Genomic DNA, 108,208 nt, shown 5'->3' with positions numbered 1-108,208 from the left:
TCTCTGTTCTAGTTCAATCCAAAGATTAAGCTGACCTAACAAGTTTTTCTAACATTTAAAAAGAGAACTGCCCTCCAACATGATGGTTAAACACATTATTGTATGCCTATTAACATAATTTAATATACTGCTAATATAATTTAAGCAATCTGCTTTGTTCTATTTTGGCCCACTTTTATGGCACTCAGTACAGGACCAAACCTGTCAGAATGCTCACACAGTAATCATGATGTTACTGTAGATCACTTATTTCTACACCAGTTAAGGTTATAGTATGACTTGCAACCGAATTGCATGATGTCAACTTGAAACATGACACAAAACCACCAAGTGAAATGTATGACATGTTATTCCTGTGGGTGCTCAGCATAGCTGACACTGTCAGCCATCTTGGATCTTGCCATTTTTATCTGCACTTACCCTTGCTTGTCACTAGGTGACTACTGTAATTGGAAGTATTGTCCACAGAAGTGGTTCACATGCAGCTCCACTATCATGTCACCTCCAAGAAAAAAAGAAATGGCTTTTAAAGTGGTTAACAGTTGATCTCATCACAAGGTCCAGTGGAAGAAGCTGCACAATTGTCAGGGAAACTGTTTAAATTTCTGTTGTAGTAATGGAGTCGGGCCTGACTGGAACATTTTTATGGTTCTGCTGGTATTTTGGATTTATGAATATTATTTGTGATGCACAATGAAACCAACTCATGTTATTTAATGGTGGTTTCTACCATACAAGATCAGAGCTTGTCTGTTCAATCATATTTGCTTAAATTGTGGAACTGGTGTCACATTATGAAAAAAAAAATATATTATCATATTTAACTGTTATTTTATATTATAGTTGTAGTCATTCGCTTATATTCTTCCCTTTTGTGTAATTACATCGCTGTACTTTAGAGTGCAGGGAAACTTATGTGTCATAATGGGGCTCAGTGGGTGTCATGCTTTCAGTTCTGAAATTGGCATTTTGTGAGTATATTTTTTACTAAACTTTTACATGTTTTATATTTTTACAAGTTGTGTAATAGCGTTTCACAGTGATTGTGTAAATTGCTTGCTATAGGGCTTGTGGTTAATTTGATGTTTAAAAGCACTGCCTTTTGTCTTTTGCTGGCAATTGCAGATTAATGTATTAATGAAATATAATGGTTCGTATGTGCAATACTGATTTTTGTTAGTAACATGTGAAATGAATTTTGGTGTATATACATTTTTGTCTAATTTTAAGAGCTTGTATTTGTATCATAAAGGTACCAAATAGCATGTCACCATTAAAATACAAGTCATAAAAATTTAAATAAATCATAATAGTTCAATAATAAGTTATAAAATTCAAACAAAACCAGAAATATCCCTGTCATTTTGTAATTGGAGGTCGCCAGGAGAGGGCGCAAGCGCCCCACTTTGACGTGTAGCGCTCCTTAATTTAGCAGACGAAGAAGCGCTCGGTAGGTTGGTTATCCGGGAAACCCGCCGTCTGCATACACAACAAAGAAATAAGTTCCAGAGCGACCTAAGGAAAGCAGGCATTAATTAATTTCAGATACCATCTATTCGATAAGGGAAGCCTTGGAAATATTTGCTAAGTTATCTAAGGGAAGCAGGCTTAGTATTTAGAATTTAGTTGTTTTTTTTCTTTGTTTTGTTTTGCTGTTTTGTTTTAGGTGGCAGTAATGCACCTAAGAGTCGGATGCCACCCGCAAATGAACTAAAAGAAGAAGAAGAACCCGCCGTCTACGAGAACAGTTCTAGTTTTAAAATCGAGGACTGGTTGATTCACTGTTTCTCTTCTACAGGTAGTTTAGTTTAGAAAGATAAGTGACAAGCTAGCTGCTCGTGTTAGCATACTGTTGAATATCTTCAGGTAAACATTAGCCAAGAAGATGACCCAACAAGCGGCTGCTCTGCAGACCTACAATAATGAACTTGTCAAGTGTAAGTACTTTGTTTTATTTGCTGAGAAATAATTTGATAACTAGTCACTAAAGACAGATACAGACAGGAGTCTGGTTGCGTTTCTATAAAAATGTCTTACAGACGGGAAAACATGTCTCACTCTTGTCTGTCACAATAGTTGTTTAAGGTAAAATGTTCCTTTTAATATCTATTTGAACCTAATATATAACTGTGCTTAGCCCCAGTGTTCGCTCTGTCAGCATTTCCTCAACAGGTATTGAGTCAGTTTGTCATCTTTATCAGTGATGCTGCTCTACTTTGGGTTAGCAAACAGGATAGTACCGTTAAATCTGATTAACCTACTCAGATTATGCAGTCTCCTACCCGGAAATCAGCCTTTAACCATTTGCAGACCAAAGCCAGTAGAAGTGACAGACATCAACGTTTGAATATATGAACATGCTTTGTTTTCTCCTGTCTTTATTCTTTATCAAAATGACTTCAGCTGGAACTACTTACTTCAATATTTGTCAGCTGTTTGGAAGCTGGTTAATCTGTGTCTAGTCTGCCAGGATAGGAAACTTAATGAGAAGGTTGGATTTTACATTTACAAAACAACCTAAAATAGATCACATGTATTAAGAATTGTGGTATAAAAGGTTGTGTGATTAAATTCTGTTTTGTGCTAGGATGCTGTGTCTGTACATACACAGGCACAGCATCCTCTGTCAGTGGCCTGAACAGACCTGTTTGTCTCTGTTTAGGTATCGAAGACCTTTGCTCAAAGCGGGAAGAGCTGAACCGGCAGATCACGCAGGAGGAAGAGGAGAAGGAGCGTCTGCAGCACGACATCCGCGTCCTCTCGGAGAAGCTGAGCAGAGTCAACGAGAGTTTGGCACAAAGGCTCGCCGCTCGCGCCACCTTCGACCGCACCATCGCAGAGACAGAGGCTGCATACACCAAGGTCTGTAAGATCCAAATGGCTGCAAAACACTTCTTCTGTAATTTCTATTATTGGAATTGGAGTTTTATTTGCAGGAGTTACTGCAGTGGTGGCATTATTTTAATGAATAATATTACATAGTTGTTGTTATGATGTAATATGTCCTGCAGATGTCAGTAAATATTTGCAGCACATCCCACTTATTGCTACTAACTCCCTGTATGCTGCACATAAACAAACTCCTAAGCTGCTCTGATTAAAAAACAACAAGACCCTCAGCAACCCTTAGCCCCTTTTAAAAGGACTTACTCAGGTCACGCCACAACATTATTGCTTCTTCGTATGTACAACATTTTGAGGAGGGAAGTGTGTTATTTCCTACTGTAGATCTTGGAGAGTTCCCAGTCTCTTCTGAGCGTCCTGAAGCAGGAGGCAGGAAACCTCAGTAAAGCCACAGAGCCTCGGAGGAAGGAGCACTAACGGTCACTGAACTCCGCTTCTGACCGCAGCGGCACACTTGATTCTGGCACTTTTACTGTAGTTTATGCTCATCTCCGGGTTATTTGTAATATAATTATTTTGTTGTAAGTACCTGAGTTCAATAAATGCATTTCCGAACATTTATTTGTACCAATCCCATTACTCTTGTAGACAAAATGGAAAAGGAAACTGTCACATGCAGTACTTGCATTTGTTCAAGTCTTCTATTTATTGAGATTTGTACAAGTATGACATCACCTTTTTTTTGTTTTTTTTCTTTAACTTGCCCAAAAAAATCATCGACAATAACTTTACAGTAAGCACATCTGCTGTGATGTAGATTTACAGACGAGAGGGGAGGGTGGGGTGGAAGTCAAGGATGAACAACATGGAGTTTCTACCACAGGATCGCTACAGTGCGACCAACACAAACTGCTCGCTTTGCAGAAAAGGAGGAGTGACGAGACAACGGGGGGGGGGGGGACACTGGCGGCGAGAGACGGCGAGCTGGGCGTCTCCCGTTATAACTTCACATCAGAAAAGTTCTTGCTGGTGTCATTTAAGATGATCAGTGAAGTCCCCCGCCCCCACCCCAAGACCCCAAGACCCCATCCCCAATACACTCTTCATTCTGCCTCTTCGGTCCTCCCAAGACAAGAGAGCAACAAAAGGTTCCCATAAAGAGTCGGGGTTTTGGTCAGCAAAGGCAGCAGTTACCACAGATGGATCCACAGGCGAGTCATGTGACCATTAGCCACGGCTACACAGCAGGTCCAAGCAGGCTTTCTTTGGGCCCAGTTAAACTTGAAAAAGACCTTTAACTGATTGTAGTTTTTACTTGCTTAACAAGGCAGAGGTGTAACAGGGATCAACACAGTGCCAGGTACAGAGTATTATTAATTTAGTACTAATTTAGGTTTTGACTGCAATGCCCTGTATTGAGGAGGAGATTGTATCCGTTAGATGACCATACCTTCAGACATTATCTTCAGAAATAAGTGGATATATATCTTAAGTGTGGTAAGAAAAATACATTCAGATTTCTTAACAGAGGCACTGGCAGCTAATCGTTAGCAATCATAAGCATATGCAACTTGTACATTTGTTAGAAATCATAGGCCAAATCAGGTTATTGGGTCATGAACTTTAGAAATACATAAAAAGGATTTTTCAAGTCGTCTCAAGGATGTCTTAGGGACAAAGATGGAGTCCTTGGACCTGTGTGAGAAACTGCACTTGGGCCACTGTTCGAGGTCACAGTGACAAGGCCAACAATCATAAGACTTTTGATGCAAGGCGTATGACAAAACAAAAAAAAGTGGACGTGGCATTCATCGGCAGTGCATTCATACACAATTGAAGAGTTCCTTTTCAAAATGGTTATTTAACAGTAACTAGAAAAAAAGTGGTATTCTCTGCCAAGCAATAGAGGCTCTTATTTTGAAAGAAAACTCTTCAACTAGGCTTTTTTGTTCTTTTTAAGTGCACATTTCCTCTGTCGCCTACTCTGTCATTTAACATGAGGTGCAAAACAAAGCTAAAAAAAGCAAGACAGTGCAAAGACATATAACATCCAAGACTCCTGAAGATACAAAGAATTTCCTAAATTCATTAGACAAAGACAAAAAAAAAAAGTCTCCTAACAGCAAACCTTTAAGGACTGAACAAATAAAAAATAAATGAAATGAAATGAAAGGGAGATGCTGGAAACTGTACAACAATACTGGCCGAGGGGATCGTGTCAAAGAATGAGTGTGAGGCCATTACAGCAACACTTTAATCAGTTGGCATTCTGAGTTAAAAAACAAACGAACAAACAAACAAAACGGAAAAATTGGTGCATTTTAGCAATATTAAAAAAAATCTTAATTAATAAAAAAAAAAAATTACACGTCTTTCAAACACACACGATCTTGCATTCGTTCGCACAAACATCTGATATGAAAGTTCATAAATCATTGTAGCCTTCGCCGCTCCGGCTTCTTTCCTTCTGTTGGAATGTCAAAGTACATGAGGTCCGACCAGGGAGGGGGAAAAAAAAAAACAATAAAAACATCCGGGAAGGGTGACAGCACCGCTATAACCGGTTCCTTCCACACCAGCAACATGTCTATACAAAAAAAAAAAGTTTTTGTACATGAGCAGGGTTCAGACATGCAAACTTCAACTTTTAAGCAGGAATAAATACACACATAGCTCAGAGGAAGGTGTCTGCGTTTTGGATATACAGAGACATTCTACAGTGTGATAAATGTTTTTGCTTTATCACCAGCGATATGGACAGTTACAGACGTTATTGGCCAAGGTCACTTTTTCAGGAATTTCATGAGAAAGAAATGAGAGTTTGCTACAGATTGACGTTCACTCCCTCGTCTTCGCCAAAAGGGAGGAAAGCGCGTTGAAGTTTGCTTGCCTTCGGACACTTCTACCAAACATCCAGCAGCTTTGATACAAAAAAAAAAAACGGAAGCTTTACAATAAAACAGAACCAACACTGGGTGTTGGCTGAAATCAAAACATGCAATTAAAAAAATAAAGAAAAAGTACATTTGTGGCACCCTTTCACCGTTTTGTTTTGAGTGTTTATATCTACTGTATGCAAGTAGATGTGTCATGACGGATGACATGTTTCCATGCTAACACTGAGCTCTGTGATATCAACACATGGACACTGGATTCCTCCTTTCAGCTCCTGCCCCAAAAAAAAAAGAAAAATCAAACAAGTGTCTAAATGAAGCCTTTTTTCCTGGAGTGTGTTGAGGAAGAATCTGATAGCGGCTCTGACAGATCAACTGTCCGGGATCACAGGGGGGAAACAGTCCAGCTGCTTTTGAGAGAGAGGGAGAGAGAGAAGGAGAGAATCTGACATGTGCCTGAAACCCCTTTCTCTGATATGCGGTTGATAACGTGGCGTTTGGTGGTACCGTGGCAAGAAATCCTTCAAAAGCAAACAAAAGAAAGCACTGCTTCTTGTCTGAGCAGGAAGGTGTGTGTGTGTGTGTGTGCTTGTATCGGCTGGAGTGTAGACAGTGGAGGCAGTTTAGGCCCCTCAGGGCTGCGGTCTGGTCCCACAGGTGTGATGCTACTGTACAGCTGATGGGTGAATGGCGATCAGAAGTAGAGGGCGGGCTCGCTGCTGTAGTCAGACAGGGAGGAGCTGTCTGCTGGTGTGAGCTGAGGAGAAACAACAGCGTTTCAGATGATTTAGAAACGTTCAGTTCACAAGTCAAGTTTTTCTGAAACTCTATGTCTTACTAGAGAATATAGTCATGTTCAAAAGTTAAACTGTTTTTGTGTACAAATTGATTGATTTTCTGATTGTAGTGGGACTAATGCAACCTCAGATGAACTGATGCTGAAATGCTGTGTGGTTTTCAGCAGATGTTGGTGATCATTAAGACCAAACGGCTCCACTTTGGTCTCATGTGTCCATAGGACATTGTTCCACAAGTGTTGTTCTTTGTTCAGATGCAGGTTTGTGAACCTCAGTCCTGCTTCCATGTGTTTTTAGACAGAAGGTTCTTTCTCCTGGTAACTCTTCAAACAAACTGTACTTGTTCAGTCTTCTTCTAACTGTGCTGTCACATTAACACTGAGCATGCTCAGTGAGGTCTGTAGGCTCTGACATGTAGCTCTTGGGTTTTTTTTTGTATTTCTCTGATCTTGGGCTGAATCTTCTGGGACGTCCACTCCTGTGAAGACTGACAGCTGTCTTGAATGTTTCCACTTGTGAATAATCTTTCTCTCTGTAGAACGTTGAACTCCAAACAGTTTGAAATGGTTTTATTAGTCTTTCCAGATTGATGTGCAGCAACAGCTGCTTCTCTAACACCATTGTGTATGTCTTTCTCTCTGGTCACTGTGTTAACACACACCTGAATGTTCCAGAGCAGCAAACTGTTTTTATAGAGGTCTGTACACCTGCTGATGATCAATTCATCAAGGACTGATGATCAGCAGCACCTGCTGCAGCTCAACTAATTAACTCCTATGGAAGCAGTAAGATGAGGATGCTTGTTGTTTTCCTCTTTTTGGCTTCATTTTTCTACATAAATAACAGCACAGTGAAAAAGTTATATATTGTTGATTGTCTGAGGTGAAGTTTACCTGATAGAAGACCCGAAAAACATAGAATTAAAAGAGTGGGTACTAACTGTTAAACATAACTGTAGAACCTCCTAAATAAGCCATTAGAGATAAACAACTTTTATTATTTAATCCGCATTGTCTCTCTTTTTTTGGTGTTAAATGATGGTTGTAATCAATTTGGAGAACCACACCTAATACTTTAAAGATGTACATTTAATTTATTTATTTTTTAAATAACTCATTTCTTAGTAAGCATCAGCATGATATTTTGGTAATACATTATATAATGATCAGCATGCTACACACTATCCCTTACATTGCTGTCTGTCTGTTTATTTTCTCATCAAGAATACTGTTTAATCTTAATTTAAAGCTGCATCATTCAAGGCAGAGTCTGCTATTGATAATGCAGCCATGATGCAAGGAAAAACATAAGAAGCCATTATAAATGTTACGGTATAAAAGTGATGAATGGATGTTAACACTGTGACCGCCCTGCAGCCACATGTGCTACTGGACTCTTAAAAGATAAACTGTGTATACAGCTTTTTAAGTGTGATGAGTGGAGGTGTTTGCCCTCACCATGACCTCCTCTGTCATCTGCGTCTGCTGGGAGGTGGTGTCTTCCTGGTAAACGCTCTCGTCGTGTTTGTGTTCCTGCCAGGCGCTGAAGTCTACAGAGTGCTTGGGAATGTAGCTGGAAAGGTCTGCAGGTAGTAGAAAGATGTTAAGTTCGTTAGTAACCCCCCACTATACAATAGTGAGACACACTTCTCAATCATGCACAGATTTATATACATATCATTTTTACAAGTTATGTACTGAAAGCTGACTGTGTGCAGTTGACAGTTTGTCCAGTAGGGGTCTCTGTCACACTACTTATTGCCTCATTGGATACACAGCCGTCATACATAATGATACTGAATGGAGTAGAATCAGTTTGAAGTAGTTTAAATCAGACCTGTACATAAACATGTTGCACTTTTTTGTCACTTTTTTTCCCCCATGCATCTTATTATTGGATCTTTATTTAAGAGATCCAATCTTACAAGAACGTTTCACCCTAATATGAACTCCTATTGAAAACTGTGACTCGTCTCCACAAACGTTTTGCACAGTCATGCCTTTTAATGAGCTCTCTTTTAAAAATATACCACCAGAAACAATTCAATACTTGTCAGATGTAAATAAAGGCTATTTTGGCCATGCCTCACTTCATGCACTTTTTAAGTTGCTGCTGAATTTATTATATGCTACAAAGAAAGTGCATTTTCATTTGCATCTAATAAGCAAAGCTTAAAAAGTATTGAAAGGGTTCGACCTCTGATATACAAGAAGAAAGAACTGTATGTTGCTTTATGATTTTGGACTTGTGCATTCATCGTTGTCTCACCGTTACTATTGTTTGAGAGGGCAGGTGAGCCGGTCAAAGAGGCTCGAGGGATGTGGATGCGTCCCACCATGCTCGGCTGTTCGTCCGCCATGGGCTTCCCATCCTGTTTCTCCTCCTCGTCCTCCTCTCCGCTGTCCCACGCGCTGCTCTCTGACGGATACTCGTACGTACTCTGGAGACTGGACTCGTTGAACGATATCTTGAGCTGGAAGAGGAAACAGAAACATTAGTGTGACGGTGACACTGAACTTGCTTTGATTTTTACAATATTGCTCCTTGTACTGCTAATGAAGTGTTTTTTGTTTGCTTGTTTGTTTTTTATTACAACAAATTTCACAAATCGCTCTAGTAATAGTTCCATTCATGTTGTAAATATACGCTGACACTGATTTCCCTTGGCTGTGTAGTTTATTCTCACTTCACTGGCAGCGTGATAAGATAAAATAACACCAGTCTCCAGCCAGCAAATGTTTTTTCTGCGGTTGATAAACTTGGGAAGCTGCCTGATCATGATTTGGACTCATTTTTTTATTTTTTTTTTACCTGAAAAGGCAACATTTCACACTTCCGTACAATATAATACACCTATATACATTATATCCTAGTCATGTTACTGGGTTGTCGCCATGGCAACGGCTCAAACACCACCCACTGACAAAAACCATGACATTCACATGTGTTGTTACTGTGGTGCTCTCAGGGAAATGATGATGGGGCCCTTTTTTGTTTTGTTTACAGCCCTCATTTGTTTACCAAGAAAACAAGCCATCTGCTGTTAACTGTTTCCTTGCTGAATCGCTAGATAGGGAGGTCAAAGTTTACAGCTGTCAGCCAAGATTTCCAAGCACCGGTTATCTTTCGAAGCGAAGACGTCTGCACTTTACGAGCCCACTTCTCACTTCCTTATTACTGCTAATTGTACCATGTATGCTGAAGATTACTTCCTGACAATGCAGTTTAGAACCTTCATAACTTATTTATCAGAGTGGTTAATACATGGGATTCTTGGAAAGCTGCACTTTTGTGTGTCCTCTTAAGTGGGACAGGTGGCATCCTTGCAGGAACCGAGGGGGCCTGTGATTGATCGTCTCTGTGCATTTGCTGCAAGACATGTCTGTTTGGCAACGCTTCAGTGGGCTGCGAGCATGGATCCGCGGGGTGAGATGAGCCTGTACGCTTTTGCTGTATCGTGTAATCCAACATGAATGTGCAGCCAGAGACCTCTGTGGTTATAGCTGTCAGAGAGTTAGAGGAAGGAAGTGACAGGTACATCGCGTGTGTCAATTTCTACCAAAACTAAAACTAAATGTCTGAAACACATGACTGAGGGTTATGGTTTTAAGACTGGACCATAAGTGCTTTATAATAAGTTACTATTCGTGTATTGCGGCTACGTGTAGGCGTTGCAAACTAAAAAAAGTCTTTATTTCCTCCACACCACAGTTACCATGGAGATTGAACTGATAATACAAATACACATTAAAAAAAAAAGCAGGTTCATGTCCATGTCTTCCCCTGCGGCAGTCAGCTGACTGCTCTTAACCTACAGTTCCTGGCTCCATCCTCTCTGCAGTGATCTAAAGCTGCCCTAATCTCCATCACAAGGCCTCCAGCCAGAAACATGAAACTCAAGAAGACCATTCAGAGTTAACAGCTAACCTACATTTCATACATTTTTTTTTAAATCCTGTATGACTACCAGCATTACAGTGACATCTACGATAACAGAATGTTAGTCTTTGCAACACAACACATGGACATAACAGATGACTGGAATTATGTCACTGCAGATATCACAGATTGCTCCTGAGTCCCTTATATTGACATAAAAAAATTTGTTTCATTCACAGAGGCCACTGAGAATAAAACATGCTTCCTTTTGTGCTGCGCAGGTACCTGTCTATGTGTCAATGAACAACTAAAAAAGAAGGTAGACTGCTGTGAAACCATAACACAAAAACCACTTATAGATTCAGATAAAACAATACCCATCATACAGATTTAAAGCAGATCTTTAGACTTTATATCAAGAAGAAGCTTTAAAAATTGAGTGTTAATAAATTACAGAGATGCTGTTTAGATTGAGTTTTTTTTTACGATCATGTCAAGACAGCAGTTGGTTAATGGGTCTGTATGGCTCATCTGTAGCTGTTTGTCTTTAAAGTAGTATATTGAACACTTGACACATGACAAAAAAAGATAAGTGCACAAGTCTAGACTTAAGACAGTGGCAAGCCTGGAGATTTTACAGATTATAAAGGCATGTACAACATAAATAAAACTTCTAGTATCAGGACTTGCATTAAGGTTCAGGACTGCACATTCAGACAACTAAAAAGTTAGATATTTTAAGGACAAGGTACATATATGAGATAACAGAGCAATCTACAGACTGAAAAAGAGACATTCACTCCATAGATGTCAAGACTAGGACCTATGACATACCAGTTTATTCAAATATCTAATGTGTCTCATGTCGCCGATACGGTTATCTCCCTGAAATGTGTCCATACAAACTCCAACTATCACACTTTTATAGGAGTAGTTTGCAAAACACTACAGGACACAGTGACAAATCCCCACTGTTGATGGCTGTCATCCAGGAATGCTGATGCTCATCCCAACCTGCCCTGTTCACCTGATTTGACACCTTATTTCCTCTTCCTCCAGACTGTAGAGTGCGCTCAATTACTTGACCCATAAAACCCGACAGCTGCATGGTGTCTACAAGGCTATACTTTGTATCTAATAATCACTGAGATGACATGTACTGTATATTCTGAGGCCAAATGTCGGATTAATAGAATATCTCACTGTGACGCTTCTGACATTTCCACATTCAAGACGATCAACTCTACAAAATTACTTAAACAAATGATAACTGCCAGGTTTTTATGGAGGTATACATGGAAAAACATAACTTCCTAAGAGTTTATAGTTTTTTTCACTGATACAGAGGCCATTTTAAATACAAAAACTTCATGCATTATCATATGAAAGATGGATAGACTAAACAACAAGAACAAGATCTCTGCTTCAACCTTGGGATCGTGCTTTTCTGAAGTAGCTTCCTTTCCCTTCAGGAGAAAATAAATAAAATTCCGCAGTAGTAACAGCACAACGCAGCGTGCCAGTCAGATAATGTTTAAACATACAGTCCTTTGACACAATCTCTACAAGGGCTCCAAGTCCCAGACGTCCCTGAGAAGTCCTTTTTTTGAGTTCCTGTGTTGTTGTGAATCTTACGCTGCAAAAAAAAAAAAAGTTTCCCTGCTTAACTGGCATCCTGTCTTAGAGGAAGTCTCTGAATGCCAAAAGCAAGTCCCATCAATAAATCAGGCTAGCCGCTGGGCTGGCTTCCTCTTTCACTGTCTTTCACTTTTCTTTTTAGTCTGGCCTACCAGCACACTTCTCACATGAGACTCCTGTTAGATGAGACTTTCACCAGTCTCAGTATCCTCTCTTTTGACGTTACATTAAAGCTGTTAAGAGAAGAGGAACAAGGTCACAGCTTTATTCTAGGGAGCCTTTCTATGATTAAAGCCTGCATCGTGGAGGCAGAAGTGATTCGTCTTCTGTCCTCAGGCTGTAGGAGGGGCCAAACAGGGGGGCCCCTGACTAAGGCTGGCTGTCTTCTTCAGTCAGCACAGTTCACTCAAACAGGAAGACCTATTATTCTGGCTTTGTTTGACATTTATTGAACTCTCACTTGGGAGTATGCGTGTATGTGTCATCTGAAATAAATTATAATGTCAAAATCCTGTGATAAACTGCTGGTTTGCAAATGTAAATATTCTCTTGGAAACTGTGCGATTTGCACGTATACTCTAGAGCAAAAGTTCGTTGACATACAATATAAGTTACTTATTGATTTGAAATGAATACACAATGAGACACAAGTGTAACACATGTGGGTGCAATGTGTCTAAAGGAACTGGGAAAGCACTGTGTATTAACCTTGAGTGATATTGAGAATGTTTCCATGCTTTGAAAAGCTGAGTTATTTAAACGTTGAATGAAATGTAGCAGTGTTGCCATGGAAACTGATACCAGTTTCCCCCCCATTTCTTTTCTTTTTAACTTTTAAATATATCGTCTGTATTTTATATGGCTTAAATTAAAGGTTCCAAGTTTCATCAGTATGGTGAGGCCCAATCTGAAATGTAGATTGTTAGATGATGTGAGCTGAGTGTTGATTGCATATTTTGTTAGAGGCACATGGGGTGAGAGATGGACAAAAGAAGAAGGAAGAGAGGAGAGCTGGCAGATGAGATTATGTCTTCATCAATGTTTTTTTTGGCCAATAGGCGATGTGGGAGCCGTGCCAGCAATTTTTTCCAGGCCACCCAGCATGGCGTGTCCTCGTTTGGTGAAAAGTGGTTCCTGTTGAATGGACATGCAAGAAGCGCTCAAAGCTCACCGCCAGCCAGCGCTGGTCAGCCTGAAAGTTACAGCTCTGCTCCTGTGTTTACTTGATGTATGTGTGACTGGGTGCATCTCTTCAAAATGTGATTCTATATTTATCCCGGCGACGCCCAGGTGGCAGAGGGCGCGGCGTGTGCAGTAATGTTGGTATTGAGAGTGCACCTGCTCACATACAGCGTGTGTGTGTGTGTGTGTGTGTGTGTGTGTGTGTGTGTGTGTGTGTTTAAAAAAAAAAGCATCAATTCCTTTGGTCTAGGTAAAGACACAATAAATTCCCTGTCTCTAAAGTGACATGGTAGAGTCCATTAAACAGACTAAAGATGTGTTGCTGCTCAGAGCAGACTGACCAGGTGCCTGATTACAGCTAATCTCCAGCCAGGTGGATAATATTAGAACAGCACCACAATGCACCGGCTGAAGAGTTGAGCTGCAGCTGCATTAGCGCCGGCAGTGACGGATAATATGAGCTTAATCAAAGCATGTGTGAACCTCGTCACTGTGCTGGGTAGATAAGATAACTTGTGTAGTTCAAACCAGAGAAACTGCAGTGCCATCGATACTGATCAATATTCAGATCAGTGAAACTAACGGTTGCATGGATGAGTCAAAATCTTAAATGTTATTTAAATATTAATTTCTCCAATGTCTCCATGACGAAGACATGAGTGAAAGGGTCTCAAACTACTTCACTAAAGTCTCAAAAACAAAATAGGGATATATTAATTTAATACTTTTATTAGGCTTACATTAGCCTTATGTTGACTAAGTAGCTATATCAGACAATTGGATGAACCATGGGCCTGATCTATTCACTTCAAGTCTATGTTTGCAACATTGGCTGTATGTTGATTAAGGCCATGATTAAGGACATTTCTAAAAGTGAGGACAAAATATCTCAAGCTTTGTGGATGGCTGCAGTATAAGTCCTTAACCCTGCCTCCTCCATGTTATTAGATAAAACAGAGCCCCAACTAAAAACTAAAAGTAGGCTTCAAATGTTCCCCACAGATGGTTTATGGCTAATGTTAGCCAGTTTTAGATCGTTTGTATCACACTGGTCTATGTTTATATTTATTTCCATATGTTTGTATTGAATTAGTTATTGCTGGCTAAAAAAAGAGTAAGTAACGCAGTGGTCAACAGATGATGGAGTAGCCGAGCTACTAGCTACTTTTACCTCTCAGTCTTAACTGTGCAGATTTCAAAATCTTTTCTAATATGGATGGAGGTGGATGTTCTCCATCTGCAGAGAAAATGGTATCAAAATGACGTCAGCCAAATCTGAAAAAGTCAGATTGGAGCATCTCTAGAACAGAGCAAGAACTGCCTGTTGTGTCATTGGTAATGTACTGCATAATAACAACAACAACTAAATGTTTGCGACATCAGCGTCTACAAGGGAGTCTAATCAGATCTAATCAGTAATTAGGAGTCATTTTTTTCCGAATGCCAACAGCACCCAGCTGCCAATATAACACGCACCTTAGCAGCTTATCACAAACAGCTAGACAAATTGTTGGATGAAGTTTAGTTGAGCTCAAATATCAGATATTTAAGCTACTTGTGGCTTAAAATACTCCAGCAAAGGTTCAGAGATACTGAACACACCTACTCACAACCCCTTCAGCTGCAATCTGTGAAGTAGATTCGGGTCAAAGACGCACATTTTTTCTGTGTGGTGTATTTCACACCACGTAGGAATTACATCAGTGTTAGGGTGGATGGATGGTGCTACAACTGTCAGTGATTAAGTACAACAACGCTGAGGTGTGTAGGTAGCTGCTGCATCGGGCAGGCTGACGGCGGAGGCAGAGAAAAGCTGTGCCAAACGCGAAAATCTGTGTTTACACTGCCATGTCTCAAGACTGCGTGAGTCAGTGTTGTAATACTACGCCCTTTGTATCCTTGTGTGTGAGTCTCTCTGTGTTGGATTATCTAACTGATAATGACACAGGATGGGAGAGAGGACACATTTCCCAAATTTGTCAATGAACTGTTAAGAGATCCAGCTTAGCGAAGTGGAGCCAGTTCATTATATTGTCCCATAGACAGACCTTTTTTTGCTCAAATGAATGGCCTTCTATGTTATAATAATGGGCCACACTCAGTGTGTAAGGTGATACCGGCTGGGTGGAGATCGAAACTTATCAGCAATCTACTCCTTACACACACACACACTGTAATTGTGGGAGCGTTTACTACATAAAAGCACACTTCTGGACCTCCTATGTACTCTCAAATACTGAGATGATGATCAGGTTTGGCTTAAAACCCGCAATCAAGTGCAGGACTGGGTGAAGAGTACTTGCATAAGATCAAGATGGGATCAAAACACAGTTACTGTTCTTATTAGATATTTCTTATTAGAGTTTCTGGCTGACTGTTTTAATTACTTAAGGTAGTCTGGGGGTTAATATATGAAACTTCATATCCACAGGACTACTGGCTTTGTCCAAAGGCCACGCAGTGCAGTGAAGGCCAATGGGTGCGTCTTACATTGATCCCTTGTTCAGCTGGTGCTGAGTAGCTCTACAGTCTGTGGGCTTCTGGCCAGTGATAAGGCTATTGTTTCAGTGAACTCTGGGACAGGGATGAGTCAATAGTCACAGCAGCACAGAGGCAAGATGCCAAAAAAAAGCAAATATAACATAAATCATATGCACATCAGGGGGAAAAAGCAATGAAACAAGACCATCAAACAAAGAAACAATGAACTAACTTGTTGGATTACACTGTGTGGCCAAAAGTAAGTGGACACCATGTCCAGGTCTCGACAGAAGACTTCTTTTATTTCTATGCATTAGCATTGTAAGATTTGTTTCACAGGTCTTGTTTTTCAAAGGTTTTGTTCAGAAGTGGGATAAGCCTGGTACAAAATAATGGTTTGTTACACACATTTGCTTTAATTATGTTAAGACTTTATGAGCCCTATGATCCCAACAGATCAACAGCCCATAAGGGCTTAAAGTGGTTAGCAGTTTCCTTCTGATTCCAGTCTTTGTGCTAGGCTAGGTTAAACAAGCTTGTGTCAACCTCTAATGCAAATTACGCCCAGTGCATTATGGGTATAATTTAGTAATTATAGTAAAGAACAGACCAGTGTTCTCGTGCTTTATTGTCTGTTTGCATACTTCTCTGCAGAACTATGTAAATTGAACCAATATATAAGTTATATATATATACACATCAAGCATGGGCCCCACAGCACCACCCATCGCCACCCTGTGATGAAATTATATTTATGGTAACAGCAACAGGTAACTTGCCAACACAGACTTTAGCCACAATTAACTATTTACAAGATCCTGAAGTGTTTGTTTTGCAAGAAAATGTTGGACAATAAACCATCACTTATAATTCAAGCTGCTCCTGGCCTTAAAATGCATCAACAGAAATATGTTTGGGTATTATACGAGCTAACCTCAGCTTCGCCTCATGAAAACACACACAAGAGGGTAGAGCTGTTTGGGTCTCCACCCACAATAACACTGATTTGTTGATTACACAGTGTGCTCACCATTTAAACATCTTTACATGGCCGTGTTTCAATTTTATCATTGACTCAGTGTGACAGCTACCTATCCGCCAATTACAGGATGTATGACTGATGTAAAAATGTGTGTGTATGAAAGAGAGAGAGGCTGAGAGACAGAGAGAGTGTGTGTCCTTATCCTGGGATCCTAATGACAGGATAGAATGGCTGTGGCTCGTGTTGCCCTGGCGACAGGCACCATGGATATGTGACAGAGGGAAACGGGAGAGTGGAGGTGGAGACAGAGAGTGACGAACGTGGCTGTGAGACAGACGGCTTTTGAACCAGGAAAGCAAATTATTAGAATCAACAATTGGCAATAAAAAAATATCAATTTCCTCCTGCTCATCTACATCTCTGGTCTGGGATGTGGCTCTTATTAATCCTAAAACACATTATAGTTGATTACAAACAGCTTCCATGGAGACTATTTGAATAAAAATTTACATTAGACACACAAAAGCACCACATACATGCCCAGATTCCCTCTAAGGTTTTGCAATTCTAATCCTGCAGACAGAAGTGGATGTGTTCAGTCGACACGGCAGCTGGATGAGTTTTTACAAAAGATTTTACTTTCCAATTATCATACACCCAAAACAGATTATTTCCTGAATGATGTGTTTCAAAGCAGATGGTGGGAAACACAGTGTGCAGGTAGTAAAACTCCACATCCTCTATGTGCCTCTTTTACTCGCCAACTCTGTCTTTTTATAAACTTTCAAAAAACCCCCGTCTGTAAGCTTCCTGCACTTTTAGCCTCTTCAGCTTCTTACTCATGCACCCACACACACACACACGTATAAACACACACACACACACACTGAATTAAACATGACTATGATAGTGGGGCTTTGCTGGCTGAATTCTAATTACACCAACTTTGCAGGGTTGCATACGTGCCTGAGGGCTGTGTGGGAAACCTGCAAGTGTGTGTGTGCAGAATTTTAGGTATTGGTTGTGCATTGGGGTCGTGCGTATGTGTGTCTGTGTGCGTGTGTGTTCACATCCTGCAGCCACAGAGCCTTCGGAAGAAATGACAAGCCTCTTAAATGGAAACCAAATTTGCACCGCCTGTGATATCAATAATAAAAACAGAACTAGCGCCTCTCTCATGTGACAGACTGTGTGGGACAAAGTCATTTTGATGTTTTTTTTTTTTTTTTTTTTTTGCTGGCATGACTGTGACTCAAGAACAGCTTTACCTAAATGTCAAATTAGGGGCGGGCCTCTGGGAAGTTTACATTTCACCATTGACCAAAAGGTTAGGATTATGTCCATAGTGGCAATGTATGTGTCTCAATACACAGTATATACCACATCTGATCATAGCAGCCTCATATAGCTATGCTAACCTCTACGATGCATCACATGACTGACCTGCTGAAAATGCATAGGGGAAAAAATTACTATGGAAACGACGGCATGTCTGTGAGATATGAGCGAGTGGGTCAAAGATCAAAGAGCAATGCAAACTGAGAGTTAAAACTAAAGGACAACAGGAAGTGAGGTAAGAGGCAGAGGAAGTTAGATCTATTGTGGTACTCTAAGAGGCTTTTCAAATGTCCAGAAATGCCTGAAGGCAAATAACATTGCTATCAGTTATAAATAAAATGGAAGCCTTGATGTGCACTGATTGATACTATATCAGGTGACAATGTGTAAAGTAACTTTACTCTGTAAAGCCTTATTATCTGGCAGTTCAGCAGCCTTTTAGCCTTGTTTAGCGTTGTTTCGGTTTCATTTCATGAGCTTCAAGCTATAAAATGGACTTCCATTGGTTGCTTTAGCTTGAAGATAACTATGCTTCCTCTCAATGCCACAATACTGAGATGTTGCTATGGTCAGACATTGAAGAAGTAAGAGAGTGAGGACAAGAATCAATGCAATAATAGCATGACATGAACATAATTGACAACCACTTAGCTATAAATATCTCCTGCTACTTCACCTCAGCCATAATAAATAAAAAGAGCACTCAGGACAGTGTAGACTGTTATTCTGACAGGACAATCTTTTTAACAGTGCGGGGGTGGGGTGGTAGTATTCAGGAAGTGTAAGGGAGGAGAGGTGGGGAATGTCTGCTGGGTGGTAAATAATTAAACACAATGGACTTTCACACCTGTAGCCCAGGCGCACAATGTAAATGTAGGAGTGTGCCCTTTCATTGGCCTTCCTGTGTTACACGGAGCTTTTTAACCATTTAAGTATTTTTGACTTGCAGACTACATGACGTTAGACAGCGAGAAGAAAACACAAAGAAAAAATACTTCAGCTTTAGAATGAACACATGTGTATGTGTTTGACCTCTTGTGTAGACCTGGACATCATTATATTTGCTGTAATTATTCTGCACCATCTTAGCCACGTGGACCTCCAGTAGGACAATCGAATGTTGACTTAACTCATGTCCTTCCTGTTCATTTTTTGTTCTCTGAAGTCATAAAGTCCAAATCATGATAGCAAATGGACTTCATGATGTGTTATCAGCATGATGTGTCTAACTATAATCACAGTTTTTAACTTAGCACAAACTTGTTGCTAACATTAATGTATCACAGGACACTGATTAATACTTGTGTGAGGTGTGCACATATTATATCTGCAACCCCATCTATCCCAAAAACATTAGCCCTGTTAGCTGTTCCCCTGGTGTATACCTGGTGTTGCTGATTCCTATAATAGTTCAATAGTGCTGAAACCACATGTCCTTCATCTATATCTGCTATAGATCTATGTGGTTGCTTTAGCATTACAACAAACTGCACCAGCATCTTCTTAACACTCAAGTGAGCTGCATTTAGTCCAGTAAATGGCTCTGACACCAGTGTAAACACACACAATCACACAGCGCTAAAGCTATCCATCCATTTAATCGTAACCCAACTGAAAATAAACCTTCAACGTTCATTACAATAACAATCATTCATCTGAATAATTATGCCTTTCAGTAACAAACACACGAGCCACTTCCCTAAACCTAATCATTAGCTTGACAGAACGGCCATAATTACCCATAAATATGCTGCAGCAATTTAAATATTAACTAGCTAAATCTGGGAATATGCAGAAACTTTGAGTACTGGGGGGAAAAAAAGAAAAGTAAAAAAAAAGAAGGTGGGGTGTGTCTCTTCCTCCCTCCCTCCCTCGCTTTCTGTGGATGTTGTGTTGATGAACGCTTGGGTCCATGGCTCCCTTTTACCATAATAACCAGTCATAGGGAGCAGCGACTTCAAAACAAACCACCCCCCCTCTCCTGTGTCTTGTTGCCAGCTGCATCCCTGCTTCACAAAGAACTGCAGCGTCTATACCACAAGGATTAAAAAATATATATATATTCTGCCAAATTTGTCCACAGAAGTCAAGAAAGCACAAGAGTGCAGATGGAAAGTCAATCTTAAAACCTGCGTTTCACTAGAATCCCTGAGTCGATTTTATGCAAATGCGGGACTAATGTGGTACAAGAAGCTGCACTTGACCTACATAGCTCTTCCACAATTCCAGCCCCAAAAGAGAGGAGATCACAGGAAGCTGGAAGCAAGGGGACAGGCCTTATTAACCACCACCGCACAGGAATAAAGCAGTGCACTGTGGGTAGAGAAAAGGAGGGTGAAACAAAGCAGTAGACTAGAATGAGGCTCTTACAGAGGGTGTTTTGGATGTGGTCCAACATCATCATCATCATCATATGTCTGGGTAGAGTTCAGAAATCAGAACACACACAGGAAGAGATGGGTGACATGTTTTTTTTTTTTTTGGAAAACTTAGAGGAAAGGGTTGGTGATCTGCTTTGGACAAGACCTCATCCTCTGACGTGCATGTGGAACATTTTTCAGCCAAGCTTCAAGAGTTTGTTGGAAAAAGAGGGCTCAAAAACTAAAAATGAAAAAAAAAAAATAAAAACCTGACCATTGAGCTGAGGCCATTCCCGGAGGCTGCTCTCACACAGAAGCGGCGCTGAACAAAAATTCCACACAAATTATACAGGCTAGGCCAAGCCTCGATGCTTTTGTAATTGCTTGCGCAGCCCTGCCCAGAGAAGAAAAGAAGTTCAAAAAAAAAAACCTTGATGATGACCAAGAGGAGCAGTCGGACAACAAAAGAAGAAAGTGTTTTTGTTTAGGACAAAAGACAGGACGTGTTCAGTTATCACTGCCCTGGTCTCTATGTGTACACAATAAATCATGGAAGCCACATGGTCCACAGTCTGTCTGCCATTGTAAAGCTCAAATCATGGGACTATTATGAATATGAATCAGCTCCTGTAACACCAAAAATATAATCAGACCCACAGATTGGAAGAGAAAAGACAACTGAAAGTGCTAGCATGCAGCTGTATTTAAATTAGGTGGTAAAAAAAAGTGACTTCTTGCCCTGTACAGTACAAGATAGCCGGATTTGCTAGGAGCATAAAGGATTATGGTACAGCAGGTCAAGGAAACAGGGCTGCAGGCCAGCGTCTGAGAGGCTATAACACCGGCCTAGATTGATGAGCTGCCAAAAGGCTGAAAATATTCTGCGTTAAGAGGCGACGAGGCGCTTTGCAGATCGGAAAGGTTATGGTGGTGATGTAATGCGTTTGTTGCAGTTGCACTGCACATCCTGGTCATCTTGAAGGTGTCAATAAAAATACAATGTTGTTTCCTCTCCCTTAGCTGCACCGACCAGACGGGGAAAAAAATGCTTGGCACGCAGGCCGATCCAGAGCAGAAGCAGCCTGCAGCACCTTGTAAAATTAATTAGAAACATTCTCTGATATTTAATTAATCCACATGAAAGAGGAGCAATCTGCAGCAAGACCTCTACCAGGCAACGCCAGATAAGATGATAATTGTTAGATAACTCTGATGTCCAAAAAACGCTCCCTGGTTTTATTTAATTGTGTTTTTTTTTCGTTTTGTTTTTCTTTTAGTAGAGTTGGAAATATCTTAGATGTAATAGAACAAAATAAATGTGTTCTGGGACTGGTTTAGAGCTGGCCTGAATCCCCAATGCCAAATCCTGAGAACCGAATACAGCCTTGATGAGATTGTTCAGTCAATAGGCTTGAAGGGCCACCTAACCCAATAATGCTCTCTGCGACAAATAACGTGCTTTTGTTGGGATGGCAATGCACGAGCAGGTGGGGGTGTGTGTACTGCATGTAGTTTCAGGCGGCTGAGTAAACACACGCTTTTAATCCACTTAGGCATCAAGGCCTGCAGCAGGTCAAGTGATGTTATGTGGAGATTTAGTGTAGCAGACACTCACACCATGGGAAGAACTGTGAGGATTAACCAGAAGGTGGAAACATGCTTGAATCCTAAAAAAAGGCATGGCTGACTAGAGCTTGGTTAGAGAACAGTTAAGTGACAGGTGCACAGTCGCTCCTGTGCGACGCTCGCCTGCTAAATTTAGTTCATAGGAACCTTGGATGATCTGCCTGGAAAGATTTGGCACATGTATGTTGTGTATTTTGGAAATTAGGAAACGTAACTTTTCTACATCTCCTGCTGTGATCTAAACCCCCAAAGCAGAGTTCAAGCACCAAATAATCACAATAAAAATAGGCAAAAAGTTTGGATTTTACTCTCACCTTCTTGCCTGTGGAGCCCGTCTTGGAGAGGCAGGACTTCTCCAGGGAAAGGTACCCACCGATGACCTCGATCTCCTCTGCAGCAGGGTAGCGTTTCTTCAACAGGGTGCCCAGCTGAGCATACGGGGCCTGTGGAGGAGTGGACCCCGGCGCCGCCTCGCTTGAGGCCTCCTGCTGGGGTTCGGGTGAGCTCGGCTGGGCGTCGGGCTCCACTCTACGTTTAGGCACCACAGTGAAGGTGTTTCCCTTTCTCCTCTGCACCATGGGGCTGGGAACAGGGACACGCTGCAGAGGCTCCACCTCAATGTCGTCGATGTTTGTCACCGGCAGATGATCCGCGGGGGGCTGCTCTGGAGCAGGGGAGGGGATGGAGGGGGCAGGAGAGTCTGATGGGACAGGGGAGAGGGTGGGTGAAGATGGGATAGCTGGAGAGGAAGGGGGTGAAGTCAGGGCAGGTGGAGGGGTGGGAGATGGGGTGACAGCAGGGGATGGAGACAAAGGTTCAGATGTGGGACAACGAGTTGGACTTGTGGCAACGCTCGGAGATGGTTCTGGCATGGACGGCCTTGCAACCCGCTCCACCTCCTCCTCTTCCTCTTTCTTCTTTGGGGATGTAGGAGTGAGAGTAGGGGTGTGGGAGGTTGGCACTCTTGGTGTGGGGACCTCAGCCACTCTGTGGGAGGGGGAAGACTTCACAGGGCCAGATGGTAGTGGGCTGCCTGTTGGAGATGAGGCACCCAGACGACGCTTGGGGATCACTGTGAAGGAGTTTCGAGACTGCAGACGCAGGTTAGCGAGGGCCCGTGCCTGGGTGTCCCCATCAGGAATTCTTTCAAGGTCTGGCAGAGGAGAGGGACGGATCTCGTAGTCTGGCGAGGAACGTGGGAGCTTAGATGAGACGGGACTTGAGGGGGACTCGGCACGGACACGACACGTCTCCGGAGAGCATGGCACCTTAGGTTTAGCGGGCACATCAGAACCCTCCCAGTCTCTCTCTCTGGTGGGCTTGTTTGGCCCCCTATCCGGCTCATCTCTGGGGGTGACAGCTGTCCCAGGGACCCTGCTATCCTCAAAGCGCTGACGGAAGGAAGACACAGACTGTGGGGATCCGGTAGGGCGTTGGGGGCTGCCCTGCTCAGAGACAGCAGGCTGTGGCTTTGGTTTGGAAGACCAGGGACTCCGGAAGACTGGTGAGGATGGCTGGCTGCTGTCCGGGCTGCTCACTGAAGGGCCTGGCCTGGTCTTTGGCACCAGATCTGGCTGTGGCTTGGACCAGATTCTTGGCCTGCTGCTGGCACTACAATCCAGGTCCAGCAGGTTCTCTGTGCTGTGAGACTTTTTCTGAAGCTTCCCATAATTACTGTCAAACTTCTGCAGGATCCGACTGACCCTTCCTTGACCCTCACCTGTATCATATGGGACCTCATGATCAGGGCGGCCCAGGGTGCTCAAGTTCTCCTCACTCTTGCTTAAGGTGGTATCATAAATAACCACTTCCTTGGCTCTTATCTCAGTAACAGCACTCCCTCTCCGGTCCAGGAGGTCGTTCAAAGAGCTATAACTACTGACACCGTTTTGTTGCCATTTGGACTCTGTTTTTAGCCCTCCTGCTTCCGGAAAGTAATCCGGATCGGACTCAATAATGATAATATTTTCCGCGCGGATAGTCCGTATACCGGGGACGCTGCCGTACAGCTCCAGGATGTGCTGGACCGGGCGAGCGGCGTTTTCTTGGTCCTGTCGTCTCCTCCGCTCCTTCTCCAGCTTGATGAACGGGTTCTCTTCCAGTGGCCCCAGGCTTTCTTGTAGCACCAAGCTCTCATGTCTGTCATCTTCCCTCGATGTCGTCCTCTCGGCGGCCGGCGGTCGAGCCTCTTTGTTGTTCCCGAAGTGTTGGTTGGCTGTGGTGATGGTGTAGTTCCGCCCGGTCCCACCGGCCGCTGCACTGTCTCTTTTGGGTCCCCCTGCGCCGGTGCCGTTTACATTCCCCGTCACCTCGCCGTTCACCCGCTGAGGGCCCGCACCGCCGGGACTGGTCTCCTGTGCACCGGTTCCACCAGACCCGCCGCCCTTCGCCTTCCTCCTCTCCAGTATTTCTCGCTTCCAGGCCGGCATCCTCGGGCTCTCTTGCCCGGCCTCTTGTCTGAGGACGCGTACCTCTCCTCCGCCAGACATAGCGGAGGGTTATTTGGAAGGAACGAAGAGGAGAGAGGCAGGCTCCTGCCGCGGTCCGGTGCGGATGTGAAAGCTGTATCCTGCTCCGAGTGTACCTGCAGCACCGTTCACCGCACACTCACACACATCCCGACCGTATCTTTTTTTTCCTCTCTCCTCTCCCTTTGCTTTCACACTGCCTGCTCGTTCTCTCCCCACAGCCCCTGAACGCGGCCCTGCCCCTCTGCTGCGGCACGAGCGACGCTGGCTGTCTCCTATCTGCTTTCTGATTGGCTGTTTATGTTTATGGACACGCCCTCGCTGACTCTGCAGAGTTGCTGCACATTTGTGAAAACCACGCCCATTTCTATTGTGGAATGGGCCAGGAGTCTTGTCAATCAAAAGTGTTGCGTTTAAGTTCCACCTAACCCTTCCTTTTTTGGCAACACCGGCAATAAGTGTATAAATCTAGAATTCGGTAATTAAATATAGACTGTTATGATCTTGTATTGCCTTATTTATTGTTTAGTAATCAGAATGCTTAAATTAATTAATTAAAATAAACATGTTTCTTCTTTTCTTCGAGACTTTTTTAATCTTTATTGTATTTTTTGTAACTGACAGTTCTTATTAGTCGTTTATAGTATTATTTAAACCTTTTAACCATTTTCTTTAACCAGTTATATCACACAGGAATACATAGAAGGTTTTCTTTTAATCAGGGTGTGACATCCCCAGATGATAAAATCCCATTGCTGGTTGTTCATTCAGCATTTGCCGGTGATGCCACCTGTCGATAATCCGGGTGCAGTAAACACAGGACCTGAAGTGAGAGCTGCTGCGCATGAATCAGCACTTAAGAGGGCTATTCTTGGGTACTACAAGAGATTACCTTCCTCATAAAACATTTATCACCAAACCACAATTAAGAACAGCACAATAAAGAGCTCAAAGGAAGAAATTAAGGATCAAGTGCCTTACTTTCTCTCTGAAGTAGGCCTGAAAGTTTTAAATGAAAGTACACATTTAGGAAGCTGTTGTATTTCTGCTTATTTGCTTGGTGATATTCAGTGACTGATGTCACATTCTATCACAAACAGCCTATTGAAACAGATCGGTTTGATATTTAGTTTAATTATTTTAAACATTAAGAGGTCCTAAAATGTAGAAAATGTCATTTTGAATCACGTGTGTTATGCAGGACTACGGTGTTTACATGTATGTGGCATGGTCCTTTAAATTGTTGTATCCCACAACCGACCTGAAGAACAGTGGCGCCCCCTTGTGGTAAGTGCTCAAACTCACTCCTACACATACAGTATATTCATCAAGCAACAGTACTTAAATGTTGATGTTTTATTTACATGTATATACAGATGACAGTAAAGGTGCCATAACAAAAAAAACAGCATAAATAAGATTTTGTGGATTTCAAAAAAAAAAAAAAAAAAAAAAAAAAATCAACATATACATATTACACAGAATGTCACATCAGGAATTACCTTAAAAAGGCCTTAAATACATGCGGTACGTCTAAAACAGATCAAATACATTACATAACGGTGAAAAGAAACAGCAATTTTCAGGGAGGATTGTGTGCACACACAAGCCGCTGCATGTGGAAATCACATTCAGTTCTTCTACATTGCGGTGGACCCGCACCTTTCACACTGATGGGGACACTGTATGACAAACATTCCCACCAACAGGCAACAATGTGAGACACAAGAAAATAAACCTAAAACTAACTTTTCATTTTTTTTTTTGCTGGTAAGCAGCGTCTTTCTCAAAGCTGCATCTCTTTACCTATGAGAGTTGCCTTGGGCACTACTGCCTGTTTTACCAGAATTAAATTAAAAAATTGAATAGTCATGTGTGCATATGTGCATTAAAACATAACTATGGAATCAATTTTCCTTATGTCTCATGACCTACCATTGATTGCACAATGTAGAGGCACTACAATGCTTCAAGTCCACATCTGACTTGTGATTTTTGTTTTATGGGTTATTGTTATTGACTTACCCAACAGTCATAACAACCGAATTATAATTTATCCTGATTAAATTGAGCTCAGAATAAATAGAGGCAATTAACTGGTTGATGATGAAACAAAGTATGCCCTGCTATTCATTTTCTTGGAATACTGCATTATTATAACTCAAGCAGGTCAGGACATACGCTGATTTTGAAGCTGTAAGAAAATTAGATTCTTGTGTGACCTGAAACATTAAAAATGTGTGCACTTAATTTGTAAAAAGGTGGTACTAAGCCAAAAGAAAAATTACACCACTGTTATGTTTTAAATCTCTAACGGCAGATTTAAGACTGCTCCTGTGTTTTCAGTGATGCGAAACAGCCTCTTCTCAGTTGACACGGCATGCTCGTATCATCAGCAGCTGCAGCAGGATGAACAGCGGTGAGACGATGAGCCCAAACCAAAGCTCTCTAGCTTGCTCCTGCTCTGCAAGCTTCTGGCACAGCAGGACCTCGCACACCAGCTTCAGGCTGAGCACCGTCAGCACCCAGAGGAGCCGCAGCACCGCCAGCCGTTTCTCATTCTCTTGGTAAAGCCTGATGGACACAATGGCTGTGAAATACGTGCTGAGGCCGTCCGCCGCAAACAGTGGGACGAACACCATCCACCAGCTGAGCGTGGGGGTAAACATGTCAGCTCGCAGTGCCACCAACATGCTGAAGACTAGCAAAGCTAACAGGTGGAGGAAAAGTTCAAAGGTAGCAAAGCCCAGCCACTGGACCAGTTCCCTCAGGGAGAACAGCATGGTCGAGGACAGCAGGGTCTTCAACCTGGGACGGACTGACTGCGGACAGCCGAGTAGAGCACCGGGCAGCCCTGGTTAGAGGTCTGAGTCCTCCAGGGTTAGAGTGGCTGAGGCTGGATGAGCTGGGTCAATGGTAGTCCAAAGGCAGGAGTGGTTAGGTACTGCAGAGATGACCCACTGCTGACTACATCTTTAACTCCACCCTGAGGATGATAATAGAGGAGGTGGATGTAAGGCGTGCATTCTTGTGTATGACAAATAAACCCCAACGTAAAAAGAGACAACACCCTTGGCTGCATTTATCAAAACGGATGGTCTACGGTCTATATTTAGTATACACACGGCCCAAAATGACATAACTTTTAGGAAATAGCCGGTGATTTCACCTTTCTTCCTTCTTCACGCTGTCAGTTTATTATTCAGTCTGACAGCTTCAGTTCTAAACGCCTTATATTTGTAGATTTGTTTGAACATGACACACACTCATACACGTCATGTCATGTCAAGCTACAATCACGTCGATGATACAGAAGATAGCCGATCCTTATACTACAATGTCCTGTATGTTAACCAAAGAGTCAGAGATAATACAGAGCCACTAACAACGAACATTATCAATGTGTTAAAATATACAACATATACTTTAATGTCACAACACCTGTATTTACCTTAGAAACAGCCGGGCGCCTTCTTCTCCATCTAACTGCAAGCAAATGTATAAGAAGACAACAATGCTAAGAAGATGCTAGTTTTGTAGCTTCTGCTATTTTCTCGCCTTCTCGTAGAAACATCGCGAGAAGACAGCAATGCGGAGTACGGTGGCCGAAAAGACCATTGTTTTGATTTAGTTAGATGTTGTGAAAATTTTGTTTTCTACGTGTGTTCTCACTGTTGCACCCGTAAACAACAGAGGATGCAGTATAATTTTTTCCAGTTACATGAAGTGGATTATGACAATATTTTAGGTTTAGTGTTACGCCTGTTTGTGGGTGGCGCTAGTAGAGCGTCATTATCAAAACCACCGAAGAAGAAACAGTAGCTTGAAGAAGTGTGTGGAGAAGTCACGTCCTCACGGGCAAGTGTGCTGGTTTATGTAGTATTTATGCACTTTTATGCACATTTTTGCATTGTAGCCTTACTAATGTCTTACGTTAGTTTCTGCTCCTGTCTATATTCTATTTTTAATACACAGTACAAGATATGTATTAGGTCAAAGTGATAAAATAGCATAGTGTAATAGCAATGTATGGCAATTGTAATGGTCAGTTTAATTAGCAATTAATTAATTTTGATTTAAAGCTAATTGACAGCTGTCTTAAAGACAAGCTGTCCTAAAGCCACAGTTCGGCGTTTGCTCTTGTTTTATGCGGGGTCATAAGTTTGTGGAAGTGATTAAGTTTGCATGTTATTAATGCAGATTCTAAAATCAATCATAACAATCAATATAAGTGTGTGTAAAGGTTCTGATTTAATAGAATGAACCTACAGTCTGTTGGCTGCAGTGAAGCAGAGCTAAGCTGCTGTTTGGAGAAGCAATGCTACGCATGCTTGATCACGTTTAATGGTGACTGAGCTGAAAAAGTGTGAAAGCGATATTTAGTTTGACAGAATGTTTTTCTCGACTTAAGGGTAAAGATGCAGACACCGGCTGAGTCTATCATCCATAGCGGCTACTTTCACCCCACACTCCGATACTGGCAGACCTGTGCTGCAGATCTAAGACCTGACAATCTCATTTACCCAATCTTTATCACGTAAGTGATATTTCCAAGTTAAAGTACAATCGAAGGACAAATTGCTTGTTGCTAAGTTGTCATTCTTTGTCACTACAGAGACAGTGCTGATGCGGTGGAGCCCATCGGCAGTCTGCCAGGACAGGCAAGGTAAGAGTCGTGATCATAACAGTAACTCTAAATCTTTATGTTACCTGAGGATTGGAGAAAAAGAAAAAAAGAAAATACATGACACATGACTGTGTCACACTGCATTCGTGAGGGTGTGTCATCTTCAGATAAAAGCAATCATGCAGGGTGGACCCAGAGCCAAACACTGGACCTGGACTAAGATAAGAAGAGAATCCGTTAGACCCTCTGTTCATCAGAAAACAAAAACCTGTGTGCACATTTTGTGTGTCGTAACCACACGGACTGTACATGATGCCTGTTTGTGCCGGTATTAAAGTATAAACGATCTTATCCATAGATATGGGGTGAATAAGCTGGAGGAAATGCTGCGACCGCTTGTGGAGAATGGCTTGAAATGCGTGCTCATTTTTGGTGTTCCAGCAAAAATAGAAAAGGTATGTAGAACAAAAAGAGTGAGGATGGACACCAGGTTTGTGTTTTTGAAAGTAGACATCACAGCAATAGTACAGAGCATATATACAGTACAATCTCCTCAATACATTTGCTACATATTGTTATGGTATACTGTGTGTGTGTGGTGCTGTTTTTGTTAGAAGAGGTGTACAAGTATTTAACTGGCATGCACGGATTCCTGACTTCACTATGTGATCAAATACCTGTTGCCAGTTGTTAAGCAACACATTAATGCCCATAGATCAAGACTAACAGCAAACCTATCTGTTCACATGCTCTTTAGGATGACAGGGGTTCAGGTGCCGACACAGATGACACCCCCGCTGTACTGGCGGTTAAGAAAATCCGATCCCTGTTCCCGGAGCTGCTGGTGGCGTGCGACGTGTGCTTGTGTCCCTACACGTCACACGGACACTGTGGTGAGCGCCTGTTTTTGAAATGTATCTCACATAAAAATGATGTTTTTAACGTGCAGCACCATAAGTAGTGTTTGTGTTTCTTTTTTTAAAGGCATCCTGAACGATGACGGCACCCTGAACAATGACGCCAGCTGTCTGCGCTTGGCAGAAGTGGCGCTGGCTTACGCTCGGGCTGGTAAAGCTGTTTTTGTTTTTTAAAGATTAATATTTGTTTAGGGTGTGTGATGAAGGTACGTTTGAGTAATGCGTCCATAGAATGATACAGTGATTAAAGGTCATTTGAATCAAGTAAAAGGGGGATGCAGATGATGTCGTAGAGGCTTCGGCCATTTGTATTTACATTTTATTTCAATTCAAAGTGTGTGTTGTTCTGCAGGCTGTCACATCATTGCTCCTTCTGATATGATGGATGGAAGAGTCAGAGCCATAAAACAAGCACTGATATCCAATGGTTTAGGAAACAAGGTAAATCTCCTGAAAACCACATTTTGGAGAAAGGTTGTGTGTTTCTCTTGAGCTAAGTATTAATTGTCCATGGTCGCCTCCTCCAGGTCTCAGTGCTGAGCTACAGTGCGAAGTTTGCTTCTTGCTACTACGGACCCTTCAGGTAAGTAATCCCTCTGAGACGAGGTGGTAACAGCCACTTGAAGTAAGGCTGACACTCTGAAACTGCTGTGTTTGGATACAGAGATGCTGCCCAGTCCAAGCCTGCGTTCGGAGACAGGCGCTGCTATCAGCTGCCTCCTGGAGCGAGAGGGCTCGCCATTCGAGCTGTGGTACGTTGATTATTTTTCCGCAGGTATGTTTGGATTACAGGTGTGAAGTAGTTGTTGTTAGAGATTTTGTTGTTGCTGTGTGCTGCAGGACAGAGATGTGAGGGAAGGAGCGGACATGCTGATGGTGAAGCCGGGGCTGCCGTATCTGGACATCGTGAGAGAAGTTAAAGACAAGGTGCGCAGCTGAGTTAGAGCGTATGATGGCAAAGTGTTATATTGCAAAACATTTAAACACATATTGTGTCTCTCTTCAGTTCCCCTCTCATCCTTTGGCGGTGTACAATGTGTCAGGGGAGTTTGCCATGATGTGGCACGGCGCGCAGGCTGGAGCTTTTGACTTGAGGGCCGCTGTGATGGAGGCTATGACCGCCTTCCGCCGGGCAGGTATGACCCAAAAAAAGTACTTTTCACATTTTAATGTATCAATATGGATAAGATCTAACTGACACAATGTGTCATACGGGGTGAGTTTTTGGCCTGAGGTAGAATGATCTCCCTCTACAACTACATGCTTCATGCAGCAGTTGTAGAGCATACAGATCATTTTTTTGTAGAAGTTGGCATTTTGGACTACAGAAAAATGATGATGTCATCATCAAACTGGTGTGTTGGGTCAAAGAGTTTGAATTACTGGGTGGCAGCCATCAGTAATTATCGACATTTCTAATGGTTTGATGTTTATTTTGCTCCAGTTGGAAGTGGTGGACCCCAAGTTTTATCCTTGCACCATTTGTGCATGTTGAGCTAATGGGGGACTTAAAATCAGCCTTAGGTGGGAACGTGAGTGTTGATAGTTGTCTCACTCTTGCATTGACAGCTGCGATAGGCTCCAGCCCACCCATGACCCTACACAAAGTTATACACTTTGTGATGAGAGCTGTGTCTCCTTCTACCTCAGGCCATCAACTTATGTTACTCTGGGTTAGTGTGATTACTTCCTGGTTACATTTAATCTTAATTTAATCTGTGATGTAGGCGCTGACATTATCATCACCTACTACGCACCTCAGCTGCTCTCATGGCTAAAGGAGTAAAGAATAAAGATCTGAGGCCAGTGGATGCAACTAACCCGACCAACAGGCAGACTTCAAGGGAACTGGGAGGATAACAATAAATATGCATTCTGTCTAACTCTAGCTATTTTTCAAATTGTTTATGTATTGGGATTAGCAGCAGCATTAATATTCAATAGTTACATTTATTCATTTTAAGGGCTAATATGGAGCTTAAGAATGTAAAAGGTGATCATTTATATTGCAGAAAATGTCGCTGTGTGTGTTTGGAACCAGCTTTAAATGAAGTCTCTCCTAAAGTGATAATAGAATGTGAGCCATGTCTGTGTGAATGAGGTAACTATGTTGACGTCTGAAAATAAGGCACTTGTAAACCAGAGGAAATAAAAGTCATTCATATCTGTCAGAGTTCATGTGTTATTTAAAGATTAGGTGTGGTAATGAGTAACAACAAGTTTATAATGATAAAATGAATGAGAATTCAGACCCCCTTACATTTTTCACCCCCTTACATTATTGCAGCCATTTGATAAAGTCTTTTAAGTTCAAGAATCTTTTTTCTCACCATCTTGAAGTCCTTCAGGTGTTTTTTTTAGTAAACTCCATGTGGACCTTCATGTGTCTTGCACTGAGAAGCTTCCATCGGGCCACTCTGCCATAAAGCCCCGACTGGTGGAGGCTGCAGTGATGGTTGACTTTCTACAACTTTCTCCCATCTCATGACTGCATCTCTGGAGCTCAGCCAGTGATCTTTGGGCTCTTCTCTGACCTCATGATCCTCATGTGCTCTAACATGCACTGTGAGCTGTAAGGTCTTATACAGACAGGTGTGTGTCTGTCCTCATCAAGTCCAATCAGCATCATCAAACACAGCTGGACTCAGATGAAGGTGTAGAACCATCTGAAGGATGATCAGAAGAAATGGACGCACCTGAGTTCAATATATGAGAGTCACAGCAAAGGCTCTGATACTTATGTCATATTTCACTTTTTCTTTTTCATACATCTGCAAAAATGTCAACAATTCTGTGTGTTTCTGTCAGTATGGGGTGCTGTGTGAACATTGATGAGGGAAAAAATGAACTTAAATGAATTTAGCAAATGGCTGCAATATAACAAAGAGTGAAACATCTAAGAGGGTCTGAATACTTTTTGTGTCCACTGTCGATAAATAAGAGGTATGGTGTAGCAGCTGCTGTGACCACAAGATGGCAGTGCTCCAAATTAAAGTGGTGGTTCTGCTTTGATTCTGTAAAAATTTCATGCTACTACATAAAGACTGTAGACATCACCTGTGCTTTGTTTAACTGTCCGCATTTATAGTTTTTTATTATATAGTTAGAAAAAACAGGGTGGCATGGTTGTTGCAGCATCTTCCTCCTTTGTAAGCGTTTTTTTTTGTCTGTACATTTCTAACACTACTCCAGAATAACTGTGTTTTGATGATGGCTAAATCACTCACAGGCAAGGTAACATGGATGTTTTCACTGTGTGTAAAGCCCTTGACTGCTGACTTTTGAGTCACTGTTGAAAGGCTGTAAAACGATGAATCATAAACGTCTAATTCAAGGTGTTGCAGAGTGGGGTGGAGATAGTGACAGCTGGATGGAGAAGATGATTCTAGCTGCTGCAAACTCAGCACAGGGAGCTAACACACACACACAAAAACAGACATTTTTACACAATTGGAGGTGCAGCAAGTGTAAAAAAAAGGAATTTCAAATTAAATCATAAACAGGATGAGGCTGAGGAAGATGGTGGTTTGACCTCTGACCTCTGAATGTGCACAGATCTATCGCTGTTAGTAAGTGACATCATCACAGTATCTTTTTTTTCACTGTGTTGATCTCTTGACCTTTCTGCTAGCCTCAGCGGCAGGTTGAACATTATGACAACCATTACATGCATTTCCACGTGTGCAGTCAAACTCATAATTAATGACACTGAATACAAATGAAAATAATATATAAACATACACAGGAAACTATACTCATAATTATAATTATTAATAATAATTATTACTCACAATTATGGATAAAAATGCAAACATTATGAATCTCACCTTAAAAAAATATATATAAATTAAATGTATTTCAAGCTGCAGGTGATTGGACAATAATTGCACAACAGTAATTATGTGCTGAGATTAGGCTGTATATACTGTAACTGACAGACAGGGGGCGCCTTACCTCTGTTTTCTTTAAAAGTTTGTTTTTTTCCTCACCATACACTGCAAAAAGTATCAAATATTTTAACATGTAACTTCGTCTGAATTTTGCTTTTAGTCTCATTTGCCGTGACGCACGAACAACTTGTTTCCATGTCAGGACTATGGGTTTTTTTTTTTAGTGAGAGGTTCCTCAAGATCTGTCTTGTTTTTGTCAGACAGCGCATTAAAACAGATAATTCCAATAAATGAGACCTCCACTGGAATCATCCCACTTCGCTGGTAAGGTCGTAATGATTTGCTTGAAGCGGATTTACTTGGATCATGATTTACAGCCCGGTGATTTATTGACACTGCAGGGAAACACTTCTTGCAGTGTGTGACGTGTGGGGGGGCCGAACAGAGGGCTGCACTGATTTAACTTACAGCCATCCTGATGTATGTTATCACTCACGGAGAGACCGTCAGCGCGAGGGCTGCTCCGCGCTGGGAAAAACTCGCTTTGGGAAGTTCATTTAACGTGGATTTTACGCAGCGGGGACGCATGGCACAGCCGGACTGGCGAGACAGGATGATACCTTTACCGACTCCGTGTGACTTTTGAGAAAGAGAGGAAAGGGAGAAGGAGACAAGAGAGCGAGGGAGACGGATACCTTGGTGTCAGGGTGCCACAGCCGAACGTGTCTCCCTCTCCAAGCGGTGCGCACTCCGTGGCCGTACTTCGCTCTCCGGTGACAAGAAATGGGATGCAGACGCGCGCTGGGATGCTGCCTGCTCGCGGCGCTGTCCGTTTGCCTCCTCCCGGGTTGCAGAGGTAACATAACCGTAGCGGTGATGCTCCCGGATAACCACCACAAGTACCCGTGGGCTCTGCCGCGCGTCTTTCCGGCCATCCTCATGGCGCACGAGGACCTGCACAGTAAACACAAGCTGCTGGTCGGCCGCTCCATTAACATCCTCAACTACAGCACAGAGGACCCCGCCGCGGGCTCCTGCGCCGAGAGCCGGGCGCAAGTCGTGGCAGTGGACGCCAAACTATACATCCGCCCGGACGCTTTTTTCGGACCCGGGTGCGTGTACCCCCTCGCTTCCGTGGGACGTTTCGCATCCCACTGGAATCTCCCTCTGATCACAGCCGGTGGACCCGCTTACGGATTCGACAAGCGGGATGAGTACCGGACCATCGTGCGCAGCGGGCCCTCCACCACAAAGCTGGGGGACTTCGCGAACGTCCTGCACACGCACTTCAACTGGACGTCCCGGGCCATGGTGATATTCTACGACCTGCGGCAGGACGATCGGCCGCACTACTTTCTCTCAGAGGGGATTTTTCTAAACCTAAAGGAGGAGATGAACATCACGGTGGAGGCCCAGCCGTACACGGACGACCCCAAAGACTTCAAGGACCTCATTAGTTTCATGAAGGAGCGCGGAAGAAGTAAGTGAGGGGGAAGATGTGGGCTTTAAAAGTTTGAAATGATAAAACATTCAGGGATGGCTCAACAACACAAAAAGTGAAATGTTTCTTTCATTAGTTGTGTGTGAAGCGTGTGATGTTATCTGGAGGTAAAACAGATCACCAGCTGGCTACTATAAAGATAATGTCATGTGTGGATGAAAGGAAGGAAATTCCCACAATGATCTGTGTCTCACAGCAGACACGCACTTTTCACATGACGTGACTAAAATAATTCCAACTTTACTTCATAATCTGAGGTTTTTTACAAATATTTAGACTTGGAGATTGCGTCTGTATCAGAATGAGGTCAGAGTGAAGTTTTTTGTTTCTTTTCTTCCAGCAGAGGTGGACTGGAATAGGTGCAGGGAAAGCCTGTTTATTCCGGAGTTATTACGCAGGAATGTTTAGGCTGTGGGCACTTTGCTGCTGCTGCTGCTGGTTTATTGCTGTGGAGGACCACCACCTGCGTTTTTTTATTTTTAAAAAAAGAGAGGTGCGGAGACATGTGTGTCCCTGCACCTAAAATAAGGTTATATGTTACTTTTATGATGTAAACATGTGAATGATCAGAGGTGTGCAGTGTATTTTGGGCATCTTAGATTTTGAGTTGTAAAATTTGGTGAAAAAAAGTCGAGTCAGCTGTGCAGTGTGTTCTTCACCTTAAACCCTATCAAAAGACAGAAATACATGAAAACAGTATCGTCCTTTAGGCTGTTAAATTTCAATCATAACTGGTTGTGAAAATGTAACAGTGCAGATGTGCTGGGAGAAAATGAAACACTTGGAAACTCAAATTGGGCAAACCTGTCAGTTTGAGTGCTGTTTTGTTTTGTTTTTGTTTGTTTTTTTAATAAATATGACTTATATTTTCATAAATATATCACTTATTACTCTACACAACATATCTATTTTTCTTATTTTCCAATCGCCTAAAATTATTTAGCCTGTGACCAATATCTGTTATAGGTCTTTGGATTTAGTTAGCCTAGCTTAGCATAAAGACTGAAAATAGAGTTTCAAAATATTTGAGTTCAAAATGTAAATTAATCATTGAATATTATATAAAACGTATTTATTTGCCCATTTTCAAATAACCTGAAAATTATTTAGGCTAACACGATTAGCATACAACTGATATCTGTTATTGGTCTTTGGAATGAGTTAGCCTAGCTTAGCATAAAGAATAAAGAATGCTACAAAAATAGCAACAATTAGCCTACATATTAGCTGTTTATCACAGGCTAACATCATGTCATTTTAAATTAGATTAGATTAGATTAGATTAGATTAGATAAGTGTTCAAAAATATAAGGCTTCTTGTTGAGATATTGCATGAATGTGTTACAAATATGTATCTCACTCCTGGGAACATTTTGAGGGGAATCATTTTTTGGAACCAGCTCAGCATCTCAGAGTAAAAACCTCCTTCCAACCAGTAAATCTTAGACCATTATGGTTTCTGGCACAGTGAAACAAACCAAGTTTTAAACTTCTTAATCTGTTGTTGCAGTAACCGAGTCAACAAATAATGGAATAAATACAGCGTAAAAAGTAATTAAAGTAAGCAAGAAAAAGAGGTAAAAGTTATAGGCTGCTAACCCCACCACCACCACCACCACCACCACCACCTCCTCCTCCTCCTCCTCCTCCTCCTCCTCCTGCAATCCTTCCACAAATGAATTATGGAGCTGTTGCAGTGATCTGGAGGTCACGGAAGCTAATGGTTTTGTCAGGGCTTGTCCTGGCTCGGCATTCAGCTCACTTTTATCACAACAGATATCCTCCGGGCTATCGGCTCTGTTTAGTCACCTGATTGCGGGCTGGGTTCAAAGAGCTGAGGTGAGAAGGGGGAAAACAAGCTTTTAATGTGAAGCCACATATGTCTGGAACTTTGACAACTGACAAAAGTTATGCTGCTGCAGAGTTAAGCACCACTCCCACTGCTACCTCTAATTCCCCAAATTCCTCATTTTTAACAGGAAAATGCAGGGATGGGAGGCAAGTAGGTTTAAACAGTTCATAGTATTTTCTGCTGTATTTCATTACTGCATTATTTATTTTTGCATATCAAACATATATATAATGATGTGTGCTTGTTGGTGGCTTTTATTCCCAGCTGAGAGAAGGGAGCCAACATCCCTCTGTGGGCGGGATTGTGTCTGAGGATGGCAGTGCATGAGCCAGAAAAATGGTGACAGAAAATTAAATGGTAACAAACTTGAATGAGATCAGTGAATCTATCCAGGCTGTGATGAACTGAGAGCAGATTTAAATTATTAAATTAATATTAAAAATTATCACATCCAATGTAGTTGAGTACCTGTTGCACCAACAAGGAGTCCTAATGGTGCGATGTGCTATATAAAGCACTGCCTAGAACTGTAAAGTAAAGCTGCAGTTCCTTGAATTGCCACTTGAGGCTTCCACCCCCAGAGAGAGTCACTTCCCACAGAGCCCCCAAATTTGGTGTGCATGCATTCTGGGGGAGTCTGGGCTGAAACACTTGGTCCCATGTCCCTGGGACAAAGTTACACATTTGGCGCAGGACAAAGGTTCCCTCATGGTATGCATATGAACCTGTTTCAGGCAATCTGGGTATGATTAATACATACATGTAGTGAAGTTTTTGGTGGGCCCATACATAGCCCAATCTTGGATGGAGACATGCATTCTATGGGGATATGAATAGAATCAACAATCAATGTACAAGTAGCCTCTGTTACTGTAGTGCAATATGTATGTTGAAGAACCATGTTGTCGTAACTTGAAATGTATATGTGTGTGTGTGTGTGTTTCTGAGTTTGGGAATCAATGTAAATAGATATGAAATAGATAGACATTTAGGGAGGCAATTCCAAATTTGTACCTACGACATACAATGTTCGCCATCTGGTGTAATTTTTGAGAACTACAAGAAAAGGATTTTCTATGGTTTGTTCTATGGGCCTAAAAGTGGTACCATTGGATTCAGCACGACCGGGCTATCAAAAAGCATGAAAACGTAATTGTTAGGGATATCAGTCATGGTCCTTAAAAAAAAATCCCCAAATTCTGTAATTTTTGTGTGTTGACCCCAAAGATGGCTCTGCTGAGACGATTTGTTTGGTCTAAGTCTTATTACTCTAGGCCTTAATATAAAAAATTAGCAAGAACCTAATTAGGGTTAAGGTTGTGGTTAGGGTTAGGCATACGGTTAAGATTAGGTGTAAGTGGTTCTCTCTAAAATTTGGAGTCTGTGATAGTTTCACGTCCTAGTCCCCTACTGTGGACAAGGGAATGAAGAAATTTGGGAGTCCTCAAGGGAATACATTTTAAAGTCAGGTTTGACGTGTGTAATGCAACAGGCAGCGCTTTGGTGAGGCTAACCCTCGTAGAAGACTGGGCCAAGTTTAAGGTTAACAGACTGATTGTTGTCATGATTGTTGGTTTCCCCAGTCTGCCAAATTAATGTTGAAGATGTGGTTTCATCTCCTAAACCTTCCTGGGTTGTCCCCGTAGGAATAGTCAGGACCAACCACTTCAGAGCGGTGCCTTCCCAACTAGCCCAATGGCAGGAAGGGCCAAGGCCAGCCATGACAGAGCACTGGTCCCCCAAGACCCCCCATGACCAACTATTGGTCAATTTCTCCAGGTGTCTCCCCCATAGAAATAGTCAGGACCAGCCACGTCAGAGCGATGCCCTCGCAACTACCCTAAGGGCAGAGGGATCAAGGCCCCCCAAACCCCCACTCTACTCTCCCCAAAAAATTTGGGGAGAGTAGAGTGGGGAGAGTAGAGCACTGTATTTTTGTGGTAACTGCACTGTGACAGCATACGCACTGTTTGTTCACACGCTGTTTATTTCACATGCACATTTTCAGTTTTGCTTGTGCATCAGTTACTGACCCTTTTTAAGAAAAGGTTTTTAACCCAAATCCATCACAGCATCACAGCCGAGTGTATTCATCTACCATCACATTGCCCAGTGACACGCTCGCCTTCATGCTTTTTTTTTTTTAAGTCCGTTAATGGCACATAAGGGGGGAAAAATCAATTTTGTGAGTGGAAGCCTCCAGAGTGAGTGCATATGTCAGTAGTTTGCAGCTAGATGAAAAGAGCATCCCTTCACAATAAAGCTCAGGTAGTGCGTCAGTATAATGACAGAATTCCTGTTTCCTGTGAAAACCCACTTGACAATAGTAGCTTATAGATGATCTGCATGTTGTTTCCTGTGCAAAGGAATGCTGCAGACGCACTGCTATAAGTCGTTTCATTTTACAACAGAGTCATAAAAGACCCTCATAGGGATTAGGAGACGAACAAACAAAAGAGCTGGAGGGTAATCTCTGCTCAAAAATCCAAACTAATCCAGGCGACAAATGCCATATTGTAATTGTTTAGCATTATCTAGGAAGCATCAAAAACAGTGTAATGTCACAGTTTTCAGACTAGGCACAATTTAATTAGGACCCACAGTCCCTTGAATAATGAGATTACGGAGTATAACTCCAGCTGCATCATTGTTTCACCAGCTTCTTTCAAGGCTTCTCTACATTTAATTATATTCGATTATCCTTTCATCGAGACACACTACAAAATAATAATAATAAAAAAACACTGTAGCAGGGGACCTGTAGTATTAATGCAATGTGAACACAATAAAGGACTACATGGAAACTTGGAGCGGCAACAATAACAACAACCATGACCGTGATGAAGTAATCCTCCCCGGTGAGACCTAAATGGCAGCACAATTACAGTATTTGGCTGCTTACCTTCACTTTTATTTACACTCAAGGCAGTGTTGGAAATCTTTTCCTTTTTACTGTGTGCTGGTTTATATTTACCCTCCGCCAGACACAACTGAGAATCAAAAATGTGTTTTTCCTCGAATACAGTTCGGGATCAAAATCAGTACAGCAGTGCTGAGGTAAAGTTACAAAGATCAGCTTTTACCAAATCAACTTTTATGGCAACGACAGTGTTCGTCTGAAAACATACATGTAAACTACCTCGTTACCATGACGATGGTGGCTTTGACGGAGATGACATAATGACATTGTGGCTGTCTACGAAACCAAATGATGCAATCGACAAATCATGCAAGTAGTGTCCGAAATGTATAGTTCTGACAAAAGATGTAGTGAAAGAATTTATTAGCTGAGTTTGAAGCTGTTGGGAAGCTTTTATTTTGAAAGATGAGTATTAAGGAAAACACAAGGAGAAGCTTGATGAAGATGACACAAATGACAGGGCAGCTTTGTCCGAGATCACCCCCTACTCACTATATAGCGAGTTTGCCAGTGCTGTAGTGCTGTCTGAATGTGTCAACCCCATACAGTGCGCTCGATGTATCCCACAATGCATTATGATAAAGTAAGTGCACTGCATTAGCAAAACCACCGTGCGTCATGCCTTATGGTCAATATATTGACTCAGCTGGCGTCGATGCGGCACTTTGCGACAGTGACGCAGTTAGTGTCCAAAAGTTATTTTATTTTTACCAGGTGAATTCACTGTATGGCTCTCTATGACAAACTCCCCATATAGTGAGTAGGGGATTTTTGGAAATTCCCTGTGACACAGTGAAAAGATGTTTCCTAAACTTAACCAACCAGCATCTATAGAAGTGTAATAATCCCACACAGGAGTGGACATTTGGACCACTTTATGGGTCATTGTCACATTGTTTTTTCATAATATGTCATTGTGAAGCTTTTATTTTGAAGGGCAGTAATTAAATAGCAGTGAGGAGAAAATGAATTGTTAGTGTTGCAATATTGTTATAATAATTCCATCACCTCCATGGGGGTCTATCTGTGTGGAGTTTGCACGTTCTCCCTGTGCCTGTGTGGGTATAGACTGTTTGACCTGTCCATGGCCTATTGACAGCTGGTGCACCCCCCCCCACCCCTGATCCTATATTTTTTGTTTTCTCTCTCCGTTAACTCTCACGGTGCGTTCACTGTATAATGGATATTCTAAAATTAAATATGGCTGTGTACCATCCATTTATGAGTTGGGACCATTATTTAATCAATACCAAACAAGCATACAGTATGTGCAGTGGAGAGTCATTCTCAGTGAGGACGTGCTGGATGTTTGTGGTAGCTGCTGTTAAACTGACATGTATTATTTTGTGCGGATGTTTGTGTTGTTTTTATAATTTTTCTCTCTCCCTATAATAGGAGGAGATTAAGATTAAGATTAAGATTAACGTTTTACCCTAACACACTTAGTCCAGCGTGATTTGGGAACTTGCTTGTGTGTGTTTTTAACAGTACAGGCCCTATTGACAAGTGGCCAGCAGTCACACAGCAGCTGCTCAGACAGAAATGTGACAGAGGGTGAGAAGGTATCTGTTCACGACCGATTTCGTGGCCTCGTGCTGTGTTGTTGAATTAGAATCTTCAGTACTTCATTAATCCCAGTGGGTAATTGTTTACCGTCCAGGTGCTCCGTGCATGATCAGAAATAATAACAACAAATTTGAAATATAAAATAAGGTGAAATAGCAAATGAATAAAATGAACAGTAGTCATATATAATATAACTGGATTATATATGAGGAGTTGAAAAAGAGTGAAAAAGACTCGCATGCTTCTGGTTTGTGTGTTGTTGGATGATTCCTTTGTGCCTGTAAGTGTGTAGTTTGCATCCTGTTACATAATAATATAACATTAGGAGCTGCCAGTCAGAAACAAGTTGTTCATTGTGGTTTTTGGTAAGAACTGTATGATCCTCATGGCAGTGTGTTTATCTCATGGCCGTGAGATTTATTCCTGGATTATTAATCCCGGGTTTTGTCATATTCATTTGATTCTTCAAATGAATGTCAGCATGTTGATACACAGCAGACAGAATACAAGGTGAGAAATGATTGTGTGCATTAACACAAAGCTGCAGGGATGTATGTATGTATGTATGTACTGTGTGTTTTGTATTAAAAAACAACAACAACAACACAGACTGCAGGCAAGCAGCAGCCTGAGAAATATGACCCATTTGAATATGGCATTAAACCATACTACTATTTAATGGGCTAAATTGTTTCTATGTTATGTCATGAAACGTGAGTTTCTTTGCCTGTATTGGGAGTTTAGGTAGACTATGATGCTGCTAGTGGTGCAGGCTTAGCTCTTCAGAACCTATGTGACATCACTTCATCCATAATTACAGTATATACAATATATATGCTTTCAAAAAACCTCCAATGCAGACTAGACTAGTGCAGAGAAGGAACATGGCTGAATACCATCCTGGAGTTAGTGTAGTGGAAAAACTTATAAACTGTTTTTGTGTAAAGTTAAATGCTGTGCAGGTCCATACAGGGCTGCAGTACAGGAGGACATTTTTCCCCCTGGCTGTGTGCAGCCGCGTTTATTTTGGGAGTGGTCCAGGAGACAGCAGGACTACTTGGCATGGTGAACCATGTTGGAAGAGATGAGAGCTGGGGTCGAAGCAGCAGGAACAGCAGGAGCAGGAGGAGCTGCCGACTTTAGTTTTAACACATGAGGAAATGTCTGCTAACAGCGAGCACTGGCTGGCAGAAAGCACTCTGACATACGCTGCAAATGGAAATAATGCATTTTTTTTTTATTTATTTTTTTATTCATGACTCAGAGGGAGGGCGTAGGTGGCAGAGAGAAGGTAGTGGGTAGAGACACTACTGTCAAGAACCAGCAACAGAGGTCTGGAGTTTGATTCCTGTAACTGAAGAAAGAAGAAGACAGTCTGTGAAAAAACAAAACAAAGTGTCTGCTTTTCTTTCCCTGTCGCTGAATATTGATCACATTCTGAAGTCTTCTGAACTAATATCCCCCCTCATCTTTGAACAATTTCTGCCTGAATAGTTTTTTTTTCTCATTCTTTGTCCGCCACAGACAATCGCGTTGAAGCCACGCTGATTATTGGAATCAGACGCCGCGAAAGTCGAAATGTGCAGCAGCTGTCCAAGATTATTATCCACCACATGCACACTGTTGTCCATTTTAATATGTGAAACCAGACAGAACTGTGGAAAATATGTCACGCTCTCTGGTTTTAACAGAGATTATTGCTAGTGTCAGAATGTAGATCACTCATGAAGATTGCAAAAGGAAACATATTGGCTGATTTGAACAGCATCCTGTGTCTGTTTTTTTTTCCGGTGTTATGATGAGTTTTGTTTTATAGTAAACATTTATTGTTTAGTTTTTTTCTGGGCATGGGGTCTGTTTTTTTTTTAACCCTTTTTTAACCTTCTCTCTAAATGTATGGCAGTCAATGTAAACCAATAATGGGCCCCATGGTACCTGGCACCTCACAGATAGTGAAAGATGACTTTCTGTGATTGGTTGGTTTCATAGTGTAGTGTAACGCTAGCTGATTTAATTGCTATGTAGCAAACTGCCTTCGATCTGACTAAAGATTAGCCTGTTAGCACAAGATACATTAATCTGACTTTTTCAGACCCAGTACTAATACCTGGGTTTTGCATATTGGCCAGTACCTGATCTCATGCCATGCTATCATACAGCTGACTGTTAAGCTCACCCCTTGTTACTCTTTGTGGTTGTCCTAATCCAGTCTACCAGCATGCTGTGTGTACTGCTGATGCATGATGTAGCATATATTTCAAACACAGAATTGAAGTAAATAGATCAACCCCATTTTTCTGAGACCTTGTCTAACTATCTATATTGTGGGCCGATATCCAATATGGGTGTATTGTAACTAGTAGCTAAGTGGCTAAGGTGGAACTCAACATCATGCTTAATGTATTCTGTGTTTTTATAATGTATGTCTATGGGTTCAGTAAGCTTTTTCTAAGCTATCTTTATTTTTTTTAACATCTTGTTTTTTCTTGCCGCTGTTGTTTGTAGTTGTGTACATCTGCGGGCCCCTGGAGACCTTCCTGAGCATCATGAAACTGTTTCACAGTGAGATCCAGGACCCCGAAAACTACGCCATCTTCTATCTGGATGTGTTCGCCGAGAGCTTGACAGACCGCAAACCGTGGCAGAACCTGACTGAGTCTGACTACGACAATCCCATCGAGGTCTTTAAGGTATACATAAAATACAAAAAACACACACACCCACAGATCATGGCACGATAGGTAAACACGTGTGTGTTACATGCACACTGATGAGCATTATACCAATGGGTGGGCAAGTTTGAGTTCCACAGTCCCAGAGGACACACGAACACCCCCACCCCTCTCTGACCACTTTATGGAGTGGAATTCTTGCATGACATTAATGAATGAGGGGGATGTGTTTTCACAGGAAGCAATTTCGCCCTACAAATTAGTGCACGGAGAAATAAGAGAGCGGTCACAGATGTGTTGCCTGTCTAATTTGTGTCCTTGAATGTCATGTCAGCTTCACCTTAATTCTCTTAATTTAGTGCTGACAAAGTTTAGCAGGATTTTAAGTTGAAGCTGCCAACTTTTGTTTTTATTTATATTTGCCTAAAACGCTGAAAATAGTCTGTTTTAATGACCTATAATTACGTTTATTTGGCTAGCAGCAAGAAATGGAATTAGGTTTGTCTTATGGTATCTCAAAAGTAGGATTTATTTGAAGAAAAAAAAGCTGTTGTTGCTGTATTAAAGTGTTTTTTTTTTCTTTAAAACTGGTATTAACCAGCTCCACTGTCTATTTATCTCTCCGTGAACTTCTCCTGACCTTGGCTGCAAAACAAAAATTTGGCTCCATTTTGCTGATCATGCAAGGCGTTAATTTGTCTGCGAGCCAGGGCTCATTACGACAATATGTCGCCTGCAGAAACAAATAATTGCTTGTGGAAGTTTGCGGTGCTGTTGGAACATGAAAAAAATGATATGCAGCTTTTCCAGTTAGGAGTAAACGCTTCGTAGATCTGTTAGTATGTCGACATGATCAAAGATCTGCAGAGGTAAATATTTGCACTCAAATGTCCTTTATTCCTTTATTCAAGGGGTTAAAGGTTACCATTTGTGCCCCAACAATGATACATATTATTAGCATCAAACCAATCCAGTCAATTCTAATTAACTTCATCCCAGAAAGAAATCACATTGTGTGTGTGTGTGTGTGTGTGTGTGCCGTTAACTGCTGTGTTTAATGTTCCTCTTGGCCTGTACTATTGTTTGTCTTAACCGAATGATACAAATTGAAGTTATTCTGTTGGAAAAAATCTGCCTGACAATATTGAGTTGTGTTGTTATTTTTAGTCATGGTGAAGAAATACAGAAGTAAAACACTATACTGTTGCTGTGTACACACTCTTATTGAAGTAAATGTGGATTCTGCTGCTGCTGTTCACACAGCTGAGGTGGACGTAGAAGGCAAATACAGCAGAAATTCAAAAACACAACACATGATAAGAATGATAAGACACAATGAGTGCAGGAGGGAAAGCAGGCTAACAACTAAAGAAGCACGCGGATTAAATACACCAGGAGAGGGTAATGAGACACAGGTGGAACCAATTAAGGCGAGGCGGCCAATCAGAGGAAGGGAAAATGACAGGAAGTAAAACAGGCATGGGGAACTAGACTACCAAAATAAAGCAGGAAACACAAGGAACACAGGGAAACTGAGTTAAACAAAGCGACCACAAAAGGGCATGTATATTAAAAATACAAGGAACCTGTAAAAAGTATACAATACACCTGATTCTGATTATAATTCAGAAGCAGATAACCTGGATGTTTTTACATCTTTATCCAGGTTGAATGGCACAGTTGATGCCATAGTAGCAGAACAGATTGACTTGTCCACACTCTTCAATGACAATATCATTTAAAAATGATATATAAATAAATATAATACTTATATAATCCTAATAATGAGCAAAAAAAACAATTGTACACAATATGTCAATGTGAAAAATATCACATATCATCAATAGTTTTGTTAACATGTTCCTATCTCTGCGCCCCCTCCAGTCTGTTTTCGTCATAACATACCGAGCTCCTGACAACCCAGAATACAAAGAATTTCAGAGGAGACTCCACGCCAGAGCTCAGAGGCATTTCGGTGTTCATCTGGAGCCATCTTTGGTAAGAGACAGCCTGTGAAATCCTCCTCAAGAATCATGACCTCTTTAATCTTTTATAGGTTATTCCCTGCAGAAAAAATCCTACTGTGCTGTGTAGTTGTCAGCACTTAATGATGAATGATGTTTACAATAATGTTAGCAATTAAAGCTCCAAGAGTTTCGCTGACTGTCGGGGGGGGGGGCTTTTTTTTAAAGTAAATTATTATTAAGCAAGTTTGTTTGTTTGTATCAAGGAAAAATCTTATCATTTTCATCAGTCTCTGTTCCATCATTAATCAATCCCCCGGTGTCGAGTAAACAACGTCTGCCTGCTCGCAGATGGACTACATCGCCGGCAGCTTTTATGATGGCTTCGTGCTGTACGCCATGGCCTTGGAGGAGACGTTGGCGGAGGGGGGCACCCAGAACGACGGCATCAACATCACAATGAGGACTCAGAACCGCCATTTCTGGGGTGAGCAAAAGTGTATTTTGTTTTATTTAACTCCACATGTGTCCAATCAAATCACTGTTTAACAGTCATAACACAACACTGCCCACTTTACAATTGATATGGGAGCTCACACACTTCCTGACGTTTTTGTCTTGCTGGCGCTCACATCACACGGGAATGAGCGGAACAATGGGATTATAACGCTTCAGCTGGCTCAGGAGAGTTTGTGTTGCTTGGCATGATGGGAAAGTAAATAGGGAAGTTGTTTTTGATAATGTTATACCTGCTTTTATAGGCAGAAGCCTGAGAGAAAAATACCTAGGTTTTTTTTTTTTGGTCCAGTGTCAGATCCAAGGCTGTAGCTACCATTGAGATATGAACCATGGCAGTTTTTTATGCATTTATATATATATTTAAATTCATGAAATAATGAATTGTTGATGAAGATTGTATAACTCCATGATGTTCAACTTTTTCCTGATCGTTGCTGGGTGGATGATCTGTTGCTACATTAGGATTTTATGTGCACGTCTATACAAGATATTATGGGATGGATGCGGATGAGGAGAGCCAAAAAGGGCAAATAAAAGTCCAGATTTCTGATAAAAAATAAAATAATTAAAAAATATATTAAAATATTGATGGTATTTAAAAATAATATTCCATCCATCCATACATCCATCCATTTTCAACCGCTTAACCGGGGCAGCAGTCTAAGCAGGGACACCCAGACTTCCCTCTCACCAGACACTTCTGCCAGTTCTTCTGGGGGGATCCTGAGGCGTTCCCAGGCCAGCCGAGAGACATAGTCTCTCCACTGCGTCCTGGGTCTTCCCCGGGGTGTCCTCCCAGTGGGACATGCCCACTAAAATTTCATGTGGAAAAAATAAAGCCATATTTGTATATTTCATTATAGCTAGTTTTTTTGGTCAGTATTACTAATACTACCCTACATTTTCACTTGTTTTTACAAACTTTCAGCAACAAACATCTATGCCATTTTTGTTTGTCTAACATGGTGACCAATAGCTTTAACTCAGTAGGGCTGAATGGCATCACTGTCATTCCCTCCACTGGTCTATATTTATGTTTACTTAGCACCTTATATCTCCATATTTGTATCCATGTATCATGTATTGTGCTCATACTGAGTACTGTACTCTGATTTGGACTATAGTGACACTTATACTCTAATACTCTGTACTTAACTGCATTTAATGTAACTTGATATCTCTGGCACAAGAATTTCCTTCAGGATTAATAAAGTTTTATCTTATCTTATCTAACGTTGGGATAGTTCCTTCCTTCATTTGAATATCGTCTGTATTTTTCAGGAGTGACTGGTGTCGTTTCAACAGACGACAAAAACGCCAGAAACATAGACGTCGACTTGTGGGCGATGACCAACCAGGAGACTGGAGAGTACGGGGTAAGCCGTGCTGTTTGCACCGATTCAACGATCATTAGAGAAGAGAAGTCTATAACAGTCTGCACTTCTCTGTTAAAGATTGTAATCTATAATCTACCGTAATCTACTTCTTCAATCCATAGAATGGTTCATGATTGTTTTAGAGTTGCAGGAAAAGTCACAGGATGGAGGGATTTAAAGACACATTTACATGTGTTTCGTCTGTTTGGTCTGATAGTGGAACAATACACCTCGGGGGCACACACAGAGCTGCGACTGTTAATACGCATATTTGGCACAGAGAGTCTTTTGCCAGGCATGGACAGGCCTGATAAGCAAATGAGGAGAGACTATACATATTTATTGTTTTACTACATGCTGATTTTTAGTTATAAAATGAGGGAGGACTGTGACATGTGATACACCAGCTCACTCTACCTTCAGGTTACCATGGCACTGTGGTGGTCAGTGGGTGGGACAGATTAGGCAGCAAGTGAACATTTTGGATCTGAGCGACTTTGACAAATTGGACAAACTGGGTCAGACACTGTGAAGCGTTCCCGGTCTGCAGTGGTCGGTACCTGTCAAAAGTTGTCCAAGGAAGAAAAAGAGGTGAACCGGCAACAGGGTCATGGGTCACTAACGCTCATTGATGCGTGTGGGGGAATGAAGGGCCGGTCTATGTGGTCGGATCCAACAGATGAACTGCTGCAGCTCAAGGTCAGCTACTGGTCTGGCCTGATGATTTTATCGTACATCACATGGATGGCTGGGAGCGTGTGTGTCATCTGGGGAACATGTGGTACCAGGATGCACTACGGACGGAGACGGCGACCTGCTAGGAAACATTTGGTCCTGCCATTTTTGTGGATGCTTATTGGTGTATACAGATGTATTTAGTGAAGGATTCCTTATTGGTGGCTCTCTAAGTTTTCTCAATGACAAGTTGAATGAAAGTACAACTACAACTTTTCCTCCTGAAATACACTAGTTGTGTGTGTGCTCTGAAAACACTGCTGTGAACTTTCCCACTGAGGGTAGAAGAAGTGGGTTAGCCACATTTGACTTCAGTTAGAATTTCATAGCAGTCCTCAGAGGCTGTCAGCGTGACTTCCTGGTCTCATTTATCCTTGGCTTTTAATTGGTGGACTCATATATCTGATTGACCCGAGTAGCCTGGCTGAAAGCATCACAGAAACAGCTTTAGCTTCAGCCTAACTCCAGTCTTTGATGTATTTGTTTTCAATCTATCTGCAGCAGAAACAAGCTCAACTTGAGTTAAAGATGTTTATTGGAGTCAGCGTGGGGGTGGGTGGTGGCGGGGTGGAGTAAACAGCCCCCCTGAAACTGAAATACTGGAGCTATTTCAGACTGTGCAGCCGCCTCCTGCCCCCTCACCCATCACATTCTGGATTGTTTTGATGACCCTCAGTAGGGGTGACGGCCTTCAAGGATTTCACACAACATGACGGGACCAGGGGTGGAAAACATAAAAAAAGAAAAAAAAAAAAACTTAAAACCTTCGAGCTGGTTAAAAATGCAGGAGTCGCGTTTCACAGCGGGACAACAGATGCTGCTCGTGGAGCTGCGCACCGTCAAAATAAAGCTCCCACACACACACACACACAAGCTGTTCAAGAGGCTGTTTGCTTGTGTAACTGTTATTGTTTCTGTAGTTTAGCTTAATTGCTCTGATGAAGACAAGAACAGGCCAAGACCTGCTAAATACTTATCCATTTTATTATAGTGACCTTTGTACTCATGTTTAGCTGTTTGTTTACTTTGATTTGTTGACAGCCTGCAGGGTCTGGATGAGACATTTAAAAAACACACATGTAAATATAGAGAATATAAGCTTGTCAAATTCTGACCATTACATATTTTTTATATAATGACTAATTGAGAGGTAAACATTTAAATAAATAAATAAAATAGAGAGCCAATAGCCATTTAAATCATGATATACGTTTTTTTTTGCCGGCTTTTTTTTAGCCTTTAACAACTACTGATACTGATCGACCCGCTATTGATACCTGTTATTGGTACTCGTTCATCCCTATATATATATATATATATATATATATATATTTTTATTTTTTTTTTTTTTTCCAATTTTCTGTTAGAACAGCCTCAGACTCTTGCTCAGACAGGTTAAATATCTCTAGCTCTTCAAGCTGAGACAAGCTCAGTGTCAGTAGTTCACACAGACACTGACAGATCTGTGAGGTGAGAGGTAAAAAAAAGGGGTGAAAATGCAAACAAATAAAAGCCAACATGTCCAACCAAAAGATGGCTAATAAAATAAAGCCAATAAAAGACCCCCCCCCCCCCCAAAAAAAAAAAAAAAAATAAATAAATAAATGAATAAATAAATAAAAATCATACAATCCAAAAGAAAAAAGCAAAACACCCAAACAACCAGGAAAAAGGACAGAGCGACAAACAAAATACAAACTAAAGAGTCAAAATCATAACCAAAAAAACCCAGCCAAAGAACACATGTAATTCAGGCAGCAAAACAGTTTGAACTGAAACAAAGAGGAGCACAAGACTTAAATAGATGAGGAAAAACAAGACACAGGTGAGATGTATGAGGGCGGGCAAAGCAATCACAATGGCGGGAAACACAGGAGGAAGTAAAACAGACAGACAGAGACACGAAAACACAACTTTCAAAATAAAACATGAAATGGGGGGGTGCTTCTCTTTGGACATAAACCCTTAAACAGGCCTAGACGTGCTTTATCTACATTTGCACAACAGTCGTAATATTAACCAAAGATAGTTGTATCTAAGAAGCTCCATGTTATATTATAATTGTTATAATTGGTCCCTTTTTCACCCCCTGTGTGTTTGCAGCTCGTTGCATACTACAACGGAACCACCAAGGAGATCATTTGGTCTCAGACGGAGAAGATCCATTGGCCCAGCGGTGGCCCACCCCTAGATAACCCACCATGTGTGTTTTCCACCGACGACCCCTCCTGTAATGACGGTATGACAACTGATCCATCAAAACACTTCACAACTCTTCTCTGTGTATTCTGTCTTCGAGGAGATATCAGCACAAAGTTCACTATGTCGACCTTACAAAACGAGGGAAGATCAAGCACAGTGTGAAATTATCCATCTCTTAATGGATTTTTTTCCTCTCTCTCCCTCTCTCTCTTGCTCATCAGATAGATATTACAGCTTTCTAATGTATTGTTTATATTACCAGTGTCATCTCTACAGGGCTAGCGATATTTTTCTGTTGATGCTCGCTATGATAAATGTCTTGTTTTTCTTTCCCTCTTTCAAAAAAAAACAAAAAATGCCAGTGTAATATTTGACAAGCAGTGAAAGATAAGCGCAGGATATGGTCTTTGCAGTGACGTTTTTAAAGGAAAACCGCTGCGGATGATAAACCGAGCAGGAAAACCACTGCAATTAAAAATTCATCATGGTATGAAGGGGGGGGGGATATAATGAGTGGAGGAGCAATAAATGTGACTTTGTGCCCCCAAAAAAACAACAACAAAATTGATTGTCGCTTCTACCTTCTATGCCATGGATGGATGTCCAGGAATGTACAGAAATGTGGTATTTTCACAGCTTCTACATGGAGTGAATGAGATTAATTGAAATGAATTATGAGCATAGGAAACCTACAATTAATAAAACAGAGCAGCCAGCGTGATTACAGTGCGAGCACAGCAGTGATTTTAATATCCTGCTTTTATATATAAAAAGTGTGTCTATTATTGAATATTGATATCCTTTTGTGTCACTCAGGTTGTGATTTTACCATTTTTTTTATCGTTGTGTGTGTTGCCCTCTCAGCATACAGGCAGTTCTTGTAAAATGACCTCACATGTGGCATATATATATCGTACTGTACATTGTTTGTTGTTATAGTCTTATTTTGGACTTTATTGTCCAAAACTCTAATTGGATTACCAATTAATCTTTAGTCAGAGATTCATTGTTGTCATGACACCATGGCAACAATGAAAAGTCTGGCATGACATTTATTTGGAGGTAGAATGTGCCAGCGTGTTGGGTGGAATTCAATGTGGTTCAGACATGTTACATTTTAGTTTTTACAGTTAATTAATAATTAATAATTTCACATTTCATTAGACAAGCAAGTAAATTTAACCCTTCAGCTGCCTCACTTTGGTTTATTTCACCCATTTTTTCCTAACATATGTATTATTTTTGTTGTACCAGAGATTTTTTTTATATAGTAAGTCACATTTTCTGAATATAACTTGTGAGTTAGTTCAGAATGAACGGGGTTCTGACCTGCAGCCCAGACATGTAAAGGTCATAGAGTCATTTTTATAACAGTTTAAAGGTAGGGTAGGAGATTTTGAAAACTCAGTGAGAGTCAGCCAGATTTGGAAAGTAAACACACGCCCCTTTTCTCTCGGAGCTCCCCCCGAAGCCACGCCTCCCAACCAGTCTGTGACTTCGGCCATCATGCACGTACCTCTCTGGTGCGCACAGAGCAGGAAGAGAGTGACAACCAGCCAATACTCCGCACAGGGTCCACCCGGAGGATTGGCTGATGTTTTTAGTGTTTTATAGCTTCCACAGATGATTCATATTCTTTGTTTTAAAGCGAAACTGCTGAACTAATCGGTTGCTATCGGATTGTAAAGAGAAGTTACTCTAATTTAACAAAAAATGCATCAGAATTAAATCTCCTACCCTACTTTTAATATATGAAGTAAAAAGTAGAGGTACATTTTTAGATTTCTACTGGATTTTAAATTTTAACTATTAGCGATGCGTGCATCTATACCCTAGCAGTCGGTTATAATCTGAATTAACCAGTCAGACTATATTAGCAGAATGCAACTGGATTCTGCATTAGCATTAGCAAAAGGACTGTTGACTTGAATGGAAATCAATGTAATGGAGTCCTGTGGGAAGCTCTGATTGTCGCCATCTTGACAGCATCTGCTTAAACTCACAGTTAATACAAGTACAGGCAAGGAAGCCTTTATATAATTAAAACAAAGCACGGTATTTTGTAACCAAGGTCACCAAAATGAGAAGCTATCAATCAGGTTTGAAGTTTTAACATGGAGGTCTACAAGGATCGACTCACTCTTGAAGTCAGCCCCCAGAGGCCATATGAGGAAGTGCAGATTTTGAAACTTTTTCAAACTGATTACACCCACAAAGGATTTTTAAAATTGCTAAGCTAGATGCTAAATGCACCCGGATTTTAGCCCTGTAAATACTGCATGATGTTGATCACACTGTAGCTGACAAATTGACATTTACTAATCACTATTTTTTTTTTTACTAAACAAAAATGTACAGATAATTGATGACTTGTGTACATTGTAATTGCATGTAAGTGCTATGAATGCAGTGAAGAAACAGCTCCTGGCGTTTAAAAGTGACAATCCTCTAATTATGGCTATCATCTTATACTGTGATTTATAGAAAGTGGTATAATTAGTCTCCATTAAGGCTTTCAGTATACATGTGAGTTGTGAAACCATCGCTGGTTGTTTGTGGTTTGACAGATTGCTAACACAGCACAGCTGTACTCCAGGAAGTTGCAGCTGTGTTTTTCACACACACACACACACACCAACACACATACACACTTTACACTTTACACTTTACTTTTTTTTAAAAGATATGAAAGTGGACATCTGTTGAACACATGAGAGATAACTGAGTGTGCAATCTTCTTCTTCATCTTCCTCCTCTTCTTCTCCTGTTTCCAGGTCATCTGCCTGTTCTGGGTATTGTAGCTGTGGGTTCTGGCTTAGCACTCATCATTTTTGGAATCTCAAGCTTTCTCATTTACAGGTGAGTTTGATCGCATCGAGCCGACACATCCTGTCTGTGCCACTTTTAGCTCAAAAAGAAGAGCGCAGAGAGGACTCGCTCAAAGACAGACAGAGAAAAAAAAAGGGTGAGAGAGAGAGAGAGACAGACAAGAAGAAGCAGGATTTATGGATCGTGCTGCTATAGGTGCTGCTGATGCGGTATTTACACAAATGTTGCCATAGCAACGGCTCAGCAGGTGATGGCATTAAAGCAAGTGCTGAAATGTGTTTAAGCTGCCAAGCGAGCTCATATACTGGCCCCAAACGGTGCTTACTGCTACTTCTCACTTAATGAGCATTAGTGCTCATTAAGTTTCTCTTCTGGATTAAAGTAAAATGCCAACTATTTTAATAATTCACACACTGCTGATGCCAAGTGGAAAACATGAGTAGCTGATTACATGTTTGTTTCTGGGTTGTCATACGTCTTGTAGCTTTTAAATCCTATTAGAAAAGTGCAAAAATGAAGCTTTTTTTCAAAATAAAAGTTTGAGGAAGTATGGAAAGTATGTTTGTTTCTGGGTTGTCATACATCCTGTGGCTTTAAAATCCTATTAGAAATGTGCAATAATAAGCATTTTCTTTTCAAAATAAGAGTTTGAGGAAGTACTCAAGCACTCCGTGTTTGTTTCTGGGTTGTCATACATCCTGTGGCTTTTAAATCCTTTTAGTAAGATGCAAAAATGAAGCATTTGTTTTTCAAAATAAAAGCGTAGGAGGAAGTACTCAGTTACTTAATGGTATGTTATCAGCAAGGACTTAAGGACTTACTTACTGAGGACATGTCTGTTTTTAGGTGCCTTTTATGAGTGACTAATTTCTATCAAAAAAAAAGTAAATGTGTGATTTTAAACAGAAAAAAGGACACTTCTGAGGTTTAAACCAGGCCCAACATTGTGTAATTAGGTGTCTAAGTACGCGTCCGTGCTTGCTAATTGCCGCCCACGAGCAAGTTTCTTTTAGCCGCATGTTTAAGATCAAATAATTACTGCTTGTGCTACTTTTCTAATGGCTTTAGCACTGCTCTCGGTCTTCAGCTGTAAAAACAAACTCACATTGAAATTGTCCCAAGCGGCGCCGTCTACATGTTTACGCTGTAGCATTAAGCCTCATTTAATTACACTAGAAGTAAATCATGCATGCCCTAAGTAATTAAGCTACTGGAAGGATTTCCACACCCCGGGTTAATGTCATGGGTAATATCTGCATGTAATGAAAACTTCTTCTTCAGTGGTGTCTTCATAGAAATGTATTAATCGAACATTGATTTGAGCTGCTTGATACGGCTCTAACTAACAAAAGAAAAAAAAAAAATCGCAGCCGGTAATTTTGATCATTTTTTTCTAACACAAACGAGTGTTAATCACCAGCCAATCAGAATGGATTTTGATCAGAGGAATGGTGGAAGAAAGACGGAGGAGCACCTATCCACCTGAGGTAAATCCACTAAACCTGAATCTGAGTTGATCATGCCCAATATCAAATAACTACAAGATGATAATTAGATGTAAAGTGTGCACTTAATGCTGAAAAAATTAACATCTCCCTCTTGTTTTTTTGCAGCTTACGGTTCAGTACAGCATGGTTTCCCAGCTAGCCAGCTAGTTTGCTACAGTTAGTGGGTAAGTTTTTTGTATGTGTGTGTGTGTGCGTGTCTATTTCTGTTATGGGAATCAAACAGGGAAACATTTTTTTGGGATCTGACCCCGACCTGTCAGCTTTTATCCATCTATATTTAGATCCATTTACATATATGGAAAGCTTTTTTTTCAGTAGGAGTTTTCTGTTGACTCTTTGATACCAAAAGCTTACAAATCACTTCCTGTTCTTGCAGACACCAGCGGAGCTCTGCTGATGGACAGGGAGGCAGACGGCTGTAGCTGTTTATTACAGCTGCCCTAAAGATGAAACCAGCTGCTGTGAGGGGGGGGGGGGGGGGGGGGGGGGGCTCCGTTTTCATTACTTGACCTACAAAAACACCACTAAAATGCTGCAAATATTTTATTTTTTTGTCAGTACTCAGTTTCTCAACCTTGAGGTGCAATTAACATGACTGCAATATTTAATTTTTTAAATTTTTAAATATAAGAAATATAATTTTTTAAGATGTTATATATACTGCTGCTTATATGTGTTTTAATACATTTAATAAAATGTTTTTATATATATTTAGATGAAATAATAGGAATGTAATTTGGGTTTTTTTTAATGGGAAAAAAATTGCAAAAATCGAGGTGGCCAAACACTGTGAAATGTTATTTTGTATAAGAAAAAGATGGTGGATATGAATATTTTGGTGAATTAATAAAAGAAAAACTGTGTATGGAATGTGCTTCTTTGTATTGCTTTGTGATGTGCAGTGAATATGACAATATTCTGCACACACACACACACTAAACTTCTCTGGTCACAGATTGTTTTTAATCATGTATACACGACTCTGTTATCATAAATCAACACAGAGAAATTTTCACATTTCATGGGTGGCTGCCTCTTTAGATGTAAGCAGCTGGACGGCTGGCTGCTCTCAGTTGATTTTGGAGTCTGGCGTGCGGCAGCCGTGCGAGGGGATGTTGAGCAGAGCAGGAGCAGCAGAAGCAGCTCTGTTGTTTTAATGAAGGGGTTGGTCCAGCAGAGGTATTCACAAATGGGACTTATGAAACAATAGGCCCAGTGTGGAGCTCCACGCTTTGCCCCTCTGGCTGCCAAAGGTTCTCTAAACGAGGCTCTTTAAATAGAAAAAGTGGCTTTTTTTTGGTGGTGGTGGCTGGAGGGCAACTGGTGGTTTAATGATGTTTCCTGGCCTCCAAAATGCTAGCTCACAGGCTAGACTCAGACTATGTATCTATGTAATATAAATAAATACATCTATTATTTTCTTGGATTGTCCGAGTGAAAAAGTGTCAAAAAAGGAAGGAGCCACCTTTTTTTTTTTTTTTTTTTGGCGCAGCGGATAAAAAACATGGCAATATGCAAACGCTGCAATAATTTCCTACAGCCATCTGGAAGTATTTTACACCTTTTTTAGATTGGGCTGAAACGAGTGGGTGCTGCTCATTTTTCATTTTAAAGTGTTTTACAACTGAAAATGAATCCTCTACCACCCCAAAAACATTAAAAAAACAAGCAAGCAAAACCTGAGTTAAAAAAAAAAGTTTTATTTTTGTTGTTGTTAATCATTAAGTGTCAAGAAACAGCAGTTCCTGTGAGATTTGCCCCAGATGTGTTAATTCTCTGGAATTCCTCTTATTCTCTCTCTCTCTCCGTGCTGCGTGCCAGTCACACTGATCGCGCTCGAATAATAACACTTAAAAACATGTCAGAAATATCACTGACAAGAAAATTAGGAGATTAATTACTCTGGTGCAGCTGTGCAGACGTTTGGAAGTGGTGTTTCATTTCTCTCCCCTGTCATCTTTCATTTATTAACACACAAAACAGCACATGAAAGAAAGAAGAAATCAGGGAGCGGGGGGCAGAGTGAGGGAATTTAATTTAGCTGACTGTTTTTAGGTTGCAGCCATGCATTTACATAAGTGTTTTAACAAGTACATAATTATTTGTCCCTGATCATCTAAGTAAAAATATGCCACAAGCTGCGTCTCACCTCAGGCGTAGCATCCTTTAAAGGGTGTGTATGATTGGTCTTTATAGACCACAATAAGGGGCTGGCCTATGGTGTGCTGCTCATGCTGCACAGCTGCACTTGATTTAAAAGTACACTCATCAGTCGTGTCTACTTAGTCACTGATGCTTGGGGAACAATGGATATTCCCTATATTAAGACACAGGCCCTATAAATAAAGATGGATGAACCTTTTGAAGCCATTTCTGCCTATAACTTCCAGTTAACCAGAATATGAGCAAAGCTCTGGGCGGCCTTTTGCACAAGCCAGCATGTCTTCATGAATATACGACAATTACATCACTCAGATATGGTTATATTTGGCCAGAACATATGGATAGATAGCCTTGTGTCATCTGGTCAGGGGGCTGATATAAAAGCAAAAGCCCATGTATGTGGGTTAAAGGGGTGAGGTACGTGCATGATGGCCGAAGTCACAGACTGGTTGGGAGGCGTGGCTTCGGGCCTACCTTTAAATCATTTGAGAAAGACAGGGGCCAATTCTTAGGAATGAAAATATCAACCTAGTACCTAAAATACCAACAGGTGGATCGGGATTTGAGACAGCCCCCGCCTGTCACTTAAGAAGCGTAAAAATCATACAAATTCATCCCTAACTCAGTTTAATGGAAATGACCTCTAGAGACCTTGTACCAGTCTGTGAACAGGAATGCGGGTTCACCCTCAAGTGGCCACTTGAGGAACTGCAGCTTTCAATACTTGCATGCCAACGAATACTCTGATAAGCCTTATGTATTGTGCATTACCTGCGGATACAGCTCTGCGTTCTGTACTTTTGTGCGTGTAGAATGAGGAATATTAACCACATAGTGTCATTTTTGACTCATCTCGTTGCAACAGTTTTGTCTTTGTGGTAGAAGAAGCCTCTGGTTTTTACAGTTGCTGAGTTATTATCCTTTAGCTCTTTCTGTACCAGTGTTATTACTAAGACAAGGTTAGGACATGTGAGTCCACTCTCAGCGCAGTTTGTTAAAAATAAGAAGAGTGGGAGGAAGAAGTGAAGTGGAGTCTAATCATGGTTATCATTGTATTTTTTTCATTTTTCATTTTTTCACACAAGACCTATATGAGTCATCAGAACAAGTCTCCATCGTGTACCTTTATGTTTAGAAGGAGCTCAAACACGGAGTGCACTGGAAAATATTAGAATCGTACTTTATTATGTTTAGCGTGACAGCTTTTTCCACTGGCCACGAACTTATCAATCGTCGGTATTAAGGTCATGACCATTATAAATGACTTAATAGGTATTTGCTGTTAAATGTTAAACACTTTGTCTGGGACGATAAATAAAGCAGTTATTCTACTTCATCTAACTTCAACAATTACAGCATTATGGAGCAGAGAAGTTAAGCTCAAATAAAAAACAAACAGGATAATCAGATCTGCTATCTCAGGAAATACCACCAGGAGAGACGGAGCTCAAACATCAAACCCAGCAAAATGGAGCAAATTTGCTCTTTGTTTGAGACGACTTGCTCGATTAAGTCCAATCTGATTCCTTGAAATGAGAGCGAGCGCCAGCAGGCCTCGCAGCAATTTGTATTTATTTCTCAACAATGTGCAACAGCCCCATCTACTCTGTGTGAGGTAGTTGTTCTGTTCTTTGTGCTGCTGTGTCCTTGTTGAATTTCACCACTGTTTTTTCTTTTTTTTTTTTTTTCTTCTTCTTCTTCTTTTTTTTGCTGTAGAAAATTGAAGCTGGAGAAAGAGCTGGCCGGGATGCTGTGGAGGATTCGGTGGGAAGACCTACAGTTCGAGAGCCCCAATAAATACCACAAACGAGCCGGCAGTCGCCTGACGCTCTCACAGGTAGAAGATGTCACATAATGCTCAGGAGTCCGGGGTTCGAGAGGAACTGTTTGGCTATTTTACATTCTTGACCATACCAGAAGTAATGTGGCAGCCTTCGGAATAAAAATGGCCGACAATAATCCTCAGTTTCAGATGGATCTACGATGCTTTTAACCCAGTGGTCATCAGATCCATTGGGCTGATGAGCATGCAGCCTGAACCTGGTGTTAGGTTAGTCTGGCGTGTTTGCCACCAGGCTCAGAGCCTCCACTCCTACTCGACTGATTATCAGTCTAGAGATGCCATTGCTGTAAAAATTGGACCCCAAAGGAATTGAAAATGCTAATCTGACACGTTTGAAGTGGAGGGCTTCAGCCTGTTTACACTCTGTGTGTGTGTGTGTTGTGTATAAAGATGCATGTTATATTTTTTTCTTAGAAAAGCCCAGACAGGGTCCAAAATCCTTTTGAAGTTTAAGTTCCTTGCATTCCTGAAAGCTTTCCCGGCGGTTTACTGAAGGTGGCTTCGCCTTTTGCAGCGGCATATTAAATGATTGTTAAAATAAGCTCTTGTCTGGACCCCCACCCCTTCCTCATCACGTCCTCCGGGTATCAGTTTCTGTTGTCTGAGGGCCCTTTTAATCCATGTCCTCTGGTGTTGCGTTTCATCCTACACGTGTGAGCGTTCATGAAAAGCACATGCGCACACCTTTTTCATTACATTTGAATTTTTGTGTGTGCAGTTCCTGGCATGGTGTTAGCGTGTGTGGAAAACACAGCCATTTTCCAAACCCGTGTATTTTCCAACCTGCCATGTGTTGCCAATATTTGCATTCTATACAAACGTGCAGTTGACTGTGCTGGCTGGCTGAATGCAATGCGCCCACCTATTCACTCTGTGTGCACTGCAGACATTTGCCCAAGGACTCGAGCTTCAAAGCACAAATACTGTACAAGCAAAAAAGTGTGCACAGAAACATATTGAGACTATTAATTAACTAATAATGTCTGTGTATGAAGCCCAGCCTTAAATAAAATGGATTTAATCCTCTTTATTTTAATCTATGCACCCTGACTGACATTTTATCCTCACTTCTTCTTCTTCTTCTTCTTCTTCTCCTACCTTCTTCAGAGAGGCTCCAGCTATGGCTCCTTGATAACTGCCCATGGAAAGTATCAGCTATTTGCAAAAACGGGCTATTTTAAGGTAAGGCTTAGTGAGTTCTGACATTTTCAACTCCTGCGCACTCCTTTCCCACCCACACATGTGCACACTCACAGGGAGAAAGCCAGGGAGAGAGAGAGAGAGAGAGAGAGAGAGAGAGAGAGACAGAGAGAGTGTGTGGGCGAATTTAGGTAGTTGATTTTAATGTGAGCTGCAGAATGCGTCAATTTTCTTCTTCTTTTCTCTCGCTGCTCCGATTCTACACTTGCTGCCTCGCCAGTCTCAACATCAACTTGTTGCTGCTGCTAATTTATCCAGGGAGGTGTGTGGGGGGGGGGCAAAATAATGTTTTATATATATATATATATATATGCTGATTTCACAGTACATCCTGAACATCTCACAGGGCTGGGTATTGGGAGGTACCTCTCAAATTCAGAACACACTGTTTTCATAGTTGCTACGGCAGCGTTTTGGTCCAGTCTGTCACATATGCGTCTCTGAGGATTTCGTCTTTCTTTTTACCAATAGCAAACAACATATACACTTTTTTTTCTGCCACAGATGGAAATGGGTCCCAAATGTACCTGTAGGCAACACTTGCTTTCCTTTTCTCTTTTTTTTTGTGCAGCTATTTACAATCTCTACTCTGCACACAGGGGAACCTGGTGGCCATCAAGCACGTCAACAAGAAGAGGATAGAGCTGACCAGACAGGTTTTACTGGAGCTCAAGCATGTAAGTGTTAAATGTTCTAACTTTAGTTATTTAGTATTAAACGCTTATTTACAGGCATTACAGCAGCCATCTGTGTTTAGAACACACTGACAATGACATGATCCTTTTGTCAGGATTAGTGTGAGGAAGGAAAGGACCCCAACGCAAGACTTGTCAGCTGGTGCAAAAGAAACAATAAGGTTTATTTCCAGGTGGCGGCATGACGAAAAAAAAAACACAAGGAGTAACATAAAAAGCTCACCAGGAACAAACTAACTAAAGGAAATAAACTAACCCTGGAAAGCTCAAGGAACAAATAATCTCGAGAACACACACTGGCAGGCAAGAAACACACAAATAACTCAGAGAGAAGACAATCTGGCACCGACAAAGAGGAGCACAGGACTTAAATAGACCAGGTAACAAGACACAGGTGAACACAATCTGGACGGGGCAGGTAATCAACACAGGCAGAAGTAAAACATCCCCTGAGGAAATACCATTAGCCAAGTGAGGATAGTAAGAAGCAACCTGATTGGATAAAGTAGTTATATTAGTAGAAGTCGCAAACAGTTTTCAGATTGAACACAATCTGTTGTGTAACGGTGCACTAAGAGGGACTGGACTTGTCTTAGATGTCTAAATGTGTAGCTTCATTTCAGTGTTTCCATCTCACTTTTCTCATGAGATACTTTAAAATGCACATAAAAAAACAGTGTGATGGGAGCCCAGCTATTTATAATGAGTGAATTCTGGTATTTTTTGGATCCATGCAGGTGTATCTGGTGACACACGGGGGTTGAAATATCAGCTCTTTATGCTCTGCAGCAGTTGAAACCTTTTGGTTTTAGTTACATCAGTGCTTTACCTCTGCACACAATTTCACCTTCGTCCACTCCACCTGCTCAACAAAACCACGTCAGACTCAGTGAAACACACACATATATATACACTCAACAAAAATATAAACGCAACACTTTTGTTTTTGCTCCCATGTTTCATGAGATGGACTTGAAGATCTAAACTTCATTCCAGATACACAATATTACCATTCCTCTCAAACATTGTTCACAAATCTGTCTAAATGTGTGATAGTGAGCACTTCTGCTTTGCTGAGATAATCCATCCCACCTCACAGGTGTGCCACATCAAGATGCTGATCTGACATCATGATTAGTGCACAGGTGTACCTCAAACTGCCCACAATAAAAGGCCACCCTGAAATGTGCATTTTGTTTCTGCTTTATTGGCGGTCTGGGGACTCAGAACCAGTCAGTATCTGGTGTGACCACCATTTGCCTCATGCAGTGCAACACATCTTCTTCGCATAGAGTTTATCAGATTGTCTATTGTGGCCTGTGGAATGTTGGTCCACTCCTCTTCAATGGCTGTGCGAAGTTGCTGGATATTAGTGGGAACTGGTGCACGCTGTCGTATACGCCGGTCAAGCACATCCCAAACATGTTCAATGGGTGACATGTCCGGTGAGTATGCTGGCCATGCAAGAACTGGGACATTTTCAGCTTCCAAGAATTGTGTACAGATCCTTGCAACATGGGGCCGTGCATTATCTTGCTGAAACATGAGGTGATGTTCATGGATGTATGGCACAACAATGGGCCTCAGGATCTCATCACGGTATCTCTGTGCATTCAAAATGCCATCAATAAAATGCACCTGTGTTCTGAAATTCATCCGTGAAGAGAACACCTCTCCAACGTGCTAGACGCCATCGAATGTGAGCATTTGCCCACTCAAGTCTGTTACGGCGACGATCTGGAGTCAGGTTAAGACCCCGATGAGGACGACGAGCATGCAGTTGAGCTTCCCTGAGACGGTTTCTGACAGTTTGTGCAGAAATTGTTTGGTTATGCAAACCAATTGTTTCAGCAGCTGTCTGAGTGGCTGGTCTCAGACGATCTCGGAGGTGAACCTGCTGGATGTGGAGGTCCTGGGCTGGTGTGGTTACTCGTGGTCTGCGGTTGTGAGGCCGTTTGGATGTACTGCCATATTCTCTGAAACGCCTTTGGAGACGGCTTATGGTGGAGAAATGAACATTCAATGCACGAGCAACAGATCTGGTTGACATTCCTGCTGTCAGCATGCCAATTGCATGCTCCCTCAATGCTTGTGGCATCTGTGGCATTTTGCTGTGAGACAAAACTGCACATTTCAGGGTGGCCTTTTATTGTGGGCAGTTTGAGGTACACCTGTGCACTAATCATGATGTCAGATCAGCATCTTGATGAGGCACACCTGTGAGGTGGGATGGATTATCTCAGCAAAGCAGAAGTGCTCACTATCACACATTTAGACAGATTTGTGAACAATGTTTAAGAGGAATGGTAATATTGTGTATCTGGAATGAAGTTTAGATCTTCAAGTCCATCTCATGAAACATGGGAGCAAAAACAAAAGTGTTGCGTTTATATTTTTGTTGAGTGTATATATATATATATATATATATATATATATATATATATATATATATATATGTGTGTGTGTTCAGTTTATAAAAAGTGGAAGCAAGCTCCTTGTGGCATTCTCCCTTCAACCGAGCTCCAGGATGTTGCTCACACAAAAACTTCACATCCTCACACTGTTTAACAGCAGCTGGCTGATGAAAAGCTCCGGTTTGGTCGGGAAACATTTACGAGTGAGCGATAAGGAAGCAGGGTGAGGAAAGAAAAAAAAAAAAAACATCTCACATTTTATGTGGTTTGGTGATGGAAACACAGTGTGGCACGAGGAAACCCATAACTCGGAAATTACACTGGTGGTCATGAACAAGATGGATGCTATAGCGGAGGAGACGGTTGGACGTTTTCTTCTTCTCCTCTCCCAGTCTCCATCTTTCTTCTCCTCTCTCTCTCTCTGGCCTGTGTGCGTTTGGTTTTTTTTTGGTCATTTTTTTGTGCAGTTTTTCACATGTGGCCTCTCGGTCAGTCAGCAGGCGCACACAGGGGAGAGAGGCTGCTGTCTGAGCTGGCAGCTTCTCAGACGCCCCGGGGGCCTGATCGGCTGTCAAACCTCAGCTCATGAAAAAGCCAACCAGATGGGGGGAAAGAGACAGGCATGCCAGTGGAAACTTAACCACTTGTCTTCCATGTCTCTCTCTCCCTCCCCCCCCCTCTTCTTCCTCCACCACCCACCCTCACCAGTGTGCAGCAAGGGAAATTATATAGGCCAAAGGGTAGGCTAACATCTCCACAGCCGTGAAACAGGAGCGACGTGCTCCCTGGTTTTCTGGTGTGAGAGCTGCTGTCACTCACATGAAAAAGCACACTGTTGAAATTATGAACCCCATTTTTTGACGCTGGCTGTAGAAAGATAATCTGTCAGCGCTCGTGCAGGTTGGAATGAAAGCAGGAGAAGGACGTTCTTCTGTGTTTTTTCACACTCTCATAAAAGGAATTTTCCCCTCTTTTTTTAAAAAAAAAACTTTGGATGACATTTCTTCTTATAAAACCAGTGTGTTATTAGTGATTATTTTTCCATGTAGAGCAGTTTTACACACTCTGCCCGTATTTCTTCTCGTACATCCTCTCAACACTTGTTTTTTTTTCATCATCCCGAGCACACACTGCCTCATTCATAACCTCCTAGGGCAATTTATGCACATGCACATGTTTCAACTGGGTGCCCTGAGCAGGAATGCTTCTCAACACGCAGAAAAATGTCACACTGCCAGCTAGTCCACTGCAAATAGACTATTTTGATGAACTTCTGGCAGGGTTATTCTCAAAACTTTGTATATAAATGAAGAGTCAGTCAGTCCTCCTCCTCCTCCTCATCCCTCCGTCCTCTGTTTCCATGGGGTTTGGGAATGTGATGTTTGGAAAGAGTTCCACTCACAGTTGCAGCATGTTTGTGTGGTTATTTTCAGATGAGAGACGTTCAGTTCAACCATCTAACCAGGTTCATCGGGGCCTGCATTGACCCCCCCAACATCTGCATCGTAACGGAGTACTGTCCCAGAGGCAGCCTGCAGGTAAACAGCTCCAAACACCTTTAACACTAAAGCAATCATAGGTAGTTTTAACATGTGCATGTACAAGAAGGTGATATGTATTCATATGCAGAGCAGGAGAGAGCAACCCAGCTAGCTCTATGTGTTATTATCACACATCAGTGCAACATAAAAGCTCATCCCAACACTAACCTATGCGCTTCACGTCATTTTGTTATGATTATTAGTCCTTAAAATAAATCAAATTTAGCCTTTAGCTTAGAGTGCTAAACTGGCACTGTGTTAAGAGTTAACAGACCTGCCAGCACTTCTGAAACTCACTAATAAATTATATCTTCTTTGCTTAATGTGCACAAATCCAGCGTGTGACAATAATTTACTGGAGTCTGCACCTGTTGCCTGGCAACCACAGGTGATGATGCGCCAGGCTACCGGTCGGCTAAATATCTATAGCTCAATAAGTGTACTAGATAGATAGATAGATAGATAGATAGATAGATAGATAGATAGATAGATAGATAGATAATAAAATGCTCTGTTCAACAACAAAACAAAAGTTAAAATAAAGTGGTATGATGAGAGTAAACTGTCTGTAATTCTTTTGACCTAAAGGGGAAAAAATGAGAAAAAAATCCATGATACTTTAAGCAAACTTGTTCTTGGCCAGCATATGACATATCAGTGCTGATATAAAACGCAGACATAGACTTCATCAGTCACACTTGCAGGACTTGTACAGATAGCTGCGACTGATGTGATGTGGCTGGATGTCAGATTCCAGGAACAGAGAGTTGTTCATTAACATCCTGCAGTGTGTTTGTGTGTGTGTGTGCGTGCGTGTGATCCTGAGGATGAGAAATCTGTATTTAGTCACTAAATAAATGTCTGCAGAAGTTCAACAGATAAAGCTGTGTTGTTTTTTTCCGTGCTTATTCTAGGACATTTTGGAGAATGAGAGCATCAACCTGGACTGGATGTTCCGCTACTCGCTGATCAATGACATAGTGAAGGTAAACAAATACCAAAGGCCGGACAGGGACACTGATCAATATGATGGAAATGGGTCACAGTGTTAAATGACAGGCTTGTGTGCTGTAGAGATGCTCACAAAACAAATGTGTGGGTTGCCATGGTTTCACAGAGAAACATGCACAAAGAAAAAAAAAATCATTGGCACATCGCTGCTTATTAAACTACAGTAAATAAATGTGACAGAAATATAAACTTTGCTAAAAAAAAAATCCTTCCAGCTTAATTAAGACTAATCACGGGCGTAATTGAGAAGATTCTCTTTAGTCTGCCCCAACAAAGAGGCTTTTTGTCAGGAGATCCGTCCCCTCGGATGGATGGGATATTGAGCTACGTACATGATGAAACTCTTTTGGCTGAATTGCTTCTCACAGATAAGCAGAGAAGAGGCGCTCGGTGAAGCCTCTTTGACTCACCGTTTCCACTAAATATCCAACCCAGCCGTCCATTTCCCATAAGAAATTCCCTCATGACAGCACTGTCCCTGAAACATGGCCTCTTTAAATCCCTCAGCATACATCCACTTGTCAAAGCATATTATTACCATATGTTTGGATTTTTGGGAAAAAAAAAACCTTTGACTTCTCTGCAGGGAATGAACTATCTCCACAACAGCTACTTTGGCTGCCATGGAAATCTGAAGTCATCTAATTGCGTGGTGGACAGCCGATTTGTTTTAAAAATCACGGATTATGGCTTGGCCAGCTTCCGTTCGTCCTGCGAAAATGATGACTCGCACGCGCTCTACGCAAGTAAGTCGTCCTGTTCTCTTCATTCATTCATTCATTAGAAACCCTCGGCTGCTACTTTCTCTACATGTTTTTTTTTTCTCCCCTCTCATGTTAGAGAAGCTTTGGACGGCTCCTGAGCTCCTCATATATGACCGCCATCCTCCTCAAGGGACTCAGAAGGGTGATGTGTATAGCTTTGGCATCATACTGCAGGAAATAGCTCTGAGGAATGGACCCTTCTATGTGGAAGGCATGGACCTCAGCCCCAAAGGTAAACACAACTGTCTTTTATAGGCCGCCTGGGGAGAACAGCTGACCCCCTCCCCCATGGCACCAAATGACCGGAATCCTTTAAAATCAGCGAGCACACAGCAACCTTTACATTGAAAATACAGAAAAAAGACCATCATATATAACAATATTTATTTCAATTTGACAAGGATTAAAAAGACAAAAAGATGGCAGTTTGATGATTCGCTTGTCAGAGTGGACCTTTGGAAGGTCAGACTGCTATATAGAGCTTCTGCAACTATGTACACAAACAAAGGACACATGTTGGCCAGATGTCAAAGCAGGTGGAGTCCCAGCACACAAACCACCCAAACAAGGAATATAAAGGAAGCCATCATGTCAGTAAACAGTGCACTGAGGCCGTTTGGTGAAGACTATGTAAGGTGGTTTTAAAGGACAAGAAATAAAGCTGACACCCTGCTGTAATGTAATCTGCTGATCCATAAAAAGGACATTTGAGGAATATTAATTACAAAGGTCAAATTGTTATATATTGAGTTCTGAAAGGACTCAAACACAGACAAACAGGGCACTGAGGTGATCTAAAACCACATTCAAACACAGGAAGCAAAAGCCAGAAACATTTCATGCACAAACATAAAGTGACAAAGACAAAGGGGAAGACCTAAATACACAGGGGTTAACAAGACACGGGTGAAAACAATCAGGGCGGGGCAGGTAATCACAGTGGAGGTAGACAGGCAAAGACTGCAAAGCAATAAAATATCACCACCAGAGATCATAAGATCTGCAAAGTTTTACCTTTAAATTTTATAACATACCCATGGACCTGTCCATGAATGGCATGGACAGCAGAACAGGGAGTACAATACAGGGAGTCCAAAAAGTCTTATGGTGGTCCAAGCTTTATGTCAGACTTTGTAAACTGAGTGTACCAACTAACCACAGTCGTAGCTGCACCTGGACTGCAGGCCCATGCCAGAATTTTTTTTTTTTTAGATACTTTAATAATCCCAGCGGGAAATTGTTTTTAAGGCTGCTGCCAAGCAGTGTCATACATTGACCAGCAAGGCGTGCCACACCAGTGAGTGCACTGGAGGCAGTGTGGGTAAAGTGTCTTGCCCAAGCACACACTAACTTCCTCTGAATGATATAAAAGAAAATGGCAGAGAAGCTTGTTGCAGAACAAATCATGGTGGTTTGCCCTTTATCTCTTTTGGCTGTATCACAAACTGAAAACAAGGGTTCAAAAGACATGTTGGCTTTGACCATAGACTATAAAATGACATAAAGTGGTTTCATAAGAGTGTTTTTATTGACCTAAACATGTGCTGTTGTTTTGTGTAAATGCTACACATATCTGGTTTGCACTTTCCTTTCTGCACACATGTTTGCCAATTTACCCAGTCTCAGCATTCATGTTCATCCTCCAAAGCTGCATCTGCTTAGTGACTGCCAGATTGAACATCATTTTTTTTTACACACGTGGTGACATTTCTTAACCTTTTATTCACACTCGCGCTCGACGGTGATCGTACAAGTGGCGGATTCTTATCCACCGAGAGCGAAGGAAGCCGGCACCTGTTCTCCACTGTTGAAATGTGTTAAAACCAGCTTTAGAATTACAAATCAGTGCTTTATTATAACAAAAGATTCTTTGAAAATGGTTCTAATAATGAGAAGGGAGGAAAACATGAGCGGATGTGAAGGAATCGTTTTGAGAAGGATGTCTCTGGCAGGCTTTTAAATTGGTATGTTTAATGCATCAAAGAGGAAAAAATCTGCAACAACAAAGAACCGATCTGCACTACTGAATATATTAATGCTCCTCCAGCAGAAATAGCACATTACCAAGAAGATAACGCTATCAAGGAATAGCAAGAATCCTGAAAATATGAATTTTTAAAAAAAGAGACACATGCGTGAAGAAGAGCCTATGTCGGAATTTTTATCTCATTTTATTGATTATAATAACAATTTAGAATGTGAAGCATTTTTAATCCACCTGGAAGCTTTTTTTAAGTATGTCATTTCCTATTTTAACATTCCAATATGGCCGCCATTTACCAATGCATTAACGGTGTTTCATTGGTCAATGGTCATGCTATTATCTCAACATGTATTGCATTTCTTTGCATGTGTTTTAACTCTTGTTTGGCCTTCTGGATACTCAAAATGGCCTATTTTCAATTAACCCTTAAAATAAAGCAGCTAAATTTAATTTCAGTCTTCAGGTTTATGAGTTATGATAGCCCAACTGTAAATACAAGTTTAATAACCATCAACCTTTGGGCAACACATCATACCTAATAGATACATACAGGACAGTGTGTCGGTGTGGACTAGGACATCAGAGGAAATCAGACCTGCCACTTGTTGGGCACTGAAACAGGCACTCATGACTTTGGGAAAAAGAATGTGATTATCCTAACACAGGCACTTTCTTACGTTCTCTCCCCTCTTTCTCTGCAGAGATCGTACAGAAGGTGAGGAACGGTCAGAAGCCGTACTTCAGGCCGACGACGGACAACAGGTGCCACTCGGAGGAGCTGACCATCCTGATGGAGGGTTGCTGGGCCGAGGACCCCGCGGAGAGGCCGGACTTTGGTCACATAAAGATCTACATGGCCAAACTCAACAAGTAAGCCCAAGCTTTGTTTCCAAATCAACAAATCCTCCTGAAAAAACACCACAATTATATTACATCTCCTAAATGACATTAGGAGATTTGAGCTTTTACCCAGAAGTCCAGGGTTCGTGGTTTCGTGCTTAAGCTGACAGCTGAAGCTTTTTTTTTGTTGTCACTGTTGGGTGTTAAGTATTGAAAACTGATGGGTAAGGTTATGCGTTTAAAAGGGTAAGGGATAAGTAAAGGTGTTGTCATGGAGATGCAGCTGGAGAAAAACGGAAAGAGTACAATTTCTTGTTGCAATGATAAAAAACAAGGTTGTTACAAATGAGGACATATATTTGAAACTAAACAGCAAACTGACAGAATGACATAATGACAGAATTAAATTTCAGAAAAACACTTAGAGCTTGGATCAGTCTTAATTAATTGAACATTTTTGACACTAACATCCGTTTTCCAAATTGAAATTGACATAAGCGGACTTTTTCCCACACTATCAGAGTCATCCCTGCCAAGTCCAACAAGTGAAGAGTGTGTTGAGAAACCCCGTGTCCCTCTGACTGCTGTGCAAGTTGATATGTCTAAGAGATTCAAAAAGGCAAACAGGAAAAAAGAAAGACTCATGTTCTGGAAATCACTAAGACAATTTCAGATAAAAGGCTATTTGTAATTCCTGACAGGAAGTGCTCTATGTCCATCTGTGGGAGAGTGTGTTTGTGTTGAATTAAAGGGGGGGAAGGATGGGGGTGGGAGGTGGGGGGGTGTATGAGTCTGCGTTTCAGCTATTGTTTTCAATGATCATGAATGATTCATATGCATATTTTGGTTCTGAGTTTTGAATGTTACTGCATGAAGCATCTCAAAACGCACACACAAATACAACTACTACATGTGAAAATGACGAACAGAGGTGACTGATTGGTCATGGATGTTGTTTGGAGCCATAGAACTGTACTTAAACAGAGTTCTAGGCCTAAAATGACTTAAATACTGTGACCTTGTATACATCGGGGCCGGCCCTAGGCATGGGCAGACAAAGTTCCATCTTGCCCAATCAACAAAAGAGAAAAACGTTTATCCCATGGAAAAATAGAAGGGAACACACAACACCAACCAAGTTGCCCACCTGTTATTTCAACCGGCCCTGGCATGCTACTAATGCGCGCTACAAACAAGGAACTGAAGTGAATAGATCGGCTACATGGATCAGCCCTATCATCCCCATTGTACATGGGGGTCCAGAGGTTAGGACTCAAAACAACAGGACGAGGGAAAAAAATCTTTACAGGCTAGGTTCATTAAACAGGGATCAGTCCAAGACAGGCAAAAGTACCAAAGGAATAGTCTTAAGCACTTCATGTCCAAAAACTCAGTCAAAAACTAAGAAGGCAAAAATACATGCAACGGTATCCAAAAGGGCAAAGGCTCAGACAAAAACCACAAGACAAGACCAGGTAATGCAAAGGAGATTAACAATAAATTAGGATTGGAAGATCACAAGACATTAAATACAAAAGGATGAGGGGAAATATTTGCAAAATAAAACAAACCCCTGACAAAAAACCTGACATGATGTAGCTATTTATTAAGGCCGTTGTCCGGCATTGATGTAAGATTGGTGTATCTAGGTTCCAAAATTCACTTTAATGTGGCCATCAAGAGTGAGTGGGTGTAGTTTAATGATATGTGGCTAACAATGACTACACAGTCTGCTAATCAGTGTCTGAAGCCGCATCCAAAATCACACCTAATTAGTAGAGAGTCTGTCTTTCGACTTTGTATATTAAAGCACAAAAGCAAAGTACCTCTCAGTGTGTTTGTGTGGTGTCGTTACTTATGTGATTGACCCACTTCCTCTTGACCGACCAATAGACAGATGTTACACCGTCTCATTGGAAATCTCAATAAAAGGGCCCATTTACGTGTTATGTGTATAGAGCTCATTTTATGCTCTATGTAGTTCAATATTTATCTGCACCATATTTTATCCGTGGTCATTCTTTTTTCGTTACTTATGTGAACAATTAGCATTAGCTAATTAGCTCAGTTATGATTCTTATAGCTGCAAGTCTTTTCAACACGGGAACATTATTTGAATGTGTATACGTGTGAACTCTGCTTCTCACACCCTGTTCCCCCCTTTCAAATAATGGCTTCATTCAGGCTGTAAACTACTGTTCTGAACAGGCCTATTTTTGAAATAGTGTTGTACAAATCCTAGAATGGAAGAGGGGGAATATCAGCTCTTCCTCAATGAGATCTGCTCTCAAAAAAAAGAACTCTCATCTCTCATGTGAACTGTTTTTAACGTTCAGAAAACGTTCTGTTCCCGTAGGATCTCATTACTCATTGTAAGAATCTGTTTCATGTTTTGGTGTTTTGAGTGCAGCCATAAAAAAGCATGACACCTACAGATAGAGACAAAATATAAAAATGTCATTTAAAGAATTTCCCATATTCCGTTTAATAGAGCAATTAAACTTGTTAATACAGATGTCCTGATTAGGTGTTTTTGCCCTTGAGTCCGAGTCATTTGATTTTGAGTATCTGCCGATACAGAGTCCCGATCCGATACTTTTAGGGTTCTCTACAAAGGCGAATGGCAGGTCACTCATTGCGATTTGTGCTATCTCATGGCATATAAATGTTACCACAATTACTTTTGCCTGTTATTGCAAGCAAAATTCTCTCTATCTGTGTGTGTGTGCCCAGAGCGCTTGCCGCTGACTGTTCATTGCATCGACTGCCCAAACTGGCTTAAGCGCATTGCCGCAAACTATAAATACTTCATCCATCCCAAACTGAGAAATTTTGCACAGGAAACGCCTCATCCAAGCCTCAAACTCTCGGTGTAGTTTTCAACAAGTTTGAGGTTCATCTCCTGAGGAGTCCTAGCCCCTCCAGATTTGATGGACCCTGGTCTTTAGTACACTTCATAGATTTTCAATCAGGGCTTTAGGTCACTAACATTCACTTTGCTCTCCTGGAAGTAGTTCTTGAACTAGAAGAGATGTTTGCTTCAGGTCATTGTCATGTTAGAAGAGAAATCAAAGACCAGGACCCAGTTCTGCTGCTGACTGCTTGAGGTTTTCTTTCAAGATGTTTAGATCAGTCTTCTTTTTTTATGATTCCTTCCACCTTGACAACATTCCCAGTTCCAGACATACTTAAGCATCCAACACAGCCTTACCACCATGCTTGACTGTGAGAACCATGTTCTGCTGGGTTGTACACCTCTGCTCTCTTTCTCCAAAATGAAGGCAACATCTCTGTGATCAAAGAGCAAGGAGGTGTCTTTTCTGTAGAAGTGGAGTTTTTCTTGGTATGCAGCCTTTTTGTACTATGCTAACATAGATTATTATATTTGTTGATAAAACAACAAAAAAAACAACAAAAAGAACAACAAAAGCGTTAAAGTAGAATAAAACATTTTTAAAAAAAGAACGACATTTCCATAATCATTTTGTCTCTAACTGTAACTTTATTTATAGTCAGTAGCATCATAGAGTAAAACTGGACTCGGTGTATAATGTTGTCATGCAGCCTGCCAGGAGCAGTCAATATTCCTGTCCTGTGAGTTGTGGCATGGAGATCAAAACAACAGGTCATGGTTCGTTATGCTGAGTGGCAGCTTGGAACTTTCTGCTGCTACCGTGCTCATGCTTGGTGTGCTGCGGTCTCTCTGCTGCTGATTTTCACCTGTTCATACCAATAGACAGATGTGTCACACAGAATAAGGCTTTAATTAATTCACTGAGCCTCAGTGAGAAGGGTTAGCTCCTCTTATAACCTCTTATTCGCCTCAATATGTGTGCAGTGGAAATGACTTGTTCTGAGTTATTAAAAAGGATCACGGATATTTCTTTCCATTTTTTTTCTGTATTCTTAACACTTTTAGAAGACTAATACTCTACCAATCATATTCCATAATTTACATTTTTAAAAGCTGCATATTAAGTGGATTGGCTCATTAGCTATGCTGTAGCAATGAGTGCACTAGAAAACCAAAGTATGAAATCCTTTTCACATAATACTAATAATAAGCCTACAGAAATACTTCTATAATACTACTACTGCTTCACTACATCTTATGAAACATGTGAATGAATGTCTTTCTTAAGCTCAAGGCTGCTCTGGCCTCAGAGACATGGCTGCCTAGGATTACATTCATGACTTACATTGTTGTCATATTTACTCTGTAAGACCACAGCACGTCTCTGTGCATCATCCCGGTCTACTGCATTGAAGAATCACATTCTTCCTTATTCTTACGTAAAGATCATGGTTTGGGTTACAGCAAAAATTCATAAAATAAAGAACATTTCCTTCTAGCCTTGACAGTCACACACAGAACCCTAAGTGGAGTGACAGCAAGACTGGTATCAACAAAAGATGTCCAAATCCAGTGTTGTCAGTTTTGCTATATACTTCGAGGTATTATTAGAAATTGTATTTATATATGAACAAGGCAAGCAGCAATTCATCACAGAAAGCCTTACCGACCAGACCTGGGTGTGAGGGGGGAGGGATTCTAGGCTTATTCACAGGGAGTGAAGAGGTATGGCTAGCTAGGCTCCATTCCTTCTGCCGTCGCTCTATATGTGTATATGTATTTAAACAGAAAACAGCATTCAATATGTGATGTCCATCAACATGGCTTCTAACTACTGGCTGTAACACAAAGATGCTCAAACACAAAACCCTGCTTCAGACTGGAAGGTAGTGGGCTCACAAGCAAGCAGGATGCATCTTGCAGGTGTGTCCAAAAACTGCAGTTCCCCCCCGCAGCCACTGGGGGCTGGCTCATATTTAATTAAGTCTGCTTTAACTGACTGCCAGGTGCCATGGTAAATCACAACTTCCTGCTTCAGCCTCAGCTCCACTAGTGCAACTCTTTGCCTGAATTTGGATTAATAAGGAGTTTAGGTAGACTGTGATGCTTTCTTCCATCACCTGGTGTGACTTCCTGAAAACACATATCACCTTTTTTCTACTTCTTCTAAATATTAACATAAACAGGGCAGCCAATAAAAAACCGTGGCAGCTGTACAACCATACCTGTGCAGATCTGGTTGGGCAGTGACCTAAAAACAGGTGTTTTTTTCGAAATAATTCTATAAACTGACCTGTGTGTTTTTCCACTCCGCTTGACTTCCCTTCCACTGGGCTCAGTGGTGGTGGTTCAGTGCAGGATGAGCCCCATGATGTATAGCTCTCCATTTGGAGTGGCTTGAAGCAGAGAGCTCTATATGATTGATAATCTCAGAAGCACTCAAGGATGCTCTTGACAGCTGCACGCTAAGTCCCTCCTCATATGTGTATGAAGCCCTTCACCTCCCGAGGCCTGCGTGTGTTAATGCACTGTCTGCTGGCTATTTTCATTAGGTAAATGTATGTTGTTGACATGACGTGATGGATGGCCTGTTATTTTTGGTTTGTGTATGAGCTTGTGCTTGAAGGGCGCGCTAACAAGAAGGGTGTTCAGCAGTAAACGGTCGGCTTTGAGAGAGTTGACACTTTTGCTCACCGTGAATAGCCGACCTCCCACCACGCATATCAAGTCTGTTTGCCTACCAAAAAAAAATCACTTTTGTTGAAATGTTACCTTTCTTTTCTTTTCTAAAACATTTGATCCAACTGACAAAAAAAAAAAAATTAAAACATCAGTCTACGTATTTGGATTTAAATCATACTGTGCGAAAATGGAACTTCCTGTAGAGTATTTAGCCTCTTTATAAACAAGGAAGCACTTAGAGATAACATACTTCTGCAAATATTTGTTTCTTATAATAATAATGTTTATAATTTTGATTCTGTATCTGGATCCAGATTTGCATCAAAGTGTACAGTTAGAGACAAACATCCCCACCAAGCTGATCAGGGCCATGATTTCTTTGGAAAATAAGGATTATCTTATCTTTATTATTATAATAAAGACTTATATAATAATATATTTTCCTGGATAGATAAATGACAAAGTGAAATATTTTGTTTTGTTTCATTTTATTAGATTAACTTCTCATTTTCTACTGTCTGCAAAATCAGCTGATGTTTTGGGTCATATTCATGCAGAAATACGGGAAACTCTAAAGGGTTCGCGTACTTTCAAGCAGCACTATATTGTATTAAGGTGATAATAATACTTCAATGAAGCTCAGGGATAAAAAAAAAGAAATTAGCATAATAGGTGCACTTTAATGTGGATGACTGAAGCTTTTAGTAGAAGAAATGGGCAACAGAAATTGGTGTATTACTTTAATACATTTTCCTTTTTCCATTTCCATTTAACTAAATGTAATTTTATTCAGTGCTGTTGAAAAGTTGTAATCGCACGGGTAATGTCAGCTTGTGCATGGTTTCTGCGGTTGCCGTGGTGACAATGAAAACCAGCATCGGCAGCACAAAATATTTAGGAAAGCAACACCTGCTCTGTCTCCCCCTCTACTTCTGCTGACTAACTCCGTGTCATGCTTTGTATTGTGTTTACATTAGCGGCGAGGTTGGTGTTAAAACACAGGCTGCAATTGTAAACTGTGGTTTCTCTCACACCATACCAATAATAATTCTTCTACCTTCTCGTCTTTGCCATACATTTTCCATTTTTTTTTTACATGAATGATGGGAAAACATGCACTAAAACCATCCGTTCATACTCATCAGTCTTTCATGTCTCCCTCTGATGTTTTGTTCTTTAAACTTAAACAAGATGTGGGTGTGTGTGTGTGTGTGTAGGATCTGTGACCCAGAAAAAAAACATGGCAGGATGCCAGACATTGATGCTTTTAGCCGGCAAAGCGGCGGCGGTGGTGGTGTTGGTTGTGGTGGTGTGAATGACTCACCTTCTCGCTCCGTCAGAGTAAATGCATGTCTGTGCATGTGTGCGTTTTTGTGTGTAAGAATATCAATATGGGAATCTCCTGAGACACAAACATTATACAATATATGAATTATATAATGAATGAAATGTATGTGAAATGCCATGAGGCATGTCATATAGGACGTTTGGAGATAGCAACAGCCGCTGTGCGTTCATACAGGCATACGAAAATAAAACAGGGATATATGTGTGTTACCTGGACCACATGTGAAACGTTGGAGAAAAGAACAACAGGATGATTTCTGCTTCAGTCACATATTCAATCAGAAGTTATAAGCTGAGACAGCAATCTTACACATGGAGGCCATGTTTAGTTCAAAACAGCCTGTAAAAACACTTGTATGATACAATGTGTGTGTGTGTAGCAGATACAATAATCGTGTGTTATGTCAGCTGGGACATAGAAGACAGAAGGAAATGGGATGGAAAATACGGATTTCAGAAAAGAGTCGTCTAGGCAACAAATAATCATTATTATTATTATGACAAATAATGACTGTGTGCGGTAACTGTGCATTTTAAGCTTTACGTATCTTGTTTTGACGCCTTTTCTGGCCAAAACAAATCACTGAGACATGGAACGATAAAGCAACAAAAGTCAACGTAAGAAAGCCGGACGGGGACGGTGCTGGACATTGACCTAAGGGTCTGGGGTTTATGTCTCTTTGACATTGTTGTTTGTGTCTCATACTTAAATTGTGTATGACTCTTTCAGTTGTGGTTGGTATTAGGCATTAAAAACTATTGGTTACATTTGTAATATTAAAACTGAACTGTGACAGGACTCTTCTGAATGTCCCTCCTTGTCCTTTTGGAGGTGATCTAGCATGTTGTCACCCTTTTAAATACAAAATATGAACAGTGTCTTAGTGAAGCATCACAGAGACAGCCTGATAATGAGAGATGTAGGTATTTAAGAAGAGATGTGGTGCATTTCCTACTTCTTTACAAAAAAACGTGTAACGTGTGGCACACCTGATTCATAGCAAACATTAAAAAGAAATTAAAAAAATACATAATAATATTTCAACCCCCAAATTGTGACCTGAAAACCTACTAAATTAAATAAAAAATACAATCAAAACAAGGCAGCAAAACTGACAAAACCAACAAACCACCATGATATCATGGGGTTGAGATTAAAGGGCTACAGGTACTGATCACAGACACACACTGACCAACACTAAGCAGGAGCATGTGGCTTTAATACACTGCGAAGAGGTAACAAGGCACAGGTGGAAACGATAAGAAAGTGCCAGCCAATCACGGGGGTGAGGGGGGGGGTGACAGGAAGTAAAACAAAGTGAGAAACGCTGCGAAACAAAGACTACCAAAATAAAACAGGAAGTATAATGAACACATAAAAAATGAGTAAACAAAGGATCAGTACACAGATACATCAAAATATAAGAAGCTACAATTCTAAAACCTTAGACCCCGAAAACTGCTAGAATGAAGAGAATATAACTAAAGACAAGGAAAAAAGTCCCAAAACTAAGCACCATGACAAGCCTTTTTATACATACCTAAACCACATTTTCAGTGGAGAAGGTCAAGATGCATTGTGGGTAATGTAGACACAAGATTAAAAAAAAAGCTTAACTCATGTATTTGGGAATAAAAGCATAAGATTCTGTACTTGTTGAGCCTACTTCTAACTACAATGCTCATTTTGAACTTTCTCCTCCATGTGTCCCACAGGGAGGGCAGCACCAGTATTCTCAACAACCTGCTGTCCAGGATGGAACAATACGCCAACAACCTGGAGAACCTGGTGGAGGAGCGAACACAAGCCTACCTGGAGGAGAAGCGGAAAGCCGAAAACCTCCTCTATCAAATTTTACCACAGTAAGAGAAAAGAAGAAGAAAAGAAAAAAAATAAATCACAATTGTATTTAGACTTTTCTCCTTCCATGCAAAAAGCTTAGAGCTCAAATCAACCCAGCAAAACGTGTGTGATCAATGACTCTGCGCTTAAAGCCTCTGTATTAATTAAAGACTCTGAATCCCTCCCAAAACTGTATTTTATTAAGAGATACACATTTCCCTGCAGTGCGATCTCATTGTAGATGAAAGGGAGAAGCTCATTAAGACGTTTAGACCTTTGGATAACAGTGCAGTAGCAAATCCTCTCTATCCTCTGTTCCTCCCTGCTCCCATCAAAGCCAGGCAGAGAGAGAGAGAGAGAGAGAGAGGCCTGAGAGAAAGTGAACACCTCATTTCTCACCACACACATCTGCCTCTCTGTTCAAAGCAGTGAAATCAGTATAAAGATAAACTGACATTTAGTTTGAATTGAACCTGCCTGTTATGTAATTGTGTTTTAGAAAGCCACAATTTTAAATGAAACAAAACAAACATATCGTTGGTGATTTATTGTTTTTTTTCTGAACATCTTTTTCATTTTTTGTCCTTATGCAGCTCAGTAGCAGAGCAGCTAAAAAGAGGGGAGACGGTGCAGGCTGAAGCATTCGACAGTGTCACCATTTACTTCAGCGACATCGTGGGCTTCACATCCATGTCTGCAGAGAGCACGCCGCTGCAGGTACGCATTGAACCCAGCTGCTTCTGTCTGCGTGACTTCCTCAGGTTTCTAAAAGAACGATTCGTGCACGGTTTGCCACAAAAGCTCAACCATGAGACTGAGGCTCCAACCGTCGCCATGTTGGCGGCGTAAACTCTGAACACAGGCAAAGAGGTGGAGCATGAGTGGACCTGAGGTGGGGCATCAGCCTGTCACTCAAAAATGGTCACACCCATAATTATGCATAACTTCGCCAAACAGTTTTTTGTACCAACCTGTATGTTTTTGCTGTGAAGTTTTGCATTTTAATAAGGAGGTCTATTGGGATTGACTCACTTTTGAAATCAGCCCCTAGAGGCTGCTTGGTGAACTGCAGTTTTTAACACTTCTACATTGGTTTCATGTCTCAGCCCTCGAGGTTGCTGCTTGGATTTTGAGACCCAATGAGAGGCTCCAATTGCTGCCAAGTTGGCAGCATCCACCTGAACTCCCAGTTAATCCAAATACAGGCAAAAATGAACACCTGCCTGTCCATATTTATGCAAATGTTTAAGTCTTAATATAATCAAAAGCTATAGAAAAATTCTCCACCTGTACAGTTATAATAAAAAGGGACTTTCTAACATGGGTCTATGGGGAATGACTCACTGAGTCAGCCCCTAGAGGCCCATGGGGGGAATGCAGTTTTTAACACTTCATTTCTGGGCCATGGTGGTCCCCCACTCAGTGTAAACCAGGTGGCACCTTCTAGCTAGCGACCACTGCAGTTCTTACAGCAGGATGTCCTCTGGTGTACTGTCATAGCAGCTCATCACACTGGCTGGCTGTTGGATGTTGATACTAGACACTAGAGTTGCTCCCACTACTTCTTTCTGAAGGCAAACTGCTGACCTTATCTAAAGGTATGATTCACGACTAGCTGGCTCTTTGAACACACACTGGGTCGTGATTACAGGTGGAATAAACTCTAACTCATCCTTTCTAATGTTCACAAGCATCAGTCCTCTACCTACAGCATGTCTCATAGTTCCCACACATGGGCTCCTGACCCAAAATAGTACAGTTGTTAGATAGACGGAGTGTGTTGGCGCAGAGTTGAGTCACATTTATGCCACCACATATCTCCCTCTCACTTGAATACCAAAAGGAGATTTCTGGAGTTAAGACATCATCTGGTGGAGGGTGTCTCAAGTGCTAATGGGGACTCTCACACCTTCAGATGAACTGGAGAGATTGGCTCGTCTCATGCTCATTACATGTGCTCTTTCATTTATTGACCACACTTGACTATGAATGCTGTAAATAACACAGGATGTTAAAATCAAATGAGTTATGGTTTGGCAGCAGTAATAGTGTCTCTTACGAAGACATGTTTATTATGGTGTTTGATGATTGTCTTTTATTATGTTTGCACAGCAGCCAACAGCACTGGTGCCCATGAGTTATGGCAGTTGACATTAAAAACAAATCACATCTACATTATATGGAAGTCATGCATTCAGTATTAATATGTTGGATTTTTTTAAGATAGTATTTGACTGTAACAATCAACTATGGAAAATAGCTGATGTTAATGCACTAGCAGGTTTAATCCATCCATCCATCATCTATTAACCCGCTTCATCCTGCAGTGCAGGGCACGGGGGGGCTGGAATATGGGTGCGAGGCGGGGTACACCCTGGACAGATTCTTTTTATCGTTTGCCTTTTTCCACTAAAAGAAAACACAACAGGAAGCTCACTGAAATTGTATATTACAAAATAAAACAAAACAAAACCATACATATTTGTTTATAGTCTATATGTATTTTATCAGCAATAGCGACCTCCAGTCCCACCTGTAAAAATAAATAAATAAAACACAAATATGGGGGGGGGGGGGGGGGGAAGCAAAAAAAGAGCGATCACTTTTTGTTTGATCAAAACTTGATCGAACTCTTGCATTCGCGTAGTAGTCAGCACTACTATCCACCAGTGCTGGTTCTACATCAAATTACTCCCTGGGCGGGACCCCCCCCGAGCGGGCCTTGCTTATTCAGACAAAACAAAAATATTTCACTGTACTAAAATAGTACTGCATTTTATACATAAATATAATTCTTTGTTAGCAATGATAGTGCTTTCAGATTTCAGTAAGCAACATAAAAGGTTGTAATGTGTACCCAGTTATGGGCAACTAGTCCTTTTGATACCTGTGTGTGATGGTGCAGGCTGTGGGCATCAAAGGAAGAGAGGCTGCTGAATGTTTGATACTGATCAAACCAGCTGACCATCAGCAGTACTCTTACTTTAGTTTAACGTTAATCAGCCCATTATTGATGGACGGACTCATGTTAGCAGACAGTAGCTAACTTGTAGCTAACCGACGAGCCAGAGCACCGCATCATGGATGTAGAGACGTGTTGCAGTTTTCCCTTCCGTGCATCCAATGGCACAAACCCAGAGTCCGTTTGTATTTTTTTCAACAATCTAAAAACCAACCCGAACAAAGGTGTTTCTTTTCCCAACCACACAGTCAAACATTTCCACCCTCTCTTTCTCTCTCCTCCTCTCTCCTCCTCTCTCCTCCCACTTCCCGTAACCTAAAATGCATTATGTTGGGCGGGGACAGACATTACCAGTTTTTCCTCTCTTTTAGCAGTGGTCATAATACATAAACACATAAATTAATACCTAAACACACTTCCAGTTCAGCACATAATGTATTTTATCTGTTACAGATTTTGCCCCAAAATGACATGACACTCACAGTGTCACAAGAGAATATTTTGAATAATTTAAAATGAACACAAAAGAGCAAAGAGTATCACACATTTAAAGGTGGAGGTGGAAGTCCTTTTTTATTCCAGCCCTCAAGCTGTTCCAAAAACCTCCAGTCACTCAACATGTTCTTGATCTGTAATTGCAGAGGCCCACTTTGTACCCAAACAGCCATTTTTCTATTGCTTTCCTGAGATCCATCATTCACTCAGTGGCCTTTGTGAACAGATGATGGATGTCTTCAACCAGAGTCAATTATTAAGAATTTTACAACCTATATATATATGAGACATAACACAAAGGCATGGAATTCTTATGTACTACAAAATGTCAGGGAGAGGTAAGAGAGAGGACCCAACTGCAGGAAATCCAAAGTTTTTAGATTTACAAAAGAGTGGGTAGTCAAAAACAAAGCAATGGTCAAAACCAGGGGACAGAATAGCTACGGTACCAAAAGGAGCAGGTATGAGCAAAATCCAGAAACACAGGCATCCATAAAACACTAGAAACCCAAAAAAACACCAGCAGCAAGAAATAAGTCTGGAACACTTGGTAAGACACAAAAGGCGCTCCAACAGGGAGTGAAGGGAGACACAGACACTATATACACATGGGAAAGGAACACAATGAGACACAGCTGAGACACATTAGGGCGGGACAGGCAATCAACAAGGAGGGAGACACAGGAGGAAGTAAATACACATAGACACACGAGGGAACAGAGTATTTCAAAATAAAACAGGAAATAACAAGAACCACACATTTTTAAAGTGCACTCACAAGTCAATCCAGCTCAGTCTGGCATCTTTGCTGTCCTCCGGACCGCTAGGTGTCACATTGTAAAATTCTGACCCTGTTGAGGGTAGGACAGGGTGCGCGCATGCAGTGTGAGGTTTCTTTCATTTCGTTAATTATTCAGAACTGAAGAAGCCACTTGGGGGGAGTGGCTTTTGTGTGAACATTTTATCTATGAAGGAGTTGATGTTTCTGGAATGGAATGTCTCAGAAGCTAGGTAAGGTGCAACTGGCAGTTGTTGAACTCATCAGGCTCAAACAATGAAGCTTTTTACATTGTTTCTGTAAGCCTTAAAACACATTAGTTTTACCTAAGCACAATAAAGCCAATCGCTTGACTATATAAGCAACTAAGAACTGTTTTTACGTAGTATATAAATACATAGGGTTTACCATGATATTGTGATGTCACAGAACCTTTGTCAAGAGTTACATTGGCCACATTAAGCAAAATGCATCCTTACCAAATGTATTTCAGAAGGTTGAAGCAAGGTATCCGGAGATGTTCTTGACTTTGATGAGTGCCCAGTTGGGAACGCCACAAGTTTTCAGGGCCTTCCTCATGTGTTGTTGCTCCGTTTTCCTCCTCTCTGAGCTGGTTGGTACAGTTTGTGCTCTGTGCTGCAGGGTCCTGATGACTCCCAGCTTGTGTTCAAGTGGGTGGTGGTATTCAAACAGCAAGTGCTGGTCCGTGTGTGTGGGTGTCCTGTACACCTCCGCATTGAGGCCTGGTCCTCCTCAATGTGTACTATGCAGCCCAAAAAGGCCAGATTGTGGTCACTGCGTTGATGTGTTCTGTGAACAGTTCCATTTCATGGGTCTTGGTTTTGACCCAGGTGTCATCCACATATCTAAACCATGGAATGTTCTATAGAATGTTCCTTTAATTGTGTTGCCTATGCATAACAAGATGTCCTGATGAATTGTATTTGATTAGATTCAGACACCATTTAAGATGAACTCTCAATAATAATGATAATAATAGCATCGGACTAAACAGCCAGCCTCTGACATTACTGCTGCATTACGACTAATACAAACCAGTGCATTTGTCTAAATTGAACACAGACTGTGTTTGTAATGTTCCATCTGCGGATTAGATTTGTGATCTTGTAAATGTGTTTGTCAGGCAATCATCCAGCTGCAGAAATAATGCGAGGACTCTGAGGCTGTGCAGATGCACCGGCCTCACAATCTGTCAGCATTTTCACACAACACAAGACACCGTCTGATCTTGAATATAAAAGCTGACACACAAAACTCTCCTTTCTCTGACTACAGGTTGTCACGTTGCTCAATGATCTGTACACGTGTTTTGACGCCATCATCGATAACTTTGACGTATACAAGGTAGGTCATTGATAAATTAAGTATAATATATAAAAATTAAATATAAAAAGGTGCATTCTGGAAGATTTTATTTAAGTGTTGACATCGGTCCCTTAGGTGGAGACTATCGGGGATGCCTATATGGTGGTGTCTGGGCTGCCGGTGCGGAACGGCAAACTCCACGCCAGGGAGATCGCCGGGATGTCCCTGGCGTTGTTAGAGCAAGTCAAAACATTCAAGATCCGTCACAGACCCAACGACCAGCTGAGGCTCAGGATAGGCATACACACAGGTGAGTCAGGCCTGGAACACCCACAGCTCTACAGCTGATTAGTGCTAGCATACATGGAAGGCAAGCCCCAGTCATCTATGTATGTGTTCGGTATTCTATTCACTGCAGACTGTACGAGTCGGAGTGGACAGGGATGAATACAAGCAGTTAATTCTAGTTCATTAATGCAGCTATTTTTCCTCCTCTGACTCAAGGAGATGACTCTCCCCATCTTAATTTAACTTTGACCCTATCAACAGTTGACTGGCCCCAGATTGGAAAATCTCCGGTAATGAGCACAGCTCACCAGACCTTCCTGAACAAAGATTCAAAGGTCTGAATCAGGCCACGAGAATACTGCAATTATAAGAGCTTATTTAGTTCTAACTCCTGTTCAGAGGAAATTAGAATATAACACAGCCTGGTCGAAAACCCACTCCTAACATTTTGGTTGACTGCCTTTGTTATGTATTTGTCATGACATTTTTCAGATAAGCTAATGCAATATCACAATATTTTACATTAAATTTGTAAAGATCTCTCTTTACAAGCCTCTAAAATGACCCTAATTTTTCTAAAACACATTGACAGAGGACAGTTTTATTGCAGCTGTGTGCATCTAGGATGTGCATGAAGCTCAAGTGATTTGTATCTTCCCACCTAGATACCCACATACAGAGTGAACACAAACACTCATGATGTTTTATCCTCCACTGGCTGCAGCATGTAGTGTGACGTAGTTTACTGTATCAGCTCATGACGGCAGCGTTTATGTTTTTATTCAGACACTTGACAATAAATAGAAATGAAGCAGCATGCGTGGGCTGCTACTTATCATTGTCAGACTCATTTAAAGCATCCAGCACTTAATTTAAATTCTATCACACCTCTGCGCCCCTGTTCGACAATGTGCTTGACAATGTTTGATATGATGATAGCGGCCTGTTGCTGTAAGGTGTGACTACATTTAGCCTGTTTGTGTTTGGTAGGTCCGGTGTGTGCCGGTGTGGTCGGGTTGAAGATGCCCAGATACTGTTTGTTTGGAGACACTGTCAACACGGCATCCAGAATGGAGTCTAACGGAGAGGGTGAGCGTCTCAAGCAGCCGTCGCTGCTTTTTGTTCCTTTGTTTTCATTCCTTCATACCTGATGTCTGCACGCAGGATGCACTGGTTCTTTCCATTTTAGATTTCAGATTCTGCAGATTGATCTTTAATTATATAGGGAAAAAATAGAGGGGGTTAAAGAATTTCCATGATAACACTACTCCAACATACCACAGAAGCATTAGGAGGGAGTGCTGCTGTGCATGTGGCTGCTTGGGCTGTGTGCCCTGACATTAGGAGATTAAGAGATTAACAGCAGCAGTCCAACTGTGATGCTCTAATTATGATGATGATTATGATGATGATGATGATGATGATTATCATTTTAATATGGACAATTGGTACATTATGCAACGATAATGTAATATAGTCCGCACTATAATAGTGCACATCGCTGTAGCTGCACTACTAAATCAAAAATGATTGATCATATCAAAAAATGATATGATTCCCTGCAACCACGTCCATAGCAACGGTCTGTTCTCCTTAGTCATAAACCATAACCACATAACCAGACACTGTTGACCACTGGAGGCTATCATGGAATCTGCTAAAGAGAAACAAAAAATAATCTGGTAAAATTTGTGTCAATATTTTGGGTGAAATTTAGGGGGTCGGGGTCAAAGACACTCCAAATTATATGGACAGTTGTTCTATGTTATGTGGACGCCTTCTATTTTTACTGAAACTGTACTTCCCTAAAGTAAACAAGTTCCTGTTAATGCACCTCAGTAAAATTATGGCCTGTAAGCTGAATATAAGACGCATTGACCCTGCTGAGTCTCATACTTACACTGACATTTCTGCTTTTAACTGGCAGCGACAGGAGCTCCTGTTATGAAACCGCGGTTGGATATTTTGCGAATGAATCATCAGATGTATTGATTAACTACTGAGTTGCTTCCTGTATTGTGCCTCCTCTGGTAAATAATTGATAGCACTTACAGCTGAGGGGGCCCTTAGCCAGCGATAAACCCTGCAGCCTGAAGCTTCTCAGGCAGCGTTTCACATGTCTGCGCAGTGTGCATTAATTGGACAAAAACAATAGAGATTCTCATCACCATTTCAGCATTTCAGCTTCTTGCTCCTTGGCTGCTCACTCTAAACTTTTTGCTTTTTCTTGCAGCCTTAAAGATCCACGTATCCTCAGCCACCAAAGAAGTGCTGGATGAATTTGGTTACTTTGATCTCCAGTTAAGAGGAGATGTAGAAATGAAGGTAAGAGGCCTCCATCTGTTTTATAACACCCTCACACTAAGAATCACACAGTGTCAAGGACTGACTTTCAACTGAGGATTTTTATCATTTTATTTTGATTAAGGAAAATAAAGGAGAAAAATAAGGGTGAATGAGGACACTGAGGTTATTTCTTCGGAGGAAGATTCAGCATATGTGAAAGCTTAAAGTTACATCCTTGTTAGCATGTTAGCATCAAGATCGCTCCTCCTCATATCAAACTAGAAACAATTTTTGGAGAGATACATTACAAGTTTTAAACAACACACAGCTGAAACTCCAAAATAGTCATAAGTATAATATGAATATATGACTATGAGGTGTACTGTGCCTTTAATGGATCAATCCTTTCAGCATTACATTAACAAAATATTAGGGTTTTAGTGTTATGGTATGCATCATGAAGCAAGTAGATCACCTAACATAGTCTTCAGGGTCACACTTAAAAGTAATGAAGGAGCTCAACCTACCCCCCCGCCCCAAACTTCTTCTTCATCTGCATTGATGAACCTATTGATTTCTATGTTTTTTTTTCCTAGGGCAAAGGCAAAATGAGGACGTATTGGCTTCTTGGGGAGAAGACTGATGTGTATGTTATCTGAGAGGCCTGCTGATAATGTGGCAGCAGCAGCAGCGGAGACGACAGCAGAAGCTCCCATGGCCGAGCTACTACTTTTATTTGTTCTAGAATAAGTCCTTTAATGGTGATTTCCCTGCGGAGGAAAGGTGAACGACACCACACGACTAAACCAGAGGGAATTCCAGGTATATTTATTACCTGCAAAATTATAACTAAAAAAAGAAAAAAAAATACAAAAAAAATATATAAAAGTTGTTTTTGTATGAAGAATTTCTGTCCTAAGAGTGGGTACTTTTCACTGATAAATTCTTATTTTTTGTGCTTTCTATATAGATTTGTATAATGTGTTTGGAAGTCAATGATGTATTACTTTTTTTCCTTGAAACGCTCTTTGAAGTTCGGAGGCACAGCAATTGATGTCACTGCAGGGGTTCATCAAACATGTTACACACTACAAGATAATATGTATATATGTATATCCAAGATACTGTAAAATATTTTGTTCAATAAACTGAGTAAAACATTCATTTTTATCCATTTATGGATCAGATGGTATTTTTAATTGGTAAGAAAACAGCATTAATGGCACTCTCATCATCACATGTCTTGAATGTAACTGGGCCATATCCTCCTCCTGACAGCACTCACCCAAATGTTTTTTTTTAACCTAGAAAGAATTTATAAATGACCTTGTGCTGCTGCTCACCCTCTAAAATATTGGATGTCCCTCTAGATTCTCACATTTAAAAGTGCTCAGGCTAGGGACTTAATCTGCCTGGTGTTACATTTTAGGGTTAAAAAGCCCTCTTTTTCCTTCTCCTCCCTGTGCCAATTTGTTATCTCAAAGCACTGCTATAGCTCTGTTGTTGATAATACAGCCTTAAAGCAACAAAGCATCGCGTATGTGCAGCTTAATTAACTGCAAGCAGTTGTGTACAGATAGAGGAGGAAGTGGAGAAAAGCAGCAGCAAGCAGCTGTGTTTTTTGTTGTAATGACATCACCGCTCATTAGATGCTCATTATCGGTTTTGGAATGGGAGCATGGACACTATGTGTGTGTGTGTGGCTGTGTGCGTTTTCATCTCCGCGGGAGAACATCTTGCCGCCCACTTTCTGGCTGTGACAGACCGCCTGCGCCTGTTAGAGCCGCAGCGAGCCAAGCGAAGGTCTCACGCTGACCTGCTAACTCCTCTAAACTGACCAGGCTGCCTGTTATCTTGTCAGCTGTTATTTTCTAGCTTTTAATACAGACGAGACCTTGGAGTGCAAAAAACCTCTTCGAATGCATACTGCAAAAAAAAAAGTGCAAATAAACCTCTGAGTTTTAAAATAGCGACCTGTATCTCAAGTTCTGCCGCCAGATGTATTGATTGTCCCTACTGATACTGATTTTGACCTAACAGGGTCTTCTGAAAATAAACAGCAAAGGAGACACACTACTGAAATTAAACAGCAGAAACAAAACTGAAAATTACTGTATCTCATTTGAAATGTTAAGCACAAATTCGCTCCGAGGGCCTTGTGTTTCGCAGGCAAATTGGTTTTCCTGTATCATCCGGTGAGATAATGAAATGTTTGGAGAGAAAAGCTGCATAAATGTAAGCTAAAATTACTTGTCGCCATAGCTACCGTCTACTAATCCCTGCCGAAAGCACATAAAGGATCAGCAGAGCCTGGAATTGTTCTTCTGATTGACAGAACACATGAACGTATGTGAATGTGTAGCATACGCCGTGTGATCCCCGACAACGTATTGTGTCACATCTGCATGCCCGCTGAGGGCCTGTTAAAGGTGCAGGATTCACTCATCTGTGATAGATGTTCAGAACAATGGGACGATATTTAGCTGGTGTAGGAGGACGGTGTGAATTTCTCTGACAATAATTAGAGGTTGCAACAGTGAAATTATAAAAGCAAAAAAAAAGATGAATGGAGCTTGTAAACAACCCCCCCCCCCCTACATGGAGTACTAAAGTTTCTATTACTTTTAAAGTAAAAGTAAAGTAACTGATGCACCACTTATCTCTCAATCAAAGTGGCCCTTCACCTTCTTATTTTAATTATTCTGCTATAAAGTTGGACATAAACATGAAGGTCTATTGTGACTTTTGAAACTAGGAAACTAGAAACTAGACAGCAAGGCAAGGACGCTAGCACTTCCTGACACTTTATACGAAGCATTCACTAACAGATTAATGACGTCATGTGGACACAGTGAGCGTTAGTCTGTGTCAACTTATCTGCTGATATCGTCATATTTTTGACCAATTACCGATCCCCTATTTATAATTTTTACTGGTGAAATATATGGCATGGTTTGGAAAAAGGGAACAAAACTATCTGAAGACAAGAAATAGGCACGAATATGACACATCTTATCTGCTTGGATTCACATTAACTGATAACGAAGTGCTGCCTCGTCGTCGTCATCATCGGGCGGGAGCTCAATTTCATCCAGCCGCTCAGTGATGGGTGTGCTGAACAGGCATGACTTCCTGAAGGGCGCGTTCAAGTTCTTCACCGGGGTCACACCCTGCAACGCAGAAACGACACAAGAACAATGTCAAGCTACGATCCGTTCTACCTGTTACTCATACTGAGTGAAAATAATAAGCATGCAAATACAGAGAGGCACTAATGACGGAAAGAGCTGTGAATACAGACTATAATCATCATGTTCTTGACCTTGGAGGATAAGTGCAACTCTTCTGCTGCTGCATTCTCTCCTGACATATTGTATGGAGCCATTAGTGACTGTATGTTATTTTAAAAGAGACACTACGCATAGACAAAGTAGGCTGAAGTGTTCATCATCAGACAGAGAAAATCTGGTCTGGAAAAGATCATATAATATAGATTTTTTTGGCCTATACTCACTTAAAAAAAACTGAAACCCAAAATAGGACAAACCTGTATCCTCTTGTACATTTCCCTCCAATATGTCATGGCCTGGTCAGTTCTATAATCATGAATCTAAAAATGAAGACAGGAACACATTGTTAGGTGAACTGCATTGTGATTTTTGACACACTGCAAAGTTGACGCTGGTGCTTTCCACAGGCTTCTGTGACAACATATACATGAAAAGGTATATTTTATCAGTCCCTATACTCAAGCTGTTTGTCCATACATACTTGTGTTGTTTGAGGTCTTAGGGGCACAAATCCCTTGATGCCGAAATCAGTTTGGGTTGTGGTGTTGTAGTCTGTTTCTGGGGTCGGTGGGTTCCGTTCAGCCTTAATCTTTTCACTGTGAAAACAAACAGATAGCAGCAGCAGCACCGGTCTGTTATTAATAAATGAAGTCAACATGCAAACATCGACATTTTTTTTTTTAATTATATGACACTGCATAGATAGCTTGATGCGATTATGTAACTGTTGCATTCACAGATAAGAAAAGGTGTCTAGCAGGTGCAAAGAACACTAGCACTCCAGCACAGTCTGTTCAAGCCCACACAGTCCAGCGGAGAAATGAAATACATGCAAACAACTGTGTGGGCAGACTGATGCTATGCTGCTGGTGAGAAATGCATTGTTTGTATCATTTCCTGACAGTGTACATCATATATGACGTGTGATATGTAATGATATTCTAATTCACGATTCATGTGTTAAACATAAGAGCCAGTCTGAGCTACAAAAAACGTGTTGTCTCACACCTTGTGTGGGACGTTAATAACCACATCTGTTGGGTACAGACTTTATAAACACCATTAGTATGACTGGCCTCCGTGTAAAATAACACCATAAAACCTGATTTAAAAGGTATTACAGCTGCGATCGACCAGTAAAACAAACCCAGACATGTAAATATTACATCACTTTCCCTCTAACATGTTCCTTCCAGCACACGGCTAAGCAGCTCTCCATAAACAAACCACTTCCAGAAAACCTTTCTTTAGCATCACATACTCATGTATATATTTATATGTGTGTGTGTGTGTGTGTGTGTATAGGTGATTTACCTTATTGTTTGGGCAAGTTGTTTTTCCAAGAGCTGGCTTCTGATACCTGAAAGGTAGAGGTAAAGCTTGTATCACAAATCAAAGTAAAATTAGGTCACAGCAGTTGTCAGCGTCTCTGCATGTTAACTCTGTAATCAGATTTTTTACAAGCTGAATAAAATCGCTTCAGACACAAACACGTACCCCGCAGCCTCACCCCTAGATCCTTTGGAGGGGCAAAATCGACTCGCGCTGTGGTGGTGGTCTCCATTTTAGAGTCCTCGTCTACTGTGAGAATCCCTTTGTGTCCATGTTTCTGGATGTGTTTTTTCCTCTCCTTTGTGCCAAAACAAAAAAGTTAAATAAGGTTAAGGTGAAAAAGAAAAAAATAAATATACATTAAATAAATAAACATTCTTCAATATGGTGAGCTGGGGCCTTGCAGGTTCTGTCTGGGCGCTCTGGCTTCCTGTGAGGAATATTAGGTTAATTGGTGACTCCAAATTGGTGTGTAGGTGTGACTGAAAGTGTTAATGAGTGTTAGCCCTGCAGTAGATTGTCCGGGGTGTACCCAGCCTGCCACTCATTGACAGCAGGGCCGGGCCTGTGCTCGATAAAACAGGCTGAAAGAAGGGATGATGAAATAAATATATGGATGAATGCTTCTTTTCATTCTTAGTTCTGCTGTTGTTTTGTTTACATCAGCGTTCTTGCTTTGAATTATGGCACAAATGACCTTCCAATTAGCCAAAAAGAAAATTATTCAGCAACATTTTTGCAATTTGCAATGCAGTTGAAGAAGTGTGAACTATATATCTTTGGTATTTGGACTGGCATCATGAGCCATTATATCTGGTAACAAGTTTGATTGCTGCAGCTGAAGCGTTGCTTTGAACGCTGATGTGAAGGATTGCTCTGAATTGCTGGAGAATTAGATCAATTCAGAGCTTTGTGTGCCTCTGTGTGTCAGCCTGTCACCATGGTAACAGCAGAGGAGACCTCAAAAACCACTCCAACTTTGAGAGCCTGGCGTGCGGAAACGATTTGGAATTAGAAAATTCTGAATACAAGTTTGATAGAGCAGCATCTAATGAGCGTTTTAAGACTAAAATGGAGTCTGTAGCTTGAAATTTGTAGGAGGAGATACATTTGGCAGATGACACTGAAATTGCTTAATATTTGAAAAACTATAGTTTTTTGAAAAAAAACTTGAAGTTGAAATCGGTCAATGTATGCTGAAGATACGCTGCGCCAAAAAGAGGGTGAATAATAAGAGTACAAGATACTTTAGATGAATAAAAAGCACTAAATCTAACTTTATTCATTACTAAACTCTATATGCCACAAAAAGCACCAATACATTCTGTGACAGACTAAACTGTGTATGAAAATGTGCCTATGACAACAAGGCAGTAGAGCCAAAGAACAAAACATTTAAAATAGTTTCATGTGTCTGCTATTTCTCATACCAGTGAGCCAAGCTAGCTTCCTGCTATATGAGATGCTAAACTGTAGTCTGTAACATTGACTTTTAATGCTAAAGTTCTTTAAATAGTAAAATGTCACTTCACTGTCTGTATTCTGATAGTAATAAACCTAGTGGAACTACCGCGTTAAAGGTGTCGGTATTATTTATTTATAGCCTTTGATAACTTTGGCTGCTAACGTTAGCCAAGAGGCTAAGAGGCTAACTACACTCACCTCCTTTTCGTCCCAGTTGCGCACGAGACGTCTGGTAACTGTATTTTCAGCTTCCGCCGGATGTTCCGTCATTGTAGCATCAACAGAACTACTTAATCCGAACTAAAATGACCAGAAACAACTGAGAATAAAAGTGAAGCCTCGGTAAATTAGCTGGTAATGTGACACAACTCCGGGTTTGTTTGAGGAAGTGTTGCCATGACAACGGACTGTCAGGCGGAAAGGGGCGACACAAAAGAAAGGAAAGGACAATAGTACCTCCGTGCAGCATAGCCTGTGAATATCCCATATGAAGGGTCTGAGGCTGGAATAATACCATAAGATTATAATAAGCTCAGACTGTCTGATTTGAATGTGGAAAAGTAGTATAAAGCTGAAGGATGATCAATATGACAGATATAATGCTTAAAATCTGATAAAGACTACAAATATGGCTGCTTTGTATACCTTCTCTGTGTGTGTCAGCCTGTCACGGTGGTAACAGCCCTGCCTGCGTAATTAAGCCCTAATTAAGACACTTGTGTGATTCCTTTTACACCTCTGAAGATATGAAAGAGCCACTGCTGAAGACAAGAACAGTATGAAGTCAAGACCTTAAAGAACAGCCTGTGAATAAACCATATGAAAGGTCTGAGGCTGGAATAAAACCACAAGATTATAAGAAGCACAGGCTGTGTGATTTGAATGTGGAAAAGGAGTATACAGCTGAAGGATGATCAATATGACACATAGAATGCCTAAAATGTGATAAAGACTACAAATATGGCTGCTTTGTATGCTTCTTGTGTGTCAGCCTGTCACCATGGTAACAGCCTTGCCTGCCAATTTAAGCTCAAGTAATGTTGCAGACTCAGGTGTGTCAGCCTGCTTTCACTCCTCTCAGGGCAGATCCCATGTATTTTAATGGGGGTTGCACCCTCCAAAAAACGTCTCTTTTTGTCCAAACCGAAGCCTTCAGACAAAAAATAAGGACACCCTCAGAACCACAAGAAGTTGCTCTACAACACAGTATAATTTATATGTGTGTGATGTCAAAGATGTGGAGATGCTTCTCTGTTTTTGGTTTTACATTATGTCTTAAATGGCTTTTGAAATTCTATTAATATTTTGAAAACGAAACATATTTGAACAAATCCGAATACAAGTTTAATAGCCCTTGAAGAGCTGAACAGAATGATGTTTGAACGGTTTTTGTAGCTGAAAGCATGTGGAACTAGTTACATGTCAAAGTTGAAGGTGGTTTCGAAGGCACCTCCATAGACTCCAATGTTACAAATGACGCATAAATTGCTTAATATTTGAAATTATAAAAATATTAAAATTGTAATTTTTTGAAAAAAACTTGGAAGTTGTCCTCTATGAGATGAACATTTTGATAGTTGAATGGCTGAAATCGGTCAATGTATGCTGAAGATACGCTGCGCCAAAAAACCTACGGAAGAATAAAAAAGAAGAAGAAGAAGAAAGAGGGTGAAGAACAAGAGTTTGATTGCCTAGCAATGGCAATCAAACTAAAAACTTGCTTGTCGTTCACACTCCGCTCTGTAGATGGGTCAGTCTGGGCTGGACATCATCCCCCGTCCACCACAAAGATTAGAGTACCATGCATCACAGTGTTGGGAAATGTTTTATTTTCATTTCAGTAGAACAATTTTATATTTTAAAAAGCACAGAAATGTTAATAACAAACTATTATAGTATAGAATAAAAAGAACATTTATCTTAAGTCATATTTAAATCTAATCACACAAGAGTTTTGAAGAGGAAAATAGCAAAGCTGGACAATATATTGAAACTAGCTGCAGTGATGTCAGCACAACAATGAACAGGTTCTAACAGCGTCTTCATGTCCTCCTGATGGTGTCACTACATTTAACACAAATTACACATTTAACGCCCAAATTTCATCGAGAGGAGTTCCATTAGTACTGATGGTTACTTTTGAGCTTTGTCTCTTTATTTTTATTATAAGAAAACAAAGTGAAACCAAACAGATGACAAAAACCCCTCCTACTGTCAGTCCGATGACGAGTCTTGTCCATCCTCCTGTGTCTGCTGGTGGACTCAGAGCTGCTCCGCTGTTCACAGCAGCTGCTGTAAAGGACAAAAATGTGAGTCAAGACTTGTTGATGTTTAAATGAACATTTGGACTGAATTGAACCTGATGCTGTCTGTCTGTACAGAATGTTATATCTTACAGTTAGAAGAACAGAAATCAGACAGTTCTCAGCAGACAGCAGCTTTAACTTACTCACCAGAGACTGTGAGGTCACAGAAGGAAGAACCAAAACCAGAAGCTGTCCACACTACACAAAAATACCGTCCAGAGTCGTTAGTCCTGAGACTGGACAGATGAAGTCTGATTTGTCCTTCTCTGAGGGCGTCTGTGTCACTCTGGACTCTTCCTGAAAAACCTTCATCCACAGACTCTGAGACCTCAACACCAGCATGGACCTGATACAGGACTGATACTTTCTGTTTGGTTAAATTCTGACAGTGTACGTAAATGTCCTCAGGCTTAGTCTCAGTGTCTGTGGGGAACGTCCACTCCAGTGTGATGCCATGGTTCTCCCATGCCTGATAGGAGCTCTGTGTCACATTCACTTTAAAAGCTGCTGCTGCAGAAGTGAGGATGAGGAGCAGCAGGATCATCTTCTCTCTGTGAGAGGACACAGAGGTGAAGAGTCATCAGCAAAATATCCTGCTGTGTCTTGTGGCACCACCACAAAACTGAGAAAATGTATGTGCATGAGTATATGTATGTTTCCTTCCTGTTTCCTGCTGTGTCATGCAGGTTAGCTGGGTGGGGCTTAGATTTGAAAAAGGGCGAGTGAGAAAAGTTTGGGAGGGGGAGAGATAGACTGAGGACCAGGAAGGAAGGAGATCTGTGTTTCTTCAGGGCCCATGGGGGTTTTTCTGGGAAAAGTGGACCCCAGCGAAACTACACAAGAAGGGACTCTTAGCCTGAAGTGAGGATAAAGACTGGGAAGAGAATCACCTCACCACAAAGCCTGGATGGAAACCCCTGGTGTCCAGGGTGAGTGAGGGAGAAGCTTCTAATTCGTTTTTTGCTACAACTGGTATTTTGGACTTTATTTTTGTTACCTTTTGAAAGACTTTGGGATTTATGGGACCTTTTCATTTGGAATGGACATTGCCACCCACCAGATAAGAAAACGGACATTTTTCTTTTTCTTTTCTTCTCTCTTAGTAGGATGTGCCTTTGGCCTCCTTTTGGACTGCCTGTTGTGTTGAGAGTTTTGTGGGAAAGGGGTGGAATTTTTTGTTGGGTGAGAAATACTTAAATAGAAAAAAACCTTTGTTTCCTTATTGGGAGTGTATTGTTTTGCGGGGCAAGCCCTTTAACAGGACACTGTGGTTGACAGTGAAATTTAAGTTATCCAAGTTGGTCTTTTCTTTTTTATTAAACAATTGAAATTGGTAACGTCCCTAGTTTGTTTTTTTGTGGTAACGTAGACTGTAAATTATGGTCGAGCGTTACAGTCTATCTTTGAAACTGTTCTCCAAACACCTTTATTGCTCAGAGTCGTACAACAATTAAAGTTCTGAGCTGCGCTCTCGCTCCTACAATGGCCTGAGTAACAGCACCTACCTTTGATCTTTGCAGTTATTTATAAAAATATGGACACCGTCAGAATCATAAGATGTTGCTCTACAACACAGTATAATCTTTATGTCTATGATGTCAAACATACAGAAGTAAACGCTTATTTTCTGATTCTGGAGTCAGATCTACTAATTCCAGCCTGTAACCCTTCTCCTCATCGCAGATATGGCAAACAACAGATCATCAGCCAAATAATACCATCTACTGTAACTTTAAGTAGCTTCCTCCCAGCGTTTTCTTTAAGCTGAGTCTAACATCATTTTAACGTCACCAAGAGTTCTACCATCTCTACAGTCCCTGGGTTTACACTGCTCTGGTCGTTCTATCATGCAGAATGGAGTTCGCCCCAATGCGCGCAGGCACACACAGACACACAAACACACAGAGACACACACACACACGGCATGTGCGTAAATGCCCACGACTGTCTCTCCCGCTCTCTCTTTAAATAAACGTGATGAAGTTTCACTTATCACTCACTGCTGTTGGTACTCACCACGAATCTGACTGTATGAACAAATATGTTGCTAAGATGTTAACCTCCTCTAGAGCTGTGTTTCTCGTTCTTCCTCTCTAATCCTTCTATTCTTCGTGTTTAGTCCAGTAATCACGCTTGCGATTATTTTCCTTTAGGACGCCTATTGCTTTGCACTTCAGGCAGGTTCGTTTCCATGGAACTCCCCAGATCAAAGATCAAAGGTATACCTTTGGTCTTTGATCTGGGGGATTCCGAAAATAACTTCCTGTGTCAGCCTGTCATCATGGTAACAGCCCTGCCTGCCTGCCTGTATCCATGGCAACCTAAATGTTTATCAACTGCCTCTAACTGCAGCTCTCGCTGTCCCCCTCCTAATGAGTTTCCAATGTAAAAACACCCTCTAAACAACTTCTAGTTTTGTCCAAACTGAAGCCTTCAGACAAGAAATATGGACACCGTCAGAATCGCAAGATGTTGCTCTACAACACAGTATATTTTTTATGTCTATGATGTCAAACATACAGAAGTAAACACGTATTTTCCGATTCTGGAGTCAGATCTACTAATTCCAGCCTTTAACCCTTCTCCTCATCGCAGATATGGCAAAAAAACAGATCATCAGCCAAATAATACCATCTACTGTAACTTTAAGTAGACAAGAGCTTCCTCCCAGCGTTTTCTTTAAGCTGAGTCTAACATCATTTTAACGTCACCAAGAGTTCTACCATCTTTACAGTCCCTGGGTTTACACTGCTCTGGTCACTCTATCGCGCACAATGGAGTTCGCCCCAATACACACAGACACACACAGACACACACACACATGGCATGTGCGTAAATGCCCACGACTGTCTCTCCCGCTCTCTCTTTAAATAAACGTGATGAAGTTTCACTTATCACTCACTGCTGTTGGTACTCACCACGAATCTGACTGTATGAACAAATATGTTGCTAAGATGTTAACCTCCTCTAGAGCTGTGTTTCTCGTTCTTCCTCTCTAATCCTTCTATTCTCCGTGTTTAGTCCAGTAATCACGCTTGCAATTATTTTCCTTTAGGGCGCCTATTGCTTTGCACTTCAGGCAGGTTCGTTTCCATGGAACTCCCCAGATCAAAGATCAAAGGTATACCTTTGATCTTTGATTTGGGGGATTCCGAAAATAACTTCCTGTGTCAGCCTGTCACCATGGTAACAGCCCTGCCTGCCTGCCTGTATCCATGGCAACCTAAATGTTTATCAACTGCCTCTAACTGCAGCTCTCGCTGTCCCCCTCCTAATGTGTTTCCAATGTAAAAACACCCTCTAAACAACTTCTAGTTTTGTCCAAACCAAAGCCTTCAGACAAGAAATATGGACACCATCAGAATCGCAAGATGTTGCTCTACAACTCAGTATATTTTTTATGTCTATGATGTCAAACATACAGAAGTAAACGCTTATTTTCCGATTCTGGAGTCAGATCTACTAATTCCAGCCTTTAACCCTTCTCCTCATCGCAGCTATGGCAAAAAACAGATCATCAGCCAAATAATACCATCTACTGTAACTTTAAGTAGACAAGAGCTTCCTCCCAGCGTTTTCTTTAAGCTGAGTCTAACATCATTTTAACGTCACCAAGAGTTCTACCATCTTTACAGTCCCTGGGTTTACACTGCTCTGGTCTCTCTATCGCGCAGAATGGAGTTCGCCCCAATACACGCAGACACACACACACAGACACAGACACACACACAGCATGTGCGTAAATGCGCACGACTCTCTCTCCCGCTCTCTCTTTGAATAATTGCGATGAACTTATCACTCACTACTGTTGGTACTCACCACGAATCTGACTGTATGAACAAATATGTTGCTAAGATGTTAACCTCCTCTAGAGCTGTGTTTCTCGTTCTTCCTCTCTAATCCTTCTGTTCTCCATGTTTAGTCCAGTAATCACGCTTGCAATTATTTTCCTTTAGGACGCCTATTGCTTTGCACTTCAGGCAGGTTCGTTTCCACAGATCTCCCCAGATCAAAGATCAAAGGTATACCAGATATGGCAAACAACAGATCATCAGCCAAATAATACCATCTACTGTAACTTTAAGTAGACAATAGCTTCCTCCCAGCGTTTTCTTTATGTTGAGTCTAACAGAATGGAGTTCGCCCCAATACACATGGATACAGACGGCATGTGCGTAAATGCGCACGACTCTCTCTCCCGCTCTCTCTTTGAATAAACGTAATGAGGTTTCACTTATCACTCACTGCTGTTGGTACTCACCACGAATCTGACTGTATGAAAAAATATGTTGCTAAGATGTTAGCCTCCTCTGCAGCTGTTTCTCATTCTTCCTCTCTGATCCTTCTGTTCTCCCAGTTTAGTCTGCGATTATTTCCTTTAGGACACCTATTGCTTTGCACTTTAGGCAAGTTTGTTTCTACAGAACTCCCCAGATCAAAGATCAAAGGTATACCTTGCCTGTCACCACGGTAACAGCCCTGCCTGTATCCCTGGTAACCTGAATGGTTATCAACTGCCCATAACTGCAGCTCTCTCTGTCCCCCTCCTAATGCGTTTCCAATGTAAAAACACCATCTAAACAACTTCTGGTTTTGTCCAAACTGAAGCCTTCAGACAAGAAATATGGACACCGTCAGAATCGCAAGATGTTGCTCTACAACACAGTATAATCTTTATGTCTATGATGTCAAACATACAGAAGTAAACACGTATTTTCCGATTCTGGAGTCAGATCTACTAATTCCAGCCTTTAACCCTTCTCCTCATCGCAGCTATGGCAAACAACAGATCATCAGCCAAATAATACCATCTACTGTAACTTTAAGTAGACAAGAGCTTCCTCCCAGCATTTTCTTTAAGCTGAGTCTAACATCATTTTAACGTCACCAAGAGTTCTACCATCTCTACAGTCCCTGGGTTTACACTGCTCTGGTCACTCTATCATGCAGAATGGAGTTCGCCCCAATGCGCGCAGGCACACACAGACACACACACACACACAGACACACACACACACACGGCATGTGCGTACATGCACACGACTGTCTCTCCCGCTCTGTCTTTAAATAAACGTGATGAAGTTTCACTTATCACTCACTGCTGTTGGTACTCACCACGAATCTGACTGTATGAACAAATATGTTGCTAAGATGTTAACCTCCTCTAGAGCTGTGTTTCTCGTTCTTCCTCTTTAATCCTTCTATTCTCTGTGTTTAGTCCAGTAATCACGCTTGCAATTATTTTCCTTTAGGACGCCTATTGCTTTGCACTTCAGGCAGGTTCGTTTCCATGGAACTCCCCAGATCAAAGATCAAAGGTATACCTTTGGTCTTTGATCTGGGGGGTTCCGAAAATAACTTCCTGTGTCAGCCTGTCATCATGGTAACAGCCCTGCCTGCCTGCCTGTATCCATGGCAACCTAAATGTTTATCAACTGCCTCTAACTGCAGCTCTCGCTGTCCCCCTCCTAATGCGTTTCCAATGTAAAAACACCCTCTAAACAACTTCTGGTTTTGTCCAAACCAAAGCCTTCAGACAAGAAATATGGACACCATCAGAATCGCAAGATGTTGCTCTACAACTCAGTATATTTTTTATGTCTATGATGTCAAACATACAGAAGTAAACGCTTATTTTCCGATTCTGGAGTCAGATCTACTACTTCCAGCCTTTAACCCTTCTCCTCATCGCAGCTATGGCAAAAAGCAGATCATCAGCCAAATAATACCATCTACTGTAACTTTAAGTAGACAAGAGCTTCCTCCCAGCATTTTCTTTAAGCTGAGTCTAACATCATTTTAACGTCACCAAGAGTTCTACCATCTTTACAGTCCCTGGGTTTACACTGCTCTGGTCTCTCTATCGCGCAGAATGGAGTTCGCCCCAATACACGCAGACACACACACACAGCATGTGCGTAAATGCGCACGACTCTCTCTCCCGCTCTCTCTTTGAATAATTGCGATGAACTTATCACTCACTGCTGTTGGTACTCACCACGAATCTGACTGTATGAACAAATATGTTGCTAAGATGTTAACCTCCTCTAGAGCTGTGTTTCTCGTTCTTCCTCTCTAATCCTTCTGTTCTCCGTGTTTAGTCCAGTAATCACGCTTGCAATTATTTTCCTTTAGGACGCCTATTGCTTTGTACTTCAGGCAGGTTCGTTTCCACAGAACTCCCCAGATCAAAGATCAAAGGTATACCAGATATGGCAAACAACAGATCATCAGCCAAATAATACCATCTACTGTAACTTTAAGTAGACAATAGCTTCCTCCCAGCGTTTTCTTTAAGCTGAGTCTAACATCATTTTAACGTCACCAAGAGTTCTACCATCTCTACAGTCCCTGGGTTTACACTGCTCTGGTCACTCTATCATACAGAATGGAGTTCGCCCCAATGCGCGCAGGCACACACAGACACACACACACACACAGACACACACACACACACGGCATGTGCGTACATGCACACGACTGTCTCTCCCGCTCTCTCTTTAAATAAACGTGATGAAGTTTCACTTATCACTCACTGCTGTTGGTACTCACCACGAATCTGACTGTATGAACAAATATGTTGCTAAGATGTTAACCTCCTCTAGAGCTGTGTTTCTCGTTCTTCCTCTCTAATCCTTCTATTCTCTGTGTTTAGTCCAGTAATCACGCTTGCGATTATTTTCCTTTAGGACGCCTATTGCTTTGCACTTCAGGCAGGTTCGTTTCCATGGAACTCCCCAGATCAAAGATCAAAGGTATACCTTTGGTCTTTGATCTGGGGGGTTCCGAAAATAACTTCCTGTGTCAGCCTGTCACCATGGTAACAGCCCTGCCTGCCTGCCTGTATCCATGGCAACCTAAATGTTTATCAACTGCCTCTAACTGCAGCTCTCGCTGTCCCCCTCCTAATGCGTTTCCAATGTAAAAACACCCTCTAAACAACTTCTAGTTTTGTCCAAACCAAAGCCTTCAGACAAGAAATATGGACACCATCAGAATCGCAAGATGTTGCTCTACAACTCAGTATATTTTTTATGTCTATGATGTCAAACATACAGAAGTAAACGCTTATTTTCCGATTCTGGAGTCAGATCTACTAATTCCAGCCTTTAACCCTTCTCCTCATCGCAGCTATGGCAAAAAACAGATCATCAGCCAAATAATACCATCTACTGTAACTTTAAGTAGACAAGAGCTTCCTCCCAGCGTTTTCTTGAAGCTGAGTCTAACATCATTTTAACGTCACCAAGAGTTCTACCATCTTTACAGTCCCTGGGTTTACACTGCTCTGGTCTCTCTATCGTGCAGAATGGAGTTCGCCCCAATACACGCAGACACACACACACAGACACACACACAGCATGTGCGTAAATGCGCACGACTCTCTCTCCCGCTCTCTCTTTGAATAATTGCGATGAACTTATCACTCACTACTGTTGGTACTCACCACGAATCTGACTGTATGAACAAATATGTTGCTAAGATGTTAACCTCCTCTAGAGCTGTGTTTCTCGTTCTTCCTCTCTAATCCTTCTGTTCTCCGTGTTTAGTCCAGTAATCACGCTTGCAATTATTTTCCTTTAGGACGCCTATTGCTTTGCACTTCAGGCAGGTTCGTTTCCACAGAACTCCCCAGATCAAAGATCAAAGGTATACCAGATATGGCAAACAACAGATCATCAGCCAAATAATACCATCTACTGTAACTTTAAGTAGACAATAGCTTCCTCCCAGCGTTTTCTTTATGTTGAGTCTAACAGAATGGAGTTCGCCCCAATACACACAGATACAGACGGCATGTGCGTAAATGCGCACGACTCTCTCTCCCGCTCTCTCTTTGAATAAACGTGATGAGGTTTCACTCACCACGAATCTGACTGTATGAAAAAATATGTTGCTAAGATGTTAGCCTCCTCTGCAGCTGTTTCTCATTCTTCCTCTCTGATCCTTCTGTTCTCCCAGTTTAGTCTGCGATTATTTCCTTTAGGACACCTATTGCTTTGCACTTTAGGCAAGTTTGTTTCCACAGAACTCCCCAGATCAAAGATCAAAGGTATACCTTGCCTGTCACCACGGTAACAGCCCTGCCTGTATCCCTGGTAACCTGAATGGTTATCAACTGCCCATAACTGCAGCTCTCTCTGTCCCCCTCCTAATGCGTTTCCAATGTAAAAACACCATCTAAACAACTTCTGTTTTTGTCCAAACCGAAGCCTTCAGAAGACCTCAAAAACCACTCCAAATATGAGAGCCTGGCGTGTGGAAACGATTCGGAATTAGAAAATTCTGAATACAAGTTTGATAGAGCAGCATCTAATGAGCGTTTAAGACTAAAATGGAGTCTGTAGTGGGAAATTTGTAGGAGGAGATACATTTGGCAGATTACCCTCGTTAAAGGGCTCTCTCATAGACTTCAATGTTAAAAATTACACCGAAATATTTGAAAAACTATAATTTCTTGAAAAAAACTTGAAGTTGATTCTAAAATGATTGATGAGGTCCTCATCATACTGGAGGTTGAAGGAGACAATCACCCTCGCATTCCTCTGGCTGATCACAGAAGCAGATCTTCCTGTCTCCAGGAGACCACTGTGGCTGAAAGCTTTGTCCCTGGAGACACAATTACAGGGAGCAAACATGACACTTCTGTCATTTGATCACTTGGCAAAAAGTCTTTACTTCCATCTGCTGATTGATCCGTCCAATCATCCCCTAGAGTTACATCCATCCACAGGCAGAGGTGTACCTATCTGTGGTCTTATAATTTTTCCTGTACTCAACTCTGACTTTTATTATACTGCATGAGACATAAGGTGTCTGAACTTTCTTCCAAATCAAGAAATATGTATATCTTTTCTCTCTCCTTGTTAAATCACTTGTTTATTGAGAATCCCCATTTATTCATATCAGTGCAGTCCCTGCTGATTTTTAACACGGAGTGCTTGTTACTGTGGATATGAACCGCAGAAACAAACCACAGTCTGTTGCTGAGAAACAGGCATAAGGAGTTTTTTTTTTCTGTCAGACAGCCAGAGTGTCTGGAACGGGTCTACCTCCTTAGCACGGAGCACAGTCAGAAAGCAAATCAATGTTTTACGACCGCTTCACTGTCAAACTGCACCTCGTCATGGCATGCAAACTAACAAGCATCCACCCATTATTTTATAGTGGACGGTGATTACATTGGCATTATATGGACTGTAAGAAAAAAGAAGACAGTCCTGAAAAGAGCACTTTGGTTTATTTCTTCATATATATCTGTGTGTGTGTAGCCACTCCACACATACATACATAGGGGAAAATTACAATAGACCATAGACATATAAGACACATTTACTTGAGATGTGAAACATTTCATTCATGTCATCTCACTGCTCAATTTATTTGGGGTCGCCACCATTTTTGGGGGTTACCAGGGAAACAAGTCTCAGCTCAAAACAGCAGCATCACATCTGTGGATGTTTTTCTGTGAGATTGGGCTGCAAAAAAATAAAAACAAACAAACAAAAAAAATTCTAAACAGAAATACTAGATTTTTTTCCCTTTATGAAGGATTTTATAGCTTAGAATGAAGCTTATAAGTTTCCACATTAGCTAAAGATGAAATCAGAGCAGCAGAATGACAGCATCAGGAGCTTTTCCATGTAAAGTGCGTGTAAAGGCTTACAGCATCATTCCCCCCACCGCTGCATTAACATTGCGGCTCATGTGTGGTCACTGATGTGAGATCTTAGTTCCATCCGACCGCTGCAAAAGCTGCAGAGAGAAGAGAGGTTCTTCGCAGTTTTGTTTCACTCTCTCTAACACACACAGAGCACCAACATTGCTATTTTTGCACCACATTGTGATTACATGTTGACTGGCCATCACCATGGCTACCAGCATCTCTGCAGATGTATCGATGAACATGTTGGTCTGTTTTTCTTCTCCCGGCATTCAGCTCCGGCTCTGTTAGACTCCACTTTCTGTAGGGGATTTTTTTTTTTTAGACTTGTAGCCAAATCAGTCTGAGACCCTGCACCCCTTCGACTTTCATCTTCCCCTGCAGTCACATCCTGACCTACAGACAAACTCGCAACCTCTGAAGGTGTGAGTATCCGAGCCTCGACTAAAAAAAAAAAAAAAAAAAAAAAAAAAAAACAGCAATATTTGGGCTTTCATCTTCACCTCTAGGTGTGTTCGGACTCACAGTATGATATCGTTATCATCTTCGGGGGTACCTTCACCCCTGGTCAAAAGCCTTTTAATGAAATATTTTAATTGAAAACAACATTAAATGCACCTCTTTGTACTGCAGCAGACATATGCACACACTCACAGAGCGCAGTGCTCATGTCACTACTAACCGTTGGTGAACAAATCAATCCTCCGCGGGCATGAAAGTAAAAAGCAAGATCCGTAATTGATACAAGCTGTATTGGAGATGACTTAATACCTTTAATAATACAATATAAATCATCTGATCAGTGTTTCAGGATTCCTGTCAGTCTCACATCATTCCATTCTTCTTTACAACATTTCTTCAGTTCATGTAGGTTTTGGGGTATTCAAAGCCCTCTTATGGCCTTGCCACAGCATTTTAATTAGATGGCGGTCTGGGCTTTGACTACAGATCATTCAAAAACCTTGATTCTTTTTATTTTTCAGCTATTCTGGTGTAGGATGGCTGAATTAATTAATGCAATGTAATGCTTTTCACTTGTGAATAATCTTTCTCACTGTAGAACATTGAACTCCAAACAGTTTGAAATGTGCAGCAACAATTGCTTCTCTAACACCATTGTTTATGTCTTTCTCTCTGGTCATTGTGTTAACACACACCTGAATGTTCCAGAGCAGCAAACTGCCAAAATGTCTGTTTTTATAGAGGTCTGTGCACCTGCTGATGATCAATTCATCAAGGACTGATCATCAGCAGCACCTGCTGCAGCTCAACTACTTAAATCCTATGGAAGCAGTGGGTGGTAGTCTGTACCTTGCAGACAGTAAGGTGTAGTCATTAGCTAAAGCTGTTGGTCAAAGTGTGAAGACAGCTATAAAAAGTAAAAACCCAAATATTTTTACAAACATGAGCAGAGATGGATTGAACATTTTTTTCTCTCCTGTCAGCCAAAATAATGACCATGCCCTTTTCCAAAGTCTGCAAAGATGGATTTTGATATAACACATAAGAAATTGAGCAAATATACAATGTTAGCTCGCAGACACAAATCAGTTCAAGTTTTCACAAAATAAATATTAAATGTTCAAAAAGAAACCAAGCCTGCCTATACACTGCATTGCACAGCAGTTAACACAATCCCATTCTGTCTCCACACACACAATACTAACTCCTCAACATTATACAAACACTTGTATGTCTCAGATCATGTCAAGTGTTTCTGCTGTGTTTATTGTATTTATTGTCACTTCTTCTTAAGTGAAGTGACATTTTTCAAAGAAAAAAAATAGAAAAAGTGAATTAACAAACACAATGTCTCCCTCTGAAGTGTTGCTAAGAGTAATAAAGTCTGCCTGACCTCTCCTGCCTTGGTTTAAAAGCATGAGTCTACAGTCGCCTATCTGAGAGCAGTCAATTGCAAACAGAACTTCCTGCCCCTGTTAGGGAAGTCCTCCGTGTATGTTGCGGTGCAGAAATCCTTAACCTGTCTGCGAGCAAAGGAAAGCTGAGATTTAAATTGGTCAGACCTCAGAAGCGCCTGGCGGGAAGGTACCGTGTTGGAATTTCAACAACATAATTCGATTTGTGCCTGTTAATACATTGGACTCTGTCAGATCTGTGTCCTGTATTTACCTAGCTGGAATAACACTCCAGCCATGTGCCGCGTGGCCCATTATAATAAAGAGAAGTGCTGCTGCTGCTGCGTGCCCGAGTGGGCTGGTTGTGATGTGAGAGCCACCACTGTCTGTCTACAGTGCACGGTTATACTAACTGAGCCAAGGCCTTGTGTTTTGGCTGGCGCCCATAAGTGTAGTCAGCTGGTCAGCACATCTTGCTTTCAGAGATCCTTTTTTGACGACTGTCTGCGGAATACCTTCAGCACATGGCTCATTGACACCCGAGGGCAAACATGGAAAATGTTCCCTGCCTCTGCTTTTACAGGAATGTGTGTGTGGGGGGACTTATTGGCTTATTCTATTAGGGCACAGAACAAAGTGTCTGCTCCTGCACATGCGGTGGTTTGCACACATTTTATATGCCATTCACAACAGCTGGGACTTGGACTTTAAGGCACCAGACCATATATATTTATTTACATTGGCAATGTTTCTTTGCCTTTAGACTGTTCTGGACTTTAATACTTGGCTATTAAATTAGCTGCTGAAACTACTTATGAAGCTCTAAGCACAAGTTCAATCAGGAAGACTGTTCTCTTCATCACTGATTAAAGCACGACTAATCTCATCGGCTTCTCCGCATGTACTTCCCCCCTTTTTTGACAAGAAATCACATCAGGGTCTAAAACGCCAAAGCACATTCTAATTTGTTGTACTGTACTGCAATAAATGTACTATTGTTTAGTCACCTGAGTTTCTCCTGATTGAACTACAGTTAGCCATGAAGCTCACTTTGCATTAAGGAAGCTATTTTGTTAGCAGTTAGTCCGAGTTAGCTCGAAGACCGCGCCGATGCAGGTGGGCTGATGTTATTCCAAATATGGTCACTCTCTGGCTCCAATATGTCAAGATGGCAATCAGGAAGTAAACAAATCGACATCACAATGACCCCGTGCAAACTGTTATATAAAGGTGTGTGATCTCACTCTTTTTTTTAATTATGCAGAATAAACTAGAACACTTTACCTCCACAAAACCCAGGGCACATCTAAAAAAAAATATTCTCAGTAACAAAATATATGACGTCACCCAAAGGTTGCTCAAGAGCTGTTTTGAGTCTCTGTGGGAGGCCATGATGCCATGTTGGCAGCATCA

General features: G+C 41.3%; 6 protein-coding genes across 6 annotated transcripts; 3 read left to right on the top strand and 3 right to left on the bottom strand.

Annotated features, from left to right (window-relative positions):
* The first annotated feature begins 1,460 nt into the window (after positions 1 to 1,460).
* On the top strand, positions 1,461 to 3,461 carry ssna1 (Sjogren syndrome nuclear autoantigen 1). The gene is made up of 3 exons (XM_028418240.1): positions 1,461 to 1,937; positions 2,663 to 2,862; positions 3,229 to 3,461. The coding sequence occupies exons 1-3, from the start codon at positions 1,886 to 1,888 to the stop codon at positions 3,319 to 3,321; spliced, it is 345 nt and encodes a 114-aa protein (XP_028274041.1). The 5' UTR covers positions 1,461 to 1,885; the 3' UTR covers positions 3,322 to 3,461.
* A 124-nt stretch (positions 3,462 to 3,585) lies between these two features.
* tprn (taperin) lies at positions 3,586 to 24,700 on the bottom strand. The gene is made up of 4 exons (XM_028418351.1): positions 22,336 to 24,700; positions 8,804 to 9,008; positions 7,993 to 8,117; positions 3,586 to 6,495 (listed from the first exon to the last, which is right to left on the bottom strand). The coding sequence occupies exons 1-4, from the start codon at positions 24,508 to 24,510 to the stop codon at positions 6,433 to 6,435; spliced, it is 2,568 nt and encodes an 855-aa protein (XP_028274152.1). The 5' UTR covers positions 24,511 to 24,700; the 3' UTR covers positions 3,586 to 6,432.
* A 1,244-nt stretch (positions 24,701 to 25,944) lies between these two features.
* On the bottom strand, positions 25,945 to 28,168 carry tmem203 (transmembrane protein 203). Its single transcript, XM_028418481.1, has 2 exons — positions 27,941 to 28,168; positions 25,945 to 27,475 (listed from the first exon to the last, which is right to left on the bottom strand). The coding sequence occupies exon 2, from the start codon at positions 27,270 to 27,272 to the stop codon at positions 26,856 to 26,858; it is 417 nt and encodes a 138-aa protein (XP_028274282.1). The 5' UTR covers positions 27,273 to 27,475; positions 27,941 to 28,168; the 3' UTR covers positions 25,945 to 26,855.
* A 28-nt stretch (positions 28,169 to 28,196) lies between these two features.
* On the top strand, positions 28,197 to 32,204 carry alad (aminolevulinate dehydratase). The gene is made up of 12 exons (XM_028418480.1): positions 28,197 to 28,347; positions 28,901 to 29,026; positions 29,105 to 29,155; positions 29,475 to 29,571; positions 29,874 to 30,009; positions 30,101 to 30,184; positions 30,386 to 30,474; positions 30,561 to 30,616; positions 30,698 to 30,785; positions 30,874 to 30,960; positions 31,040 to 31,169; positions 31,761 to 32,204. Exons 2-12 carry the CDS (start codon positions 28,908 to 28,910, stop codon positions 31,817 to 31,819), a joined length of 996 nt encoding a protein of 331 aa, XP_028274281.1. The 5' UTR covers positions 28,197 to 28,347; positions 28,901 to 28,907; the 3' UTR covers positions 31,820 to 32,204.
* Positions 32,205 to 34,388: 2,184 nt separating this feature from the next.
* Positions 34,389 to 88,047, top strand: npr2 (natriuretic peptide receptor 2). Its single transcript, XM_028417751.1, has 22 exons — positions 34,389 to 35,403; positions 44,268 to 44,452; positions 46,319 to 46,432; positions 46,750 to 46,885; positions 48,199 to 48,293; positions 51,132 to 51,267; positions 54,005 to 54,089; positions 59,447 to 59,567; positions 60,681 to 60,755; positions 61,373 to 61,450; positions 65,316 to 65,420; positions 66,338 to 66,409; positions 67,021 to 67,180; positions 67,275 to 67,430; positions 69,884 to 70,052; positions 78,622 to 78,768; positions 79,342 to 79,465; positions 84,280 to 84,348; positions 84,445 to 84,619; positions 85,588 to 85,686; positions 86,831 to 86,922; positions 87,480 to 88,047. Exons 1-22 carry the CDS (start codon positions 34,707 to 34,709, stop codon positions 87,540 to 87,542), a joined length of 3,153 nt encoding a protein of 1,050 aa, XP_028273552.1. The 5' UTR covers positions 34,389 to 34,706; the 3' UTR covers positions 87,543 to 88,047.
* A 1,754-nt stretch (positions 88,048 to 89,801) lies between these two features.
* On the bottom strand, positions 89,802 to 93,353 carry spag8 (sperm associated antigen 8). The gene is made up of 6 exons (XM_028418380.1): positions 93,168 to 93,353; positions 91,671 to 91,803; positions 91,488 to 91,533; positions 90,655 to 90,769; positions 90,431 to 90,493; positions 89,802 to 90,053 (listed from the first exon to the last, which is right to left on the bottom strand). Exons 1-6 carry the CDS (start codon positions 93,237 to 93,239, stop codon positions 89,910 to 89,912), a joined length of 573 nt encoding a protein of 190 aa, XP_028274181.1. The 5' UTR covers positions 93,240 to 93,353; the 3' UTR covers positions 89,802 to 89,909.
* Between the last annotated feature and the right edge of the window lie 14,855 nt (positions 93,354 to 108,208).

The sequence above is a fragment of the Parambassis ranga genome, chromosome 12, assembly GCF_900634625.1.
Source record: "Parambassis ranga chromosome 12, fParRan2.1, whole genome shotgun sequence".
Classification (NCBI taxonomy): domain Eukaryota; kingdom Metazoa; phylum Chordata; class Actinopteri; family Ambassidae; genus Parambassis; species Parambassis ranga.
The sequence above is the reverse complement of the archived record's forward strand: the minus strand, read 5'-3'. Positions and strand labels throughout refer to the sequence as shown.

What these genes read in the sequence shown, in the direction of transcription:
- ssna1 (XM_028418240.1), top strand. Translation starts at nt 1,886, where the DNA reads ATGACCCAACAAGCGGCTGCTCTGCAGACCTACAATAATGAACTTGTC. An exon ending in CAATAATGAACTTGTCAAGT is followed by an intron (nt 1,938 to 2,662) that starts GTAAGTACTTTG and finishes GTCTCTGTTTAG; the next exon opens with GTATCGAAGACCTTTGCTCA. An exon ending in CAGAGGCTGCATACACCAAG is followed by an intron (nt 2,863 to 3,228) that starts GTCTGTAAGATC and finishes TTCCTACTGTAG; the next exon opens with ATCTTGGAGAGTTCCCAGTC.
- tprn (XM_028418351.1), bottom strand. Translation starts at nt 24,510, where the DNA reads ATGTCTGGCGGAGGAGAGGTACGCGTCCTCAGACAAGAGGCCGGGCAA. An exon ending in CGGGCTCCACAGGCAAGAAG is followed by an intron (nt 9,009 to 22,335) that starts GTGAGAGTAAAA and finishes TTCCTCTTCCAG; the next exon opens with CTCAAGATATCGTTCAACGA. An exon ending in CCTCTCAAACAATAGTAACG is followed by an intron (nt 8,118 to 8,803) that starts GTGAGACAACGA and finishes TACTACCTGCAG; the next exon opens with ACCTTTCCAGCTACATTCCC.
- tmem203 (XM_028418481.1), bottom strand. Translation starts at nt 27,272, where the DNA reads ATGCTGTTCTCCCTGAGGGAACTGGTCCAGTGGCTGGGCTTTGCTACC.
- alad (XM_028418480.1), top strand. Translation starts at nt 28,908, where the DNA reads ATGCAGACACCGGCTGAGTCTATCATCCATAGCGGCTACTTTCACCCC. An exon ending in TTCCAGCAAAAATAGAAAAG is followed by an intron (nt 29,572 to 29,873) that starts GTATGTAGAACA and finishes CATGCTCTTTAG; the next exon opens with GATGACAGGGGTTCAGGTGC. An exon ending in GCTGGCTTACGCTCGGGCTG is followed by an intron (nt 30,185 to 30,385) that starts GTAAAGCTGTTT and finishes GTTGTTCTGCAG; the next exon opens with GCTGTCACATCATTGCTCCT.
- npr2 (XM_028417751.1), top strand. Translation starts at nt 34,707, where the DNA reads ATGGGATGCAGACGCGCGCTGGGATGCTGCCTGCTCGCGGCGCTGTCC. An exon ending in ATCCCATCGAGGTCTTTAAG is followed by an intron (nt 44,453 to 46,318) that starts GTATACATAAAA and finishes CGCCCCCTCCAG; the next exon opens with TCTGTTTTCGTCATAACATA. An exon ending in TACATGGCCAAACTCAACAA is followed by an intron (nt 70,053 to 78,621) that starts GTAAGCCCAAGC and finishes TGTGTCCCACAG; the next exon opens with GGAGGGCAGCACCAGTATTC.
- spag8 (XM_028418380.1), bottom strand. Translation starts at nt 93,239, where the DNA reads ATGACGGAACATCCGGCGGAAGCTGAAAATACAGTTACCAGACGTCTC. An exon ending in GCAACTGGGACGAAAAGGAG is followed by an intron (nt 91,804 to 93,167) that starts GTGAGTGTAGTT and finishes TTTGGCACAAAG; the next exon opens with GAGAGGAAAAAACACATCCA. An exon ending in AAATGTACAAGAGGATACAG is followed by an intron (nt 90,054 to 90,430) that starts GTTTGTCCTATT and finishes TCTGCGTTGCAG; the next exon opens with GGTGTGACCCCGGTGAAGAA.